Source organism: Heteronotia binoei, chromosome 21 (assembly GCF_032191835.1).
Source record: "Heteronotia binoei isolate CCM8104 ecotype False Entrance Well chromosome 21, APGP_CSIRO_Hbin_v1, whole genome shotgun sequence".
Lineage (NCBI taxonomy): Eukaryota > Metazoa > Chordata > Lepidosauria > Squamata > Gekkonidae > Heteronotia > Heteronotia binoei.
The window spans coordinates 18,858,816-19,002,483 of record NC_083243.1 but is presented as its reverse complement, the minus strand read 5'-3'; the positions used below and the strand labels follow the sequence as shown (position 1 = coordinate 19,002,483).

Genomic DNA, 143,668 nt, shown 5'->3' with positions numbered 1-143,668 from the left:
CATGGTACACCCTGGAGTTGTGGAAGATGAAGTGACAGCTCAGATGTGGCGGCGTACTCATGAGGAGGAGGCAGGAGCTTCTTATAGAACGTTTATGAAGGTCTATGAGAAGGCAATGAAGTCTGCTAAGAAGGAGTTTTATGCGGCCTCCATTGCATCTGCGAAGTTGCGCCCGACCCAATTGTTTAGAACAATTCGATCATTAACTACATTGCAACAATGGATGTCTAAAGTATGGGAAATAGCGGCATTAGATAAGTTAGCCATACAGATAAGGGTAAATGACTTACCACAGAAGGAAAACAATTTTATTGAAGAATGGCTCCCCTTTTTAATTACATCAACTTAGAGGAAGAATTTGAAAAGTGTATTCCAAAAAAATACACAAACTTCTCGTATTATTGAAGCTGTTTTATATATAATATTGTACAGTAATGGATAATATATCTGAACTATTGATTGTAAATGCAAAACTATGAAACAATAGAAGACTGTAAGAGTGCTCTTATTACTATTGTTTTACGTATATTACCTGTTTTTTTTGTTTAATGTTTGCGAATATTTTCAGAAAAATTAATACAAATTTAAGTATTAAAAAAAAAACTACATTGCCATCTGGCAAAAAAAATGATAGGGAATTGGATATTGGCTGTGAGGCTTTGGCGACCTATTTCGCAGATAAAGTCTTGTCTCTCCTCCAGCACCTCCCTGCCACAATGGATACAGTAAGGGAACTGGGAGCCCCTTGTCCATCTTCGGGTCCAATTTCGGATGACTTAAACCAGCTCTTTCAGAATGATGTTGACGGGATCCTGGCTGCAGTGAATATCACCGCCTGCCTCCTTGACCCCATGTCCATTCTGGCTTATTAAAGCATGTGGGGGTTGCATTTAGAACCCCCTGGTTGAAATTGTCAGCTCGTCCCTTTCCTCGGGACTTTGTTCAATATCTATATAAATGATTTGGATGAAGGAATAGAGAAGAAGAAGAAGACTGCAGATTTATACCCTGCCCTTCTCTCTGAATCAGAGACTCAGAGCAGCTTACAATCTCCTATATCTTTTCCCCCTCAACAGATTTGTGAATAGTTCCTCATCCTCTTGGAGAGGAGTGACAAGTGGAGTGCCTCAAGGATCTGTCCTGGGCAACGTTCCCTCTAAGCTGTGGACTCTTGTGAGCAATGAAAAGAAGTCGGTAGGCATGTAATTTATATCTACTAATTTTTATTATTTATTGTATTGCTTAAGTTTGTTGTAATCTGCCTTGAACCCACTCGCATAACTGGAGCATAATTGTATATCTGCTCCAAATGTATTTTACCTTGTGTCCAGCGTTCCCTCTGAGCTGAGTTAGTGTGAGCTCGCTCACAGTTTTTTAGCCTCCGGCTCGCACATTTTTGTCTTCGCTCAGGAAAAATGGCCCCAGAGCAACCAAACGTATGCAGTCGCTCACAACTTTAATGCCCGTAGCTCACAAAGTAGAATTTCTGCTCTCAAGACTGCAGCTTAGAGGGAGTACTGCTTGCATCAGTATATTATATCATGTCAGTATATTATTTTAAGCTGTTGCAATGTTTTACTTAACTTTTATGAGTTCTTTCCGATTGGAAATAATAAAAGTTATATACGAAAGTGCATTATTTAGCATGTGCAGTCACAGTCCGTCCCGCAGCTGTACCCTTAAGCTTGCATACTGAAAATGCTCGGCATTCGTTCATCTTTTGTCTCACTGGATTGCTCCTGCATCTTCAGCGTCATTCCCAGGCCAGCGTCTAGTCTTTCTGCAGCCAGCAAAACGCCAATTGCTTCATCGACTGCGGGTGCATCAAAGAAACTATACATGCAGAGCCATCGGTCTGGTTTTTTTTTAAGTACTTCATTCCCACTTAGAAGGAGAAAAAAACGTAACTATGCTGACATGAGCTTTAAAAAAAAAAACAATTAACTAGAATGATGCTTACATGTTAAATAGTAAATTAGGTGGAGAAGAACATCACTATCCGATGTATTTCTCTTTTAGTTGTATTGACATACTCAAATAGGGATACCGGCTGTTTATCTCATCACATATACTAAACCCATCTTCCAGTATATTTGAATGTATTTTTCTTCTAATAGCAAATGATATGTATGTTACATGTTAAAAGGTAAATTAGTTATGGTGGACTTGTGAAAAGGCGAAACAATTTTGGCAAATGATTAAGCAGGAGATTTCGAAAGTATTGGGATATAATATTAAGAAGGCACCTGTTAGGATTACAAATGGAAAAATTCCAAAAGAAAGATAGAACAATAATTTGGTATATGCTTTCAGCTGCAAGGACTTTCAGCTGCAAGGACACACAGGACTCACTGCTGGGCCCTGGGGCCTCCAATTCCCTGGCTGCCCCCCCCCTCGCGCCTCCCTCCTCATGGCGTCACACACCCCACCTCCTTCTCCCTCCCTTCTCTACCACTAGTAAATTTCAGGTGTTGTAAAGCTCCCCCGCACCCACCCCCGCCAACCTCCTCCTCCTCCTGAAATTTACCAGCGGTGGAGAAGGGAGGGAGAAGGACGCGCTTGCGCAGCGGGAGTCAGCAGTTTTAAAGGTGAGTTGCTCCCATCCTGTTTTTTTTTCTGTTTTTCTTTTCCTTTCTTTTCTCTTTCCTTCTCCCTTTTGTCCCTTCTTTCTTTCACTCTTTCCCTCCCTTTTTCCCCTTCCTATTTCCTTTCTCTTTATTTCCCCCCCTCTATTTGTTTTCAACTCTTTTCCCCTCCCTCCCTCCCTCCCTTTCATTCATTCATTCATTCATTCATTCATTCATTCATTCATTCATTCATTCATTCATTCATTCTTTTCTTTCTGTCAGTCAGTTTTTTCCCATCTTCTCTCTCTCTCTTTCTGTCAGTCTTTTATTTTGTCTGTTTCCTTCCTTCCTTGCCACTGCTAATCTGAGTAGATCTGGGGGAGGGGGGAGATGCCCTGCCATTTTATGTTTTCTCAGCACTGCCATTTCATTTCATTTCATTTCATTTCATTTCATTTCTTTCTTTCTTTCTTTCTTTCTTTCTTTCTTTCTTTCTTTCTTTCTTTCTTTCTTTCTTTCTTTCTCTCTCTCTCTCTTTCTTTCTTTCTTTCTTTCTTTCTTTCTTTCTTTCTTTCTTTCTTTCTTTCTTTCTTTCTTTCTTTCTTTCTTTCTTTCTTTCTTTCTTTCTTTCTTTCTTTCTTTCTTTCTCAGACTTTTCCCCTGTCTCTCTCTCTCTCCTTCCTTCCTTGCCACTGCTAATCTGAGTAGACCTGGGGGTGGGGGAAAAGCTTAAAATGCCCTGCTATTTCATTTTCCCCCAGGATGAGAGCATTTCATATTTTTAGTTTTTGCTGTGCGATCCTTGTGCTTTTTCTTGATTTTTTTATTTTTAAAATTCCATTGCAAAATCCCACCATTATCCTATCTTTCCTAAACAAAATATTGCAAGAGTTTTAGGCTTGTTTGTACATCATTTCCTGTCTCCCAGCTCCACCCCCAAAGTCTCGTGGCTCCACCCCCCAAATTTTAATGGGCCACGAAGGAGAAGTGTAAAAATAACCAGGGGGGGGGTAGTTTGGGAAACCCTGTTTGTTGGTTTGTAAGCCAAAAACTTGGCTTACAAACCAACATTCGATACCCATCAGAAGAAAGCAGAAGGAAAGAGATCAGTTTGCCCAAAGAAGATATTTGCTGTTCATTGGCCTTGATTTGCTGTTTCAGCCACACTGTTTTGTGCGGTTTTGGGTTGGTCCCCAAACAAAATATTGCACAACACCTTGCTTTTATTATTATTTTGCTCTGGGCCAAAGCAGCTCCCCAAAACCTGTTTTTGGTCAGGCTTATCTTTCCATTCTGGTGTTCTGGCTGAGTGGTGCAAGCGACTCGGCAGCCTTCTAGACCAGAGACACTGTCTCCTCCTGACTCTGAATAAACTTCTCTGGGTCACAAAGGTGCCACTGGACTCAAAATTTGTTCTACTGTTTGAGACCAACACGGCTGCCCACCTGGATCGACCCAGAATTGAACTTTGTTGGCCTTAAAGGTGCCACTGGTGGTGCTGGAGAAGACTCTTGAGAGTCCCTTGGACTGCAAGAAGATCCAATCAGTCAGTCCTCAGGGAAGTCAACCCTGGCTGTTCCCTGGAAGGTCAGATGCTGAAGCTGAAACTCAAATACTTTGGCCACCCAATGAGAAGGGAGCACTCCCTGGAGAAGAATCTTGAGAGTCTCTTGGACTGCAAGAAGATCCAATCAGTCAGTCCTAAGGGAAATCAACCCAGACTGTTCCCTGGAAGGTCAGATGCTGAAGCTGAAACTCAAATACTTTGGCCACCAAATGAGAAGGGAACACTTACTGGAGAAGGCTCTTGAGAGTCCCTTGGACTGCAAGAAGATCAAATCAGTCAGTCCTGAGGGAAATCAACCCAGACTGTTCCCTGGAAGGTCAGATGCTGAAGCTGAAGCTCAAATACTTTGGCCCCCAAATGAGAAGGGAGCACTCTCTGGAGAAGATCCTGATGCTGGGAAAGACAGAAGGCAAAAGAAGAAGGGGACGGCAAAAGATGAGATGGCTGGACAGCGTTACGGATGTAACAAACACGGATTTGAGCAGACTTCGGAGGATGGTGGAAGACAGGAGGGCCTGGCGTGACTTGGTCCATAGGGTCGCAAAGAATCAGAATCAACTGTGCGACTGAACAACAACAAAAAAGATGCCACTGGACTTAAACGTTGTTCTGTGGCTCCAGGCCAACGCAGCTGCCCACCTGGATCTACCCAGAATTAAATTTTTGCTGGCCTTAAAGGGGCCACTGGACACAAACGTTGTTCTACTCAGGCCCAGCATGTGGTGTTCTGTTGCCCGAGGCAGAATCCCAATGCATGCCCCCCTGCGATTAAATTTTAAGTGCGCGTGTGAAGGGTGTGATGATGTCACCCTGTGGTGATGTCAGCTCGCAGGGCTCTCAGCTCATCCCCTGCGCAGCGCTCGCAAGTTTGGTGGGTGCTGCACAGTGGAAGCCCCGTTCTTTCTAGGCTTTAAGGGGTCAGGGGAGCTCTCCCCAATCCCTTAAAGCCAAGAAAGAACACTCCCAGCACTTCCCCTTCCCAGCGCTCGCCGAATTCAGAGGGCAATGCAGACGGGAAGCCAGTCTGAGGCTCGGGGACGGCGCAAGCAGGGAGGGGGCTCCCGCCCCTGGTGGGAGTTGGCGTCCTAGGCAGTGGCCTATTTTGCCTACTCCCACACGCCGGCCCTGGTTCTACCGCTTCAGGCTAACACGGCTGCTCACCTGGATCTATGACTGTAGTTAGAGGGCAAGTAAAAGGTAGAATACAGGCGGTTGGGTTTTATTTTTTCATTCTGGCACGGGGAGATAGGAGCCAGCTTTCAGCAGCTGCTCATTCTCTGGCCCGTGAAGCCCGGCTGCTCCCCGCCCCCACGAGCCTTTTTGTCTTGTTTTTTTGGCCCTGTGACAAGAAAGAGAAAGAGAAGGAGGAGGCTGCGTGGGCAGACGGAGGATCTTATCAGCCCTTGTTTGAATTTGCAAGGAAGAAGCAGGTTCCCAGCATGTCGTGCCTCGGCTTGGTGAATCATATGATTTCTCATATTGCTGCCAGCAGCTCCCGCATAGAATGCTCTGTCCTGTATAAAGTCTTCTGTTCTTTGTAAGCAGACACACCCTTGGCTGAAAGAGCACAAGAACCAGCCTCCCTTTGAAACTGTAGCCAGTGCCGGATTAAACCCAGTGGAGGCCCGTAGGCAGTCAAAAACTCGGGGCGGGAGCCCTTGCAAATTATCTCACAGTTGGAGCGCCTGCCCCACTGCCTAAGGAACCCACTGCAGCCTGCGGGCACCTTCTCAAAAGCCCCTTTGACAAAGCTTTGGGGAAGAGGCAGAGAGAAGCAAACTTGGCAACAACGCCAGCAGCAGCTGCACCAGACAAGTCGGGCAAAGAGCAGCTCAGTTGCTGGCTGAGCGTGAAGGCTGGGAGGGCTGCAAGCAGGGGGGAAACCGGGGGGGGGGGAGTCAGCCCCTAAAGGCGTGGGGGCCCATAGGCCAGTGCCTACTTAGCCTAATTGTTAATCCGGCCCTGCTTGTGGCTCTGTGTGTGCTACAGTCTCTGAAATTCTTAGCTAAAAAAAGCAGCATTGGTGGTCGCTGCCTAAAAATAACAATAATTTTTAAAATCTGCTTTCTTGAGATGCCCAGCTTCTCTGTTTCTGCTTTCAGAATGTTGCTGGGGTGGCCAGCTTTTGAATAGATAGATTCAAAGCACAGTAGCCAGTTTCGTGTGGCGGTTCAGAGCGGTGGGCTGCAATCTGGAGATCCAGGTTTGATTCCCCACTACTCCTCCACATGCAGCCAGCTGGGTGACCTTGAGTTAGTCACGGTTCTCTCAGAGCTGTTCTCTCAGGAGCCGCTCTCTCACTGGTAGGGTTGCCAGTCCTCACTTGGTGGCAGGGAATCCCCTGGTTCTCCCCCTGCTTCAGGGTTATCAGAAAGTGGGGGTGCGGAATGTCTGTTGAGCACACCGTTATATCCTATGGAAACTGGTTCCCATATATATCTCCTAAGAAGTATATTGCAAAAAAGAGAGAGGCAAACGTACATTTATTCAAGTAGATCAGGGGTGTCAAACATGCGGCCCGGGGGCCAAATCAGCCCCCCAGAAGGCTTCTATCAGGCTCCTGAGCAACTGGCTGTCATTTGCTTCCTTCTTCCTCTCTCTTACGTCCTTCTGCATAACGACTTGTTTTGCCAGGCTTGCTCAATCACACAAGAGCTACAGAGCAAAGCCTCTATTTTCTCCATTGGCTGAGGATCCTCCCTTGGGGAGGAAGGGGGGAGGCAGAGCTTGCTTTGCCAGGCTCTCTCAATCACACAGCAGAGCTACTGAGCCAAGCCTCTCTTCCTTCTATTAGCTGAGGCTCCTCCCACTCCCGGTCCCTTGCCTAGGGATGGAAAGAGCCGGAGCTTCCTTTGCCGGGTTCCCTGGATCCCACAGGAGAAATACAAAGAAAGCACTTTTCAGACCAATGAGTGCTAATATTTTAAGCATGTTTTATTTTAACTTTTAAAAAAATCTTTCATTGTGTTTGTCTGTGTCTTTTATAAAGTTTATATCTCTGCTGCCTAATCTTAAATAAGAACACACATGGCCTGGTCCAACATGGTCTGACCCAATAAGGTCTCATTTATGTCAGTTCTGACCCCTATAACAAATGAGTTCAACATCCCCGCCATTGGGTATAATGGAAAATCAATCCATGGGTATCTGGTGTGCGTGGAGGGGCTCTTTTTTGAGGCAGAGGCACCAAATCTTCAGCATAGCATCTGGTCTCTCTCCACAACACCCCCCCAGGGGGTCCAATTCTATGAGCCCCAAAAGAAGGTGCCCCCATGCGCCATTATTTCCTAAGGAAAGAAGGCATTTTAAAAGGAGCGCAATCACTTTAAATGTGATGGTCAGTCCTCCCTTCAATCATCATGACCTTGCGCCTGGCTCCACCCCCAAATCCCCCAGATATCTCATGAGTCTGACCTGGCGACCCCATCTCTCAGAGCTCTCTCAGCCCCACCTACCTCGCAGGGTGCCAGTTGTGAGGAAAGGGAGGAGACCGTAAGCCACTGAGTGAAGATTCCTGAGTGATGGGATCTCTCTTCCTCCTCCATTTTGAGGGCAGAATAATCAACACAGCAGAGGTACACAAAGAGATTAAGGAGCAGATAGCTTTATTCAGGAACTAACTTGGGATGCCAGCCTCCAGGTGGGAGCTGAGGATCCCCCAGAATTACAGCTCACGTCCAGACTACAGAGATCAGTTCCTTTGGTGGAAAATGGATGCTTTGGAGGGCATTGTACCCCACTGAGTTCCCTCCACAGACTCCATCCCCAAATCTCCAGAAGTTTCCCAACCTGAATCTGGTAACTCTTGCCCCCAAGCCCCACTGATGGCCAGGGAAGATGGCAACCCTAGAACTGAGATGATGATGATGATGATGATGATGATGATGATGATGATGATGATATTGGATTTATATCCCGCCCTCCACTCCGAATCGCAGAGTCTCAGAGTGGCTCATAATCTCCTTTATCTTCCTTCCCCACAACAGACCCCCCGTTAGGTGGGTGGGGCTGGAGAGGGCTCTCACAGCAGCTGCCCTTTCAAGGACAACTCCTGTGAGAGCTATGGCTGACCCAAAGCCATTCCAGCAGCTGCAAGTGGAGGAGTGGGGAATCAAACCCGGTTCTCCCAGATTAAGAGTCTTCACACTTAACCCCTACACCAAACCAACATACTTGATAGTAAAGTGGAGAGAAAAGACAGGGTCCTAGCTACGTCCGTGGCTTTTCTTGAGCAGAAACGCACAGGAACACAGTTCTGGCTGCCTTGAGGCAATGGGATGTGGCCTAATATGCAAATGAGTTCCTGCTGGGATATTTCTGCAAAAAAGCCCTGAGTGAAACAATGGTGATGTCAGGGGGTGTGGGCTAATATGCAAATGAGTTCCCGCTGGGCTTTTTCTACCAAAAAAGGCCCTGGCTACATCACCAGCTGAAAGAAAGTGACTGTGGAACTTCTGAAAAGAAGCAGAATATTGCTCTAAGTACTGGGTCCCATGCTCTTTAACTTGTTCATTAATGATCTGGAGTTGGGAGTAAGCAGTGAAGTGGCCAAGTTTGCAGACGACACTAAATTGTTTAGGGTGATGAGAACCAGAGAGGATTGTGAGGCACTCCAAAGGGATCGGTTGAGGCTGAGGGAGTGGGCGTCAATGTGGCAGATGAGGTTCAGTGTGGCCAAGTGCAAAGTAATGCACATTGAGGCCAAGAATCCCAGGTACAAATACAAGTTGATGGGGTGTGAACTGGCAGAGACTGACCAAGAGAAAGATCTTGTTGTCGTGGTAGATAACTCACTGAAAATGTCAAGAAAGTGTGCGATTGCAATAAAAAAGGCCAACGCCATGCTGGGAATTATTAGGCAGGGAATTGAAAACAAATCAGCCAGTATCATAATGCCCCTGTATAAATCGATGGTGCGGTCTCACTTGGAATACTGTGTACTATTCTGGTCACCGCACCTCAAAAAGGATATTATAGCATTGGAAAAAGTGCAGAAAAGGGCAACTAGAATGATTAAAGGTTTGGAACACTTTCCCTATGAAGAAAGGTTAAAAAGCTTGGGGCTCATTAGCTTGGAGAAACGTCGACTGCAGGGTGACATGATAGAGATTATGCATGGGATGGAGAAAGTAGAGAAAGAAGTACTTTTCTCCCTTTCTCACAATACAAGAACTCGTGGGCATACAATGAAATTGCTGAGCAGTCAGGTTAAAATGGATAGAAGGAAGTACTTCTTCACCCAAAGGGTGATTAACATGTGGAATTCACTGCCACAGGAGGTGGCGGCGGCTGCAAGCATAGCCAGCTTCAAGAGGGGGTTAGATAAAAATATGGAGCAGAGGTCCATCAGTGGCTATTAGCCACAGTGTGTGTGTGTGTGTACACATACACACACACACACTGTGGCTAATAGCCATAGATGGACCTCTGCTCCATATTTATATATATATATACACATACACACACACACACACACATATATATATATATATATATATATATATATATATATACACTCTTGGATGTATGCCATCTGGACCTGGTGACTTATTAGATGGCCAGGCAGTCCCTTTAAATGTGATGGCCAAAACTCCCTAGCTCATGGGGCAGGAAGTCCCTTTAAATGTGATGGCCAAAACTTCCTTGCTCCTGGGGCATGCAGTCGCTTTAAATGTGATGGCCAGAACTCCCTAGCTACTGGGGCAGGCAGTCCCTTTAAATGTGATGGCCAGAACTCCCTAGCTCCTGGGGCAGGCAGTCCCTTTAAATGTGATGTCCAGAACTCCCTAGCTCCTGGGGCAGGCAGTCCCTTTAAATGTGATGGCCAAAACTCCCTAGCTCCTGGGGCAGGCAGTCCCTTTATGTGATGGCCAGAACTCCCTTGCTGCTGGGGCAGGCAGTCCCTTTAAATGTGATGGCCAGAACTCCCTAGCTCCTGGGGCATGCAGTCCCTTTAAATGTGATGGCCAAAACTCCCTAGCTCCTGGGGCAGGCAGTCCCTTTATGTGATGGCCAGAACTCCCTTGCTCCTGGGGCAGGCAGTCCCTTTATGTGATGGCCAAAACTTCCTTGCTCCTGGGGCAGGCAGTCCCATTATGTGATGGCCAGAACTCCCTACCTCCTGGGGCAGGCAGTCCCTTTAAATGTGATGGCCAGAACTCCCTAGCTCCTGGGGCATGCAGTCCCTTTAAATGTGATGGCCAGAACTCCCTAGCTCCTGGGGCATGCAGTCCCTTTAAATGTGATGGCCAGAACTCCCTAGCTCCTGGGGCATGCAGTCCCTTTAAATGTGATGGCCAGAACTCCCTAGCTACTGGGGCAGGCAGTCCCTTTAAATGTGATGGCCAGAACTCCCTAGCTCCTGGGGCAGGCAGTCCCTTTAAATGTGATGTCCAGAACTCCCTAGCTCCTGGGGCAGGCAGTCCCTTTAAATGTGATGGCCAAAACTCCCTATCTCCTGGGGCAGGCAGTCCCTTTATGTGATGGCCAGAACTCCCTTGCTGCTGGGGCAGGCAGTCCCTTTAAATGTGATGGCCAGAACTCCCTAGCTCCTGGGGCATGCAGTCCCTTTAAATGTGATGGCCAAAACTCCCTAGCTCCTGGGGCAGGCAGTCCCTTTATGTGATGGCCAGAACTCCCTTGCTCCTGGGGCAGGCAGTCCCTTTATGTGATGGCCAAAACTTCCTTGCTCCTGGGGCAGGCAGTCCCATTATGTGATGGCCAGAACTCCCTACCTCCTGGGGCAGGCAGTCCCTTTAAATGTGATGGCCAGAACTCCCTAGCTCCTGGGGCATGCAGTCCCTTTAAATGTGATGGCCAGAACTCCCTAGCTCCTGGGGCAGGCAGTCCCTTTAAATGTGATGGCCAAAACTCCCTGCTCCTGGGGCAGGCAGTCCCTTTAAGTGTGATGGCCAGAACTCCCATGCTCCAGGCTGCACCCCTGAAGTCTTCTGGCTCCACTCCCAAAGTCCCCAGATATTTGTTGAATTGGACCTGGCAACCCTACCTACTTCACTCGCCTACTTGTCTAGCCTCCTGCTTTCCCCTGCAGGGTCTTCTTCTCTTCTTTGTACACCAGATCAGACCAGATTTTGTGTGTGTGTGTGTGTGGGGGGGGATGAGATAATAAGCTGCAGAGAGTCAACGCTCCCTTTTTCAGATACAAGTCAGAACAGGGATCTTTGAGCCCAGTCAGGAGCTGGGAAGGGATTTGGCAAAGAAGGGAGGCACGATGCGAAGGTACCAACTTTTGTGAACCAACTTTTACATGTCCCTGTGCCTTGTTAACAGCCGCCCCTGCTGCCTTAAACAGGCAGCAATGTTTATCTCCAGGTAGTTAAAAGGCTTCACCTGATGATTTCTGCCAATCCGATCGCAGTACCGGCTCAGCAGACAACTGTGTTGTATAGTTGCAGGGCTTTTTAATGGCTTTGCTTTCGCCCTGGTAATAAATGCTTTGATTTTGGGGTTTTCACTTCTAAGCGGCCTTGAGGAAGACTTTCAAGAGGCGCCATATATCCATCCACTAAATTAGTAGGTAATTAACTATCGGGATATACGACAGGTTAATATAGCAGCTATGGCGAACCTGGGCAGTGTAATAAAAAGCAGAGACATCACCCTGCCAACAAATGTCTGTGTAGTCAAAGCGATGGTATTCCCAGTAGTAATGTATGGCTGTGAGAGCTGGACCATAAGGAGGGGAGGGACAGTGGCTCAGTGGTAGAGCATCTGCTTGGTAAGCAGAAGGTCCCAGGTTCAATTCCCGGCATCTCCAACTAAAAGGGTCCAGGGAAATAGGCATGAGAAACTTCAGCTTGAGACCATGGAGAGCTATTGCCAGTATGAGTAGAGAATACTGACTTTGATGGACCTGATTCAGTATAAGGCAGCTTCATATGTTCATAAGGAAGGCCGAGCGCAGAATAGATGCTTTTGAGCTGTGGCGCTGGAGAAGACTCTTGAGAGTCTCTTGGACTGCAAGAAGATCAAATCAGTCAGTCCTAAGGGAAATCAACCCTGACTGTTCCCTGGAAAGTCAGATGCTGAAGCTGAAGCTCAAATCCTTTGGCCACCAAATGAGAAGGGAGTACTCACTGGAGAAGACCCTGGTGCCGGGAAAGACAGAAGGCAAAAGAAGAAGGGGATGGCAAAAGATGAGATGGCTGGACAGCGTTACTGATGTCAATAACACCAATGTGAGCAGACTTCAGAGGATGGCGGAAGACAGGAGGGCCTGGCGTGACTTTGTCCATGGGGCCGCAAAGAGTTGGACTCGACTGTGTGACTGAACAACAAAATATAGCAGAGGTTTGCCCAATCATGAAGTGCGATACTGAGCGCAGTAAATATATCTTCCAAGAAATATACTGCAAAAAAAAGGTAAACCTACATTTATTCCAGCAGATAGATCAAGACGGGTAGCCGTGTTAGTCTGTCTGTAGCAGAAGAAGAGTCACAGTTCAGTCGCGCCTTAAAGACTAACAAAATTTGGGGCAGGGGAGAAGGTTACATGAGTCACAGATTTTGTTAGTGTTTAAGGTGCTACTAGACTCTTGCTCTTATTCAAGTAGATGAGTTAGAGTCAAGTCCAGAAACACCATAGAGAGCAACAAGAATTTTGGGGTATTTTGAGAATCAATGCTGGTATTTGACAAATGGAGCTTTGATTCTTGGAAGCTAAACCTGAAACTCTTGCTGGTCTCTTAAGGTGCTATGGGGAGGGCTTTCTTTTGTATCAGGAACTCCTTTGCATATTAGGCTACACCCCCCTGATGTAGCCAATCCTCCAAGGGCTCTTCGTACAGGGCCTACTGGAAGCTCCAGGAGGATTGGCTACATCAGGGGTGTGTGGCCTAATATGCAAAGGAGGTCCTGCTAGAATTCCTTACAGGGCTCTTATTTCAGGGCCTATTGGAAGCTCCAGGAGGACTGGCTACATCAGGAGTGTGTGACCTAATATGCAAAGGAGTTCCTATTACAAAAAAAGCTCTGGCTACGGGACTTGAATCTAACTTATGTACCTGTAAATCTCTCTCTCAGTCCACTCACCTTTTACTTTGAATCATTTTTCCTGGGCAGACAGGAGTGATAACTTTTGCCTGATGTAAAGGAATGGTATATGTGTTTGGGAGGACTACATCATTTTTGATAAAATGCCAAATGTTAAAAGGTCAAGTGAATATCCTTTGTCTGAGTCAAACTTCCTGAGTAAATGGTACCCAATTTTTTGGGGGGGGGGGAATAATGTAGATTCCTCGTATTCTTTCATAGCTATTTTTTTTAAGTTTTAATAATAATAATAATAATAATAATAATAAATTTTATTTCTATCCCGCCCTCCCCGCCTAGGCGGCTCAGGGCGGCTAACAACATTTAAAACAATTAACATAGATAGATAAAACATTAAATTTAACAATTAAAATTTTTAAACATAAAAACCAGTCAATTAAATTAAATACATAATTCAAATTGCATTAAATGTATCTGGCAGCAATAAAATTATTTTGGCGCTGGTTCTGCCAGTTTAAATGGTTCCATAATCGTATTATGGATGGCGGCTCTTTTCAGTTATGGGGGACAGAAAGGACATGGGGGACAAAGAATAGAGGGAATTGGGTGTTGTGGGAGGAAGAGTAATCATTGTTATTTTAAATTTACCTCATTAATGTAATAATTTAGATTTATATAAGCTAACGATAATTTTAATTCTGTAGTGATTGTCGTTGTCATTGTTGATGTTGCGTTGATGTTCTTAAAAAGGAGTGGCGTCTTTTGCAACGTTAAGATGATTGGGAGGCTGTGTCAAAGGCAGGGCCAGTTCGCCCACTAGGCGAACTAGGTGGTTGCCTAGGGTGCCAGGAGGACGGGGCACCAAATTGGGCTCCCTCCCGGTGCCCAAGACTACCGCCTAGTTTGCTTGCCTGCCTCCTCCGCAGCTTGGCCCTACCAGCTTTGATGCGGGCAACGTTCCATCTAATCCTTTGAAGCACAAGCGGGAGAAGGCTTCGCTCCCCCTCACTTCTGTTGCGGAGGGAGGGCTGCAGGGTGGGGGGTGGCGGGCAGGGAGCCTGCCTGGGGCACCACGCACCCTAGAGCCGGCACTGGTCAAGGGAATCATCAACCTGGGAGAAAGACCCCTGCCTCAATTCTGTTTCTTCTGTGCTTTTAGTCACAGGTTGTACATCGCTGGGAATAAAAACCTAAACATCTCTTATGCATAGTTTGTGTGCTTTAAGGCTCGGTCACAGCCCCCTTGCTCAAGCAAAAAAAAGTGCAGTGGTGGATTTAGCCTACGGGGACTGGAACCAGGTTCAAAAGAATGTTAATCTTCCTTAACTCCTGCGGATGTTTCTGTGGAGGATAATTGTTAGAAAATAGTTTCACCTGGAATTATTAGAACAGAGTCCATTGTGGGATCAGTTGAGACGCTCTGATAACCCGGTTCCTAGTATTTCCTTCATGAGCACTGTAATGTACTGAGAACCGAGACGGTTTGAAGGCAACATAGTTTTAATCAGAAGTACATCACAAGAGAGGGAGCACGCGGGCCGGGCCCCGCTTATATACATTGCCCAGTACAGCCCCCCCATCCGACCAGTCCAATCCTGGTCGGTCAAACTTCCCGCCACAGATCTTGATGGGCGGGGCCTCAGGCGAGCTCCATCCAGGGACCCCAGGATCTCCTTTAGTCGCCATCGCCATGAGGTCTGGTTACGTATGTTCAATACATAACAAGCACTCAGTGCTTGTAGTTTTGGAGAGTGTTGTACCCAGGCCTCATTTTGGTCAGGAGCTTACAGGAGCGGAGCTCTGGAACCTCTAAATTTTGTTGTGCTCTTTCTTTCTTACCCCCCCCCCCTTCAAATACTTGCTCCTGGGCTCCATTGTTCAACTCCCCTGTGAGAATTTTGCTGAGCTCTAAGATTTGAGAAACTTTCTAATATTTCCCCCCCCCCCACACACACACACAAATTGGGGAAATAACCAAAACATATAAAACAGACAGATGGAAGTCTTCCTCATAACACTGTGGCCACATAGGAGAAAGTAATTTTAAAAGTATGATGGCAATAAGGTTTTATTATGACAATTAAAATTCAAGAAGCATTTAAAGGTAGATGCTGAGCGGACAGAATTTAGTACCCCTTCCGGTGATGTCAAGGGTGCGTGGTCTATGCAAATGAGTGATGCAAACGTGTTGTGCTAATGAGCTCTAGCACCTCTTTTTTTCGACAAAATGACCCCTGGTTATGCCAGCTATCCCACAGAGAGTTTGAAACCTGCTGAAGAGAAATGCTTCCGATATGAAAGTGAATTGCAGCAACGTGTGGTTCCTTCAAGAAGCCTCCGTGCTTGTACCTTTGGAGAGGGTTTAGCCAGCAATGGAACAGAACGTTTTGTACTTGCTTACTAAAAGATACTGGCTTACTCTGGCTCTGGCTTATCGCAGCCCAACAAGAAGAAGATGTTAAGACTTCTGATGAAGTTGTAACATGAAACGAGGTCACCACTAGTTAGTTACTCATCCTGCATTACAACACAAGAATGAACTTTGCTGAAAACGGTTATATAACATTACTTTTATGGTTGTTATTGTTTATTCTCTATGTAAATTATATTTACACAGAGAAATTATGGAGAAATTATATTTACATACATATTTGCATATTTATTTATTTTTCTTACACAATTCTATTGATAACATATGGTAACCATATCCATTAATACCTTCTTTTTATCTATCCCATATGCTGTTTTCTAGTCCCCCCTCCCCCCGTTACTTGACTCCCGCCGAAGTTATATACTTAAAATACCAGCATTTAAAGGTCCCCTTAAACCATAAGAACCTATATTCATATTCTACTTTTTTCTAGTATTATCATTATCAAAAAAATTGTCCAATATCCTTTTATATTCCATTCTTCTTCTACATAGCATCTAAACTTTTCCCACTCCTTGTCATACACTTCCAAATCATAGTCTCTTAAGATTCTTGTTAGTGTGTCCGTCTCACTCCCATATTTGCATATTTATGATGCTGGACGCCACCCTTTCTTTGGAGGCCCAGATCACAGCTGTTGCATGATCTGCCTTTTACCATCTTCGGCAGGTCAAACAGCTAAGCACGCTGTCTGGCTCCCCAGGACTTAGCTACAGTGATCCATCATTCACGCAATGGTCGCTTCCAGGCTGGACTACTGTAACTCACTCTATGCAGGCTTGCCCTTGGGACTGATCCGGAAACTCCAGCTGGTGCAAAATGCGGCAGCACGATGGCTGACTGAATGGCCTCTACGGGCCAGCGGTTGGGCGATGCTGTACAATTTCCACTGGCTACCAATCGAGTACCGGATCCGCTTCAAGGTTCTAGTATTGACATTTAAAACTTTGCGCGGCCTGGGATTGACATACCTGCGGGACCACCTCTCCCCATATGAGCCCCAGAGACTACTGCGATCGGCTAGCCAACATCTTTTGACCATCCCTGGTCCAAAGGATGTCCGGCTTGCCTCAACCGGAGCCAGGGCTGAAAAGGCCCTGGTGGAATCAGCTCCCCACGGAGATTCGGGCCCTACGAGATTTACTACCATTCTGTAGGGCCTGTAAAATGGAGCTATTCCACCAGGCTTCTGGCTGAGGCAAGCGGGCATCCTCATTTCATTGGTTATACCATCTAACAGACCTCCCCTGCATTGACCAACCATCCAGACAGTTAGATATCAGGCCAACATCTATGACATCTATAACATCTATGCCATAATTTATAAAATGTGCTATATACCAGGGGTGGCCAATGGTAGCTCTCCAGATGTTTTTTGCCTACAACTCCCATCAGCCCCAGCCACCATGGCTGACGGGAGTTGTAGGCAAAAAACATCTGGAGAGCTACCGTTGGCCACCCCTGCTATGTACCATCCACGCTGCTTTATCTTGTTTGCTTGTTCTGATTGTTTTATTGTTTGGAATTTTAACTGTTTTATCGTGCTTGTAATCCATCCTGAGCCCATTACAGGAAAGGGTGGACTATAAATCCACTAGATAAATAAAATAAAACAAATATTTGTGAACTTCTTAACTGGTTTTATTAAATAAAGTATAGTCACCCATATATCACAGTTATATTTTTTTGTATTTAGTGTGATATTCACATTGTGATCCCATTTAATTATTTTCAGTCTCCAGGTTAGGGTTGCCAAGTCCAATTCAAGAAATACCTGGGGACTTTGGGGTGGAGCCAGGAGACTTTGGGGGTGGAGCCAGGAGACATTAGGGGTGGAGCCAAGATCAAGGCTGTGACAAGGATAAATGAACTCCAAAGGGAGTTCTGGCCCTCACATTTAAAGGGACGGCACAGCTTTTCAATTCCTTCCTTCCATAGGAAATAATGAAGGATAGGGGCACCTTCTTTTGGGGCTCATAGAATTGGACCCCCTGGTCCAATCTTTTTGAAACTTGGGGGGGGGGGTATTTTGGGAAGAGGCACTAGACGCTATACTGAAAATTTAGTGCCTCTACCCCAAAACACAGCCCCCCCAGAGCCCCAGATACCCGCGGATCAATTATCCATGATTTTCTATGGGAATAAATCTCCATAGGGAATAACAGAGTTCCCAGAAGACATTTCCCTCCCCTCCCCCCCCCCCCCGCTTTCTGACGACCCTGAAGGGGGGGTTAGGGCCTCCAAATCGGAGGATCCCCTGCCCCCACCTGGGGATTGGCAACCCTACTCCAGGTGGTGGTAGAAGACCTCCTAGGGTTGCCAATCCCCAAGTGGGTGAGAATATATCTAAAATTTTATTACAAAAAGAAGCCTTTTTTACTCACAAATTCCGGACCATGTCCCCATGGGGTTTGAATGCTGTCTTAGATTTTCCTATGTTTGTGTAATAACTGTAAGTTGTACCACATGAATCAGAATGTAATTGATATCAGCTGGGATAGCCTGTATAACACATGCTTGGATTGCTCTATGGCAAGAACCATTCGTGCATACTGATAAGATATGACTGTGAGTTGTTGCCTAAGCACGGGGTAAGTTAGATGCTGTGTGACTACATGCACTGAAAATGTTGAAGGTTAACTTCTGTAAAAACAGACTCTGTATATTTATTTGATTTATATTTTGCATGTTAAGTTCCGGAGTGTGAAAATAGCGGCCAGAGGAAGTGTAAAGGAAACACAAACTTGAACCTAGGACTCGTGTCGCTGTTACTACACCTGTTGAATCACTCTTCAGAGAGGAACAGCCAGGCTATCTGCGTCTCTCAACAGAAAGAAAAGACGACGGCAGATTTTTCATACCTGGCAACATTTAAAGTTTGAGTTTCTACTAAGGACTGTTTATTCGCTTTGAAGGACATTTAAGAATTACAGTGATAAAGCGGTTGAGTAAAAGAGTGTTTTGCACTTATATTGCAACATTTGGTACGCAGTGTTTTTCTTGCTTTGCCTAATCCCCAGGTGGGGGCAGGGGATCCCCTGTTTTGGAGGCCCTTCCCCCCACTTCAGGGTTATCAGAAAACGGGGGGGGGGGAATGTCTGCTGGGCACTCCATTATACCCTATGGCGATTGATTCCCATAGGTTATAATGGAGAATTGATCTATGGGTATCTGGTACTTTGGCGGGGGGGGGGAAGCGGCTGTTTATTGAGATAGAGGCACCATATCTTCAGCATAGCATCTGCTGCCTCTCCTTAAAACACCCCTAAGTTTCAAACAGATTGGACCAGGGGGTCCAATCCTGTGAGCTCCAAAAGAAAGTGCCCACATTCTCAATTCGTTCCAAATGGAGGTAAGGCATTTGAAAGGAGCATAGTCCCTTTAAATGTGATGGGCAGGACTCCCTTTGGAGTTCAGCTGTGCTTGTCACATCCTTGCTCCACCCCAAAATCTCCTGGCTCCGTCCCCAAAGTCTCCAGAGATTTCTTGAGTCGGACCTGGCAACCCTATTTGAAGGGCCAACAACAGCGTATAGAAGACAAGGCCTTCCCCTGATAAGAACATAAGAAGGCCGTCCGGATCAAACGAATAGTCCACCTAGTCCAGCATCCTGTTTCATTCAGTGACCAACCGGTTCCTCTGCAGGACCAACGACAGGACATAGAGGCCAAGGTCTTTCCCTGTTGTCACCTCTTGGCTCTGGGATTCAGAGGATTACTGCCCTTCAGTCCCTTCAGTCACCATGGCTAGTAGCCACTGATAGACCTATCCTCTATGAATCTTTTTAATCCCCCTTTAAAGCTGTTTATTCCTGTAGCCATGATGACATCCTCCAGCAGTGGATTCCACATTTGAATTACTCTCTGTGCCAAGTAGTATTTCCTTTTGTCTATCCTGAACCTATTGCCCTTCAGCTGCATTGGGGCCCTCAAGGGAGGGGGAGAAAAGTTTGTCAGCTCTCCAATGGCCCCACCCTCCCCGCAAGTACATCAGAACAGTCAGTAAATGCAGGGGTCATTTTGAAGAAAAATAGGTGGTGGAGCTCATTAGCATAACTCATATGCCCCCACCCAGCCAAAAGCAACCTGATGCAAAAAAGGAGAGCCCTGGGCAAGTGAGGCCTGCTTGGGCTGGCTAGAGATCCAGCCAGCCCAAGCAGGCCTCGCTCACCTGGGGCTCTTTTTGGCTGCCACCCCCCCACAGTCAAAAGCCAGCAAGCCACTCGCCACCCAAAATCACATAAAAAGTGGAGAAAGAGTGGTATGGGCTTCTTCAGGTGTTAATGAGGGCTGCTGGGGGCGTGGCAAAGCCCCTTGTGGCTGGCTGGCTACCCATTATCCTAATCCAGGGATTGTTATGCAGCTGCACCTATTATTCAATGGACAAGGTAGATGGGGAGGAAGAGGGGGAATCGTCAGAAAGGTTCAGGAGCTGTGCTCCTGTGAGCTCCTGCTGAATCTGAGGCCTGGCGTAAGTGTATCCTTTTTAAAGGATTTGTGTGTATTATTGCTGGTTTGCTTACAGGCGATGAGATTAACAGAGATATCATTACACCAGCAATTCAAAATAATCCGCTGTACTTGACCCAAACGATTACAAGCATTCTCAAGGCAACGTCTCTTTCCTTTTATCTGCACTTGGAGATTACTTGAAATAAGATGTGCTGTTATTGATTTACGATACTGTTACCGTGAGGCTTTACAAGCCTGTAAAGGAATGAACGAAAGAAAGGGGGTGGAGGAGAGAAGCTTCATGCGGAATTTTGGCTGACAAAGGGCTTTCCCCCCTCCCGTTTGCTTTTCTATACAATCTTTATTTTAGAAATTTAAGGGGCAGAAATAAAGACAGGAGAGGTGGAAGATTTGTATTGCTCATAGCAAGGACATTCATATAATCAAAAGCATATGATATCTAGATATTAATATACATATTCATAGAAGAAGAATTGCAGATTTATACCCCTCCCTTCTCTCTGAATCAGAGACTCAGAGCGGCTTACAATCTCCTATATCTTCTCCCTCCACAACAGACAGCCTGTGAGGTGGGTGGGGCTCAGAGGGCTCTCACAGCAGCTGCCCTTTCAAGGACAACCTCTGCCAGAGCTATGGCTAACCCAAGGCCATTCCAGCAGGTGCAAGTGGAGGAGTGGGGAATCAAACCTGGTTCTCCCAGATAAGAGCCCACACATTTAAACACTACACCAAACTAGCTCTTTGGTGCCAGTTTGGTGTAGTGGTTAAGTGCATGGACTCTTATCTGGGAGAACCGGGTTTGATTCCCCACTCCTCCACTTGCACCTGCTAGAATGGCCTTGGGTTACCTGTAGCTATCGCAGAAGTTGTCCTTGAAAGGACAGCTGCTGTGAAAGCCCTCTCAGCCCCACCTGCCTCACAGGGTGTCTGTTGTGGGGGAAGAAATAGGAGATTGTAAGCCGCTCTGAGTCTCTGATTCAGAGAGAAGGGTGGGGTATAAATCTGCAATTCTTCTCCTCCTCCTCCTCTCAGGAGTCAAAAAGTGCTATACTTCTTATTCTTTTGTTTTATTAAAGTTTACCACTATATCAGCTCGTATCTAACAGATTGTGTGTGCTAGTTCACTCAAATGCCAAACATTATCTGAACACCAAATATCAAAAAGCATGATGAAGACTCTTGACTCATCTTAGCTTTTAATAACCTTATAAACTTTCATTAGTCAAGCCTGCAAGCAACCGCTGTGTTTTATTTGACATAATCAATATCAACAAACTATAATTAGCCTTATCCTTTTAAAAAAATCTGAAACTGTACTGGATCTGCTTCATAGGCTAGTTCTGTTGTGAAATAAATTAAATATGGTAATTATATATATATATTAAAAACAGCATTACAATATCTCTGCATAGATCTTAATCCGAAATAAACTGACAAAGGGCTTTGAACGTGGCGTTTTGTTGTTTCTTTCCTTATTGCATTTGGAATCCAGACTAGACTATGCAGCAACCTAGGCAAGCTTAACTTCTGGGGCCCTCCATTCTATCCTATGGGCTCAAGGGACCCAGGAGTGCAAAAGCAGGGAGATAGTCCCGCCACCTACACCTCTCAGAGACTAGGGTTGCCAAATCCAATTCAAGAAATATCTAGGGACTTTGGGGGTGGAGCCAGGAGACTTTGGGGGTGGAGCCAGGAGACATTAGGGGTGGAGCCAAGATCAAGGCTGTGACAAGCATAATTGAACTCCAAAGGGAGTTCTGGCCATCACATTTAAAGGGACTGCACACCTTTTCAATGCCTTCCTTCCATAGGAAATAATGAAGGATAGGGGCACCTTTTTTGGGCCTCATAGAATTGGACCCCCGGGTCCAATCTTTTTGAAACTTGGGGAGAATTTTGGGGAGAGGGACTAGATGCTATACTGAAAATTTGGTGCCTCTACTCCAAAAAACAGCTTTCCCCAGAGCCCTAGATACCCGTGGATCAATTCTCCATGATTTTCTAGGGGAATAAATCTCCATAGGGAATAACAGGGTTCCCAGCAGACATTTCCCTCCCCTCCCCCTGCTTTCTGACGACCCTGAAGCGGGGGGAGGGCCTCCAAACCGGGGGATCTCTTGCCCCCACCTGGGGATTGGCAACCCTATCAGAGACTCTGAGAGGTCCACGCAGGGAGGAACTCGGAGAGGCAGCCAGGTTGGGGGCGGTGTAATGTCACCGAGGCACATGGGGGACACCCATTTTGGCACCCCCAGATGGTCGGCACCCTAGGCAATCGCCTAGTCTGCCACAGAAGCCACAAAATGGCCACCACAGCTTATTCAGTCACATGATGAAAATCCTTGCACTGTGGTGACAACTGCTGCCAAATCAATGATTTATTTTTTTTTAATCTGCTAAAACCATTCAAATCTGCAATGGCCAATCAGAAGCTTTGTTGGGAAAAGCCCCACCTGGCCGTACCTACTTTCTAAAAACACCTGACAAGCCTCCAGGGGAGGTATCTGTGGGTGTCATCTTGGGGGACCCATCCTGCTGAGCTCCTAGGAGAAAGGTAGGATCAAAATGTGACAGATTGATTCATAAAGGAACCGGAAAGTTCAAGTTGACATCTTAACGCAGCCGCCAACTCACTGGCTTTTGGGAAGGCGCTGTTCCCTCTCCGCATGTCCTCCCAGCTCTTAGAGCTGCAAGATGGGTATAACGTTACTAACGGCTCTATAGAGTTTCCTGGCTGCAGAAATGGCTGTGAGGCTTGGGAAATTTTAAAAGCACTCTGAGTAAACATTAAGTCCTACCAAAATCATAGAATGACGAGAGCTTCTGTTTACAGTGTGTTCATATACATCAGGAATTGCAAATGGTTGCAAGATCATGGCCCACGAGGCTTCTGCCATCAAAATTGATTTCATTTCATTTCATTATTTCATTGTATTCGATTTATATCCCGCCCTCCCCACTGAGGCGGCTCAGGGCGGCTCACAACATAAAATTCTAACAATAAGATTAATGAATATTAAAATATATTAACTAGTTTACAGCAGTTAAAACAAGAAAACAATCTATCAATGTGCTATCCTGCAACCTTCCTTTGGGGTTTTCAGGTACCGGTCAGTTATATGCCAACTGGAAGAGGACTGTCTTACAGGCCATGCGGAACTGCCCAAGGTCCCGCAGGGCCCTCACCTCTTCCAGTAGCTGGTTCCACCAGCAAGGGGCTGTAATCGAAAAGGCCCTGTCCCTGGTTGACTTCATATAGGCCTCCTTCGGCCCAGGGATTGTTAGTAGATTTTGAGAACCAGATCTAAGCGCTCTCTGGAGAACATGTGGGGACACAAACCAAATTAAAAAACGACCATGTGAAAAAAAACTAGTCGTGCAGTTGTATTACAAAAAATTCTGTATATTGCCAACACACAGTTTCTATGTATCTTGTACTCTTAACCAAAAGTAATAATTATACAAAAATTCAAAGCCAACCCTCACACGGTCCAAGAAATTCAAACTTGATTGTCTGTTTGGTTTTAGCTAGTTTTAAAATCATGTAATCGCTTGATCATTGTGACCAGCCCTGCAGGATATTAATGCAAACAAACAAACAAATAAATAAGAAAATGCTGAAAGTCCAGTTTAGCAATGTTGGTTGGTGTTGTGTCCTAGGCTCAAAGGGGAGAACTGTTACTTTTGGAGGGAAGCTGAACAAGCCAAAGCTTGTACTCCACACCAGGGTTCCAGAGAAGGCCTAAGCGTGCCCAATCAGGGAAAGGATTGAAACATAAGTAGCCAATCAACATCTAGGCTCATACTGTACCCTGATAGGCCCTTAGGCCCCTGTAAATAGCCAATCCATGTACATAGTTATGGACCAATCAGAAGGGGGCAAGAATTGTATAAAGGAGCGGGAGGTTTGAATAGAGCTCAGTCGGTGTTTGTGTTCCTGAAGTAAAGCTTGCTGAAATCACTCTCTGACTCTGGTCTCTTACTGCGCCAACCCCAGTACTTTACAGTTGGGATGGTGGGCTAGTTCTCCAAGCTATTTCCAGAATTCTTTGTCGGCAAACCGTATGCTAACAGTGTTATAATCTCCAAACTATTAGCCACAGTTTATTATTGAAACTCTTTGTCTGAGGCAATGATGCTCTGTATTCTTGGTGCTTGAGGGGGAGCCCACAGTGGGAGGTCTTCTAGTGCCCTGCCCCCACTGGTGGACCTCCTGATGGCACTTGGTTTTTTGGCCACTGTGTGACACAGAGTGTTGGACTGCATGGGCCATTGGCCTGATCCAACATAGCTTCTCTTATATTCTTAGGAGTTGTATTTCACAATCACAACTGTTCTGTTGGAATTACTCCTAACAAGCAAGTCGGGTTTGTTCGTTAAACAGTGACTGGGAACCTCTTAAGTAATTAGTGGTATAAATAAATATTTTGTCTCTGGATTTAGATTAAATAAATACTTAAGTCTGTGAACTACAATTTGATATGGATTGATATGGATTCAGGACATTATCTCCAGAGACTAAAGATATATTTATTGGTATACCACTGATTACTTAAGAAGTTCCTGGTCACTGTTTGTGACTTTAACGGACTAACCCAGCTAGTTTATTAGGAGTAATTCCAACAGAACAATTGTGACTATGAAATACAACTCCTGTGGATTTTGAGAGAACGATTTCCCACTCACCTTATGCTGCTCTCACGCTCCTCTTATCAGCGGGGCCTTTGTCAGATTTCACACTATCTGCCCCGGGGCTGCAACTAGCTTCGCCTTTTTTGCATGGCAAAGAGAAACCTCCAAAAACCAGTTTCTGTTCGCTGCACAAAAAAGCCGAAGCTAGTTGCAGCCCCGGGACAGACAGTGTGAAATCAGACGGAACCCCCACAGAGGAGCGTGAGAGCGGCGTAAAGCTAGTGGGAAATCGGTCAGAGTGCTAGCATATGGTTTCTGATTAAGAGTTCTGGAAACGACTTGGAGAACTAGCCCGCTGTCCCGATCACATTGCTACACTGGACTTTCAGCATTTTCTTAGCCTGTATGAGAATCCCTTTGAAGCCTTGCATATTTGTTAGTTGGTTAAGTGTAGAAGATTCATAAAAAAAAGCTTTGTTTAGGAATTAGACAGGATTTTTTGTAACACAACTATACGACTAGATTTTTTCACACGGTGGTCTTTGTATTTGGTTTGTATTGTGTTCAGACACTGTGTCCCTTTAAGAGTGTTGAGATCAAAATTTAGAAGCCTATGGCTAAATGGCTAGAGCAGAGGTGGCCATACTGCAGCCATACTGAGAGCCAGTTTGGTGTAGTGGTTAAGTGTGCAGACTCTTATCTGGGAGAACTGGGTTTGATTCCCCACTCCTCCACTTGCACCTGCTGGAATGGCCTTGGGTTAGCTATAGCTCTCGTAGGAGTTGTCCTTGAAAGGGCAGCTGCTGTGAGAGCCCTCTCAGCCTCACTCACCTCACAGGGTGTCTGTTGTGGGGGGAGAAGACAGAGGAGATTGTAAGCCGCTTTGAGTCTCTGATTCAGAGAGAAGGGTGGGGTATAAATCTGCAGTCTCCTTCTTCTTCTTCTTGGGAACCACATGTGGCTCTTTCACACATATTGCACAGCTCCTGGAGGTCAAGGAGAAACTTAATGCAGGCATACTCTCAAGCAATATTCCCTCTAAGCCAGGGGTGTCAAACTCATTTTGTTATGAGGGCCGAATCTGACAGAAATGAGACCTTGTCAGGCCGGGCCAGATCGGGCCGTGCAGTGTGTGTTCCTACTTAAGACTAGGTAGCAGAAACATAAACTTTAAAAAGGACACAGACAAACTTAAAATATTAGCACTCCTTGGTCTTATAGGTGCTTTCTTTGTATTTCTCCCATGGGATTCAGGGAACTGGGCAAAGGAAGCTCTGGCTCTTTCCTTCCTTCCCCAGGGCAACAGGAAGGGGAGAGCCCTTGGCCAAGATAAGGAAGAGAGGCTTGGCTCAGAAGCTCTGCCATGTGATTGAGAGAACCTGGCAAAGCAAGCTCTGCCTCTCCACCTTCTTTCTCAAGGGAGGAGCCTTAGCCAATGGAGAAAACAGAAGTTTTGCTCTGTAACTACTGCATGATTGAGCAAGCCTTGCAAAGCAAGCTGTTATGTAGAAGGAAGCGAGAGAGGGGGAGGAGGAAGCAGATGACAGGCAGTTGCTCGGGGGCCTGATAGGAGCCCTCTGGGGGCCTGATTTGGCTCCTGGGCCACATGTTTGACACCCCTGCTCTAAACTGCGTAGTCTTGTGAGCAAAAATTCTACTTCATGAGTTACTGGGATTAAAATTATGAACTACTGCATAAATTAGTTTGCTCTAGGCCCATTTTTCCCAAGCTAAGACAAAAATGTGTGAGCCAGAGGCTAAAAATCCGTGAGCTAGCTCACACTAACACTGCTTTCAAGTAAGCATACTTAGAATCATAGAGTTGGAAGGACCTCCAGGGTCATCTAGTCCAACCCCCTGCACAATGCAGGAAATTCACAAATACCTCCCCCTAAATTCACTTAGTATGGGTCCACTTCTGAGCGCTGATCCGTAGGTAGGCAACTGTTTCTGCCATGTATGAAGAAGGGAGGGGGCGGGAATAGACATGCTTGCAATCTCTTCTCCTCCACCACAGAGGTCACCCAGAGACCTACTAACCATGGTGTCAAGGCAAAGAGAGATGCATAATGTTGGAAATGGTAGTCAGTGATTTATATGGTACAGGTGTGTTTCCTTCTCCCACTGGTGCCAAAGAACAATTCCCTAACCTTACCCTATGCTGGTGTCATGGGAATTGTTATTCCCAGCTTTTGATTTTTTAAAATATCTCCTTCTGGCACGATCATGTTGTAAAGTGCGAAGAAAGTATTAAGAGTTTTAATAAAGACGTGTGTAATATTTGTTCATGGCTTCCAACTCTCAAACAGCTGGCATTTATTCTATGTGGCTCTTACATTAAGCAAGTTTAGCTACCCCGGGTTAGACTGTTCACATCAATCCATGCAATACATCATCACCCTGCATCCTGGTTTCATTGGCTTTCTTAAAGTTCTCAGGTCACAACAGTTAAGATAACTAGCACTTCTTTACAATTTTAGCGATTTCATCCTCTTCCCTCTCTCTCTCTTCTTTCTTGCTGAGCAGCCCCTTTATCGATTTTCTCCTTATTTGTTAGTCTATGGCTGTCTTGCCCAGTCTCTTTATTATACATATATAGGGTGGGGGGCGTCGGCCTTTACAGAGCCTGGAAAGTTCTTCATGGCCCCTTCTCTAGCCTTAATATTGTAAAAACAGAGGGAGGAGGAGGCGCCATGGGGGGGTGCCGCGGGCAGGGGGCAATGAGGCTGTGCGGGGCTGTGGGGGGGGCCCCAAGGCTGGACAGCCCAGTTAAGGACAGTCCGTGGCCCGGGGCTTGAGGACTCCTGCTCTAGGCTGATCGTGCATTGAGCAGGGAGTTGGACTAGCTAGTCTGGATGGCCCCTTCCAAAACCTTTTATTGTATTGGGTTTGTCCGTATTTGTGAGCCTGTGTACTATTGTGGCCTTCCTGTATAGTAAGAGGCTCTAATCGAGCTCATCTAAATATTGCATGATGCCCGACTTCAAATTATCTTTTTTTTAATGACTGATAAGTCAAGTCTTGTACGATCCCGTTGTTGGAGCAGTCGCTGCCTATTGCCAGTGGAGATTCTCTTGCCGATAAGATAAGGCGAACACCCTCAATACCGTTCTGAGAAAGAAACGGCCAAGGTTCAGGGATGAAGGAGCGCGAGAACAACCGTTCCCCATTGGAACCAATGCCACTGACCCAGCTTCAAGGATACAGCCAGCTGCTGCTCTTCTGCAATTTAAATTCACCCAGTTCTGGTGCAAAATGGATCCCTTTTTAAGGTGATGTGGGTGGGGCCATGCCTCTTTACTTAATGGCTTTGGATTATGGATCTTCTGTAGGGACAAGCTAAACCAGGGGTGTTGAACTTATTTGTTATGAGGGACGGATCTAAAATAAATGAGACCTTGTCAGGCCGGGCCATGTGTGTCAGCAAATGTAATGCCTGGTAGCAGAGATATAAGCTTTATATAAAGGACACAGACAAACACCATTAAAACTTTAAAAACCTGCTTAAAACATTAGTACTCTGTCTTAAAGGTGCTTTCTTTATATATCTCCCATGTGATCCAGAGAACTGGGCAAAGGAAGCTCTGGCTCTTTCCTTCCTTCCCCAGGGGACCAGGAGGGGGAGGAGCCTCAGCCAACAGGAGGGAAGAGAAGCTTGGCACAGTAGCTCTCCTTTGCAATTGAGAGAGCCCGGTAAAGCAAGCTATTCCTCCCCACCTTCCTCCACAAGGGAGAAGCCTCAGTTAATGCAGAATATTTTCTCCTCTATTGTTTTCCTCTGTAGCTCCTGTGTGATTGAGCAAACCTGGCAAAGCCAGCTGTGATGCAGAAGGAAGCAAGAGAGAGGGAGAAGGAAGCAGACGACAGCCAGTTGCTTGGGGGCCTGATAGGGCAGGGGTGTCAAACATGCAGTTCGGGGGCTGAATCAGACCCTCGGAGCGCTTCTATCAGGCCCCCGAGCAACTGGCTGTCATCTGCTTCCTTCTCCCTATTTCTTGCTTCCTTCTGCATCATAGCCTCCTTTGCGAGGCTTGCTAAGTTGCACAGGAGCTACAGAGCAAAACCTCTATTTTCTACATTGGCTGAGGGGGGGAGGAATAGTTTGCTTTGCCAGGCTCTTTCAATTGCACAGCAGAGCTACTGAGCCAACCTTCTCTTCCTTCTATTGGCTGAGGCTCCCCCGCCCAGTCCCCTGGGGAAGGAAGGAAAGAGCCAGAGCTTCCTTTGCCCAGTTCCCTGGATCCCATGGGAGAAATACAAAGAAAGCATCTTTAAGACCAATGAGTGCTAACGTTTAAAGCATGTTTTAAGTTTCTTTAATATATATATATGTTTGTGTTGTCTGTGTTCTTTATAACATTTATATCTCTGCTACCTAATCTTAAATAGATACACACATGGCCTGGCCTGACATGGCCCGGCATGGCCCAACAAGGTCTCATTTATGCCAGATCCAGCCCAAATGAGTTTGACACCCCTGGCATTGAAACCCATAGAGGTCCCTGCCCTCCCCAGGCTCCACCCCCAAATTTCCAGGGGTTCCGCATCCTGGGACCGAATACCCAACCCCCTCTGGCAGCCCAGGGGGATCTGGTAATGCTGCTCTGTCATGAAATTCCCTAGCTGGCAGACCCAGGGCCATTCACTTTCTCTCAGCATAACCTGCTTTGCAGGGTTTGCAGACAGCAGCGTACATCTGAGAGAAGAGAAAGATGCATTCCACCCGAAGCATCTCAAAGTTAGGCTGCAATCAAAATTTAATAGACAGATGTGCTTAGGCCTGTACCAAGAGCCTCGTTTCTGTCCTTCCTTCCTTCAGTATTTTGAAGGATCTCAAAAAGCAGGGAGCAGGAGGTGTAGGAGGGTTTGTCAGCACGGAACGGGAGAATAAACTTGGAAAATCTCTTCTCCCCTCCCCCCCCCCCCCCCCCGTTGCATAACCACTGTCTATGCAATCAAACCACTTATTGTTCTATATAAAATCCTGGAGGGAGGGAGGGAAGCAGAAAGAAAAGGAATCGGAGACGGAAAAGAAGTAGATCTGGGTGGTTTTCTATTGCAAAATGTAACGCTGTTGAGCCAGATTTAATTACAAATGTGTATAATTACAGGTCAAAGGGAGATAACAATATTGACATGTCTAATAGACGCTGTAAGCGTTACAGGGGGAATTATGCGGAATACACTGAACACCTCCCCGCCCCCCACAAAAGGTACTATTATCATCATGATGCAAAATGTTGACAATGCTCCAATCCTTCTACCATCGCCACCTGCAGCTGATATCTGCAGGGGTGTCGAACGCATTTGTTATGAGGGCCGGATCTGACATAAATGAGACCTTGTTGGGCTGGGCCATGTTGGGTTGGGCCATGTTTGTATCTATTTAAGTTTAGTTAGACTTTTTTTTTTAAGCAGAGATATAAGCTTTATAAAGGACACAGACAAACACAATTATAGTTTAAAAACAAAAAAAGAAAACCTTAAAATAAAACATGCTTAAACCATTAGCATTCGTTGTTCTTTGTTTGTATTTCTCTCATGGGATCCAGGGAACTGGGCAAAGGAAGCTCTGGCTCTTTAATTCCATCCCTAGGGGACCAGGAGGGGGAGGAGCCTCAGCCAATAGAAAGAAGAGAGGCTTGCGTCAGTAGCTCTGCTGTGTGATTGAGAGAACCTGGCAAAACAAGCTCTGCCTCTCCAATGGAGAAAATAGGGGCTTTGCTCTGTAGCTCCTGTATGATTGAGCAAGCCTGGCAAAGCAACCTGCTATGTAGTAGAAGGAAGCAAGAGAAAAGGCAAAGGAAGCAGATGACAGCCAGTTGCTTGGGGACCTGATAGGAGCCCTCTGGGGGCCTGATTCAGCCCCCGGGCCACATGTTTGACACCCCAATCTCGCAGGAACAGGATCTAACTACCGTAATTACCAAAAGTCCTATGGTACTTCCATACTTTCCTATTCCAGCAACCCAAAACCATAATGACTGTTGTTGAAGAGAGAGAGAGAGCGAGCACCAGGATTCATGTTTGGCTGGAAATCTACACTTCTGCATCTAGTTAACAACCAGGCTGGGAGAGAGAAGGGGGTAGGGTTACCAACTCCAGTGTGGGAAATCCCTAGAGATTTGGGGGCAGTGCCTGGGGAGGGCAAAGCAGCCATTTCCTCCTGGTACTCTGGAGGTGGCTTGAAAATTCTGGGAGACCTCCAGGGGTGGAATTCTAGCAGGAGCTCCTTTGCATATTAGGCCACACACCCCTGAGAGCCAGTTTGGTGTAGTGGTTAAGTGTGTGGACTCTTATCTGGGAGAACCGGGTTTGATTCCCCACTCCTCCCCTTGCAGCTGCTGGAATGGCCTTGGGTCAGCTATAGCTCTCGTAGGAGTTGTCCTTGAAAGGGCAGCTGCTGCAAGAGCTCTCTCAGCCCCACCCACCTCACAGGGTGTCTGTTCTGTGTGTGTGTGGGGAAAGAAGGTAAAGGAGATTGTGACCAGTGTTCCCTCTAAGTTAAGTTAACATGAGCTAGCTCACAGATTTGTAGCCTCCAGCTCACACATTTTAGTCTTGGCTCAGGAAGGATGACCCCAGAGCGCACTAATTTATGCAGGAGCTCACAACTTTAATTCAGTAGCTCACAAAGTAGAATTTTTGCTCACAAGACTCTGCAGCTTAGAGGAAACATTGATTGTGACCACTCTAAGACTCTGAGATTCAGAGTATAGGGCAGGATATAAAGCCAAATCCAAAAATCCAATGTCGCCAATCCTCCCCAAGCTTACAAAAATGAGCCTTGGAAGCTCTTGGAGGATTGGCTACATCAGGGGTGTGTGGCCTAATATGCAAAGGAGCTCCTGCTAGAATTTCCCCCCCAGGAGAACTCCATGCTCCCCCAGAGGGCAGCAACTCTATCGAGAGGAAGTTCCTAACAGTACAAGTTGCACATGTCAGCATTAGAGCTGCATATCACCGCGAATGACTTCTGCAATCACGTGTGCGTCCTGTCCTTTCGTCAAAAACTCCATTCGTGGGGTTGTGTGTTTTTCTGCGTAAGAAAGCAATGCCCGTTTCCTTAGATGGCCTGTGGACTTTGACCGGTTGTTGTGACTTTGGTTAGGCAGCATCTGTCTCTCCCAGCGGCTTGGCCTAATTACAAACAAGGGCAAAGTTCAGGGAATATTAGCATCTCTTTAAATCAGCACAGTTTGGTGTTGTTTCCTTTTTGCTTCAAATGTCAGGCGTTCCGTTTGTCCAGCGTTGCTTCCTGCTTAGTGACCTCTTTTCTTTTTTGCAAGCACTGACTGAATCAACGAATACGCTTCACAATTCAGCAAACGTACACACATGCAATACACCCTTCTTTGCATGGTTGCCTCCCTGATTATTTCATAGCATCAGAAGAGTCTTGCTGGACAGATCGATATCCTGTTTTATGCAGTGACCAACCAGTAACCCTTGGTGGGCAACAAATAGGGCACAGATCAGGGATGTCAAACATGTGGCCCGGGGGCTGAATTAGGCCCCTAGAGCAGAGGTGTCAAACTCATTTTGTTATGAAGGCCAAATCTGACATAGGTGAGACCTTGTTGGGCTGGACCATGTTGGGCCGGGCCATGCGTGTTCCTATTTAAGATTAGGTAGCAGAGATATGAACTTTATAAAGGATAAAGACAAACACAATTAATGATCTTAAAAAAAAAAAAAACTTAACACATGCTTAAAACATTGGCACTCGTTGCTCTTACAGGTGCTTTCTTTGTATTTCTCCCATAGGATCCAGGCAACTGGGCAAAGGAAGCTCTGGCTCTTTCCTTTCTTCCCCAGGGGACCAAGAAGGGGAGGAGCTTCAGCCAAGATAAGGAAGAGAGTCTTGGCTCAGTAGCTCTCCTGTGTGATTGAGAGAGCCTGGCAAAGCAAGCTCTGCCTCTCCACCTTCCTTCTCAAGGGAGGAGCCTCAGCCAATGGAGAAAACAGAGGTTTTGCTCTGTAGCTACTGCGTGATTGAGCAAGCCTTCCAAAGCAAGCTGTTATGCAGAAGGAAGCAAGAGAGAGGGAGAAGGAAGCAAATGAGAGGCTGTTGCTCGGGGGCCTGATAGGAGTCCAAGAAGAAGAAGAAGAAGAAGAAGAAGAAGAATTGCAAATTTATACCCCGCCCTTCTCTCTGAATCAGAGACTCAGAGCAGCTTACAATCTCCTATATCTTCTCCCCCCACAACAGACACCCTGTGTGGTGGCTGGGGCTGAGAGGGCTCTCACAGCAGCTGCCCTTTCAAGGACAACCTCTGCTAGAGCTATGACTAACCCAAGGCCATTCCGGCAGGTGCAAGTGGAGGAGTTGGGACTCAAACCTGGTCTAGGAGCCTGATTTGGCCCACAGGCTGCATGTTTGACACCCCTGCTCTAAAGCATCCATTTTTGCCATTGGCACTGATCTCTGTTTTCTGGAACTGATCTCTGTAGTCTGGAGATAAGTTGTAATTCCAGGGGATCCCCAGGTCCCACCTGGAGGCTGGCATCCCTAGCTGATTCACAGTAGTCCATGAAGCATATGCGAGAATCAGGCTGAGAGTCCATTGGCCTGCATCTGATGGGTTGCACCTCTAGAAGTGTTCAAGCGTATATTCCTGTAAGGAGAAGAAGGGGGAAATGTCATCTTAAATGGCACTCAGATACTGCTAGTACAGGCTTTTTCCAGAGGTGGAATGGGAAGAAGAAACACCCCTGGGAAAGAACTGTGCCTGTTTTAAAGGCTGGAAGGAGAAAGAGTCACCTTGCCTTCCCAGCTGGACTCGGGGGTGGGGAGGCGGGGAGGAGGGGAGGCCATTGACCCACAAAAGAAATGTTGGTGGCAATAATGACCAATGTGTCCCTGGCTCTTTCCAAGTTCCTTTCATGCCAGAAAGACTTCTGACCATCCCTAGACTGAGTTACCTGGAAATAGGAAATAGGGCTGCTAGATCCCCACGGGCCACTGGCAGGGGATTGGGGGTGGGATAGGGTTGCTCGTTCCAGGCTGGGAAACTCCTGGAGATTTGGGGGTGGAGCCTGGGGAGGACAGGAAGCTCAGTGCAGTATAATGCCCTAGATTTCCCACCCCTCCCTTCAAAAAAAATAACCATTTTCTCCAAGGGAGATGATCGCTATAATCTGGAGATGGACTGTAATTCCAGGAGATGTTTATGTTTATTGGATTTATATCCTGCCCTCCCCACTGCTGCAGGCCCAGGGTGGCTCACAACACATAAAAACAGTTCACATTACATTATTAAAACCATTAAAACAGTTAAAACATTTCGGTGCCTCAGCCAATAGAAGGAAGAGATGTTTGGCTCAGTAGCTCTGCTGTGCGATTGAGAGAGGATTGAGGATCCCCAGGTTCCTCCTGGAGGCTGGTATCCCTAGCTGGGAAAAACCTCCCAAATGATAGCCAATACTAGCAGGCTCTTCCCCATTTCCTTCCCAGTCAAAAATAACCGTGGCTACACCTTGGCACTGCTTAGCTGCCAACCTCCAGGTGAGCCTAGAGACCTCGCACTATTTGATCTCCAGGCAACAGAGATCAGTTGCCCCATAGCAAATGGCTGATCTGAAGCAGGGGTGTCAAACATGCGGGCTGGGGGATGAATCAGGCCCCTGTTGGGCTCCTATCAGGCCCCTGAGGAACTTGGTGTTGTCTGTTTCCTTCTCCCTCTCTCTTGCTTCCTTCTGCATCACAACTTGCTTTGCCAGGCTTGCTCAATTGCACAGGAGCTACAGAGCAAAGTTTCTATTTTCGCCATTGGCTGAGGTTCCTTCCTTGGGGATGAAGGGGGAGAGGGGTAGTTTGCTTTGCCAGGCTCTCTCAATTGCACAGCAGAGCTACTGAGACAAGCTTCTTTTCCTTCTATTGGCTGAGGCCCCTCCCCAAACCTTCCAAATATTTCCCGAGTCCCTTGAACTGCAAGAAGATCCAATCAGTAAGTCCTAAGGGAAATCAACCCAGACTGTTCCTTGGAAGGTCAGATGCTGAAGCTGAAGCTCAAATACTTTGGCCACCAAATGAGAAGGGAGCACTCCCTGGAGAAGACCCTGATGCTGGGAAAGACAGAAGGCAATAGAAGAAAGGGATGGCAAAAGATGAGATGGCTGGACAGCGTTACTGATGTAACAAACACGGATTTGAGCAGACTTCGGAGGATGGTGGAAGACAGGAGGGCCTGGCGTGACTTTATCCATGGGGTCGCAAAGAGTCGGACTCGACTGTGCAACTGAACAACAACCATTAAGGGGGTGGGAAAGAATGGGGAACCCATAATAGGGGAGGGACGGTGGCTCAGTGGTAGAGCATCTGCTTGGGAAGCAGAAGGTCCCAGGTTCAATCCCTGGCATCTCCAAAAAAGGGTCCAGGCAAATAGGTGTGAAAAACCTCAGCTTGAGACCCTGGAGAGCCGCTGCCAGTCTGAGAAGACAATACTGACTTTGATGGACCAAGGGTCTGATTCAGTATAAGGCAGCTTCATATGTTCATATGTTCATGTTCATAATAAATTCACATTGGAAATTGAAATGTACAAAAGAGCCATGGAAAAACCAGTATTAAAAAGTTTTAACTGGAAATTTAAACTAATAGTAATGTACCATCACTCCCTGGCCATTTTGAAACTGAGGGAAAAATAAACAGAAGTTAGATCAAGACAGGTAGCCATGTTAGGCTATCTATAGTGGTAGAAAAAAGGAAGGGTTCACCAGCACCTTAAAAACCAGAGGTGGCCAAACTAGCTTAACATAAGAGTCACATGGAATAAACATCAGATGTTTGAGAGCAGCAAGACATGAACATCAAATGCTTGAAAGCCGAAGGAAGGAAACAGATGGAGAGAAGAGGGAGAGAGAGGTGGAAAGAAAGCAACTTGAAATGCATTCTCCAAGCCATTGGCTGGCTTGGTTTGGAGAAGTGGTTTAAAGAGAGCAATGCCTTCTCCTAGGGTTGACAGGGCAGTGTGGGCTTTTGAGAGTCACCATATATATGCAAAAGAGCCACATGTGGCTCCCGAGCCACAGTTTGGCCACCCCTGTTAGAGACTAACTATCAGTTGTGGCAGAGCAAAGTTTGAGTCCAGCGACACCTTTAAGACCAACGAAGTTTTCTTCAGGGCGTAAGCCTTCGTGTGCATGCGCAGTTCTTCAGATATTTGTGGCAGGCTAGGAGCTTTCTAAGTCACTCCTCATTCCTTCAGATTTCGTCAGCACTGATTCTGGAAATCTCCTACCCGGCCACAAATTTTGTTAGCCTTAAAAGGTGCTTCTGGACTTTTGCTCTTCTCTACTGCTGCAGACAGGATTTTTTTTGTTGTTGTTCTTGCTTCTTGGTAACTTCAAAGAAATCATATAAAAGCATATCAGAGGAGGAAAGTTTTTTTTAAAAAATCCGTCATTATAAACTCGCACCAAAAACCCCCTGTGTTTAAAAAAAAGAGCCGTTTTGCGCATGCGCCCGCGAAGCCCTCCATCTTCTCGGCGAGCTGGCTGGCGGGTGGTTGCCGGCGCTCGCTCGCGCGCGCACTCCTCTCCCTCCCTCGTGAGCGGCGCGTCGCCCGTTCTGACAGCAGCAGTTCGGGCGGGCCAGGGCACGCGCGCGCTCGTTCCTCTCCCTCCCTGGAGCCTTCTGACAGGAATGAGAGCGCGAGGCCGCGGGAGGGAGCGGTTGAAGCCGTTGAGCGACGGTTGACAGGAGGAGGAGGGGCCGGCCGGCCGGCCGGCCTTGGGGGCGGAGCCTCGCGCGGGAGCGCGCAGAGACTGAGGCGGGGGAGCGAAAAGGGAGCCGGTCGCCGACCTCTTGACGACGCCTGACGGGATGACGGAGAGCCCGGGCGGCCGCCTGACGAACTGAAGGCAGCGAGACCGAGCCGCTTTTCCTCCCTTCTCGTCGGAGCCGCCCGCGGCCCCAGACCCTCTCCCTTTCCCTCACCCCCTCCCAGGCCGAACCGCCCCCCAATCCCCCTCCCCTGAGGCAACCCCCCCAGCAGGGACCCCCTTTTCCTTCACCTCCTCCAGGTCACCCCCCCTTGAGTGCCCCAGCCTTTGCCCCCTTCTCCCCCCCCCCAAGCAGGGTAACCCCCTTTTCCTTCACCTCCTCCAGGTCACCCCCTTGAGAGCCCCAGCCTTTGCCTCCTTCTCCCCCCCAGCAGGGTAACCCCCTTTTCCTTCACCTCCTCCAGGTCACCCCCCCTTGAGTGCCCCAGCCTTTGCCCCCTTCTCCCCCCCAGCAGGGTAACCCCCTTTTCCTTCACCTCCTCCAGGTCACCCCCCCCCCTTGAGTGCCCCAGCCTTTGCCCCCTTCTCCCCCCCAGCAGGGTAACCCCCTTTTCCTTCACCTCCTCCAGGTCACACACCCCCCCTTGAGTGCCCCAGCCTTTGCCCCCTTCTCCCCCCCAGCAGGGTAACCCCCTTTTCCTTCACCTCCTCCAGGTCACCCCCCCCCTTGAGTGCCCCAGCCTTTGCCCCCTTCTCCCCCCCAGCAGGGTAACCCCCTTTTCCTTCACCTCCTCCAGGTCACACACCCCCCCTTGAGTGCCCCAGCCTTTGCCCCCTTCTCCCCCCCAGCAGGGTAACCCCCTTTTCCTTCACCTCCTCCAGGTCACCCCCCCCCTTGAGTGCCCCAGCCTTTGCCCCCTTCTCCCCCCCAGCAGGGTAACCCCCTTTTCCTTCACCTCCTCCAGGTCACACACCCCCCCTTGAGTGCCCCAGCCTTTGCCCCCTTCTCCCCCCCAGCAGGCGAGCAACTGTGTCTTTTGGCCTTCCATGCAGCCAGAAACCCCCTAAGACCCCCACGCCCCTTTTTGCAGCCAGAAGCCCCCTAAGATCCCTACATCCCTTTTTGCGTGCCCTCTTGTTACTGACAAGGGGGTGGGGAAAGCAGGTAACAGCCCCTGTACCCGTGTACCCGCTGGGATAGGAGTTCCCCCCCAATTCAGACTTCCAAATTTAAGACACCCCCAAATTTAGACACCCCCCCCAAAAAAATTAAGCCTCCCCAAATCAGAAATCCTTCCTTGAACCAGATCTGCCAGATTTAGCACCCCCCCCCCCCCCGCAGTCAGACCCCACCCAAATAAGTCTGGGAGGAGGGGCCCTGCTAATTGGTGTCCTCCCCCTTCAAACTGGTCCAGATCTCTCACCTAGGCTGACACCATTTAGGCTGCACCTCCCCAGCATCTGCCTGTCCTGAATCGTCTCCAGCCTCTTCAGCCATGGCCCTCTTCCACCGCTGGGCCGCTCACCTGCAGGACCCGGAGAAAGTGGCCCGTTTCCAAAGGCTGTGCGGTGTGGAGCCTGTTTTGGATTGGGGGTCTGGCACCTCGGAGGAGAAAAGGACGTCTGAGGTCGTCTTGGTCAATGGGAGCTGCCTGGCTCCCCAGGCGAGTGGCGAAGGCGATGGGAGACACCGGCTGCGAAGTGCCGGGGATGCTGGGGAGAAAGGTGAGGGGTGGCACTCTAATGGCATGAAGAACGGGGTAGTTTCTGGGGAAGCCTGTGGGACAGAGTCCCAGCAGCAGCCTCCGGAGGAGGGGAAGCCGCATGACTGGGGTGTGAAAAAGCAGCCCCGGCGCAACTCTCTGACAGGGGAATCCGTGTGCCAAGCGTTCAGAATCCGCAGCCGCTTCCTCTACTATCTGTTCACCCTGGGCACAGAGCTGGGCAACGAGCTCTTCTATATACTCTTTTTCCCCTTCTGCATCTGGAATGTGGATGCTTGGATGGGCAGGAGGCTCATTATCGTGTGGGTCTTGGTCATGTATCTGGGGCAGTGTACCAAGGACGTTATCCGCTGGCCCCGGCCTGCCTCCCCACCAGTGGTGAAGCTGGAGATCTTCTACAACTCGGAATACAGCATGCCCTCCACTCATGCCATGTCGGGCACTGCCATCCCTTTGACGCTGGTTCTGCTCAGCTATGGACGGTGGCAGGTAAGCGAGCCCCCTTTTCCTCCCCCTTTATATGAAGAGTTTTATCCTAGGCTGCTGCTGCTAAAATGGCATGGTGGAAATAAGTCACAGCACTGCTACTTTGAAACTCATGCAAAATGGTATATATCCATTATCCGGTTAACATTTGGTACCAGGTACTTGGCCATTGTTTATGTGTTGCAGGGGCTAGAATGTCTGACTGTGATTGGTTTAAAGCTTCACTGAGCCATGAAACTCACTGGATGACCTTGGGCCAGCTGCAGTTACTCTCAAGTCTAAACTGAAAAACTGAGGAGGAGGAAAAGACTTCTTGAGTTCTTGGAAGGTTAGGTGGGGTTATTTCTACAGTGGTATAGAAGTGATATTAAGCCTTTAGGCTAATTCAAAGGTTGATATTAATATTGTAACCCCAGGATTCTAATATGGATAAGTTGTTGGATAGGGGCTCTGTCGTGCCAAAATTGTATCATCTTGGTAAAACTTCTCAGCCATTCTTGTAGTCATTTCATTTGCAAACTCTGTGGTGTGCCTTGTCTGTTAGCACTGTGTGTACATTTACAGTATGGGCTTGAAAGTCAGGCTGAAGTATAGGTCAAAAGGACTTGAAAATGGAACATTATTTTCTGTTCCTTGAGTTCGAAGATTTAAGTACCTCCCCCATGCCTGACTGAATTAGAAATTGTAGCAATTTTGGTTGTATCTCTTATTTTAGCTTCCTTCAGCACAAGGAAAAGCAGGGTGCAAAGTACCATAGAATTCTTGTTTGGTGGGAATGTCCTATTGAACTTGCTTCCAGGTAAACATGCTCAGGATCTAATTAAAGGGACCTCTGAATGTTAACACTGGAGACACAGATGTAAAATACCAGTTCATCTTGTCTGTGATTCAGTTCCAGTTGCACACAACTAACTTCATGCATCAGCTAGTAACCCTGGAGAGGCGTGGCTGGATAGTGTGATATTGATGTAAATGGGCATCCATATGCAGCTTGGCACATCTTCCAACAGGAGCTTTTGAGTGCTTCTTTCAGAACCCACCATAAGAGTCAGTTTGGTGTAGTGGTTAAGTGCGGCGGACTCAAATCTGGGAGGAACGAATTTGAGTTCCCACTCTTCCTCCACATGTAGCTGCTGAGTTTGATTCCCCACTCCTACTCCACATGCAGCTGCTAAGTGACCTTAGGTCAGTTACAATTCTCTCAGCCCCACCTATCTCACAGAGTATCTGTTGTGGGGAGAGGAGGGGAAGGAGACTGTAGGGTGCTCTGATACTGATAATAAGAAGGGTGGGGTATAAATCCAATTCTTATTCATAACCAATTCTTATTCATAACCACTGCATTTTAATATTGCTTTTTATACTGTGGCTCTGTGGAGTAATTGTGCTTCTTTGGTAATTGTCTACTGGAGTTGGCAGAGATGGGAATAACATGACCCCCCCCCCCCCAAGGGTCTTGAATAGGAATTATGTCACTTCCCTGTTAATGTTGCATTTCTGCTTCAGAACAGAGCTATAATCACTGGCTTTCTTAACTCCTTTCCCCCCTTGCTCCTCTGTAATATCTGGGGCTTGTACCAGTGGCTTCTGGTTCCCTTTAAAAACAAAAACCTGCTTTCAGTCTTTGCCTTTAAAAAAAAATCTCAGTGGCCAGTTCACCACATTCAGCTGTTAATTAAGACATCAGGAAAATTGCTTACTTCAGTGATTGACAGTTGAAGCAATGAGGACATGTTGAGAGGAACACTTCTGTAGAGACTGTTTTGGTTGGCAGAATTTCATAGCTCATTTTACTCTTAATATATTAACATAAGATACTGATTCCTACTCTTCACCTAAGCAAATCATATAAGCATTAGCTGGTTCTCCCCCCCTCCTTCAATGTGATAAAAATGTTCTATATGAAAATAATCAGGGAGGATGCAGAATGTCTCTAATGAGGGGTCTGGCTTACAAAAATCAGGATAGAGTATATTGCTGTGTGATTTCTCTTGGTAACGTCATTTTAGTCAAAACTGAAGCTTTTGTACAGTTACAGTGGATATGGATTTTAGGCTATAATGCTCCTTTAAAATTTTATTTATTTATGTTAATTTCTAGTTCACCCTATCCTGCGAGCGAGCTCAAGGCGGATTACAGCAAACTTAAACAATAACAATAAGCAATAAAATTAGAAGTAAATTTAAACAGTTGAAACAATAAAATTACTCAATGTCAGGTGGAAGACAACTATTCAGGCCGTAGTGCAAGCAGAGCTGGAACCAATGCTATTTCAATAGGCTTGATAGATGGTGGAATGCTGTGACAAGGGAGGCCAGACTCGATGAGCTGTCTGGCCTCTCTTGCAGAGAAAATTCCATTTAGGAGGATTTCTTGAGGGAAAGAATTGAATGTAAAACATCTAGATGCAGTGTAAACATACCACAGGTCAGAATAATTCCATTTAAGTACAGTTAAAATGAATGGCTGTTACGTTGCATTTAAAAAACCTCTGAAGGTAACTAGGTTTGAGGTAGCTTGTGATTCTATTGCTAATATCAACTTTTATGTCAGAATGCTGGCAAGTAGTTGTCGCATTACTGGTTCTTTAAACCTATGATCTAATGCTCATTTACCTGGGAGCAAGCACCACTGAATTAACTGGAACTTTGTATCTGAGCACACATGCATAGAATTGCATAGCAAACAGTAAAGTCTTTCAGTTTCAGTTTTGATTACAGTACTAGGCAAGATTTAGATATGGGCAAAGAGGTTAAGTCATTCTGATAAGGTTATGCATAAATTTATTAGACTTTATGGGATTTTATAATTTTATTGATTTTAACTACAAAAAGAAGAAGCAGGAGCAAAGATACATAAAAGGGGGGGAGGGCATGTACAGAGTGGGAAAAACGGAAACAAAGAAAAATACAAATATATCAATTATAATTCTACCTCCAAATAAAATACCCAATTTGTTCTATCTGCAAGTATGAAATTCTCCATATATTTTACCATCCTTGTCTTTCATTATAATTTTTTTAGTAAACTATTACTAGCAATATAAGTCTAAACAATTCTTCTTCAACACAAATAAGTATAAAAAATTCAAAGCCATCTCAACACAAAACTGGCTGATTTAGCTTAATCATGTTAAAAGCACAGACTAATTTGTTAGTTTAACAATATCATTAAAATAAGCACATAAAAATCATATCTTTATCCTTAACAAGTTAAAAAAATACAACATAATAATTTATCTATCTCAGTATAAGCAATTTCTCCAAAGGAGCATATTAAAAACAAATCTGCCAGATTACAAAATAATTGTGTTGTCTGTCTTTTTAACAATTAATCCAACTCTTATATCAGTATGAGCAATTTCTCCAAACAAACATACTAAGAATAAATCTGCCATATAAAAATAAATGTGCTGTCTGCCCTCTTTAGTATTGATCCAAATTAACTGTATATTTATCTAATATTTTAACTACACCCTTCCATCCTTAGGATCTCCCTTGGCCTTTTAAGGTCACATAATGATTCTTATTAATAATTCCATATTTATTTACCCACAAGGAAAACCAGAATTCAGGAATCCTTCTTCCCAGGAAAGTTTTTACATCTTAATTTTAGCTACTTAACTTAGCCATATTAAAAATACAAATTCACTTATTAATTCAACAATATCATCATTACAGTAGGCATAAAAACATATATCTTTATGTATTAGATGCAAACCAAATTGAAAAGTAATTATGTTATCTACCTACCTAAGTATATAGCCTGATAATCCCACCTAGCCTTTTAAAATCATATATAAGTTCTTATTATAAGTTCCATATCCAGCTGCCCACCAGTTACAATTTGATTACGTTATCTGTCTTCTTAAAATTTAAAAACTTTTTGATTCCTTTAGCTATCCATATAACTCCAAAGAAAACCAACTTGATATAACCCAGACATCACACTTTGCCTTTTAAAATTGCATGTCAGTTCTTATTGAGAGTTCCATATCCAACGTATCCACAGAGAGGGGAAAAGTTCAAGAGTCCTTCTTCCTGAAAGATTTCCACATCTTAATTTGTTGTTGGCTGGGATGCACCTTCTCTCTTCTCAGTGCGGCCACCCCTCTCAGTAATGAGGAGAAGAATTCTGTGCCATTTATTCCTCTCAGCAAAACTTCACTCAATCTTGATTTCCGGTCTTGTTTTGTAACTGTGCCATAAGGATCCATTTTGGTTTTCTTTTGTTCGTTTCAGAACAGATCACTTTTCCATTCTAATTCTGCAGGCATCACCAGAATCTCTTTAACACTCAGCTCATGTAGATTTGAAAGTTCGCTAGCTTTCAGCATAAAAGCTCCCATTTGCTTTCTAATCAACTGCATTAATGAACCAAGATGCTGTTTCAGAGAAGTAATATTCCATAATATATCTTTTTTATAAGACATTTTGCTTGGCAGTTCCCTTTTTCTCTGTCAGCAAACTCAGTCTCTTAATCCAAGTTGAAAAGTAGTTTAAAGATCCTGTTAGATTGTCATTCCAAATCGGCTCCAGCTGAGATTTCAAATGTTATCAGTTCAATTACAGTCGGACGACAGGGACAAATCTCTCTAAAATATATCTCTTTTATGTTCAGACCATATTGCAGCCAAATAAGTCTCTTTAACACATGTCCAATTATAATCCTGGTTGATTTAAGTATTTGTATTCAGTCCAATTCAAGTTATTACCGATACTTAAAATTGCTCTTTGACTTTTCGAGACCTCTATCCCTTCCTTTGAGCCGTCCGCTCGTTATGTAAAACGACCCATTAGCCAGTGGTACTGAAAGCTCACTTACTTGCTGCGTAGAACTGCCATGCTTGGAGTAGAGAAGTGATGCATCACAAGCTTACTGAAAGGAGCGAAAGAAAGCAGTCAGGTGTTCACCTTTTTCTGCTGCATCAGCTATCATGGTGGCGGAGCCTCGGGACATGCAAGAAGAACAGGAGCAGCTGCCGCTGTCCCCTAACTTTCTGCAAAAGTCCCACGCCGAAGGAAAACCCCTCCAGAGTCTTCCTCCAACCGCCTGATTCAAAGGTGCCGTAGGAGGACGATCTGCGGACACCCTTGAAGTCAGGGCAACATAACCCAGAAGTGCTCAATTATTAGACTTTAGAATGGGATTTAAAAGGAACATACTTATTGCAGGCTTGTTGGAGTCCCAGACAATAGAATCCTGCTGCCGAAAGTCCTGTTCAATACCAATAATTCCCTGAGGGCCGCATTTATTTCTTGCATTTAATTTCTAGAAAATTTTCACTCCTCCATGGAAGCTTGTTGGATGACTTTCGGTTGCTCACTTGTTCTCAGCCTAACATACCTCACAGGAGAGAATGACATAAGTTGCCTTGGGTCTCCATGGCAGAAAGGAGTTATATAAATAAAGTAAATATTAAAAAAATTACAAAATAAAAGATTTGGAGTAGACGACTGCTTAATAGGTATTATTTTCTCATCTTAATCTGTGAGTCACATTGTGAATTGGCTATAGTTACAGAGGGAGTTAATAGCACCACACAATTGTTGGTCTGCCATCACTGTGATCTATACCTGGTATTTGTGTGCCACAATTAGGTGCTTTTTCCTTATTGCTCAAATTAAACCTCTCAAATGAAAATAATCTCACCTTGAGTTATAAGGATTTAAGGCAAATAGTTTCCTTATGAATAGTCCTGAAAACACTGTTTCCTTATAATGGCTCTTGGCATTAACTCAGTACCTAGAAAGAAAGAGGGTACTCTAGGGAAGCCTTTTCACAGTGTATTTAATCAGGATGTGAACCAGGGGTGGCCAAACTGCAGCTTGGGAGCCACATTCGGCTCTTTCAAACATATTGTGTGACCCTCAGAGGTCAAGGAGGAACTTAATGTAGGTTTACACTCAAGTAAGTGTGCTTAGTATTGCGATCTGAGTCAGTCTCTGAGTGCTGACCCATAAGTAGGCGACTCTTTCTGCCATGTGTGAAGCAGGGAAGGAGGGGGAAATAGGCAGGCTTGCAAGTTCTTCTCCACCACCGAGGTCACTCAGAGACCTAGAGCAGGGAAAGAACACAAGAGCAGAGGGAGCCACTGGAAGGAGGGGCGGAATTAAAGAGGGTGGCACAGGATTCCCCCAGTTTCATAGCTCTTGTAGGAGCTGTATTTACTAACCTTGGTGTCAAAGCAAAGAGAGATGCATAATGATGCAAACAGACATCAGTGATTTATATGATACATGTGTGTTTCCTTCTCCCACTGGTGTCAAAAACTAATTCCCTAATCTTTCCCTATGCTGGTTTTATGGGGATCATTATTCCCAGCTTTTGTTTTTTTAAAAGTCTCCCTTTAGCGTGGTTGTGGTCTAAAGTGCATACATACGTATTTTATCTTTATGTGCAAAGAAAGTATTAAGAGTTTTAATCAAGAAGTGTGTGTAACATTTGTTCATGTCTTGTGGCTCTCAAACATCTGATGTTTATTCTGTGTGGCTCTTACTTAAAGCAAGTTTGGCAATCTCTGACGTAAACTGTGGATTGTTAGATGTAATAAATACAGAAAAGGAAATTCACCATGGTTTTAATGGACAATTCACGGTCTCACAGATTTGCAAAAGAGAAATAACAACACTCCTGTCACTGACCTAAAGAAACTTTATTTGCTTTTGTATTATTTTAAGTGATCAAAGATGTCAATTTGAGGTTAAAGGAAACAAATTAAGCAGATCCCGAAACAGTGTGTAAAACATTTTGACCATCATTAATAACTTAAAACTGTAACTCTGTTTTTAAGAGCAGAAAAGCTACATAATTCACGTTCTCCTGAAAAAAGAATTTATTTTGTCTAGACACAGCATTACCAAAGATTATTTAAAACAGAAGAAAAAATTGTGTCTTATTAGAAAAATAAAGATCCTTTCTTATTTAAGGGCTATTTCCCCCTCATTCTTTGAGTGCTGCCTGGAATAGTCAGAAGATCCCAGAGTTAATTGCATAGGTGATGCATGTTGGGTCTTGGCACATTATAGCCCCTGAATGGGTACCTATTTGGGTAACAGCCTTCTGCTGTATGATGGCTGAAGGGAAAAGGTATCAATGAATTCTCCCTTGCAAATGCCCCTTGACTATTTTCCCCCAGCCAGCTTATATAAGACTTGGAGCCTAGTTGAGAAAAAAAAAATGGGTTAAAAACAGCCCGGAGGGCATTTATTGAGGAGAAATGGTGATTGAGGAAAGGATCGAGTTTCACCCACTGCCAGTTCTCCATACATCAGAATTACAAGGCAAAACCAGGGTTGAAATCCTGTGACTGTCTCATCATATGTAATTACACCGACCTGAAACTCTTGATATGGCAGAATATGGATGGTTAACCTGCGGGAATAGTAGTGGGAACATTTGTGGATCTGCAGAAAGGCAATTCAGTTTGCTACTTGTCTCCCTAATGATTCATTGTTGCTTGCTCATAGTAAATTAGACGTAAAACTGCCCTAAGGGCCAAGGCATTTATGTGTTTCCATGTATACTATAGTGTAAACAGAACTCTGTAATAATTATTTCAAGTTTTAATTTCAGCACAGTTTGGTGTGGAGAGCCAGCTTGGTGTAGTGGTTAAGTGTGTGGACTCTTATATGGGAGGACCTGGTTTGATTCCCCACTCCTGCACCTGCACCTCCGGGAATGGCCTTGGGTTAGCCATAGCTATCGCAGGAAGTTATCCTTGAAAGGGCAGCTGCTGTAAGAGCCCTCAGCCCCACCCGCCTCACAAGGTATCTGTTGTGGGGGGAGAAGATATAGGAGATTGTAAGCCGCGTTGAGTCTCTGATTCAGAGCGAAGGGTGGGGTATAACTCTGCAATCTTCTTCTTCTTCACAGCTGCAAATAAAAATTAGGCTGCCAGTGGACAGTGTGTAGGTATGCTAGTAGGAATGTGTGTAGGAATGCTGGCAGAGACTGACCAAGAGAGATCTTGGGGTCGTGATAGATAACTCACTGAAAATGTCAAGACAGTGTGCGTTTGCAATAAAAAAGGCCAACGCCATGCTGGGAATTATTAGGAAGGAAATTGAAAACAAATCAGCAAGTATCATAATGCCCCTGTATAATAGATGGTGCGGTCTCATTTGGAGTACTGTGTGCAGTTCTGGTCACCGCACCTCAAAAAAGGATATTATAGCATTGGAGAAAGTCCAGAAAAGGGCAACTAGAATGATTAAAGGGCTGGAACACTTTCCCTATGAAGAAAGGTTGAAACGCTTGGGACTCTTTAGCTTGGAGAAACGTTGACTGCGGGGTGACATGATAGAGGTTTACAAGATAATGCATGGGATGGAGAAAGTAGAGAAAGAAGTACTTTTCTCCCTTTCTCACAATACAAGAACTCATGGGCATTCAATGAAATTGCTGAGCAGACAGGTTAAAACAGATAAAAGGAAGTACTTCTTCACCCAAAGGGTGATTAACATGTGGAATTCACTGCCACAGGAGGTGGTGGCGGCCACAAGCATAGCCACCTTCAAGAGGGCTTTAGATAAAAATATGGAGCAGAGGTCCATCAGTGGCTATTAGCCACAGTGTGGACTGGATGGGCCATTGGTCTGATCTAACATAGCTTCTCTTATGTTCTTATGTAGTTGGGCCAGGAATATTATTCTGTTAGTATCCAGTACGGATTCTCTTTTCTCTCCTCACATATTTCCTTTTTGAGATGCTATTGGTACATTATGGCTCTGCTTGTTTTGTAATGTTGCAGCAGGAAAAAAAGCTACCATCTTTAGAAGTGTGGCTAATACTAAAATATAAATGTTACTAATTTCTTTCAATATCCACCCATTGCAGTGTACAGCAGACATCATAAATGTTTGTTTGCTTTGGATCCTGGCATAATTTATATGCAACCCTGTAACTCTGCCTCTGGCAACTGCTAGTTTTTGCTGAAACAGGACATTCTTCAACATGACGCTTCTCAGACTCATTTCTTCTGGAAAGTTATCACAAGTTTAAACTAAAAAAAATCTTCTATTCAACACATGAGTCAGTTTGTGTCAATGGTAGAAAAGACCTAATGTCTTGTAACAGCTGGTATAAAATAGTAAACATGATTAAATAGGGTTACCATATTTTAAAAAGCAAAAAAGACATATTTCCTGAAACAAGCGATCACCCTGACAGATCTGTTTTTAAATACCCCTACTATTTAAGCTGTGATAATTGCTGCTAACTAGGAATATTCTTAACTTTCCAGCCCCAAAAGTGGACACTTTCATCAGGATTTTTTTTTAAGAGCCCCAAAGAGGACAGACAGACACACAAGATAATGTCCAGGAACCTTAAATTAAAAGACACAACTTGGAGGAGTGGAGAGCTTACACCACAGAGATATTAACAGAGTCATCTTAAGTAGATCTACTCAGAACCCTACTCAGGTTTATTCAATCGGGCTACTTCCAGAAATGTCTTAGGATCGCACTGTAAGGATGCTGGAAAAACTGCTGCCTATTCTGATGTCTTTATTTCTCATGGCAGAGTTACACATAGGAAGTATGTAATATAAAATACGTAACTAAGTTGATACAGTGGGTTTGCAGAATGAGCAGTCCCCCTAAATATTAATATCTAGATCAGGGGTATCAAACTCATTTGTTAGGAGGGCCAGATCTGACACAAATGGGACTTTGTGGGGCCAGGCCATGAATGTCATAAAATATGCCAGGTAGTGGAGGTATAAACTTTATAATGGACACAGACAAACCCAATTAAAGATATTTTTTAAAACTTAAAATACAAACATGCTTAAAACTCTTCCAGTGGTTTAAGTTGGAAAGGTGGGGGACTAGTGGAATTTGGCAATGCAATTTTAAAAATAAAACATCAAGAAAAAGAACAAGGCTCTGACTCTGTGGAAACAATGAAATGGCATTGTAAACTTCTCCCCATCAGTCTACTCAGATTGGCAAAGCCTTTCCAGTATAATATCCCCCTTTGGCTGCAGGTTCCCACATTAGAGTACTCAATAGGTTAGGTCCATTAAGGAGAGAGAAGCTGGCTGAAAGCATCAACCCTTGTTTGCAAGGACACAACTCTAGGAAGCATGAGTTTCAGCTAGCTATAGGAAAAGTTGAAAATGTAACCATCTGCACTCCATTTGAAACTGGTGCAGAGTACAGACAGAGCTGCAGGGAAAATGTGGACTGGATCTTAAAATCCACCCCATGTTTTTCTTGTAGCAGCCAGCAAAGAAAGGCAGGAAGAATCTGGGACTCAGCCTGGAAGCTTCAAAGAGCCTGGGAGTTGTAAAAGCCTGGAAACTTCAAAGGGTAAGGACAGGAGAGGGAGGAGGGGGAAGAAAAGAGCCCTGCGGGCCTGATCAAAGCTTGGGCAGGTCGAATCCAGCCCGCGGGCCGGGTGTTTGACACTGTGATTTAGTCTGCTCAGTTGCAGCTGGTGAGAGTTCAAAGAGTTCTGTCATATCTCCCTGAAAAGCACATTCCTGTGACAGATGGAAAATAGTTTGGCAGGCTGCACCACAATCACATTTGGGTCCTGGTACTTTGGTCCATTTAAACAACAACTGCCAAAGCCTGTTAATGTTCTATTTATAATGGACACATGACAAGTCAAATCCCGCTGACCTCTTGTTGGTGTTTATCAAGTTATGGATGTTGGGCGGAACTGACTGCATCCATGTTTGCAGCCATTCATTCCCTAGATCAAAACGCTGTGATTGCAGGATTTGTGCAGATCTTATTGGTGGGAGTCAGGATCTTAGTCTAGATAGGTCTGTGTCAGCCGTGTCTTTGTGGATGGGCAACTCTCTGTTTTAAGTGATCTTTTTATATTCACAAAGAAAAGCATCTTGTTTTTGGAGATGCAGGGATGTGACACAACATGGGTAGCCATTAGGTCTATTCTGAGCTTTTAGCCTTTGAAGGAGAAGAGTTGGTTTTTATACTCCATTTTTTTCTACCCCAAGGAGTCTTTCCCTATGAAGAAAGGTTAAAATGCTTGGGGCTCTTTAGCTTGGAGAAACATTGACTGAGGGCTGACATAGAGGTTTACAAAATTATGCATGGGATAGAGAAGGTAGAGAAAGAAGTACTTTTTTCCCTTTCTCACAGTATGAGAACTTGTGGACATTCAATGAAATTGCTGAGCAGTCGGGTTAGAACTGACAAAAGGAAGTACTTCTTCACCCATAGGGTAATTAACACATGGAATTTACTGCCACAGGAGGTGGTGGCAGCTACAAGCATAGACAGCTTCAAGAGGGGATTGGATAAATAAATGGAGCAGAGGTCCATCAGTGGCTGTTAGCCACGGCTTATTACTGGAACTCTGTCTGGGGCAGTGATGCTCTGTATTCTTGGTGCTTGAGGGGGGACACAGTGGGAGGGCTTCTAGTGTCCTGGCCCCATTAGTGGACCTCCTGATGGCACTTGGGTTTTTTGGCCACTGTGTGACACAGAGTGTTGGACTGGATGGGCCATTGGCCTTATCCAACAAGGCTTCTCTTATGTTCTTATGTTCAAAGTGATTTACAATTGCCTTCCCTTCCTCAGCAGACATCACGTGAGATAGGTGGGGCTGAGAGAGTTCTGAGAGAAGAACTGTGACTGGCCTAAGGACACCCAGCAAGCTTCATGTGCAGGAGGAGCAGAGAATCAAACCCAGTTCTCCAGATCAGAGACTGCTGCTCTTAACCACTGCACTGTGCTGGCTCTCTCCTAGTCTCCATGCTTTCTTCTTCAAATTTCCATAAGCTTACTGAAATGAAGTGGGAAAAACTGCACAAAACTACTGAAGATATTGCCTGCGTTTGACCTGGAGGGTAGATGGACTGGTTCCAGATGTTGTGAAATAAGGTTCACAAGTCAGAAAACTGTGTAACACTTTTTTCTTCCTTCTATGTTTCCTGTTTCAAATCACTGTTTCTCAGCTATTGCACAAGGGCCAGAAAGCAGACCTTGAATTGTTTTATTCTGTTACAAGGGGGGAAAAAGAGAACAATTTTAATTTTGATCCAGAAGCGCACATGTGGTGTGGGTTTTCAAATGCCAGTCAGTTTTTTACTACCTGACCCAACCGACCACACTGAGTCTAGGTCACTTAAAACCTCCAGCGCCATACCCTGTCTGCACCAAACAGCAGCTATGCAAACAAATTCAGAAGTCATGGCACACCTACCTCAGCAACTTCACAGCATCATCATAAAAGAACCACTGTTCTTTGTTATGTCACTGTGTAATAGAAACTGAGGACTTTCAAAGATCATTTTTTTCTTAAAGTTCTGAGCCTTCCTCCTCCCCCCCAAACCCCCCCCCCCACTATTGTTGTATTGATAAATAGTCATTTTGCTGTAAAAAATCCTCCCTGTAGGGTAGATATTCCAGGAGTATCCAAGAAGCTTTTATGGATATCAGGAGTGATTTTTTTTAAACAACCTTTCCATGTTGTAGCATTGGATCTGATATCGTGCATGCTAACTGGAACGGAAATACCACTGAACATAGTGGTACATAGTGGTGAAAAAACAGCATCCGGCTGCAGATTTTTGCTGATTTTGGTTGCAAAACGTGTAATGGATACAAATGCTTTACTGTGGATGTGTGCACTTGCCTTACTGTCTGTGACTAGAAATCCAGGTGGGCAGCTGTGTTGGTCTGAAACAATAGAAAGTTGGAGTGCGGTAGCACCTTTAAGACTTTAAAACTTTGTTTGGTGGCTACAAATGTTACTGTGTTGTCTGGGAACCATAACCACTTGGTTCTTTGTCACTTTCCTGTCTGTTTCAGGGACCTGAATTATAAATCTTATCTTTTCCAGAATGTTCCAGATGATTAGTGATTCATATCTAGCTGTGAGCACTTTGTGTCCAGTTCGGCTATCCTCCCTGAACCTTGTGATTTTATTGGGAAGATTTCTGTCATTTATTTGAAAGCATGCTTAGCCTTTAAATAAATAGGATAGGAATCTTCACATTAAAATATATGAATGCACTGAAGGAAGCTAACAACATACACATTTGGTTTTTAGAGCTCACAGCCCCCTTAGCTTAATTTTTTTTAAGGTATCAAGTTTCTGCAAGACTATCTTATCCTTTATATTTGACATACACAATCATCTTTTAATAGTGATCTGGAGAGTCATCATACAAAGGCTAATCTTATTTATTGCTATCTGAATGAATCTGGTTCAGGAAAAGCCCCCCCCCCTGCCCTTGTCATGGTCCTGATCCAAACCAAGTCTCTGTGGTGCTTGGGAACTGAGCTGCTGTTTGGCTGGGGACAGGGAAAATCTGGTTGGGGAAATGTGAACCTAACTGGTTAAAAAAAATGCAGCATTTAGTTTGGTTCTTTGTCCAGTGAGGAGATTATTATTGCTTTAAGCATTTATTGGCCACCTTTCTACCTTATAGAAACTCAAGATGGCTTACAATATAATTAACAACATAGGGTAAAATACATAAAACCATCTGTTTAAAACTACCAATAGGTGGAAGAACTAATCAAATGCTGTCAGCTGCCTTGTAACGATAGAGAGTGAGGGGCCAGGCACACTTGCCTGGAGAGGTTGTTCCATAACTGAGATGTCAGTGAAAAAGCCCTCTCGTGTGTACCCACCAGACCAGCTTCTTTAGTAAATGGGACAGTCAAAAGATGCCTGAAACTACATATATACGTTAGGGTTGCCAAGTCCAATTCAAGAAATATCTGGGGACTTTGGGGGGTGGAGCCAGGAGACATTAGGGGTGGAGCAAAGATCAAGGCTGTGACAAGCATCATTGAACTCCAAAGGGAGTTCTGGCCATCACATTTAAAGGGACGGCACACCTTTTCAATTCCTTTCTTCCATAGGAAGTCATGAAAGATAGGGGCACCTTCTTTTGGACCCCCTGGTCCAATCTTTTTGAAACTTGGGGGGTATTTTGTGGAGAGGCACTAGATGCTATACTGAAAATTTGGTGCCTCTACCTCAAAAAACAGCCCCCCCCAGAGCCCCAGATACCCGCGGATCAATTCCCTATAATTTTCTATGGGAATAAATCTCCATAGGGAATAACAGAGTTGCCAGCAGACTAACTCCCCTCCCCCCGCTTTCTAATGACCCTGAAGCGGGGGGAGGGCCTCCAAACCGGGGGATCCCCTGCCCCCACCTGGGGATTGGCAACCCTAATATATGTGCATGCCTCAGATCAATTTCACAGATGCCACTGAAAGCAGTTTTGACTTCTTCCATTGTTAGTATGCATGTGTAAGGCAGGAATGAGGCAATCCTAAATAAACTTGAATTTTTTGTGTCACCTGAGAATAGATGAGTCTATTTGAATTCTGCTCGACTCTCCCTTAGCTAATTGTATATCCTTGGGAATATCAATTAACAGGGGGACCCATGAGGACCTGAAGGGCAAGGGAAGACTCATTTCTTCTTCCCACAGCTACTGCCTCCCTCACCCTTGTTGCTGGCTCTAATTTGCTACCTTCTCTAGGTGACCAGTTATCCTGATCTTTCTCCTGCTCTTTCCTGACTATCACAGCAAGAGCTTGGCTGTTATTGTGTATGGCCTTTACTCACACACTGTTCAACCCTAGTCTGGAAGCCTGAGTCTGTGCTTTCACAGACATGAACTTGTGGTTATATTTGAAGGGGAAATGAGAAAGAGAGAGCAAGCAAGCTCAAGAGCCCTTCTGAATCAGATCAGTGGTCCATCTAGTCCAGCTTCCTGTCTCACAAACAGCAAAACCAGTTGCCTAGAAGGGCCAACAAATAGAGACCTGGTACACATTTTTAGTGCTTGTATTCAAAGGGGTTTTTTTGGAGGGGGGGTGTCTATATATGGAGGTTCCTTTCATCTCCCAAGGCTAGTAGCTACCATTGGAGCTCTCCTCCATGAACCTGGGTTTTCCCTTCTTAAAGCGATCTGTGCTTGTGACCATAACTAAATTATGATGCACACTGGAACAAAAAATACTAATTTTAAATGTACGTATGCTGAAAGTGAAAGAGATCTTGCAGTTGCACTGTAGTTAATATTCTAAGTTAATTCCATAATGTAATTCCTCATTGAATAAAGAAGTATTTCCTTTGATCCATCCTGAATTTGTTGCCCATCAACTTCATTGGTGTGCTTAAGTTCGTATATTATGGGAGAGGGAGAAATAGCTTTCCACCCAATACATGATTTTATAAATGCCATGTGTCTTTCCTTAGTTCGCCCCTTTTTTTCTAGACTGAAAAGTCCCAGACTCACTATTCTTTCTTCATAGGAAAAGGGCTGCAACCCCTTGATCATCTCAGATTCCCTCTTTTATGCTTTTTCCAGATCTGCAGAAACCTTTTGAGATACAGTTACCATAATTTACACAGTATTTAAAATGGGCCACACCTTATATTTATTTAATGACATTACAATATTAACTCTTTTATTCTTGTTTCCCTAATAATCCTCAGCATAGAACTTGCTCTTCTCCCACAAGCTGCACAGTCAGTGCTTTCAATGAGCTATACAGTGCAACTGCAAGATCTTTCACTTTCAGCATACATTTAAAATTAATATTTTTGTTCCAGTGTGCATCATCATACAGTTACTGACATTGAACCTTGTTTATTGTGTTATTTTCCATTCACCTAAGTTAGAGAAATGTTCCTGGAGCTCTTCTTAATTTGCTTTGGTTTTCACCATCCTGAGTAGTTTAGTATCATCTGCAAATTAGGGCCACTATACTGCTCACCCCCAATTCCAGATTATTGATGAAATGGCCCAAATACAGATCTTTTCAGAACACCACTACCCGGTTCCCTCCATTGTGAGAACTGCTCATTTATTACCACTCTCTGCTTCCTATAGTTTAGACCAGGGGCGTCAAACTCATTTGTTATGAGGTCGGATCTGACATAAATGAGACCTTGTCAGGCCGGGCCATGTGTCACAAAATGTAACACCAGGTAGCAGAGATATAAACTTTATAAAGGACACAAACACAATTAAAGATTTTAAAAACTTAAAATAAAACATGCTTAAAAGTTTAGCAGTCTTGCAGTATTTTGTTTATTTAACAATCTCTGATAACTGACACCTCTTGTTCTGAATTACTGCATCAAAATCTGGAGACACTGTGCTGTAGCAACCTTGAGTATGCTGTTCAAGTTGAAAATCTACTTTTTGATTTATTGACATTCATTACAGAAATCTCTTGGTCAGTGCTTTGAGCTTAGGACCTAGGAGAAATGGCTGGGTATTGTGAGGTTTTTGTACATATATTGTTTTGTGTGCAAATCAAGAACATGTGGAGGCATCATGACACAGAGTGTGGGCTATGGGTTTGTCTGCAAAATTATAGTCTTCCCAGAAAAAAACAACTGCAACTCCTATGAGGCAGTGCAAGAATAGAGAGACAGCCATGTATAGTGGGTCAGGTTCAGCCTACTTATCTGGGAAGCTTAGGTTAAAAATCTCCAGTCTACAAAGTAAATGTGCTGGGTGAACTTGATCTGGATACACACTTTTAGTCTCATCCACCTTACTGGCTCGTCATCCCTAATCTAAATAGTTCACATTGCTTTCCTGTTGAGAAAGACTGGATCATGAAGACATGACTGCAGTGAAAAGGAGAAAGCAAATCCAGTTGAACCCAGGAAAGTTCTTTGCTTTGTAACTCCTGTGTAATTCAGCAAGCCTGGCAAAGCAAGCTGTGCTGCAAAAGGAAGCAAGACAGAGGGAGAAGAAAGCAGTCAAACAGTCATTTGCTCAGGCGCCTGATAGAACATCCCCCCCCCCCCCGGCCATATGTTTGACACCCCTGGTTTAGACAATTCTTAATCCATAAAATGATTGAGAGAAACCTTAATTCTGGTAAATCAGTGTTTATTGAGGACAGTGATAGACTCAATGGTAAGAAGGGGAGATAAACAAAAAGCCAATGAAATCAAAGTTATACAAGCATTTTGAAATGGAAACAGTTGTATTTTCACCCGCATCAAGTTCAAGTGAAACCCATCTGTGTACAGAGGGGGGAGAAAGGTGTTGCAGTGAAGACTGTATTTGTGTTGTGCTGATTGGATAGACTGAGGAGGGAAGTCTGGCTTAAAGTGGGGAGGAAGGGAAAGGGCAAATGAAGCAGAGCCTTGGGGAGCTTAAGGATGAACAGAGAAAGATGGGGAGAGAAATAACGCAATGGGGAGAGGCAGGTCAGGAGTGAAAAAGAGGGCAGAATGCATTGCTGGCAGGGAGAGGAGTCTATGGAGTACAGCTTTGAGAAAGATCAAAAGAGCCAGAGGCAAGGGTATGGTTGGGCGGGTGGAGATTGGGCTGAGTGCAAGAACATCTGTGACAAGACACTGTTTTGTTACACAAGCAGTTGATGAAGAGGTGTGACAGTTTCTCAAAAATCAATAACTGAAGCACCACATAAGTGGTTGCATAGGCCTCAGAACTGTACAGTGCACTGTGGACAACTGCTAGTAACTTATGAACTTACTTTCAAGGGTCCTTAGGTTGATGACATCTGTGGTAATAGATCAGATACCTTAATTATCCAGAAAATTGTTTTCTGTTTACCCTTATCAATATTTAGGTCTGCTGGCTTTAATGTGGTAGCACTATGCTTTCATGGAACACAATACCAGCTGTACCATCCTTATACTGTTACCACTTATAAATAATCTTGTATGCGTGAAGAATCACTAGCAATCTACATAATGGGTTTGTTCTGTTCCTTTTCTCAAGTAAGTAGCTTTATCCTCTTAGCTGAAAGGGTATCATTTACTCTGAACAGCCCTGTTATACTCTACTTGTGCCAACACAGGCACCAACACATGCACTTGCGTTGATTAGATATTGTGAAAGCTGCTGTAAAGTGGTCAAAGCCCTATTGTATTTTAATCACCATTTCTTTTCCTTGTGTATATCAGATTCTTAAGGATCTCAGAGCATAGGGTTCATTTTAGTCTTGGAATAAGCATGTAAGACCACCCAGTGAGCTTCACAGCTCTGTGGCGATTTGAACTTGTTTGACTTAGATGTAGAAAACGTCACTTCTGGACCTATCCCGGGTGTGATGCAATGCTTTACCATGGTTACTAGCAGTGGGTTTACTGCCTTTCCCCCTCTCCCATGTTTTTTGTTCCCTTTCTATGTCGAAGTCCAGTTATAAATTAAGTGTGCAGACATAATACTAAACTCTGATCAACTCTGACACTAATGTTCATAAATCAGCTTCAAATTCTCATTTTGAACAGATGTGTAAAAGTTACTTGAATTGAATCCTGTTTAATAGTAACTATTATTCTCACTAGCGTGCATGCATCTACATATTTTGACAGTTTGGCACCTTCCTCTCCTATTGACTTCCATCAACAGTCATTTGAACCATAGAACTGTAAAGTTGGAAGGGGCCATACAGGCCCTAGTCCAACCCCTGCTCAGTGCAGGATCAGCCTAGACTAGAACATCCCCGACATGTCCAGTTACTGCTTAAAGACTGCCAGTGAGGGGGAGCTCACCACCTCCCTATTTAACTGATTCTACTGTTGAACAGCTCTTACTGTTAAAAAGGTCTTCCTAATATCCAGTCACTACCTTCCCTCCCTTAATTTAAACCCATTCTTGCGAGTCTTCTCCTCTGCTGCAAACAGGAGCAGCTTCCTGTCCTCCTCTGGCTGCCTCAGCATGGCCCCTGCCCTCAGCCAGCCTAGGATCTATTGCTATTTGGGTCCAGAGCTTGCATTCTGTAAGGTATCCATCTAGGCTTCTTTATTTTTTTTTCCTGTCCTGTCCCCCATTCCTTTTATGTTGTATTACGTAATGTTAGATAGATTCAGGTGGGCAGCTGTGTTGATCTGAAGCATCAGTCCAGTGGCACCTGTAAAACCAATAATGTTTTATACTAGGTATATGCTTTCATGTGTTTTCACGCTTCAGATACTATCTGAAAAGCTTATACCTTAAATAAAACTTTGTTTTTCTTGAAGATGCCACTGGACTCCCAATTTTGTTATGTTGCTAGGTAGTTATTTTGAATTGTGAGCCACCTTGAATGACAAAAAGGTAATACAAAATAGGAGTCAATTGCACCTTTAAGACCAACTTAGTTTTATTCAGAACATAAGCTTTCGTGTGCATGCACACTTCTTCAGACGAGGAATGAGGTACAGTAATCAGAGTCACATATAGCTGGTGGGGTTTGGAATGCCAAGTGGTACAAAGTTAAAAACCAATAGCAGAATAGTAAAATTAACAAATTCAGAAAACCTTTGATCTGGGCTGAATTAGCGTGGGAAGCCATAAAACAGTAACATGTCAGAATGTGAGAATGCCTGTTAATTATTCTATTGCTAATAAACCTGTGTCAAAAAGAAGGCATTTCTTTCCCAGAAGTTTTTACTGTCCAACTAATTTACCTTTTAACATGTAACATAAATATATACATCATTAAAGTTTGCCATTAGGAAAAATACATTCAAATGTAGTAGAAGATGGGTTTAATATATGTAATGAGATAAACAGCTAATATCCTAGTTTGAGTATGTCAATACAAAAGTGTTATTCTGATACACTATCTTAAAAGAGAAATACATTGGAATTCTGTGGATATAGCGCCCTACTTGGTGAAAGTGGGTTTAGCATATGTAATGAGATAAAAATTAGTTTATAATTACAAACTATTATGAAACTTGGAACAAACACCTCCCCAGGACTGAACAGAGATGTTTTGTTTTTTTATCTCATTACATATGTTAAACCCACTTTCACCAAGTAGGGCGATATAGCCACAGTATTCCAATGTATTTCTCTTTTAGGATAGTGTATCAGAATTATGCTTTTGTATTGACATACTCAAACTAGGGATATTGGCTGTTTATCTCATTACATATATTAAACCCATCTTCTATATGTTTCCTAATGACAAACTAGAATGATGTATATATTTATGTTACATGTTAAAAGGTAAATTAGTTGGACAGGAGAAACTTCTGGGAAAGAAATGCCTTCTTTTTGACCCAGGTTTATTAGCAATAGAATAATTAACAGGCATTCTCACATTCTGACATGTTACTGTTTTATGGTTTCCCACGCTAATTCAACCCAGATTAAAGGTTTTCTGAATTTACTATTCTGCTATTGGTTTTTAACTTTGTACCACTTGGCATTCTATATGTGACTCTGCTTACTGTACCTCATTCCTCATCTGAAGAAGAAGATGATATTGGATTTATATCCTGCCCTCCACTCCGAAGAGTCTCAGAGCAGCTCACAATCTTCTTTACCTTCCTCCCCCACAACAGACAACCTGTGAGGTGGGTGGGGCTGGAGAGGGTTCTCACAGCAGCTGCCCTTTCAAGGACAACCTCTGCCAGAGCTATGGCTGACCCAAGGCCATGCTAGCAGGTGCAAGTGGAGGAGTGGGGAATTAAACCCAGTTCTCCCAGATAAGAGTCCGCACACTTAACCACTACACCAAACTGGCATGCACACGAAAGCTTATGTTCTGAATAAAACTAATTTGGTCTTAAAGGTGCAATTGACTCCTATTTTGTTCTACTACTTCAGACCAACACGGATGCCTATTTGGATCTGTCCAGAAAGGTAATATCTAAATATTTCAAATAATATGATACATGGGTATTCATGGAGAAAAATGGCTAGAAGTATGCAAGTCTGTGGCTTACTCCTAATTTCTTATTCCGGTGGTCATATATGTGTTGTTTTGTTTTGCAGAAGATAAAATCTAATAAGCATTATCAGTAAGATTTATTGCACTGAAAATGACTTGCCAGTAAACTTTTCATATCTGATCAGTTCAATGTGTTTTCTTTTTTTCTTCCTCTCCAGTATCCAGTGTTATATGGGCTGGTTCTTGCTGTCTGCTGGTGTTTACTGGTTTGCTTTAGTCGGATATATATGGGAATGCATTCAGTTCTGGTAAGGCAAAGTTCTCAAGTTATTTCTACATGCTAATTGAAGTTAACCATTAGATCTTGTCTAAGAATTGGGTTTTAAATATGTATTATTTAAAGTTTCTCTCATTGGATGCTTGAATATGTCAGCCTTGATATTGAATTTTAGATGGGAATTACAACTGGATGTTCCAATAAAATAGAATTTCTAAATTCCATTAAATATAATTAGTAATATTAGTGGTAAAGCTGCAGTACTGCACTCCTAAGCTCTGCTCATGACCTGTGTTCGCTTCCAGCAGAAGCTGGGTTCAGGTAGCCGGCTCCAGGTTGACTCAGCCTTCCATCCTTCCAAGGTCGGTAAAATGAGTACCCAGCTTGCTGGGGGGAAAGTGTAGATGACTGGGGAAGGCAATGGCAAACCACCCCATAAATAGTCTGCCATGAAAATGTTGTGAAACCAATGTCACGCCAGAGTCGAAAATGACTGGTGCTTGCACAGGGGACCTTTTTTACCTTTAAGTAAGGCTATATATTTAAAGTAGAGGTCAGCAAAAGGTCCCTGAACTCACGAAATCCCTAGAAGGGATTCTTAGCCAGAGTTCGATCTGGAAATAAGATCCTGGTTAGTATAAAGAAAATTCCAGATAAGCTGTATACCCCTATGTACCATGGCTAACCAGAATTAGTCGTAAACCCCTGTGAGAAGGTAGATCCAGGTGTGTAGCCATGCTGGTCTGAAGCAATGTAACAAAGTTAGAGTCCAGTAGCACCTTTAAGACCAACAAAATTGTATTCAGGCCGTGAGCTTTTGTGTGCATGCACATTTTGTCAAACAGGATGGAATCAGACTTGCCTGTCCACATACATATTAGAGGTTGAGCAGCATACAATATAATGAAATGTTTTAACAGATGCAAACAGAAATAACAAGGAAAGTTCATATGCTCATTATAGTTTAGATTCAATTCTGGGAGAAAACAGGCAAGTAAGTGTCTCAGAGTGTTAAGAGTGCTTATATGGCACATCCACTTTCAAGTGTGGAGGTAACTGATAGTATCTTTTTCTTAGCTGTGATGTTGGTGTTGTCGCCTCTGTTGCCAGAGGAGCGCATTTCAAAATACTATTCTGATTAATTGCATTACAATTACAATCAGTATTCTGTTATTCTATATAAGAAATGCACTAAAATAAAGAGGATGTATATTTTAGTGTACAAGCAACATAAGGACTTCTACATGCTGAGGGAATTCTCCAGGCATGCAGAAAAAAAAATTCCTTTGTAAATCAAAAAGTCCCATCCCCAAGGACTTGGTTGCCCTCAGAATGTTGAGAATCAGTTATAACAAGTGGGGGCCTGCAAGATTTGCGGGGGGGGGGGGAGCATTTAAATCCCATTTCCCCTTCTTCACTGTCCTGCACATCTCCAGACCCTACCTTTAACCCCAACAGCAGCTGCGGTTTCTGGGAGTCACTCTGATCCCAGAGCAACTCTTAGCATCTGCCACATCAGGGCCAGGAGTGGCTCTGCTGTTGGAGGGCCTCCACAGCAGCCGTTGCCACCTGGCCTCTCTCCAGCTTCCCAGTAGTGTGTTGTCTTCATGTGTGCAGAAAACACTTTTATGAGAGCCAGTTTGGTATAGTGGTTAAGTGTGCGGACTCTTATCTGGAAGGACCGGGTTTGATTCTCCACTCCTCCACTTGCAGCTGCTGGAATGACCTTGGGTCAGCCATAGCTCTTGTAGGAGTTGTCCTTGAGAGGGCAGCTGCTGTGAGAGCCCTCTCAGCCCCACCCACCTCACAGGGTGTCTATTGTGGGGGGAGAAGATATAGGAGATTGTAAGCCACTCTGATTCAGAGAGACAGGTGGGATATAAATCTGCAAAAAAAAAATCATTTGGGGAGGGGGATTTGGCCTTCAGTGTATCTTTTTTTTTATTTAACATTTCATGTACAAGTAGAAAAAGAAACAGTTAAGCTAATATCGTTTTTAGGTCAAATAGAGGCTAGTAAGTAACTGTGTTGGGTGACTGAACGTTGTGTCCTTCCCTCTAGTAGGAGGAGGCTGCTGTGTAGCTGCAAGCTGTTTCCATTCAACTGAGTCACATTTTCATGTTTATTAGCAGTATGTGCAAAATATTGCTTCCTGTACAGTTAAAGCAAGTGGCCTTGCAGTGCGGTCCTATGTTGAGTCACTCCAGTCTAAGCCAGTGGACTCCAAAGGGTGTGGATTGGACTGTTGGTACTGTAATGCTCTGTATTTATTCATTTAGTAGTAGTACTAATTAATCTATGTCTTACTAATTCAAGAGGCAAAGTTTTCATGTTGCTTCTTGTCTTGTTCGATATGTAGTGTCTTGTTTGATATGTAGTGATGTGCATGCTTGTCTTGTTCGATATGTAGTGATGTGTATCTCAGGAACCTGGAATTTTCCTGCGTTGCTTTTCATTCCTGCAACCCCTTCTGACCCCTGGAAAAGACATTCCTAGGGTCACAGGATATATTCAGAGGAACAGCTGTCTGGTTCAGGAGACTGCTGTGAGTCAGGAAAAGAGCATGAAATTTCCTTTTTTAGCAGAGCTGTGTTGTACTGGTTATAGTCTCAGAGTAGGTTCAAATCCCCACTCTGCCAAGCTCACTGGGTGGTAGTGAACCAGTCACATACTTTTAGCCTAACTTGCCTCCCAGGTTTGTTGTGAGGGTAAAATGGAGAAGAGGAGAATGATGTAAGCTGCTTTGGGATCCTCACTGTGGATAAAGCTGAAGTATAAATGAAGGTAATATGGAAGGAAGAGAAATATAATCCCCTTGTCCTTCTTTGTTCTGTCCCCAACACATGAGGCTATTGTTTTGAACAATGATCTTTCCAGAGGTCACAACAGGCAGCAGGAACAGTGACAAACTTTGTAATTAAAAATTTTTGGATTTAGGCTTGCCTGTCTTTGCATGAAGAAGGTAGCATGTGAATCAGAAGCGTCTCTGATTCTGCATTGAGGTAGGAGAAACCAAATGCATTATAGGATGGGGGAGACTTGCCTTGGCAGCAGTATGTGCGAAAAGGATATAGAGGTCTTATGAACGAGTTAGCAGTGTGATGCTGTAGCTAAAAAGGCAAATACAGTTTCTGGCTGTACCAACAGAAGTATAGTATCTAGACCACACAAAGTGATTATATTACTTTACTCTGCTCTGGTTAGACCCTACCTAGAGCAGGGGTGGCCAACGGTAGCTCTCCAGATGTTTTTGCTGGCTGGGGCTGATGGGAGTTGTAGGCAAAAAGCATCTGGAGAGCTACCATTGGCCACCCCTGACCTAGAGTATTGTGTTCAGTTTTGGGCACTACAATTTAAGATAGATATAGATGAGTTGGAGTGCTCCAGAGGAGGGCAACTAAGATGGTGAGGAGTCTGGAGACCAAGTCCTGCAAGGAAAGGCTGAAGGAGCTGGGGATGTTTAGCCTGGAGCGGAAAAGACTGAGAGGTGATATGATCACCATCTTCAAGGACTTGAAGGGCTGTCGTATAGAGGATGGTGTGAAATTGTTTTCTGTGGCACCAGAAGGTCAGACCAGAACCAATGTGTTGAAATTAAATCAAAAGAGTTTCTGGCTCAACATTAGGAAGAACTTCTTGACAGAGCGGTTCCTCAGTGGAACAGGCTTCCTCAGGAGGTGGTGAGCTCTCTTTCCTTGGAGGTTTTTAAACAGAGGCTTAGATGGCTATCTGACAGTGTGGTGCCCAGTAGTCCCTCTAGCCCACCTCCCAGCTCCCTGTGAGGAGGCCCGTCTTGGAAACCTTCTGCCGGGGCCCTTTAAGACTTATTCCAAGAGGGAGGCAAAGCTTTTCTACCTTCCCCCAAGGTTGCTGCCACGAGGCTGGGTATTCGTCCAGGGCCCAATCCACCTGTTCCCCCTAAAGGGTCAATAATCTGCAAATGGCCAAAGAGACGCTCATGGCATTCACACCCTCTTCTTAGTAAGGCCAAAAGGCACTGGTCCCTTCTGCAAGCCACTGACACCAGACAAAAGTTTAAACAAAATTTATTCTGGTTGTCTGGGTAGTTTCCCAACACCATGCAACAAAATAACAAAAGCTTTAAAAGCTGACTTATTACCTTGACCCTCAGGCCAATTGTAGATAGCGAAAAAGTCCAGAGCTTCACAGGCACTCCCTTCCGGGACTGTCCAGCCAAATCTTCCAGGATTCTCAATGATTCTCTTAGGTCACCACAGCCCCTTGCCTAAGTAAGCCCAAAACTAAAACTAGGAGAAATCTCTTTTACTACCCCATAAACCTCTAATTGGCAATCAAGACCTAATGCCTTGCAGCTGGCTGTTCCACCCTGGGGCTTGTAAACAGCCAATGAGAAATCCTGCAGAACTTAGGTCAACTAAAAACTTAAGCCTTGGCACTAAAGACAGCAGTGCTGATTCTGTGAATTAAGCAGCTCGTGAGAAGGAGGGCAGGAAGGATTGCATCAGTGCTTAGTTCTTGTGGCCCCTTCTTACACACCCAGGGAAATGCTGATTGACACTTTGGAGTCAGCCATTTTTCTCCAGGCCAGTTTGGCAAGAAATCCTGGAGGTTTTGCCATCTTCTGGGCACAGGCAAAGGTCACTGGGTGTGTGTGTGTGTGTGGAGGGGAGGGGAGGTATTGATGAATTTCTTGCATTGTGCAGGAGGTTGGACTAAATGACCCTGGAGGTCCCTTCCAACTCCGCTTCTATGATTCTGTGAACTCAGATGCAGCCAATGCAACAAAGTTGTGGGGTCGTGGTAGATAACTCACTGAAAATGTCAAGACAGTGTGCGTTTGCAATAAAAAAGGCCAACGCAATGCTGGGAATTATTAGGAAGGGAACTGAAAACAAATCAGCCAGTATCATAATGCCCCTGTATAAATCGATGGTGCGGTCTCATTTGGAGTACTGTGTGCAGTTCTGGTCGCCGCACCTCAAAAAGGATATTATAGCATTGGAGAAAGTCCAGAAAAGGGCAACTAGAATGATTAAAGGGCTGGAACACTTTCCCTATGAAGAAAGGTTGAAACGCTTGGGACTCTTTAGCTTGGAGAAACGTCAACTGCGGGGTGATATGATAGAGGTTTACAAGATAATGCATGGGATGGAGAAAGTAGAGAAAGAAGTATTTTTCTCCCTTTCTCACAATACAAGAACTCGTGGGCATTCGATGAAATTGCTGAGCAGACAGGTTAAAACGGATAAAAGGAAGTACTTCTTCACCCAAAGGGTGATTAAAATATGGAATTCACTGCCACAGGAGGCGGTGGCGGCCACAAGCATAGCCACCTTCAAGAGGGGTTTAGATAAAAATATGGAGCAGAGGTTCATCAGTGGCTATTAGCCACAGTTTGTGTGTATATATAAAAATTTTGGCCACTGTGTGACACAGAGTGTTGGACTGGATGGGCCATTGGCCTGATCCAACATGGCTTCTCTTATGTTCTTATGTTCTTAAAATACATAGCAGATATCAAATATAGATATTCTGTATCCATATGTAGAATGAAAGATACTGGTACAAGTTGTAGCATCTCTGCAGTTAGAGTAAGAGGTCTTAGGACACCTTAAAAATGAATGCATCTGATAATGTGGGTTCTGGCTCCCCCCAATTTATGCCACCTCAAAGACCTATACCTCAATGAAATTGTTAAGTTTAGTTAAAGTAACTTAGGAACTAGTTATTTGTCATACACTGATTGTGTGTGTGTTGTGCTATCACGTTGCTTCTGACTTATATCAACCGTATGAATTAATGACCTCCAGAATATCCTACAGTTAACAGCTTTGTTCAGCTCTTGCAAACTGAGGACTGTGGCTCAGATCTTGCAGACTGAGGGCCATGAACATAAATCCATAAGAACGTAAGAGAAGCCATGCCCATCCAGTCCAGCATTCTGTGTCACACACTGCCCATCACGTACCATCAGGAGGTCCATCAGTGGGCCAGAATTCCAGAAGCCCTTCTGCTGTTGCAACCCCGCCCCCCCAGGACCAAGAATACAGAACATCCCTGTTCCAGACAGAAGAACCAAGTAGGAGTCAAGTTGCACCTTTAAGACCAACAAAGTTTTATTCAGAATGTAAGCTTTCGTATGCTCTCATGTGCTCTAAGCACACTTCATCCCAGACAGAGTTTTCCATCTGTACCTTGTGGTTAACTCATGGACCTCTGCTCCATATATCCAATCCCTTTTGGAAGCTGTCTGTGCTTGTAGCCACCACTGCGTCCTCTGGCAGTGAATTCCACGTGTTAATTACTCTGGGTGAAGAAGCATGCATCTTCTAGACATTAAAATTCAAGGTGTGTGTGTGTCTGTGTTAAATGCTGTCAAGTCAACATCTAAGCTCTGATTTAAGGTGACTGTCAATTTAAGGTGACTACCAAAATATCCTATCATTAACAGCCTTGCTCAGGTCTTGTAAACTGAGGGCCATGGCTCCCTCAATTGAGTCAATCCATCTCCTGTTGAGTCTTCCTCTTTCCCTGCTACCTTCAGCTTTTCCTAGTATTATTATTTTTTCCAGTGAATCTTGTTTTCTCATAATGTGACCAAAGTAAGATAGCCTCAGTTGGGGAGAGAAGGCCTTTACTGGATCAGATTGTGATCCACGACAGTCATCAGGGTTTTTTGGGGGGTTTTTTGCAAGAATCTTAGCAACTTATCTCCAGGGAATTGGCCAGCGATCCACCAGTGGGATAGGGCGGGGTATTAAATAAATAAAATACAACAATCCACCTTTCTGCCAGTTCTGATATAATCTTAACTTCTGTCACCTGCAGCAGAAAATGTGAATTTTTGTTCAAGCTTTGTTTGCAAAGAACCAAAATGTTTTCTTTATTGGAAAAAGCAGCATGCTTCCCTTCTTGAGGAAGGCTTCAAAAGTTATTGCCTTTGAAGTATGCCTTCCTTTTGGCATAGCTCTCCCCCAACCCTTAATATTTTGACTAGAGCTATTTGTCTCTTACATTCAAAATGTTAAAAAGAGGACAGATTCCAGGACCATAGTTTCTTTCAGCTATGGTCCTGGAATCTAGCCATTCAAATCTGATTCCACCTCCCCTCCCCCATATTCCATTTCCTTTTTGTAATGAAGAGTCAGATCCAGGAAATGGGAGCTCTGACATGGGATAAAGAGAATTTCTTCAGCACTTTGTCAAATGCAGGTTTTTGTATGAGAGAAGTGAGGAGATGCTTTGAAAGCGCCTGTGTGTTTATCAGCATTTTAAAGGCCCCTGGCCTGCAGCTGTTGTGTATACAGACTTGTATAGCACATCCTGTTCACATGTGCCTCTCTCCCTCTGGCAGAGTTATGTGCTTGTTGGAAGAACAGAGCATGCCCTTCTACTTTCCTGTTTTCTGCCTGGTATCCAGGGCTCTTGCTGGTTTTCCTTTCTTTAAACTGCTGCAGCCCTTTTCCCACCACTGACAGGTGGGCACATAGAGCTTCTGCTGCACGCTTGTACAGCCATACAAATAAAAGGGAACGGACAAAATTAACAGGGTGCTATACTAGTGCAACCACATGACAAGCACAGGAAGGCTTTGTAGTAGCTATGTAGCTTTTTTAAAAAACAATTTTTAAATTATTCATTAGAAGGTTCATAGTTATATACTACAAAATAATTGCATACTTCCAGGGCTTTTTTTTTTTTTTTTTTTTTTTTTTTTTTTAAAGCAGGAACGCACAGGAACGCAGTTCCAGCTGGCTAGGCATCAGGGGGTGTAGCCTAATAGGCAAATGAGTCCCTGTGGGCTTTTTCTACAAAAAAGCCCAGTGTGAAACAATGGTGCTGTTAGGGGTGTGGCCTAATATGCAAATGAGTTCCTGTTGGGCTTTTTCTGCACAAAAAGCCTTGCATATTTCAAAATAAAAAGATAACATCTTAATGCATTGGTACAATAAGAAAAATAATAATAATTTCAATGATAGTTCAGTATTATCATTTTTATACAACAAATAAAAGATACTTAAGCTTACAAAAAGGAGGTTCCTTAAGTAGTCAGCAAGAGAGAGGGAGAGAAAAAGAGGGTAGAATTTATTGATAATATTGGGAATCTCATCCTGAGAGATTAAATATTCAAGAATAGAAAACCATGTAAGTTAAATTATATATCTTGTGAAAGATATTTTATAGATTTTATGTTTGCTGTTATTTTCCTCATCACATATAAGTTCCATAAGTTTTTATGCCACAGATTTAAATTTGCTGTGTAGCTTTTTAAAAGTACATGTTTTATGCATGATGAGGATGCAGATGACTCAATAAGCAACTGCTAAAAGGACACAGTGTTATAAACAGTGACTCATGAAAACTCCTCCCCTGCCACAAATTGTGTTAGTCTTTAAGGTGTTGCTGGACCCTTGCTCTTTTCGGCTGCTACAGGCATTGTCACCCATCTTGATCAACTGCTATGAGAACTCTCGGAGTCTGCATGGATAATACTATTTCAGGGATGTAGTAGTCCTATTGGTTGTGTATTATGGGCAACTATGAAGACACCAGTAAACTGGTATTCTTCACTTTTGTAGTGCCTGAGGAACTACCTGCTAACCTATAGAGATCAGCTACCATGGGTTATATATGTGCACTTTTTGTTTTTGCTGGAGCAATACATTATTTTTTAAATTATATTTTAAAACTCCCCCCCCGGTAGAACAGTGCTCAGGGTGTATCCTACTCGTGGGATAGGTAGAGTATAAAATAAAATAAATACAACAACAATATAGACACCTGTATGTTTATTTTCAAAATTTATATGCACCTGTATGCTCTTACCAGGGCCACCAAGGTGGCTAACAGATTAAAAACAGAAATAATAAAGTCACATCTCAAAAACCATTAAAATCAAGGCATTAAAAAAAAATCAAAACACATGCAAAACTGCAATTAAAACGTAGGGCAGGAGGGAGGAATTGGTGAGGGAACGCCAAACAAAACAAAGAAGTTTTCACCTTGCTGGCAGAAGTTGGCAACAGAAGGGGACAGGCAAGACTCTCTGGGTAGAGATTTCAAGAGTTTGGTGGCTGTCAAAGCATCAGCAGCTGCAGCCATGCCAGGGTCCTACAGCTGCTAATGAATTAAAACCTTTAGGCCAACCCTCAAGAAATATACACAAAATTATACTAAACTGGGTTCTTTTAGTTTGGTGATATGCCCAAATTTGGTAGCTGAATCTTGCCAGTACTTAAAGACCATTAATGACTCCAATCAAAAGGTAAAAGGTAAAAATAATAATTTAAAAAAAAGAGAGAAAGATAAGAGACAAAAACAGGGGTGGCCAAACTTGCTTAACATAAGAGCCACATAGAATCAATGTCAGATACTTGAGAGCCGCAAAAACATTAATGTCAGATGTTTGAGACCCACAAGGAAGGAAAGGTGGAAGGAAAGCAAATATAGATGGGAAGGAGGACAGAAAGCGACTTTAACTGTAAATGTATTATCCAAGCTGCCGGCTGGCTTGGCTTAGAGAAGTGATCTAAAGAGACAAATGCCTTCTCCAAGTTAGCCAACAGTGCAGTGGGGGCTTTGATAGCCACACAATATGTGTGAAAGAGCCACAGTTTGGCCACCCCTGGACTAAAAGAACAGGAATGGGATGTACATACAACAAATAACACACAAAACAACAAACCTGACTAGGCTAACATAGGCTAACACTCTTGGTTCAGTTACTTGCTCGCTCCAGGTTGCTCCAAAAAAGAGTGTACTGCAGCTGCACAGTTCTGCAGGAGTGGATGGAAGACTCAGAGGCGACCTGTACAAACCTTCAGGCTTTTGGAATAAGAGTTATCTTCGGATGTATCCTGGGACAAATGCCTCTGGATCAGAGTCTTCTGCATGCCTTGTGTTAACTCCTAGCGTTCTCTTATCCTTGGCTAGCTGTCAGCTGATTAACTCGATAGCAACCTCTAGGCAATTTAGCCCCGGGACCGAGATCATTTTGATCTAGAGCTGTCACTCTGAATGGTTCGAAAGTGAGCTTGTCAGTGCTGTTTGACAGCTCCAGGTGCTATCGCTTTCCCAGGTGTCAGCCCTTAATCTAGGAGTCCTACTTAGGGTGGATAGATATCCAAACAAGATTTATAGACCTGGGTTCGACAAATCACGAATGGATTCTGACAAGACTTACATCTTGAAACCTTAATTTCTTGCCAGTGCCACAACCGTGAAGTCTCTTTCCCAGGTTCCCACCCATCTAATCTCAGAAGGCAGGCAGGTGGCAGCCTGGGAGATAGCCGCTTTTGAATAGTGACTGTGAGTGACCTCACTAGCAAGAGAGAGATTTCTCCTTCTTCCCTTTGTTCCCATGCCTGTGTCATTTTGGAATGGTCTTAAAAATATTTTGTCTCTGTCTTGTCTTAAAACCTTTACATGATAAGTAACCACCATCGGTATAACATTAAAAGAAAAAAAGATAAAGGTAGTCCCCTGTGCAAGCACCAGTCGTTTCTGATTCTGGGGTGACATTGCTTTCACAACGTTTTCATAGCAGACTTTTTACGGAGTGGTTTGCCATTGCCTTCCGCAGTCATCTACACTTTCCCCCCAGCAAGCTGGGTCCTCATTTTACCGACCATGGAAGGCTGAGTCAACCTGAGCCGGCTACCTGAAACCAGCTTCCGCCGGGATCGAACTCAGGTCATGAGCAGAGAGTTCAGACTGCAGTACTGCAGCTTTACCACTCTGCGCCACAGGGCTCTTTCTGAGTATAACATACATCATATTTAATCTTTTTTTTCCCTCTCTCAACAGGATGTTATTGCCGGATTCTTTTATGCGATCCTCATCTTGGCTGTCTTCCTTCCAGTTGTGGACTTAGTCGATAACTTCAACTTAACCCACAAGTATGCTCCACTAATCATCATCAGCCTCCATCTTGCCTTGGGGGTTTTCTCCTTCACCCTTGACACCTGGAGTACATCGCGAGGGGACACCGCGCAGATCCTGGGCTGTGGAGCGGGAGTTGCTTGTGGCTCCCACGTGAACTACATGTTGAGTCTGATGCCGGATCCTTCCCCTGAGGCACTTCCCCTGCCAGTCCCCTCCCTCACTGTGACTGTCCTGGGAAAAGCCATGTTGCGCCTGTTGATCGGAGTGGTGATTCTGTTGCTAACAAAAACGGCCATGAAGAAAGTCACCATCCCGCTAGCGTGTAAAATCTTCCGCATACCTTGCGATGATATCCGAGTAGCCCGGCAGCGTATGGAAGTAGAACTGCCCTATCGCTATATTACCTATGGAATGGTGGGATTCTCACTCATGTTCTTGATCCCTTCCCTATTCAGCATAATGGGACTCTCTTGACGCTGGCATTGGCTTGACGTGAGAAGGGAGGTGGAGCATTAACACTTTTCCAGGAAGGGTGCACTGTTTGGGAGACGCAGAGAGGAAATTGCTGCTGAAATGATAGGTGGGAAGCAAAGAACTCAGATCCTGGCTCTTAAGACCTGGGAACTTCAGGTCTCTAAAAATGCTGTGTGTAGTCTTACAAAAAAGGGTAACCAACGGTGAACACTCTGTGTGTATGTTTGTGTGCATATATGGTGTTGATGCCTCAGGCTATAGACGCGTACCTCTCTCTCTTTCTTTCTTTGGATACATTAAAGCAGGTATGTTTATAGCTGACCCAAAAGTTCCAGCTGTGGTCAATTTAAGCCATTTCATATTAAGTTATTTGTGTCTTTGGACGACTCCCAAAATGTTTTATGTAGGAAACTGTTCCTTCCCCTGGACCAACATTTTGATGAGATCTGGCTTAGAGAAGTTAATATTCTCTGTCTGCTTCCATCTTCTAAAATGACTTTTAATATGTCAGTACAAAACCATTAGATTCAGGTACTGTTATGTTTTGCTTGATCATTGTGCCTTCGTGTTGCTGACCTGAAAAAAAAGCACCATATACTGTGATGTATATACAAGAAAGCCCGTAACTTTATTTTAAATTTTTACTGGATTAGGCAGATACTTTAAAATCTAGCTAGCCACATCACTAATAAGGGTAAAGATTTCATCTTGCATTTTAAGAGTATGAAAATGCAGCAAGCTGAAAAGCATATTGGGGTTCACTCGCTGTGGACAGATGCTTAATTCCTTTTTTAATAGATATTTTTAAGCACACTGTATGTTATTGGAAGAGCATATATTTTTCTGCTGATTGTCTTAATGTGTAATGTTTTGTCCAAACTTGAGAGCAAAAAATTACCAATTGAAGCCATGTGCGTGTTCACATGCAAATTGACCTCCCCCCATAACATGCAGTTCCTTCAGGCGCATTTCTGATTAAGCAGTTTTAACCATAGTGGATTTCAGTAGAAACGTGCACAAAACAAACTGTTGCTTTGAGACCGCAGGAAATGGGTGTGCTTCTGTTAAGTTTTGCGAAATCCCTCAAAATGGCCAAAGAATATGCCTTGGTGAAGATGGTACACTGGATCCAAGTGAGGCAGCCCTGCCTATCTTGCAGATGGCAAAGGCTGCCTAGAAAGAGAGCGGGGGAAACAAGTTTCCTGGGACAGTGGGGCCTCCTTGTGTGGCCTACCGTCCCTGGGACCCCCAGAGATCAGCCTGATACTTTGAACTGCAGGGAAGCAGCCAAGGAACAAGAGCCTCATTAGCTCACCTCGATCTCTGCTTTCCATAGAAACCGGAGAGCAAAGTCTGACTTGCTCAAATCTGTGCAAAGGCTGGCCGAGAGTGAGTTGAGCCTTTAGCAAACAAGCAGATTTGGCCACAGCTTAAAGAGTTTGTGCATCTTTGCGGGGACTTTAGGCTTTCACAGCAGCCTGCTTTTCTTAATTGTCCTTTGCCATTTGTAAAACATGACAAGAACGATCAGAGCCCGTGTTTCCCTGTGGCTTTTGTTTTACTTAGGCGACATGACTCCCCCCCCCCTTTAAGTTGGCCAATACATGGTTGATCCTAAATGAAATTCAGTCGGTCGTTTTGCCTTGAAGTACAGTCGGTTGTGGCTTGCAGCACATACTTCATACCATTTCAGGAGCTGCTGCTGAATGCCAAGATAAGGCACGGGTAAACCTTATGGAGTGGTTGGTACAGAGTTTTGAAACCTGGGACAGGGTGGAAGCATACTGTATTTTATTTTTAGGGTTTTTAAAAATAGATGTGAACTTGGAGTTGGATTCTTTATGTTATTATGAACTCAGCCTCGTTCTACAAGAAGCAGCTTAGTAATAAAGGCGCTGCCTTTCTGTACACTGCTTGCTATGGCAAGTAGTGGACCATCTTTCGCGACATACGTTCAGAAAGTTTCTTGAAATGTACATTGCGGTGATAATGCTGTTACAGATGTGTTCTGAAAGTACTCTGGCCTTGATCCAACTAGTGGAAACGGGGGTGGGGGTGGTGACTCAGTTTCCCTTTGGAACTGCAGTTCTGCATGCCTCGTGGCAGGCTGCTGTTGAAACTGAGGGACAATCCAAAAGGCACTTCTGATAGGGCCTGCCAGTTGAAGGTAAAGAAGCCCGCCCCATTCCATGGGACTTGTGCGAACCCCTCTTGCCTGTGCCAAAGGCACCTTTGTTGAATCTTGGCTGTTCATCACTTCGTAAACTGTTGACTTCATTTTTAATAGCTGCTAAAGGGGATCTTGTTTAGAAACAAGTCTTGGTAAGTATCGGTGCACTTTTCCTTTCAGTTCCTTAGGCTGCGATCCTATGCCTACGTTCTACTGAGTAAATCCCATTGTACTCTGTGGAGCTTACTTTTAAGCAAGGATATGTAACATTGCTCCACTAGTATAGGTATTTACTAAATGTGCATTAAAAGAAAAAACAACTTTGGAGGGAACTCAAGTAATTAGCATATCATTCTCTAAGATGAGAAAACTTCTCAACAAGCAGCTGGGAAACAAGAGTCTGTCCCTTTCAGAGTTAACTACAAGTTAAAGCACAGACTATTCAAAGTTACGTGCCTCCCATCACAATTTCATTTAATGCACTTGGCTTTTCTAATAAAGAATGTTAACATGAATGGTAGAAAGGGCTATACAGGGAATGGCTGTCCTAAGTGAATAACTTGCAGTTGTGCGTGGGATTTCTTTTTCAAGTTGTAACCACAAATGCAGAAAGAAGCATTTTTGCTGAAAGAGCTAATTTCCATTATGCGGATGCCAATGTGCTGTCTCCAGTGTTTTGTTTTTTTTTAAATTGCACTGTAGCATATTCTACTGTTACTCTGAAAGTTCTTGTTAATACTGCCTCCAGTCTCTCTTGAAATGTGATATTCCACTTATGTTTTTAATTTAGTCTGTATTATAAGAATTTTGTTTAAATTGGACTTGAATGCCCTAACTGTAGACCACAAATATATCTATATGATTTGAAAATAAAATGAAATGCTACAATCCTGTGGTGTACTTTGTTGAACTCTCCTTGAGAATTGATCGCAGAAATGCAAGTCTTAACAAAATGCTCAGATAAACACTTGATTTGCTGTCTGATTCTACGGTTGTGAATATTTCCCATATCGAGATGCTATCCCTTGGTTATTTCCCATTGACCTTATTCTATCCCGTTAAAAAAATGGTAAAATGAAAAGTGGCAGAATGAACACCAGCCATCACCAAATATTTATTTGTGTAAAATGGAGCTTACTTAAAGGCCTTAGTGTTGTTCTCTTCCTCCCACCCCCACCAGTGTTCTTCACCTCTGTGCTTTTCAGATCAGCCTTGCAATATTTTTGACCTTGGGCTTTGACTTTTGTGGCTAGCAGAAGAGCGCTGCAGCTTCAGGGGGCAAACCAGAGTCTTCCCTCAGAAACTTTTTTGTTTCTAAATGCAGGCACGGAAGTGTTGGCTCGGAAATTGGCAGGTCGAAGGACGGCTGTCGCTTCACACTTTTCACACCTGCTGATTCTCCCCTTAACATGGACATCACTGACCAGCTGTGGAAAATACTGCCTCCGTGTTTATCCATGAATCTCCATATATAAAAATTGCCCATGACTAACAGCACTAAGCTAGTTGGTCCAGTGCAGGAGTGGCCCAACTGTGGCTCAAGAGCCGCAGGTGGCTTTTTCATGTACATTGTGTGGCTCTGGAAGCCCCCAAACTCCCATCAGCCAGCTTGGAGAAGGCATTTCTCTTTAAATCACTTCTCCAAGCCAGCTGGTGGCTTGGAGAATGGATTTAAAGTTAAAGTTGCTTTCTTTCCACCTCTCTCCCATCTATTTTCCTTCCTTCGCTCCCTCCCTGCTCTCAAACATCTGACATTCATGTCTTGTGGCTCTCAAACATCTGACATTCATGTCTTGTGGCTCTCAAACATCTGACATTCATGTCTCGTGGCTCTCAAACATCTGACATTCATGTCTCGTGGCTCTCAAACATCTGACATTCATGTCTCGTGGCTCTCAAACATCTGACTTTTGTTCTATATGCCTGGCTCATACATTAAGGAAGTTTGTCCACCCCTGGTCCAGTGATTCAGCTCTGTATATAGAAGCATTGTGTTCATCTGCAGATGTTATTTGGGAGAGGCCATGGCTCAGAGCTAGCACTAAGGTAAGGTACAGGAGGTTGTGAGTAATCAGCCCATATGAAGCCGCCTTATACTGAATCAGACTGGCAGCAGCTCTCCAGGGTGTCAGGCTGAGGTCTTTCATGACACCAATTTGCCTGATCCTTTGAACTGGAGCTGCTGGGGATTGAACCTGGGACCTTTTGCATGCTCTACCACTAATCCTCCCCTAATGGAGGCAGAATAGTGTCATCTTACAGGCCTTGCGGAACTGGGCGAGGTCCCTCAACGCCCTAACTTCTTCCGGCAACTGATCCCACCAATAGGGAATTGTCATAAAAGCTGACTCCCATCATACTTTTTAAATGAGGAAGATTTCCCTCTGCTTGCTTGATATGTTTGGGTTATTTTCCCATTTTTTGCGGGGGAAAATATTAGAATGTTTGTCAAATCTTAAGAGTTCAGCAAAATTCTCACAGGGAGTTTGAGCAATGGAGCCCAGAAGCAAGGATTTTTATGTGTCTGGAGTGTGGAGGGGGGGGGGGGTAAGAAAGAGCACAATACAATTTAGAGGTTCTGGAGCTCCTGTGAATCCTTCCCAAATCGAGGCCTGCTTGAGTATCACATCCAGACTTGATAGTGACTAAGAATATCACAGCAATTAAAATGAAATCCATAATGAAGTTAGATTAAATCTGTCCACTCCTTTTTCAAGGCATGTCTGGATTTTTCCTCCTCCCGCCTTTCCTCTTGGGTAATTCTCATATTACAGGTTGGTCTTGATTTCTGCGGTGTAACTTTAAATAGATCATTTGTTCTGATTACCCTCTCCTAATGGGTTATGATAAGCCCTTGTCTCATTGTCTTCCTCTAATGACACTCAGAGGGAAAGTGGATCTTGTCCAAAGAAAGCAGGCAAATAGATGGGAGGAGAGAAGCAGAGGTGGAAAGAAAACTTCAAGTGCATTATCCAAGCTGCAGGCTAACTTGACTTGGAGAAGAGATTTAAAGAGAGAAAAGCTTTCTCCAAGCCAGTAGGCGAAGTGGTGGAGGCCTCAAGAGCCACACAATATGGATGAAAGAGCCACGTGTGGCTCCCAAGCCAAAGTTTGGCCACCCCAATCTAGTCCATCTTCCTTAAAATTTATCTAGATCAGGGGTGGCCAAACTTGTTTAACATAAGAGCTACATAGAATAAGCATCAGATGTTTGAGAGCTCTGGTACAGGGTCCCCAACGCTCTTGGAGGATTGGCTACATCAGGGGTGTGTGGCCTAATATGCAAAGGAGTTCCTGCTACAAAAAAGGAAATCATTTGCATATTAGGCCACACCCTGATGTCACCATGGCTTTGCACATTTGTAGAAAAAACCCGGCAGGAACTTATTTGAATATTAGGCCACACCCCTGATGTCACCATGGTTTTGCACAGAGGTTTGTGGGAAAAGCCCAGCAGGAGCTCATTTGCATATTGGACCACACCCCTGATGTCACCATGGTTTTTTGCACATAACTTTTGTTGAAAACCCCTAGCTGGAACTCATTTGCATGTTAAGCCACACCCCGGGGCACCATGTTGGGGACCCTGTACCAGAGATGTTTGAGAATAAGCATCAGATGTTTGCAAGATATGATCAAGTATTATACACATGTCTTTATTAAATCTCAACACTTTGCACAGAAAGATAAAATACATATGTATGCACTTTACAACACAACCGTGCTAGTATTCTAGCTGGGAATAACAGTCCCCATAAAACCAGCATACTAAAAAGTTAGATAATTATTTTTTGGCATCAGTGGGAAAAGGAATCACACATCGCTGACCATCATCTGCATCAGTATGCATCTCCCTTTGCCTTGACACCAAGTTTGGTAAATACAGCTCCTACAAGAGCTATGAAATTAAGAGGGAACCCTGCACAGCCCTCTTTAATTCCATCCTTCTTTCCAGTGGCTCCCTTGGCTCTTGCTCTCTCTTTCCCCATTCTAGGTCTCTGGGCAACCTCTGTGGTGGAGGAGAAGAGCTTGCAAGCCTGCCTATTTCCCCCTCCTTCCCTGCTTTGCACACAGAAATAGTTATAGAATCATAGAGTTGAAAGGAACCTCCAGGGTCATCTACTCCAACCCCCTACACAATGCAGGAAACCCACAAATACCTACCCCATAGTCGCCTACCTATAGGTCAGTGCTCAGAGGCTGACTGAGGTCCTAATGCTAAGCAAGCTTACTTGAGAGTAAGCCTGCATTTAGTTCTTCCTCGGCCTCTGGGAGCTGCACAATATGTGTGAAAGAGCCACATATGGCTCCCAAGCCACAGTTTGGCCAAACCTAGGCTTCCCAATCCCCAGGTCCCAGCGGGGGATCCCCCGTTTTGACAGGCTTCTCCCCGCCCCCAGCCAGCTGGCCGGCGGGGAAGCCCCGCCCCCACAGTCATTCTGTAGATTTAGAGCTCCTGCAGGTTTCGAAACCTGCAAACAGTTTTTAAAATGTGTGCCTTTAAGGCTGAGCAGGAAGTAGGGAAAAGGAAGGGCTTCATGGGAAAGGGTCAGTAACAGTTTCCTCAGAGAACGGCCCCTCCCTTTCTTTTGCTTTCGTTTTCAGAGCCAGTAAAGTTCTGCAGGAACAAGACCCAGTAAGTATTTGTGCGTGTGAGAGAGGGAGGGGGCAGGGGATTCCCTGGTTTGGAGGCCATCCCCCACCCCCTACCCCCGCTTTAGAAAGAGTGTGGGGGGAGGGAAATGTCTACTGGGCACTCTATTATTCCCTATGGAGAACGATTCCCATAGGGAATAATGGGGAATTGATCAGCGGGTATTGGGGGCTCTGGGGGGGCTATTTTTTGAGGTAGAGGCACCAAATTTTCAGTATAGCATCTAGTGCCTCTCCCCAAAATACCCCCCCACACACGTTTCAAAACGATTGGACCAGGGGGTCCAATTCTATGAGCCCCAAAATATGGTGCCCCTATCCATTATTTCCTATGGAAGAAAGGCATTTGAAAAGGTGTGCCATCCCTTTAAATGTGATGGCCAGAACTCCCTTGGAGTTCAATTATGCTTGTCACACCCTTGTTCCTGGCCCCAATGTCTCCTGGCTCCACCCCCAAAGTCTCCTGGCTCTGCCCCCAAAGTCCCCAGATATTTCTTGAATTGGACGTGGCAACCCTAGCCACCCCTCATCTAGATGAAGCAGTTCCATGAGACAGGAAGCATGCACGTATTTCAGTGGCCGGACTGCCTCACAATGTTGTGGTCACATCCGTACGGGTTTCATCTAGTGCAATATTGACCAGCAGCAGTCCTCCGGGATTTCGAGCAGAGGCCTCTCCCAGCCCTGCAGCTTAAAATCCTTTTAGCTGCAAATTTGGTGAGTCTATACTGCTTTAAGTAGGATCCTAGTGTGTGATTTTTTGTACCACTTAATGTGTCATTTGAATACTTAGGTTGTGCTTCTGTTTCTTTCCGGTGGTTCCAGACTTCTAATGCATCCTTTATTGAGTGTCCCATTTTGTTGATTGTGAAAAAAAAAAAGGTAAAGTTAGTCCCCTGAGCAAGCACCAGTCATTTGCTGTCACCTCTCTGGGGTGATGTTGCTTTCTCAGTGTTTGCCATTGCCTTCCCCAGTCACCTGCGCTTTCCCCCCAGCAAGCGGGGTCCTCATTTTACCGACCTCGGAAGGATGGAAGGCTGAATCAACCTTGAGCCGGCTACCTGAACCCAGCTTCTGCCGGGATCGAACTCAGGTCATGCGCAAAGCTTAGGACTGCAGTACTGCAGCTTTACCACTCTGCACCATGGGGCTCTTGTTGATGGTGCTAATTCACTAATATGTGCTGCTTTCAACGCATGGAAAATAATGCAGTTTCAATCCACTTTCGCCATTTCACACAAGTAAAATCCAGTTGCAAGGTGCATTAAAAATTCATTATTTAGTAGAAGAGATTGGATTTATACCCCACCCTTCACTTGGAGTCTCGGAACAGTTTACAATCTCCTTCCCTTCCTCTCCTCACAATAGACACTCTGTGAGGTAGGTGGGGCTGAGAATGGCTCTTGAGAGAACAGCTCTGCAAGAACTGTGGCTGACCCAAGAGCACACCAGCAGGAGCATGTGGAGGAGTGAGGAATCAAACCCAGTTCTCCAAATTAGAATCTGCCGCTCTTAACCACTACACCAATGGCTCTAAGCATGTGTGGAAGTGTATGTGTAATCCCTCTTCAGTTCCTGTGAGAAAGGCAGACTGTAAATAACATAGTTAAAACAAATTCTTCCCAGCTTTTTCTTTTAGAGATGCAGCATAGGGCACTGAAATGTAAAAGAGGGCACTGTTAACTCTGTGCCATCCCATCTCCCTCGAACATAAAACGAGATAGTGTGATTCTCTAAGAACAGAACTGAGAGAGACCAGAGCAGGAGTCCCCAGCCTGTTGGATCTCATGGGCACCTTTGGAATTCTGGCGCGGCAGTGGATGCAATTACAAAATGGCTGCCACAGGAGGCGGAGCCAACAACTAAATTTCAGAGCAGTGTACACGTGTGTGTATGTATATACAGAAGGGTTTTTTTGCAATATTCCAAGACATGATTTTGATTATAGCTGGGGTGGGTGAGTCTAGGAGTCAATCAACTACAGTTAGTTGTTCTAGAGAGTTATTGACATCATAATGGACACAGCAGTTGTCCGCACCCCTCATGTCATTCTTAAGTTCTTGTGATGGAATTGACCAATCTTGGTTTTCACCCCAAGCGGAGGTAAACTCATCCGTCAGTAGAAGGGACTGATGAATAACAGCTTGTGTTGTCCTCATCTCCTTTGGCAATCCAGGAACACCTTTGCATATTAGGCCACACACATCTGATGTAGCCAATCCTCCAGAAGCTTACAGTAGGCCCTGTAAGAAGAGCCCTGTAAGCTTTTGGAGGACTGGCTACATCAGGGGTGTGTGGCCTAATATGCAAAGGAGTTCCTGCTACAAAAAAAAGCAGGAAATCATTTGCATATTAGGCCACACCCTGATGTCACCATGGCTTTGCACGTTTGTAGAAAAAACCCGGCAGGAACTTATTTGAATATTAGGCCACACCTCTGATGTCACCATGGTTTCGCACAGAGGTTTTGTGGGAAAAGCCCAGCAGAAGCTCATTTGCATATTGGGCCACACCCCTGATGTCACCATGGTTTTTTGCATGTAACTTTTGTAGAAAAAGCCCGGCAGAATCTCATTTGCATATTAGGCCACACCCCTGATGTCACCATGGCTTTGTGCAGAACTTTTGTTGAAAACCCCCAGCAGGAACTTATTTGCATATTAAGCCACACCCCGGGTACCATGTTGGGGACGCTGTACCAAAGAACCAGAACTCAATATTGAAAGATGGCTGGATCCTTCGCCTGGTGGTGGGTTCAGCTTCAGCACCACAAGGCTAGAACTCAGCATGGCCAGGCTTTGCTCTGTGCTGAAGCCGTGGTGAAAACAGACCCCTCTTGACAAAGAGAATGTATCCTTTTCAATCAGTGCCGGATTAAACCCTGTAGAGGCCCCTAGGCAGTCAAAATCTCGGGGGGCCCTCACAAATTACTTCAGAGTCTGAGCCCCCGCCCCGCTGCCCATGGCCCCTGCTCCAGCCTGCAGGCACCTTCTTAAAAGCCCCTTTTACCAAGCTGTGGGGGAGAGGCAGAGAGGCAAATTTGGCAACAACGCCAGCAGCAGCCGCACCAGACAAGTCAGGCAAAGAGCAGCTCAGTTGCTGACTGTGCCTGCAGGCTGGGAGGGCTGCAAGTAGGGAGGAAACTGGGGGGGGGGGGGAGCTAGCCCAGAGCCCCTAAAGGCATGGGGGTCCGTAGGCCAGTGCCCACTTGGCCTAATTGTTAATCTGGCTCTGTTTTCAGTGCTTGGAGCTCCTCTTCCTCCTCCCAGCCTGATGCAACCAGGCAAGTGACATCTCGCTCGCCTGCTGGTCTCCTGCTCCCTGCTTGCCTTCCTCTCTCCAGATGACGTGATTCTCTCTCACCTCGGGTTTTGGTAGGTGCCATCCTGCCACCTTTCAACGCCTAAGCAGATAGGACACTGAGCTCCGGGCCAACTAGATTTTACAAGCAGTGCCTGCACTGACTTGTCCTTGGGAAAGAGTCTGCATTGAGCAATTCTTGCGCTACCAGTTTGTCATCTGTAAAACAGTCCTGGGTGTGAGAACATTGGGGTTTCCCTCCTCCTTGCTTTGTGAAGCGTGAAGGCTCCAGCTGCAGAGAGGAAATCCCACAGAGGCATTTCATTCACTCGTTAATTTTTCTGCTTCTTCCCCCAGGAAGCTTTCAAGGTAGAGCCTCCCAGGATTCTCCCAGATCAGGGGTGTCAAGCTCATTTGTTACGAGGGCCGGTTGTGACATAAATGAGACTTTGTTGGGCCGGCTCATGTCGGGTTGGGCCAAGCCATGTCAGGCAGGACCATATGTGCACCTATTTAAGATTAGGTAGCAGAGTTACCAATTTTTATAAAGAACACAAACACAAATATGTTTTTCGTTAAACTTAAAACATGCTTAAAACGTTAGCACTCATTGGTCTTCGTGGTCTCAATGCAGTCCCACACATGGGTCTTACGCTGAGTCACGACGCCTATCTCGGAGAATACGAAAGCTCGCCTTAGGCGTTTTGGTGTGCCTCTCCCGACACACCAGGAAGCAGTAATTGAATGCGTATGCCTGGTGCGGGGGACTTCGTCTCCTCGTTTCCTACCAAAAAAAAGTTGTTTTTTGGACTTTCTACTCTTTCCCCCCCCTTCCCTTTTTTTCTTCCCCCCGCTTTCCTTGAGCGCATGGAAGGGAAAGAAAAAAAAGTGCCTTTGCTGCGGGACCAAAATCCCATCATCTGATGGTCACTCGCACTGCCTTTTTTGCCTGGGGGAAAGCCACTGGGTGGATAGTTGTTCCCATTGTGCTCAGTTTGGAAGACAAACCAAGAAAAACAGGGCTGCTAGACTCAAGAGCCACCTTCTGGAAACTTCTCTCCGGCCTGTGACGTCCCTCGGGTCCATTGCTTCTACTTCGACATCTGCTCACTCGAGCTCGTCGGCTGCTTTAATGGCTCAGGCTCCCAAAAAGCACAAGCCCGACAAGGATTTGAAGTGTGCTAAAGACGCCAAGAAATCTGCATCTAAAAAGGTTCACAAACATCGAGTCCATACCGAGCCCAGGAAAGCCTTGGGTTCCACCCTGCCGGCTTCGGATTCGACACCTAGAAAGCGGACACAACAGTTGACCTCTATGGCAGTGGCTTCCGCTTTGACCTCTCAGCCTCTTCCGTCCATCCCTGCTGAGCTCTCGGCTCCCACGGATGTGATTTCTGATGCTCAACCACTTTGAGAGCTTTTTATCATCTGGATCCCTTCTCGATCTCCGTCAGTCCATCCTGATCTGCCTGAGGATATTCTCGAACCCGAGACTGGCTCCACCTCAACGCGCCACCAGTTCCTCAACCCAAACCTCTTAAACAGAGGCTCTTTTCGGGACATCCCGTTGTTTCCACTTTATAGGGAATCCTCCACTCAAGCTTCCAACCCATGTCCTCGGCGTTCGCGCTCCAGATCCTGCCATTCCTATAGAGACCTGGCCAGTCAAATGGATCACTATGACTGCTCTTGGTCTCGATCCCACAACTGCTACTCCCCAGATTGCTGGGACTTCCATACACAAATACTGAGACACCCTTGTGACATCTCTCCTCATTGTCAACACGGTCATAGGCATGGGCACAATAGTCCATCCCCGTCTAGATCACCTTCACCTAGGGGATATCCATGTCGGTACCGTCGCCACTACTATTCCAGATCTCCTTCCCTCGATGAATACCAAGCTATTCGATACCATCTTCCACCTCGAGATCCAGCTCGGTACCGAGACGTTCGACCTCGAAACCATTTAACTGTACCACAAGAGCACTCGGTTCCTACGGACCCGCCTAAACTATCTCCTGCGCGTAACCTACCATTGCCGCTTGAGAGACAGCCTGTAGAGGAAGATCAACCCCGTGAGCACCCGAAGACTCCTCCCTTGGTCCCGGATCCTACTTTATCTAATCCTTCCGATTCAGAAGTCTCAGATGTCTCTTCTGACGTGGACTCAACTCCGGGATCTCCTGCTTCTGCAGTGGTTCCATTGGCTGACCTCTCTCCCTCAGAAGGTTCAAAGGCGTATTTGGACCTCATTACCAACATGGCTTCTGCTCTCAACATCAAACTTTTCTGCAGACCTTCCTAAGGTGTCTGACGTCGTACATGATCTGGTCCAAGTTGACCTCCCAGCGGAGTCGCATTTGCCCATGCTGCCTGTCCACCTCGAAGTTCTTCAAGAAGCCTGGGATAAACCGGCCTCCATACCGCCTGTCTCCAAGCGCATCAAATCCCTCTACAGGATCCATGCTCCTGACTCCAAGTTTCTGTTCAATCATCCTGCACCCAACTCTATAATTGTCCATTCGGCTTCAAAATCAAAACAAACTAGACACCTGGCCCATCCAGACAGTTCATCGGGGCACGTCTTTGCACGGTCTCGCATTTGGCATGCCTCCCTGTCGACTGCAGTTCGCACATAGTCTCTAGCCGAGACCATTATTTCCTCTCTGATACAAACAGCCTTCATGATTCAACGCATGCTAGGCCTCATGGTGGCAATCACGTCAGTTTGCCAAACTGCACATGCAGACACATCAGTTATGGTTCCTGAAATCCTTTCATCCACACAGCCAGCATCAGATGACCCATCTCAAGGTTCCCCCCCCCCACGTCGTGGAATCCCTGAAATGGCGGACTCTGGACGCCAACATACCGCAAGGCAAACCATTCGCACTATCATCCCCCACAGCGATAGTAACAACAGATGCCTCAAAACAAGGCTGGGGAGCCCACTTTGGAAATCTGACTGCGCAGGGATTGTGGACAGACCAGGAGAGTCTTCTTCACATAAACTGCTTGGAATTAATTGCTGTGGCTCGTGCGCTCCGTTCATTCCTCCCATCACTCACGCACCAGCACGTGCAAATAACATCAGTCAACATAGCGACTGTATTTTACCTGAACAAGCAGGGAGGTACTGCCCCAGCCACCCTGTGCTGCCTAGACAGTGCTCTCTGGACCTGGTGTATCGAGAACAACATTTTTCTCACAGCACTACATCTCCCAGGAGTAGAGAACGTCTGGGAAGACTTCCTCAGTCGCTCACAGACGAGCAATCACAAATGGTCCCTGGCCCTCAAATACTTGATGCCCGTCTTCCGACGATTCAGCAACCCAGAGGTAGATGTCTTTGCCTCCCCAGCGAATGCGAAATGTCCACTGTACTACTCCAGGGGACCTCAAACTATGTCGTCACAAGGGGACGCATTCCTCCACGAATGGAATGGTCATCTCCACTACATGTTCCCTCTGATCCCTCTAATCACCAGGACTCTCCAGAAAATAATCCACGACCAAAAGACTGTATTCTAGTAGCACCGTGGTGGCCATGGCAACCTTGGTTCACAAAGATTCTGCTCCTATCGGACAACGTGTATTACCGTTCCCCAGATGTCCAGGATCTGCTGTCTCAACAGGACGGCAGAATTCTTCACCACAACCTGGTATTGCCCCGTTTCGCAGCGTGGAGAATCCGCTTTTAGCCATGCCTTTACCTGTTCAGAACGTTATACTTAATGCAAGAAAGCTGACTACTCGTTGCACCTACTCCAATAAGTGGAAACGCTTTTCGCTTTATGCCGCCCAACATGACTTTCTACCAGATTTGTCCTCTTTATCAGACATCTTGTCTTACCTGCTTCATCTCCAAGACTCCGAGTTGGCCTTCTTTTCTATTAAAGTCCACCTCTCGGCTATATCAGCTTTTCACCAACCGATTGATGGACATGTACTGTCTTTTCTCATTCTATCACGAAATTCTTTCTTCGAGGACTTCTTCGTCCACACCCTCCCATACGACCTGTTTTACCGTCCTGGAGTTTGTCCTTGGTACTTACCCAACTTATGCAACCACCGTTTGAGCCCATGGATAAGATCTCTCTGCATCTCTTCTCGTGGAAAACTGCCATTCTTACCGCACTTACTTCGGGAAAGCGGGCCAGTGACATTTGTGCATTTCGCGCTGACCCCCCATATACTGTATTTCTCAAGGATAAAGTTGTATTGCGGCCTGATCCCGCATTCCATCCAAAAGTTGTTTCTTCCTCTCATTTATCTCGTTCAACTGTTCTCCCAAGTTTTTTCCCTGAGCCAAAGGACAATGGCCAAAAAGCTCTCCACAACATTGATGTTAGGAGAGCCCTGGTGTTCTACCTGTCTAGAACGAAATCCTTCTGTAAAGGCCTCAATTTATTTGTGGCATGTGGGAAGCCCAGATGATGTCAAAAAATTTCTCCACAGCATTTATCCAAATGGATTGCTTCTGCAATCACCTTATGCTTGGAGAAACGTCGACTGTGGGGTGACATGATAGAGGTTTACAAGATTATGCATGGGATGGAGAAAGTAGAGAAAGAAGTACTGTTCTCCCTTTCTCACAATACAAGAACTCGTGGGCATTCGATGAAATTGCTGAGCAGTCGGGTTAGAACGGACAAAAGGAAGTCCTTCTTCACCCAAAGGGTGATTAACATGTGGAATTCACTGCCACGGGAGGTGGTGGCGGCTACAAGCATAGACAGCTTCAAAAGGGGGGTTAGATAAAAATATGGAGCAGAGGTCCATCAGTGGCTATTAGCCACAGTGTGTGTGTGTGTGAGTGTGTGTGTATATATAGGCCACTGTGTGACACAGAGTGTTGGACTGGATGGGCCACTGGCCTGATCCAACGTGGCTTCTCTTATGTTCTTATGCTATGACCTAGCTAAGCAGCCCTTACCTGTAGTTCCTAAAGCGCAGTCAATCTGGGCTGTATTGACTTCATCGGCCTTTCTCCAGGGCAGGTTATTAGAGGACATCTGTGCTGCTGCCGCCTGGTCTTCGCCTTCGACCTTCATAACGCACTACGCCTTGGATGTCCAGGCCAGACAAGACGCCTCCTTCGGCCAGGCAGTTCTTCATTCTGTCTTTCAGTGATGTTACTGCAGGTACGTCTGTACAGGCAAAGTAGACACATCACTCACTTTGCCAGCACCCTCCATCCTGTTTCTTAGCTTGCTAATCCCCCATGTGTGGGACTGCACTGAGACCACGAAGAAGATAGACAGGTTGCTTACCCGTAACTGATGATCTTCGAGTGGTCATCTGTGCAGTCCCACACGACCCACCCAGCCTTCCCCGCTGTTGGCATCTTTCCTCTACCTCACTTCAGTAGTGGCTGGAAGAAACTGAGTGGGATGGCACCCCTCCCCTGCACCAGTCATGCACATGGAGAAGGAAGCAGATGACAGCCAGTTGCTTGGGGGCCTGATTTGGCCTCCATACTGCATATTTGACACCCCTGCCCCAGTTCCTAAGGTGCCACGCTGATTGCTACACCTCGTGGCTCCCTTACTTTGCTGTTGCTTTCCGAGGCAACGACGTACTCAGTCAGGTGTGCATCGGTTGCATTTTTACCCCACCCTCTTTCTAAAGGAGCAGAGAGTTTTCCCTGGTCCGTGTGATCCTCCCGACAACCCGGCGAGATTGGTTAGACTGAAAAAAGTGACTGGCCTACCTGTTGAGCTTTGTCGCCGAGTGAAGGTACAACCCTGGAGCCCCCGAGGCCTGAGTTTAATCACCATGCCACCTCTGCGAAACAAACTGTACTAAGACCACTCGCTGTGTTGCCTTTAAGCAACATCTGGGTTAGGAAAGGAGCAGGGACTCTGCGTGCCGTCAACCCAATCAACTTGTTGGAGCTGTATACCAGATTTGCTGCCGGAGCTGCAGCAGTCTGCAAAGACTCTTGGGCGTCACAAGTTGGGGCTGGGGTTGCCAAGCTCCAGGTGGCAGCTGGGGATCTGAAATTACAGCTGATCTCTCAGACGACAGTGATGAATTCGCCAGGGGGAAATGGCTGGTTTGGAAGGCGGATTCTATGGTATCACACCCCATTGAAGTCCCTCCCCATGCCCTGCCCTCCACAGGCTCCACCCCCAAAGTCTCCTGGTATTTCCCAATTAGGGTTGCCAATCCCCAAGTGGGGAAAGCGGAACCCCGAGTTTGGAGGCCCTCCCCCCCACTTCAGGGTCATCAGAAAGTGGTGGGAGGGGGAGGGAAATGTCTCCATTATTCCTTATGAAGACCGATTCTCATAGGGTATAATGGAGAATTGATCCTTGGTTATTTGGGGCTCTGGGGGTGATGTTTTTTTGAGGTAGAGGCACCACATTTACAGCATAGCATCCAATACATCTCCTCAAAACACCCTCCAAGTTTCAAAAGGATTGGACCAGGGGGTCCAATTCTATGAGCCCCCAAAGAAGGTGACCCTATCCTTAATTATTTCCAATGGAGAGAAGGCATTTAAAAGGTGTGTGGGTCCCTTTAAGTGTGATGGCCAGAGCTCCCTTTGGAGTTCAAAGATGCTGGTCACACCCTTGCTCCTGGCTCCACCCAAAAAGTCCCCAGATATTTCACACCCCATTGCTCCCCCCCACAAGGTATTTCCCAGTCCAGTTCTAACGTTCCTATATACCGTAATATATGAACAAAATAGGAGTCGATTGCACCTTTAAGGCCAACTTAGTTTTATTCAGAACGTGAGCTTACCTTCTGAATAAAACTAAGTTGGTCTTAAAGGTGCAATCCTATTTTGTTCTACTACTTCTGACCAACACGGCTGCCTGGTTGTTCCTATATATGGTCTTCTCCTGCATAGCCGTCATTAACGCTTTGGCAACCAAGCCGCAGCCCGACAGCGCCTCCTGGCGGCCAAACGCCGCCTCAGCGTCTTCTCCCTGTCGCTGCGCGGCCCCTGCCGTGAGGACTCCCCGCCCATTCCTCCGTCGCTTTACGGCCGCTTGCAGTCAAAGGGCTGCGGGCTCGTTCAAATTCGAGCGCCACTTCCGGTTCCCCGTCGAAGTAAACAGCGTGGGCAGACGAACAGAAACAGGAAGGACCGCTAGACAGATGATGGCATAATAAGAAAGGACTTCAAGAAGAACCACGCTAGATTTGACCAAAAGCTTATCAGGTCCAGCATTCCGTCCACACAACAGCCAACCAGCTGTCCTCTCTCTTTGCCTGCCTAGAAATAAGAGGGAAGCGGGGCGGGGACGGAGGTTGGAGTTCCTGGCGTGTCTCGTCCAAAAATCGAATTAAGATTTTCACTCATACCGCTCTGCGTTTACCGGGGATCCTCTGGGACAAAGTAGGGTTGCCAAGTCCAATTCAAGAAATATGTGGGGACTTTGGGGGTGGAGCCAGGAGACATTAGGGGTGGAGCTAAGATCAAGGCTGTGACAAGCATATTTGAACTCCAAAGGGAGTTCTGGCCATCACATTTAAAGGGATGGCACACCTTTTCAATTCCTTCCTTCCACAGGAAATAATGAAGGATAGGGGCACCTTCTTTTGGGGCTCATAGAATTGGACCCCCTGGTCCAATCTTTTTGAAACTTGGGGGGTATTTTGGGGAGAGGCACTAGATGCTATACAGCCCCTCCAGAGCCCCTGATACCCGCAGGTCAATTCGCCATTATTTTCTATGGGAATAAATCTCCATAGGGAATAATAGAGTTCCCAGCAGACATTTCCCTCCCCTCCCCCCGCTTTCTGACGACCCTTGAGCAGGGGGAGGGTCTCCAAACCGGGGGATCCCCTGCCCCCACCTGGGGATTGGCAACCCTAGAACAAAGCAAGAGCTGCCCCTTTAAGCCCAATAAAGTTTTATTCAGAATGTAAGCTTTCGTGTGCTAGAAGCACACTTCATCAGACAATCGTATGGAATGGCAAGCAGTCCAAAATGTAGAGAAAGTGGGCAGTGAGTTAGTATGCAGAGTCATGGAAATGTTTTTTAGTTGGGGGGGGGGGGGTCTGGTATTCGTTAGTTTATGTTAACTGGGCTGAAACAACAACAATTAAGTTGGAATAGCAGAGTGATGTCCATGTACTAACCAATTAAGTATTCTGGGTGTGAAGTGCAATAAATGAGAGTCTGTTGTAATGTTAAAAAGGTAAAGTTAGTCCCCTGTGCGAGCACCAGTCGTTTCCAACTCTGGGGTGATGTCGCTTTCACAACGTTTTCATGGCGGACTTTTTACGGGTGGTTTGCTATCGCTTTCCCCAGTCATCTACACTTTCCCCCCAGCAAGGCTGGGTCCTCATTTTACTGATCTCGGAAGGATGGAAGGCTGAGTCAACCTCGAGCCGGCTACCTGAACCCAGCTTCCACCAGGATCGAACTCAGGTCGTGAGCAGAGTTTAGGACTGCAGGACTTCAGCTTTAGCACTCTGCGCCCACGGGACATACACACACACACTCCACATCTTCATGGGACTGCTCAAGGCAGTTCAAAAAATAAAAAAAAGAACTTTCCCCCTTCTTTTGTTTGTTGGGTTTCCACCGGGATCGAACTCAGGTTGTGAGGAGAGCTTAGGACTCCAGTACTGCAGCCTTACCGCTCTGCACCACAGGGCTCTTGTAATTTTAGCTCTGGGATAAAATGAGGGCATAGATTTCCTCGGAGGTTTGATTTAAACATGTAACATGCATATAAAAGTTATTCTAGTTTGCCATTAGAAAAAAGAATACATTAAAATATAGTGGAAGATGGGTTAGTATAGGTAACGAGATAAACAGCCCATATCCCTTATTTGAGTATGTCAATACAACCCCCCCCCCCCCCATTATTCTGATACACTGTTCTAAAAGAGAAATACATTGGAAAACTGTGGATGTATAGCAATACTCAGTGAGAGTGGGTTTAGCATATGTAATGAGATAAAAAAACACCCAGGGCTTTTTCTGAGCAGGAACGCAGTTCTGGCTGGCTTGGTGTCAGGGGGTGATGCCTAATATGCAAATTAGTCCCTACTGAGCTTTTTCTATTAAAACCCTGAAAAAAACCAATATCCCTGTTCATTCCTGGGGAGGTGCTTGTTCCAAATTTTATAATAATGCTTCAGATCAACACGGCTGCCCACGTGGATCTATCTTCCTCCACAAATTCAGCCTCCCATTTGTATCAGAACTGAGGGCTGTGTGTCATTCTAGTCTTTCAATGGAATAAAAAACAAACAAACAGGGGAAGACATGGAAGTAGTGACAGACTTCACATTTCTGGGATCCAGTATCACTGCAGATGGTGCCTGTAGCCATGAAAATAAAAGACCTTTGCTCCTTGGGAGGACAGCTGTGGTGAACCTGGGCAGTATAATAAAAAGTAGAGACATCACCCTGCCAACAAAAATCCATATAGTCAAAGCGATGGTATTCCCAGTCGTAATGTATGGCTGTGAGAGCTGGACCATAAAGAAGGCCGAGTGCAGAAGAAGAGATGCTTTTGAGCTGTGGTGCTGGAGAAGACTCTTGAGAGTCCCTTGGACTGCAAGAAGATCCAGTCAGTCAGTCCTAAGGGAAATCAACCCTGACTGTTCCCTGGAAGGTCAGATGCTGAAGCTGGAGCTCAAATCCTTTGGCCACCAAATGAGAAGGGAGCCCTCACTGGAGAAGACCCTGATGCTGGGAAAGACAGAAGGCAAAAGAAGAAGGAGACGGCAAAAGAGGAGATGGCTGGACAGCGTTACTGATATAAGTAACATGAATTTGAGTGGACGTCGGAGGATGGTGGAAGACAGGAGGGCCTGGCGTGACTTTGTCCATGGGGTCGCAAAGAGTCGGACTCGACTGTGCGACTGAACAACAACAAAAACTTAGAAATAATTTTGTAACATCCAGGCTGGTGAAGCTTCTCGGCTCACTGTTGCAGCGTTTTAGGAAAGCAGCGCTGGGTGTGAATCGAACCCCCACGTTCGAAAGAAAAACCCGAAGCTGCGACGCTTAATCAGCGTGATAATCTGTCGTATCTCTACAACAGGGATGGGAACCGGAACCTCGACGCGAGGGAGGCCTCGCCCCTTATTCTCTTTGACCAATCCCCGTAGCGGAAGCTCTTATGGGCGGACCGAAGTGCTTTCGCGAGCAGCCAATGGGAGTTCCACTGGGCGGAGCCTTGGGGAGCAGGAAGAGAGGATTGGAACGCGGGGAGGAGCGGCGCCTCTCTTCGCCCTCGCGCGAGGTAATGCGCGTGTCCTTTGCTACGCGGGCGTTTGGGAGGGGACGTGTGAATGGCTGCTCTTGCGTGTCTGTCTCCCCGTGGCTCACCCCTGCCGGCTGCTTCGCACGTGATCAAAATGACAACCCCTCTTACGCTTTGTGCTTATCGGTTTAGAAGGGGGCTCCAAGTGCGCAGCCGTGTTGGTCCTGCAGCACTAGAACCAAGCAGAGTCAGTTGCACCTTTAAGATCAAAGTTTTATCGAGAAGGTAAGCTTCCGTGTGCTCTAAGCACACTTCATCAGACAGTAGGATGAATGGCGAGCAGTCCTAAATGTAGAGGACGCGGGCAGTGGATCAGCGTGCAGAATCATGGAAAGGTCCCTCGTGATTCTTTTAATCGGCTGCAGCTAAGGGACCTTTCCATGATTTTGCACGCTGATTCACTGCCCACTTTCTCTGTATTTAGGACTGTTCGCCATTCCATCCTACTGTCTGATGAGGTGTGCTTAGAGCACACGAAAGCTTACATTCTCGATAAAACTTTGTTGGTCTTAAATATGCAACTGGACTCCGATTTAGAAGGGGGTGGGGAGTTAGTGACGATTGACAGCTCTAAGAGCCGCTTTAGTGAAAGAAATCGCACCTGTCCCAGGGCTGTTTTCCGCGGTGCACTGGGCATGGCTGCTTTCTAGGGTTGCCACTATGCTCCAGGTAGGGCCTGGAGATCTCCCGCTTTTACAAGTGATCTCCAGAGGGTAGAGATCAGCTCCCCTGGAGGAAAATGGCTGCTTGGAAGGACGGACTCTGTGGCCTTGTACCATGCTGAGGTGAGGCCCCTCCCCCTCCCCAAACCCCACCCTCTCCCAGATCCACCCCCCAAAAGTCTCCAGGGATTTTCCAACACAGACCTGCTTTGTGGGACTGTGTTCTGACAGAAGTTGGGCTGGGTTTGCGAAAAGATCCAGGGAGGAGGATGGGCACAGTGGAAGGATCAGAAGGGAGGATGCTGCACAGATGAGGATAGCTACCCTCCCTTCCGGTAAATAATATGAACTGTTGGGGCCTTTACACATGTTTCAAAATGGGGAGAAGCCGCCGCAAATTGACTTTCCCCCAAAATGCGACTCCAGTGTCCTGTTGTTAAGTGTTGATCTGGAAAGCATAAGAGGGAAACGAATGATACAACGTTTTGGTCTGAAGTAGCAGAACAAAGTGTATGTTAATAACTTCTGAGTTATCACACTCTTTCACTTCACTTCACTCACACACACACACCTCACTCTCAAATTCAAGATATGAGGCTTTCATGTGCATACAAACGTAAGAGAAGCCATGTTGGATCAGGCCAGTGGCCCATCCAGTCAAACACTCTGTGTCACACAGTGGCTAAAAAAACCCAGATGCCATTAAGAGGTTCATCAGTGGGGCCAGATCACTAGAAGCCCTCACACTGTTGCCCCCCCCCCACCCAAGCACCCAGAATACAGAGCATCACTGCCCCAGACAGAGTTCCAGCAATACGCTGTGGCTAATAGCCACTGAGGGACCTCTGCTCCATATGTTGATCCAATTCCCTCTTGAAGCTGGCTATCCTTGTAGCTGCCACCACGAACCCCTCAGGTATAATGAAATGGAATGTTTGTGTGTGTGTAGGAAGATGCCTCCATGTAGGTGAAGAGCAGACAGTTGTATGCTAATTTGCTGTTCGTCTGTGTAGTGGTATCTTGCCTATATATACGAACATGGCTTTTTTGGTAGAAAAAGCCCAGCAGGAACTCATTTACATATTAGGCCACATCCCATGACATCACCATTGTTTTGCACAGGACTTTTTTGTAGACAAAGCCCAGCAGGAGCTTATTTACGTGTTAGGCCACACCCCCTGATGCTAAGCCAGCCAGAACTGTGTTCCTGTGCGTTGCTGCTAAAAAAGAGAGCCTTGTATATGAAACATTAACTTCCATTTCTATGTCTCTGAAGAAGTGTGCGTGCACACGAAAGCCTCATACCTTGAATTTGAGAGTGAGGCATGTGTGTGAAGTGAAAGAGTGTGATACCTCGGTCAGAACAAAGTAGGAGTCAAGTCGCATCTTTAAGACCAGCAGAGTTTTATTCAGAATGTAAGCTTTCAAGTGCATGCCTACTTCTTCAGACGAGGGGATGGGGTACAGTGGGCTGGAATACATGTAGTAGCTAGTAGAACAAAGCAGGAGTCAATGAGCACCTTTAAGCACACAAAAGCTCACATTCTGAATAAAACTTTTGGTCCGTTAGGACTTGATCCCCTCGTCTGATGAAGTGTGCTTAAGAGAGCTCACGAAAGCCTACGTTCTCAATAACACTTGGTTGGTCTTAAATGTGCATCTTGACTTCTGCTTTGTTCTACTGCTTCAGACCAACACGGCTGCCCTCTTGGATCTATGTACTTTGTAGGGTTAAGAGTGTAAATTGATACAAAAGATTAAATGGCAAAATAGTGTAATAAACTGGAAGACCATTTGGTCTGGATAGCAGTAAAAGAATGAAAGTTGCCTGTTAATTGCTGTTGCTGAAAGTCTAGGTAAAACAAAAGGACATGTATTTCCTAGTTCTTGCCCTACTGCTTCAGACCAGCATGGCTGCTGCCTTCTATTTTTTATTTTTGTTTTATTTAGTGAACTTACCGTATATTCCGCCCTTTCAGGGTAGATCACGACATAAATTAGACGATAAAAATGCAACGAGTCAAATTTAAAACAATACAATAAAATCAAAACATCGAACGATAACACTACATAAGGCGCATCACCGGCGGAAATGGCACATTTCACAAAGTACAGTTTTTGGCCCCAAAAGGGATGGTATTAAAATCAGATTCTTGGATCTGCTCAGAAGTTATTAACATACACTTGTTTGATTCACTAAAAAAAAGATAAGCTACACATCGTCTTGAAACCGATATGCTTCTTGTACAAATAAAGTTTTGTTTTGTTTTGTTGTTAACCTGGAGTCCTGTGCTATTAAACCTTAAGGTTCTCATCCTTAGGGCCGCATAGTCCAACGAAGGAGCCTTAGAACTTGGACACAATACTGTGGGAAAGGTTAATTAATAAGATTGGAATTAAATTCCTGGTGGCAGCATTACATACCCAGAGACAGAAATAGCAAGAAAGTTCAAAGACATACCAAGTCTCACCACAGAAATGGAAAGAGAAGTCAATGCACTTGCGTATTCTGCGATTTGCGCATGCAGAATTTCTAGCGCGTGTTGAACAGCGCCCAAGAGTCTGTGCTGTGGGTGCACAGCTTAATATAGCAACTCTGGGCTGTGAATGAAATGATAAATCTCCCAGGAAACAAAAGATTGATAGGAAAAAAATAACACTTAATGTGATTAGCCTCAACATCTTTTCCCCAGAGCTCTTCTCCCATGGTTGGCTGTTCTCGTTAGAGTACATCAGAAAGAGAGAGATCTGATCCATCATTCTGGTTGATGCTTCCTGATATTCCTCTGCTTTCTTCTTAAAACTGACTGAGAAGTGATAGGATCACCATCTTCAAGTACTTGAAGGGCTGTCATATAGAGGATGGGGTGGAATTGTTTTCTGTGGCCCCAGAAGGTCAGACCAGAACCGACAGGTTGAAATTAAATCAAAAGAGTTTCTAGCTCAACATTAGGAAGAACTTCCTGATCGTTTGAGTGATTCCTCGGGGGAACAGGCTTCCTCGGGCGGTGGTGGGCTCTCCTTCCTTGGAGGTTTTTAAACAGAGGCTGGATGGCCATCTGTCAGCAATGAAGATCCTGTGAATTTAGGGGGAGGTGTTTGTGAGTTTAGAGTGGTTCCTCAGTGGAACAGGCTTCCTTGGGAGGTGGTGGGCTCTCCTTCCTTGGAGGTTTTTAAGCAGAAGCTGGATGGCCATCTGTCAGCAATGAAGATCCTGTGAATTTAGGGGGAGGTATTTGTGAGTTTAGAGCGGTTCCTCAGTGGAACAGGCTTCCTCGGGAGGTGGTGGGCTCTCCTTCCTTGGAGGTTTTTAAACAGAGGCTGGATGGCCATCTGACAGCAACGAGGATCCTGTGAATTTAGGGGGATAAGCCCTATGAGGAAAGGCTGAAGGAGCTGGGGATGTTTAGCCTGGAGAGGAGGCGGCTGAGAGGTGATATCACCATCTTCCAGTACTTGAAGGACTGTCTTATAGAGGATGGGGTGGAATTGTTTTCTGATGGGGAAGGGAGAAGGGAGAGACAGATGGAAAGAAAGCAACTTTAAATGCATTCTCCAAGCTGCTGGCTGGCTAGGCTTGGCAAAGTGATTTAAAGAGACAAATCTTCAAGCTGGCCAACAGGGCGGTGGTGAGTTCAGGAGTCATATACCATATGTGAAAGAGCCATATGTGGCTCCCAAGCCATAGTTTGGCTACCCCTAGTACAGATGGAACACAGAGTGCTGGACTGGATGGGCCATTGGTCTGGTCCAGCATGGCTCCTCTTATGTCCTGCTGGGCTTGTGAGTGAGTGTGTATGTCGACGTTTGCTTGCTTGCCTTATCCTGAGTTGAGGCAAGTAGCGTCCCTTCTGACGGACAGGAGCCTTCCAAGGTCTTCTGCAGAGAAAGGCCTTTCTCAGTCTCGCCTTCTGGGATGCTTGTAAGACTGGAGATGCTCCTGATTGAATTGAACCTGGGGCCGTCTTCGTCCAAAGCCACTCTGCCATTCGCGTAGGGTTGCCAGCCTCCTGGTGGTACCTGGAGATCTCCCGCTGTTACAGTTGATCAGCAGTCAGTTCCCCTGGAGGAAGCGGCTCCTTTGGAGGGTGGACTGTGTGGCATTGTACCCTGCTGAGGGCCCTGCCTTCCCCAAATCTCACCCTCCCTTGGCTCTACTTTCCAAATTCCCAGGTGTTTCTCAACCCAGAGCTGGCAGCCCTATCTGCCACAGACTCAAACCCCCGCTCCTAAACCCCCACATTTATTTGCGTCCAGGCCCCCAGCAGCTCTCATTAGCCCCTGGAGAAGCCGACGCCACCCTTTCTCCACTTCTTATGTGATTTTGGGTGGTGAGTGGTTTGCTGGCCTTTTGACTGTGGGGAGGCGTGGTCAAGGAGAGTCCCAGGTGAGCGAGGCCTGCTTGGGCTGGCTGGATCTCCAGCAGGCCTCGCTCGCCTGGGGCTCTTCTTTCTTGCATTGAGTTGCTTTTGGCAGTGGGGGCATAGGCTAATGAGTTATGCTAATGAGCTCCGCCACCTATTTTTTCCCTACAAAGCGACCCCAGTCTGCATCTGTGTAAAGTGCTTTGTTAGTCTTTAAGGTGCCGTGGGACTCTTGTCCTTTCCTACTGTGCAAAGTGCTGTCATGTTGTAGCTGGCTTCGGGCAACCCCAGCAAGGGGCTTCCAGGGCAAGTGCGAAGCAGAGGTGGTTGGTCATGGCCTTCCTCTGCAGAGCCTTCCTTGGGGGTCTCCCATCCAAGACTTACGGCAACCCAGCAAGGGGCTTTCAAGGCAAGTGAGGAGCAGAGGTGGTTGGCCATCGCTGCCTTCTGCGGAGCCTTTCTTGGTGGTCTCCCATCCAAAGGCTGATCCTGCTTAGCTTATGAAATCTGCTTATATCATGTTGCCTTCCCTTACAAAGCACATTTATAGCTTTAAAAAAATAATTTTCCTTTTATTTCCACCCTTTCATGAAGAAACGCAGGACACGTGGTCTCCACTGTCCACTGGTGTAGCCTTATGACAACCCTATAAAGTAGGCTAGACTGAAGGTCATTCATCTGGTGGTGAAAAAGGCAACCCCATATTGGGATTTTGGGGAAAGGCATTGAATAGCAAACGGCTGATATTATAATGCCCTAGTGCAGAGGTAAAAGTCCAGCCACCCTGGTAAATTTTTGGGCTTGCGCAGATGACTGGTTGTGTATTGCCATCAAGTGGACTGATTCTGGATGGCACCTTCTTCTGATTTGGTGTCAATACCGTCAGTTAAAAAACAATTAATACGCAATGCTAGACGTAGTACAGGAGTCTGCATCCTAAGACTCCAGGTCTAATTGTGGGTCATTGTGGAACTAAACAGGGTTCTCTTAAAAGGAAAATCTTCAAGTTATACTGGAAGGGAAGGTGGCTTCTCTATGGTCTTATGTCTGGGGCCATGGTCTTCTTGGTGTTTTGGAGTAGGGGGCTTCTGGAGTTTAGTGTGTCCTCTTGTTCTTAGATTTACAGTAGTCATAAGGAAGAGGCCTCAGTCTTTCTCTCTCACACACACATCCTTCCTCCTCCTTGCCCCGAGCCAGTTTGGTGTAGTGGTTAAGTGCGCGGACTCTTATCTGGGAGAACTGGGTTTGATTCCCCACTCCTCCACTTGCAGCTGCTGGAATGGCCTCGGGTTAGCCATAGCTCTGGCAGAGGTTGTCCTTGCAAGGACAGTTGCTGTGAGAGCCCTCTCAGCCCCACCCACCTCACAGGGTGTCTTTTGTGGGGGGAGAAGATAAAGGACATTGTAAGCCGCTCTCTCTGATTCAGAGAGAAGGGTGGGGTATAAATCTGCAATTCTTCTTCTTCCTCTCTGTCCCCATTGGTGGACCTCCTGATGGCACCTGGGTTTTAGCCACTGTGTGACACAGAGTATTGGACTGGATGGGCCACTAGCCTGATCCAAGATGGCTTCTCTTAGGTTCTTATGTCTGGGGTAGTGATGCTCTGTCCTCTTGGTGCTTGGGGGGCAAGAATGGGAGGGCTTCTGGAGTTCTGGCCCTGCTGGTGGACCTCCTGATGGCACCTGGGTTTTGGCCACTGTGTGGAACAGAGTGTTGGACTAGATGGGCCATTGGCCTGATCCAACATGGCTTCTCTGATGTTCTTATGCCTCTAGGCCCCTTTTAATTCTATGATGTTCTGAAATTTTCTTTCCCGGTCTTAGGGGGTTAGAGAGAAGATCGAACAGAATAGTGCAGGGGTCCCCAACATCGTGCCCCTAGTCCCCACCAACACCTTTTCTGGGGCCTGCCAAGTGTTTTTAGAAAGTGGGAGAGGCCAACTGGGGCTTTTGCCCAGCAAGATTTCTGATTGGACACTGGAGATTTGATGGGCAGTGTAGATTTTTTTTTTAAAAAAATGTTGCTTTGGTAGCAGCTGCCGTCAGAGCACAAAGATCTTTGTTGTGTGGCTGAAGTTAAGCTATGGCCAGGAACTCCTTTGCATATTAGGCCACACACCCCTGATGTAGCCAATCCTCCAAGAGCTTACAGGGCTCTTCTTACAGGGCCTACTGAAAGCCCCTGGAGGATTGGCTACATCAGAGGGGTGTGGCCTAATATGCAAAGGAGTTCCTCCTATTAAAAAAGCCCTGGTATGGCGCCATTTTGTGGCTGGCTCCAGCTCTCACGGCAGCCATTTTTTGTTCTGCCCACCATGCAGTGGCAGAATTCCAAAGATGCCTGCAGCCTCCAAGAGGTGGGGAACCCCTGGAATAGTGGGATGAAAACTTGACGTGGACATTCCCCTTCCTTTGGGTATGATGTCATAAGAACATAAGAGAAGCCATGTTGGATCAGGCCAATGGCCCATCCAGGCCAACACTCTGTGTCACGCAGTGGCCAAAAAAACCCAGGTGCCATCAGGAGGTCCATCAGTGGTGCTAGGACACTAGAAGACCTTCCACTGTGCCCCCCCCACTTGCCCCAGACAGAGTTCCATCAGTACTCCGAGGCTAGTAGCCACTAATGGACTTCTGCTCCATATGTTGATCCAGCTCTCTCTTGAAGCTGTCCATGTTTGTAGGTGCCACCGCCAATGTTCCCTCTAAGCTGCAGAGTCTTGTGAGCAGAAATTCTACTTTGCGAGCTACTGGCATTAGGGTTGCGAGCTCCTGCATAAATGAATGTGCTCTGGGGTCCTCCTTCCTGAGCTAAGACAAAAATGTGTGAGCTGGAGACTAAAAATCACGCTAACTCAGCTTAGAGGAAACACAGGCCACCACCTCCTGTGGCAGTGAATTCCATGTCACCAGTACCTCTGTTGGCTTTTTGATTTCCCAAGTCATCTGCCCATTCTCGTGGCTCGGACTGGTCTTCTATGTCCTTTAGTTGGCCACTGCTCGGAGCTGTAAATTGGCGCATGTTCTCCATTTCCTGTAAGCCCCGTTGAGTGCAGTAGGCCTTACTTCTGGGTAGCTGCGCAAAGGGCTTCTCTGTTGGATCTTTACCCCCCCCCCCCCCCCGTGATCCAGAGGAGTAAAAAGCAACAGCCCCTGCCTCATCCCAAATTTCGACTTCAGCGGTGCCGTGTGGATTTGATTGCCGTGCGTGGCTTTTTCAGTTTCTATCGCCTTGGCAACCGGGCTTATGTAATATCAGTGGGAATCGCAAGATGGATTGAAAGCCCGGCCGGAGAAATCATGAAATGCAGAAGATGAGTCACGCCAAGACGTTAAAAGAGCTATTTGGTTGTGTCAGGTTGTGAGAAACGCTTCCACCCGCTGGGCTGTTCCCACCTGTTATCGGAGTAACTTTGCCTGTTGTGTGTTTACCTCGCCCTTCCCTCTAGCGTGTCTAGTTTTATTCTCACTACAATCTTGTAAGATCGGTTGGGTGGAGAGCAAGAAGAAGAAGAAGAAGACTGCAGATTTATATCCCGCCCTTCTCTCTGAACCAGAGACTCAGATCTCCTATATCTTCTCCCCCCACAACAGACACCCTGTGAGGTGGGTGGGGCTGAGAGAGCTCTCACAGCAGCTGCCCTTTCAAGGACAACTCCTACGAGAGCTATGGCCGACCCAAGGCCATTCTTACCTCCTGCCTCCATGTAGCAATGCTGGGATTCCTCAGCAGCCTTCCATGCAAGGCCTAACCAGGGCTGACCCCGCTTAGAAGATGATGGTATTGGATTTATATCCCGCCCTCCACTCTGAATCTCAGAGTCTCACAGCGGCTCACAATCTCCTTTACCTTCCTCTCCCACAACAGACACCCTGTGAGGTGGGTGGGGCTAAGAGAGCTTTCACAGCAGCTGCCCTTTCAAGGACAACTCCTACGAGAGCTACGGCTGACCCAAGGCTGTTCCAACAGGTGCAAGTGGAGGAGTGGGGAATCAAACCCGGTTCTCCCAGATAAGAGTCCGCGCGCTTAACCACTACACCAGACTGGCTCTTGTGACTCCCCCTAGGAACTTGGTGGCTGATTTGAACCTGGGTCTTTCTGGTCCTACCCTGATACTGTAATCCCTCCCCCAGAATCTGAGCAGATGTTGCAATGATTTATGTGTTTATTTCATTTATACCCTTTCTTTCTTCCCAATGGGAAGCCAAAGCACATCAATCTCCTTTCCCCCATTTTATCCTCACAACAAACCTGTGAGGTGGGCTAGGCTGAGAAAGCATGACTGGCCCAAGATCACCCAGCAAGCTTCCATGGCATGCGTGGGGATTTGAACCTGAGTCTTCCAGGTACTAGTCTGACCCTCTTAACCACTGCAGCTCATTGATTTTGAGGATGCATTTTTCAAGCTACTTATAACCATCCACCTGTTGTTCTGGAAGGCCAGGTGTCCTAGCTTTCCTCCGTTTCCTGCTGGTGTGCATCTCTGATAACTAAGATGTGTTTGCACATGAGGAGGAGCTCAGTTGGGGGAAATCAAGAGTCCTGATTCTTGGCTTTTATAGCTCTGAACAACTTGGGCTTGGTGCCCCTCCTGCAGAGGTGACACAGGTTGCAATCAGGGACGGGGCCTTTTTGGTGGTGGCATGTCATGTTTGGAATATCATCTGTTTCAAGGCTTGCTTGATACTTACCGTACTCTCCAATGTTGGGATGTGGCGAGATCTAATGCAGTCACTTAGCCATTATGGGGCTACTCTTCATTCTAAGGTTAAAACGCTTGGGGTTCTTTAGCTTGGAGAAATGTCGACTGAGGGGTGACATGATAGAGATTTACAAGATTATGCATGGGATACAGAAGGTAGAGAAAGAAGTACTTTACTCCCTTTCTCACAATGTGAGAACTCGTGGGCGTTCAATGAAATTGCTGAGCAGTCAGGTTAGAATGGATAAAAGGAAGTACTTCTTCACTCAAAAGGTGATTAACATGTGGAATTCACTGCCACAGGAGGTGGTGGCGGCTACAAACATAGCCTGCTTCAAGAGGGGATTGGATAAGCATATGGAGCAGAGGTTCATCAGTGGCTATTAGCCACAGCATATTGATGGAACTCTCTTTCTGGGGCAGTGTTGCTCTGTATTCTTGGTGCTTGTGGGGGGGCCACAGTGGAAGGGCTTCTAGCCCCACTGGTGGACTTCTTGATGGCACGGGTTTTCTGCCCACTGTATGACACAGAGTGTTGGACTGGATGGGCCATTGGCCTGATCCAACATGGCTTCTCTTATGTTCTTATGTTCTAACACACTTGACCTGGAAGGATAATCTGGTCCAGAGCCAATCCTATGTTAACTGGTGTGTCTGATGAAGTTGGGTGGTTTTATTTTAACAATGTTGTGCTTGGCCAGTGCTCAGTTTTCTTCTGGTTAGGAATGTAGGAAAAGAGGCTAATTATCTGCCTGCCTGCACTTGGTTATCAGCTTATATGTTTGTGGCAGTCACCGCCCTGTTTTATAAGCTTACTGTAGACCAGCGGTGTTGAACTCATTTGTTATGTGGGCCGGATCTGACATAAATGAGACATAAACGAGCCAGGCTGGGCCATGAATGTCATAATAATGCCATGTAGTAAATAGAGATATAAACTTAGCACTTGTTGGTCTTCAAGGTGCTTTCTTTGTAACTCTCTTGTGCAATACAGGGAACTTGGCAAAGGAAGCTCTGGCTCTTTCCTTCTTTCCCCAGGGGACCAGAAGGGGGAGGAGCCTCAGCCAATAGAAAGGAGAGAGATCTCAGTAGCCCTGCTGTACCATTGAGGGATACTATCCCTCTTCCCCAAAGGAGGAGGCTCAGCCAATGGAGAAAATAGAGGCTTTGCTCTGTAGCTCCTGTGTGATTGAGCAAACCTGGCAAAGCAAGCTGTGATGCAGAAGAAAGCAAGAGAGAGGGAGAAGGAAGTGGATGACAGCCAGTTGCTGACAGCCAGTTGGCCCCCAGGCCGCATGTTTGACATCCCTGGTGCAGACTGTCATGTAGCCTTTTAACTGTTTGCTATTTTATCTCCCAAAGTTACTCCCCATCCCTTTATAGTACTCGGTTAAAGAGCTTCCATTGAAAATAACAATCCATAACTCCATTCATTTCTTTTTCCCAACATCCGGGGCCAAAACTTTTCTTTTTTTATCCAGGTTTTAAACTGTTAAAGCATTTTTATGGCTGGCGTCTAGCCTGCAGGCTGTTTTGTGGATATCATTTGAATGATATTATTATGCTTGTTTTAATATTGGTCACTGTCAGTTTTTATGATGCCGCTTTGAAGATTGTTTACAGAGCACAAAGGCCTCGGATCAGGGGTGGAATTCTCGCAGGAGCTCCTTTGCATATTAGGCCACACACCCCTGATGCAGCCAATCCTCCAAGAGCTTACAAAAAAAGAGCCCTGTAAGCTCCCAGAGGATTGGCTACATCGGGGGGGCGTGGCCTAATACGCAAAGGAGCTCCTGCTAGAATTCCACCCCTGCTTCAGATAGACAACAACTGGGTTAGCAAAAACAAGATATAGTTCTAAATGCCTCACAAACAAGAGAAGGGGGAAAGTTCCCATTTATTTTTTTGACCTGCCTTGAGCAGTTCCATGAAGAGGTGGAGTGTGTGTGTATATATATGTATTCTAAATAAATAAACATGGGACAACTTGGGAAAGAAACTCTTCTTATTTTTATTATTGTATTAATATATTTTACTTTCTGTCTGTCCTGCCTTTCTCCCCCACTATGAACACAGAGCAGCTGACATAATTCTTCTCTCCTCGTTTTTATTCTCACAACAAACCTGTGAGGTAAGATCCAGATGGGCAACTGTGTGGGTCTGAAACAGCAGAACAAACAGAGAACCAGTTTGGTGAAGTGTGCAGACTTTTATCTGGGAGAACCGTGTTTGATTCCCCACTCCTCTGCTTGCAGCTGCTGGAATGGCCTTGGGTCAGCCACAGCTCTGGCAGAGGTTGTCCTTGAAAGGGCAGCTGCGGTGAGAGCCCTCTCAGCCCCACCCACCTCACAGGGTGTCTATTGTGGGGGAGGAAGATCTAGGAAATTGTAAGCTGCTCTGAGTCTCTGATTCAGAGAGAAGGGCGGGGTATAAATCTGCAGTCTTTTTCTTCTTCTTCTGTCCAGTGGCACCTTTACGACCAACCACTACACCAAACTGTGTAGTGGTTTGTCCAGCTCACCACCTCCCTAGGCAGCTGATTCCACTGCTGAACAACTCTTAGACTGTGATCACATACACTAAACCAGGGTGTCAAACATGCGGGCCTGGGTGCCAAATCAGGCCCCTGGAGGGCTCCTATCAGGCCTCCAAGCAACTGGCTGTCATCTGCTTCCTTCTCCCTCTCTCTTGCTTCCTTCTGCATCACCGCTCGCTTCCTTCTGCATCACAGCTTGCTTCGCAAGGTTTGCTCAATCGCACAGGAGCTACACAGCAAAGGCTTTATTTTCTCCATTGGCTGAGGCTCCTCCCTTGGAGAGGAAGAGGGGGACAGCTTGCTTTGCCAGGCTCTATCAATCACACAACAGAGCTACTGAGCCAAGCCTCTCTTCCTTCGGTTGGCTGAGGCTCCTCCCTTTCCTTTGCCCAGTTCCCTGGATCCAATGGGAGAGACGCAAAGAAAGCTAATGTTTGAAGCAATTTTTTTTTTATTTTAAGCTTTAAAAAAAAATCTTTGTGTTTGTCTGTGACCTTTGGAAAATTTATATCTTCACTACCTGACATTACACACATGGCCTGGCCCAACAAGGTCTCATTTATGTCAGATCCAGCCCTCATAACAAATGAGTTCGACACCCCTGCGCTAAACAGTGCACTTTCTATGCACTTTCCTACTAGACCTTGCCAATTCACACAGTAAAATCCAGTTGGAAAGTGCATAGAAAGTGGATTGAAAGTGCATTTAATGCATTTAATGCATAGAAGGTGGATTGAAAGTGCATTATGTTTAATGTGTGTGATGGCAGCCTTACTGTGAAAAAAGTTGTTCCTAATAGCCAGCCGGTACCTTCCTACCCTGAATTTAAACCCATGATTGTGAGACCTCTCTGCTGCCAATCAAGTAGCTTAGAAAAAGCCAAATGCAATTTTGGGCTGTATCAGCAGGAGCAGAGTGTCCAGATCACGTGAAGTGATGGTATTGCTTTACTCTGCTCTGGTAAGACCTCGCCTGGAATATTGTGTTCAGTTTTGGGCACCACATTTTAAGAAGGATATAGACAAGCTGGAACGGGTCCAGAGGAGGGCGACGAAGATGGTGAGGGGTTTGGAGACCAAGACCTATGAGGAAAGGTTGAAGGAGCTGGGCACGTTTAGCCTAGAAAGGAGGTGGCTGAGAGGTGATATGATCACCATCTTCAAGTACTTGAAGGGCTGTCCTATAGAGGATGGTGTGGAATTGTTTTCTGCGGCCCCAGAAGGTACTAGCAGGTTGAAATTAAATCAAAAGAGTTGCCGGGTCAACATTAGGAAGAACTTTCTGAGGGTTAGAGCAGTTCCTCAGTGGAACAGGCTCCCTCGGGAGGCGGTGGTGGGCTCTCCTTCCTTGGAGGTTTCTAAACAGAGGCTTAGATGGCCATCTGACAGCAATGAGGGTCCTGTGAATTTAGGGGGAGGTGTTTGTGAGTTTCCTGCATTCTGCAGGGGGTTGGACTAGATGACCCTGGAGGTCCCTTCCAACTCTATGATTCTAAGTTGCCCTGACCTGGATGGCCCAGGCTAGCCTCATCTCATCAGATCTCCAAAGCTAAGCAGGGTCGGCCCTGGTTAGTACTTGGATGGGAGACCACCAAGGAAGTGCAGGGCTGCTACGCAGAGGCAGGCAATGGCAAATGAACATATGAACACATGAAGCTACCTTCTACTGAAGTCCATCAAAGTCAGTATTGTCTACTCAGACTGGCAGCGGCTCTCCAGGGTCTCAAGCTGAGGTTTTTCACACCTATTTGCCTGGACCCTTTTCAGTTGGAGATGCCGGGGATTGAACCTGGGACCTTCTGCTTACCAAGCAGATGCTCCAACACTGAGCCACCGTCCCTCCCCTGGTTCATCTCCTGCCTCAGCAACCCTGTAGGATTGCCACGAGTCAGCTGCGACTTGATGGTGCTTTCCACCACCAGCCTTAGAGGAGGCGGGAGCGGTGTGAGGATAAATGGGGAAGGTTTTGTTAAGAGACTTTCTGAATGGGCTGAGCAGGGGTGGAATTCTAGCAGGAGTTCCTTTGCATATTAGGCCACACACCCCTGATGTAGCCCAATCCTCCAAGAGCTTACAAAAAAGAGCCTTGTAAGCTCCAGGAGGATTGGCCACATCAGGGGTGCGTGGCCTAATATGCAAAGGAGCTCCTGCTAGAATTCCACCCCTGGGACTGAGGAAGGGAAGAGATAGGAAGAAGAGGAGGGAGAAATCAAGCGCTGAAGAGATGCTAACAATTCCCGATGCAGATAAGAAGCTGCCCGTTTTTGGTTTTGGTGGGGTTTGTTCTTTACTGGGTACCCGGTGCAACGGCATTGCCCCTCAGGGATAGCACAAAAAGCCTTGCGAAATCGTATCCTTGCCAAAAGATTCTCTCAGAGGAGGTGGAAGAATGTAATTTATGAATCACCGGGCTATTTTTGAAAACCTTGTAGGAATAAAAATGACTCACGGGTCTCTCTTTAGCCCAAGAATTGCTGTTTATAACTAGCGTGTCAAACGCTGAAGACAGCAATACATACCTTTATTCCGAATTATGTTAGAGGCCCAGAGCGTGTCAGCTGGGGAATCTTTTGGACAGGTTACTTATAGCAGGTGCCCCCTTTTAAAAAAAAATTGAGCAGCATCTTTTGTCCCGTTTCAGAAACAGAATGAAAGAGGTGTGTGTGTGTGTGTGTGTGGAGGGGGCCAGATCTGAATGCCGCGGATGAGTTCTTCACGGAGACGCCCGGCGCAAGCGCGAGAAAAAACATTTTGTGCATCCGAATGCTTTGATGGCCTGGTTTCGCACGCAGCGCCTTCTCCCTGGAAACCTGGGGCTGATGAGCTGGAAGAAGGTAGCCTTGGTGATGCCTGTTCCTCCACTGGAGCAAATTCTCCCACCCCCATCTCTTTTTTGGTCCCAGCTGCATTTTTGAATTGCTGCAAGCCAGTATTCCCTCATCAAGCTAGGATCTAACCTGGGCTTCCGCAGTGTAGTGCCCGCCAATACTTCCATTTTGGAGAGCCAGTTTGGTGTAGTGGTTAAATGTGCGGACTCTTATCTGGGAGAACCGGGTTTGGTTCCCCACTCCTCCACTTGCACCTGCTGGAATGGCCTTGGGTCAGCCATAGCTCTGGCAGAGGTTGTCCTTGAAAGGGCAGCTGCTGTGAGAGCCCTCTCCAGCCCCACCCACCTCACAGGTGTCTGTTGTGGGGGAGGAAGGTAAAGGAGATTGTAAGCTGCTCTGAGTCTTTGAATCAGAGAGAAGGGCAGGGTATAAATCTGCAGTTCTTCAATTCTTCTTCCCTTGACACTTGCCCAGCTCTTCAGAAAGTGGATGGAGCCGTTGTAAGGAAGGGCTCATTATGAGCCCCGTGGCGCAGAGTGTTAAAGCCGCAGTACTGCAGTCCTAAGCTCTGCTCACGACCTGCGTTCGATCCTGGCGGAAGCTGAATTAATGTAGCCAGCTCAAGGTTGACTCAGCCTTCCATCCTTCCGAGGTCGGTAAAATGAGTGCCCAGCTTGCTGGGGGGAGTGTAGATGACTGGGGAAGGCGATGGCTAACCACCCCGTAAAAAGTCTGCCGTGAAAACGTGAAAGCAACGTCATCCCAGAGTCGGAAACAACTGGTGCTTGCACAGGGGACCTTTCCTTTTTCCATTCAAATGAAAGGGTTTCCCATGGCTGCAAAGTGGGGAGGGAGGAACTGCATTTGGCTCCATCTCCCGTGGCAGCCATTTTGGGGTTGTACTCTCCACTCCTCAGAATTCCATTGATGACAAGTGGCTCAAAAAGGTTGGGACACACCTTCGGACATATCTTTCTGCAGCATATCCAAATGGTGCCCTCCCCCCCCTGCAAATTATTACCCTCATGTATCCCACTTTTCTTCTTCTCGTTCAGACAGGCTCAGAAACCAGTTTTGTTCATGGCAGCCTATTTTGCATTTGAATAGGGTTGACTCTGAAATAAACTAATACAGTCAACAGATTTGGCCTTATTAACGCAGACCTCATTTCCTTATAACGGCAAATTCGTTTCATTGAGCTTTGCAAATAATTAGGATAAATAAGCTGTGTCATGCCTCATCTCTTTTGAGTTCATAATTGAGCAAGCAGCCGTGTCTTTGCGAAACTCTGGGAGAGTGTCAAAAAGGTTGTAAAAGCGCCGTTGCCTTTTGATAGTCAACGAACCGGTAAAGGTACACACACCAGTTGTTTCCGATTCTGGGATGATGTCGCATCCCACCCACCGCACAGGGTGTCTGTTGTGGGGGAGGAAGGTAAAGGAGATTGTGAGCCGCTCTGAGACTCTTTGGAGTGGAGGGCGGGATATAAATCCAATATCTTCATCTACCTCACAGGGTGTCTGTTGTGGGGGAGGAAGGTAAAGGAGATTGTGAGCCGCTCTGAGACTCTTCGAAGTGGAGGGCGGGATATAAATCCAATACCTCACAGGGTGTCTGTTGGGGGGAGGAAGGTAAAGGAGATTGTGAGCCGCTCTGAGACTCTTCGGAGTGGAGGGTGGGATATAAATCCAATATCTTCATCTTCTTCATCTTCATCACGATGTTTTCACGGCAGACTTTTTACGGGGTGGTTTGCCCTTGCCTTCCCCAGTCATCTACACTATCCCCCCAGCAAGCTGGGGACTCGTTTTACTGACCTCAGAAGGATGGAAGGCTGAGTCAACCTGGAGCCAGCTACCTGAACCCAGCTTCCGCCGGGATCGAACTCAGGCAATGTTCCCTCTAAGCTACAAAGCCTTGTGAACAAAAATTCTACTTTGTGAGCTACTGGCATTAAACTTGTACGCTGCTGCATAAATTAGTGTGCTCTGGGGTCATCCTTCCTGAGCTAAGACAAAAACGTGTGAGCTGGAGGCTGAAAAACTGCGAGCTAGCTCACTAACTCAGCTTAGAGGGAACACTGAGGTCATGGTCAGAGCTTGGACTCAGTACTGCAGCTTGCCACTCTGCGCCACGGGGCTCCTCACAGCGAACCACACGAAGTAGCAAACATTCAAAATCTTCACCATTCTCAACATAGAACACCTGGAATAGTTGATCATTGAGAACATGGACTTTAATTTTATTGAGCTGGATAGTTCACTTAGCCTGATCTCTTCAGATCTTGAAAGCTAAGCCGGGTCGGCCTTGGTCAGTATTTGGATGGAAGACCTCCAAGGAACACCAGGGTCATAACGTGGAGGCAGGCAACGGCCAACCACCTCTGAATGTCTCATGCCTTAAAAAACCCAAAGGCTTGTTATAAATCAGCTGTGACTTGACAGCAAAAAAATAAGGACAGTGTAATGAAGAAGAAGACGACTGCAGATTTATGCCCCGCCTTTCTCTCTGAATCATACTCAAAGAGGCTTACAATCTCCTATAGCTTCTCCCCCCGCAACAGACACCCTGTGAGGTGGGTGGGGATGAGAGGACTCTCACAGGAGCTGCCCTTTCAAGGACAACCTCTGCCAGAGCTATGGCTGACCCAAGGCCATTCCAGCAGCTGCGAGTGGAGGAGGGGGGAATCAAACCTGGTTCTCCCAGATAAGAGTCTACACCAAACCACTACACCAAATTGTTCAGGAGATCACTAGGGTTTTTATTTGGCAACCCGATGTTGGTGATAAATGACACAGTGAATCGTAAAGACATTTTGACTCTGCTTTTTCTCAAGAAAGCAACACGCCCGTGGTAGCAGCCAGTTATTGCTGGAAAGGAAAGGAAAAGGAAAGGTCCCCTGTGCAAGCAGCAGTTGTTTCCGACTCTGGGGTGACGTTGCTTTCACAACGTTTTCACGGCAGACTTTTTATGGGGTGGTTTGCCATTGCCTTCCCCAGTCATACACTCCCCCCCCAGCAAGCTGGGTACTCATTATACTGACCTCGGAAGGATGGAAGGCTGAGTTAACCTGAAAACCCAGCTTCCATTAGGTCAGGTCGTGAGCAGAGCTTAGGACTGCAGTACTGCAGTTTTACCACTCTGCACCACAGGGTTCCATCAATTGCTCAAGCAAATATGTCACTCAGTTTTCTTGTCTTTGAAAAACCACTCAACAACGCGAAATACTCCTGATTGTATTTCTGTACAATGTTCATCAAGTCCATCCATCGTGTTAAGAATTCACTGAATGGTGAAGTTGTTATTAAATGTGGTACTTAAGATTCTTGCTAAATGGCTATCAGATTTTGAAAGGGTGGTGTCATAGAATCACAGAGTTGGAAGGGACCCCCAGGGTCATCTAGTCCAACCCCCTGCACAATGCAGGAAACTCACAAATACTTCCCCCTAAATAAACAGGATCAGCATTGCTGTCAGATGGCCATCTAGCCTCTGTTTCAAAACCTCCAAGAAAGGAGAGCCCACCTGGATCGTCACTGGATTGAGTTCATCCATTTTGTTGAACAAATTAAACTAAAAAGTTTGAATTGGATTTTGAATACATGGGCAATTAATGTTTACTGTTTTGAATTTTATTGCTACTGTCTTCCTTAGTGGGTCATGTGATTCTGAATAATGCTTTTTATAGGGTAGAGTAGAACCTGAGTTCCATCCCGGCAGAAGCTGGTTTCAGGTAGCCGGCTCAAGGGTGACTCAGCCTTCCATCCTTCCGAGGTCGGTAAAATGAGTCCCCAGCTTGCTGGGGGGAAAGTGTAGATGACTGGGGAAGGCAATGGCAAACCACCCCATAAAAAGTCTGCCGTGAAAACGCCGTTGTGATGCGATGTCACCGCAGCGTCGGAAACGACTGGTGCTTGCACAGGGGACTACCTTTTTTTAGGATGGGGGGCGGGATTCACTGGGGATGAATTGACGGAAGAAAATAGAAGGACCCTATCAGTCACAGAAGATTAATTAAAAAAAAAAAAGAGTATGGTCGATGGTGCAGATTTGGGTATTTTATTACTCAGTTAAAATTCCCCCAAAATTCCCTACATGCTTTGCCAATGGGCTTCGTCAGGGGAATCTGTAATATATAATATATAATTACACCACTGAGTTTATGTAAATGACTGTATAGTTACAATTATATAAATAAATGTATATTAAAGGTCAAAATCCAGGTCGTAAAACATCAATCACGTACAAAACTGCTAGAGCAGTGGCGGCCAAACTTCTTTAACATAAGAGCCGCATAGAATAAATAGTAGATGTTTGAGAGCCACAAGGAAGGAAGAGAGGGAAGAAGAAGATGATATTGGATTTATATCCCTCCTTATACTCTGAGTCTCAGAGTGGTCACAATCTCCTTTACCTTCCCCTCCCCCCATACAAGAGACACACTGTGAGGTAGGTGGGACTGAGAGAGCTCTTACAGCAGCTACCCTTTCAAGACAACTCCTATGAGAGCTATGGCTGGCCCAAGGCCATTCCAGCAGCTGCAAGTGGAAAGGTGGGGAATCAAACCTGGTTCTCCCAGATTGGAGTCCATGCACTAAACCATTACACCATACGGGCTCTCATAGGGAGGAAGGGAGGGAGGGAATAAATACATAGGGAGAGAGAGGGAGAGGTGGAAAGAAAGCAACTTAAAATGCATTCTCCAAGCCGCCAGCCAATGGGGTAGTGGGGGCTCCAAGAGCCAAAAAATATGTGTGAAAGAGCCACATATGGTTCCTGAGCCACAGTTTGGCCGTCCTCTGCCTGAGGCGGGCGAATGTTGTCCCCAACTTCAAGAAGGGGAAAAAAGAGGATCCGGGTAACTACCTACCGGTCAGCTTGACGTCTATACCTGGAAAAGTTTTAGAACAAATCATCAAACAGTTGGTCCTGGAACATTTAGAAAGAATGGATGTGATTACTAAGAGCCAGCATGGGTTTCTCAAGAACAAGTCATGTCAGACTAACCTTTTTTTGAGAAAGTGACTACCTTGCTGGATCAGGGGAATGCTCTAGATATCGTTTATCTTGATTCCAGTAAGGCTTTTGATAAGGTTCCACATACTATCCTTGTTGACAAATTGGTAAAATGTGGTTTGGATCCTGTTACCATTAGGTGGATCTGTAACTGGTTGACAGATTGCAGACAAAGATTGCTTGTGAATGGTTCCTCATCCTCTTGGAGAGGAGTGACAAGTGGAGTGCCTTAAGGATCTGTCCTGGGACCTGTTTTTTCAACATCTTTTTTAATGATTTGGATGAAGGAATAGAGGGAATGCTTATTAAATTTGCAGATGATACTAAATTGGGAGGGGTTGCAAACACAGAAGACAGAAACAGGAAGTCCTTGACAGGCTGGAAAACTTGGCTAAAATCAATAAAATGAATTTTAACAGGGATAAATGTAAAGTTCTGCATTTAGGTAGGAAAAATCCCATGCATGGTTATAGGATGGGAGAGACTTGTCTTAGCGGTAATATGTGCGAAAAGGATCTAGGGGTCTTAGTGGATCATATTCTGAACATGAGTCAACAGTGTGATGCAGTGGCTAAAAAGGCAAATGCAATTTTGGGCTGTATCAACAGAAGTAGAGTGTCCAGACCACGTGATGTGATGGTATCGCTTTACTCTGCTATGGGAAGACCTCACCTGGAATATTGTGTTCAGTTTTGGGCACCGCATTTTAAGAAGGATATAGACAAGCTGGAACAGGTCCAGAGGAGAGCAACGAAGATGGTGAGGGGTCTGGAGACCAAATCCTATGAGGAAAGGTTAAAGGAGCTGGGGATGTTTAGCCTGGAGAGGAGGTGGCTGAGAGGTGATATCAGCATCTTCAAGTACTTGAAGGGCTGTCATATAGAGGATGGTGTGGAATTGTTTTCTGTGGCCCCAGAAGGTAGGACCAGAACCAATGGGCTGAAATTAAATCAAAAGAGTTTCTGGTCAACATTAGGAAGAACTTCCTGACCGTTAGAGCGATTCCTCAGTGGAACAGGCTTCCTCGGGATGTGGTGGGCTCTCTTTCCTTGCAGATTTTTTAAACAGAGAATAGATGGCCATAAGGAAGGCTGAGCGCAGAAGAATAGATGCTTTTGAGCTGTGGTGCTGGAGAAGACTCTTGAGAGTTCCTTGGGCTACAAGAAGATCAAATCAGTCAGTCCTAAATCAACCCTGACTGTTCCCTGGAAAGTCAGATGCTGAAGCTGAAATACTTTGGCCACCAAATGAGAAGGGAGCACTCCCTGGAGAAGATCCTGATGCTAGGAAAGACAGAAGGCAAAAGAAGAAGGGGACGGCAAAATATGAGATGGCTGGACTGTGTTACTGATGTAACAAACACAAATTTGAGCAGACTTTGGAGGATGGTGGAAGACAGGAGGGCCTGGCGTGACTTTGTCCATGAGGTCGCAAAGAGTCGGACTCGACTGTCCGACTGAACAAAGATGGCCATCTGACAGCAATGAAGATCCTGTGAATTTTGGGGGAGGTATTTGTGAGTTTCCTGCATTGTGCAGGGGGTTAGACTAGATGACCCTGGAGGTCCCTTCCAACTCTATGATTCTCTGATCCCTGTGCTAGAGCTTACTCTGCCCTTGAGATTGCATGAGGAAAAGGCACCCCCTGTAAATAGGAGAAGGGAATTTTAACTGAATAACACAACGTTTTTAACCTGCTTTTGCACCATCTGCCTTGACTTTATTTTTCATCTGTGATACATTTTTGGAACCAAGGGGGCTGTGGTTTGAAAAAGTCTGGGAACCCCTGGGGTAGAAGAATCCAGCCCAAGTATCAGGAACTAAGCCCAAGAGGGAAATGAAAAACCAGCTGTCTTCCTCCCCCTTTCCCTCTGCCTGAGGCAGTGTGTATGTGTTGCATGATGCTGTGATGGGGCAGAAGTTGGTGTGCAAGGAAGAGGAAATTAGTGCAGCTGGTTCCTGATTTGAAAGTTGGGGTGTGCTGTGCTGCATCGATTGGGGGCTCCCGATGTGGTCCCTGTGGATACCTTTCTTGGCACTCACCACGTGTTTTTAGAAAGTGAGGGGCCCAGGTGTGGCCAGTTTGGTGTAGTAGTTAAGAGTGGTTGACTCTAATCTAGGAGAACCGGGTTTGATTCCTCACTTCTCCACACGCAGCTGCTGGTGTGACCTTGGGTCAGTCATAGTACTCTCAGAGCTCTCTCAGCCCACCTACCTCATGGGGTGTCTGTTGTGGAAAGAAGAAGGGAAGGAGATTGTAAGCCGCTCTGAGACTCTGAGTGAAGGGTGGGGTATAAATCCAGTCTCCTCCTCCAAGAGGAGGAGACTGATTTTATCACTGAAGATCTGGTTGGTTACACAGATTAAAGTACCATTATTTCAGGGTATTTCACCACCACTGTGCTTGTTTTGTTCTCTCTCATCTCTCTCTCCAATGTATTGTTAATGACACCTCCTCTGCACGTGGGCTTTCTCTCTCTATGTAGCTACACCTTCTGTGGTGGCCATTTTGTGGCAGCCTCTAGCTCCTGCGACAGCCATTTTGTCATTGTGGCCACCGCCTTGTGTCAGGATTCCAAAGGTGCCCACAGGCTGCAAAAGGTTGGGGAGCCCAGAGGTACATAAGAACATAAGAGAAGCCATTTTGGATCAGGCCAGTGGCCCATCCAGTCCAACACTCTGTGTCACACAGTGGCCAAAAAACACAAATGGCAAAAAAAAAAAAACCAATGAAGAAGGTAGGTTTTCTCTGGCTGCCTGTTTAACATGTTTGCCCTTTCCTGAGACTGGCAGTTCATGGCCACTTCAGAAGAGTTTGACAATGTGAGAGGAAAGAATAAACGAAACTTGCATCAAAGAGGGACTATAGGCTAATGAATAGGGGGCAAAAATGGCTGGCCTTCCACCCACCAGTTTGGTGTAGTGGTTAAGTGTTTAGACTCTTATCCACTCCTCCACTTGCAGCTGCTGGAATGGTCTTGGTTCAGCCATAGCTCTCACAGAGCTGTCCTTGAAAGGGTAGCTTCTGGGAGAGCTTTCTCAACCCCAACTGCTTCACATGGTGTATGTTGTGAGGGAGGAAAGTAAAGGAAATTGTAGGCCACTCTGAGATTCAGAGTGAAGGGCGGGATATAAATCCAATATCATCATCTTTTTCTTGTGAAAGTTTGCAAGTGGCAGCATCCCACATCTTAATTTCCTGCTGGGCTTGGAAGATCCCAGTTTCCTGTTTCCCTCCAAGGCAAGCTGCCGCCTCCTATTCCACCTCTCCCCTCTAAAGCTCTGGAGCAGCGACTTTCTCTCACGAAGGGGAAGAACTGAGGGCTACACCCCAGAGAGCTCGCTCTGATTGTTTATGTAACCTTCAGTTGGGCTTTCTTATTGTGGCTCGGGATTTCGGTTTTTCACCGGGCTGACATTTCGCTGTGCTTCCGTAATGCGATTTGATGAGATGTGGCAGTCAACAAAAATACAGCTTCCTCGGCTATCGTCCTGTGGTGGAGGATTTTGCCTTTTTTGTGTGAAAAAGATGGTGCCCTCAGATGGCAAGGCCATAGAAACATGGCTCCGGAAGACATAGAAACGAATTTTTACGTAAAGATAAACAGTGCCAGCCAGGAGGAGTTCCAGGTTTATTCTGTTTCTGGAAAGGCTCTTGAGCCAGTCTGAGGAAGCGTTTCTCAAACAACAGTTGTTTGAACAGCTGTTTCTGAATTCAGATGGCAGGCGTGTTTCCTTTTTAATTTTTTTGGCAAAGAGACGGTTAGCCGCTCTTGGAAGAGGTTGCCCCCCCCCTCCCCGTGCCTTTGCACGAGTCATTGATCTGGGTGGAGGGTTACCAGGTCTGGCTCAGGAAATATCAGGGTACTTTGGGGGGTGGAGTCAGGAGACTTTGGGGGTGGAGCCAGGAGCAAGGTTGTGACAAGCACAATTGAACTCTGAAGGGAGTTCTGGCCATCACATTGAAAGGGATCGTGCTCCTTTTAAATGCCTTCCCTTAATTGGAAAGGATGGAAGATGAGAGCACTTTGGGGGTCTCATTCTATGAGCCCCCAAAAGTGCTCTCATCTTCCATCCTGGTCCAATTTTTTTAAACTTGGGAGGTGTTTTTGAGGAGAGGTATTGGATGCTTTGCTAAAAATTTGGTGCTTCTACCTCAAGAAACAGCCTCTCCCCGAGCCCCAAATACCCACAGATGGATTATCCATTATGTCGCAACAGGATCTTCTCCCATCGAACAGGGCATATCACTCCTGATTACATTTTTAATTTATATTTTCTTTCTCTCACTCTTCTCTTTTTATTATTCCTTTCCTTTCCTTTCCTTTCCTTTCCTTTCCTTTCCTTTCCTTTCCTTTCCTTTCCTTTCCTTTCCTTTCCTTTCCTTTCCTTTCCTTTCCTTTCCTTTCCTTTCCTCTCCTCTCCTCTCCTCTCCTCTCCTCTCCTCTCCTCTTTCCTTATTTCTTTAATTATTATTTTTCTACTTTTGCTCTTTTGTCTTGAGTCCCCCCCACTACTGAACACTGGACTCTGCACGAGTCATTGATCTGGGTGGAGGGTTGTCAGTTCTTGCTCAGGAAATATCAGGAGACTTTGGGGGTGGAGCCAGGAGACTTTGGGGGTGGAGCCAGGAACAAGGTACAATTGAATTCTGAAGGGAGTTCTGGCCATCACACTTAAATGGATCATGATCCCCACTACTGAACACTACTGAGAGCCGTTTGGTGTGGTGGTTACCTGGGAGAACTGGGTTTGATTCCCCACTCCTCCACTTGCACCTGCTGGAATGACCTTGGGTCAGCCATAGCTCTGGCAGAGTTGTCCTTGAAAGAGCAGCTGCTGTGAGAGCCCTCTCAGCCTCACCCACCTCACAGGGTGTCTGTTGTGGGGGGAGAAGATATAGGAGATTGTAAGCCGCTCTGAGTCTCTGATTCAGAGAGAAGGGCGGGGTATAAATCTGCAGTCTTCTTCACCTGGTTATATTTTTTTTCCTGGCTTATACATGGTTCTCCAGATTAGCGTCCATTGCTCTTAACCACACTGACTCTTCGACGCAGTGAGGTGCAGAAGCTGTGGGTGCAGAGATGGATCCAAGAGGGAATAACAGTTCCAGGAAAACAAGAATTTAGAAGTGCTATTCCCAGAGTAGGATGCAAAAGATCCCTCTTGCAAACACAGGTGTAGCCTGGAAATAACTCAGGTTAACAGAAGGGAACGGGAACTTGGTGGCGGGCAGAGGATAGGGTTGCCAGTTCTGAGATGGGAAATACCTAGAATCATAGAGTTGGAACCTCCAGGGTCATCTAGTCCAACCCCCTGCACAACGCAGGAAACTCACAAATACCTACCCCAAATTCACAGAATCTTCATCGCTGTCAGATGGCCATCTAGCCTCTGTTTAAAAACCTCCAAGAAAGGAGAGCCCACCACCTCCTGAGGAAGCCTGTTCCACTCTGATCCACCTGCAGATTTTGGGGGTGGAGCCAAAGGAGGGTAGGGTTTTGGAAGGGGAGGAGTGTCAATGGGGTATAATTTCATAGTGTCCACCTTCCATTGTGACCATTTTCTCCAGGGAAACTGATCCCAGAAGATCTCCAGCTGCCACCTGGAGGTTGGCAACCATAGCAGAGAAGGTAGGGTTGCCAGGTCCAATTCGGAAAATATCTGAGGACTTTGGGGGTGGAGCCAGGAGACTTTCCCATTCCCCAAAAATAAAAATACAGCCGTGCAGTTACCCTGAATACAGTCTTCATTCCCTCCTCCTCTTTTTTGCATTCAAATGGTTCCATAACAGCCGCACTTCCACTAAAATGAAAGTGAACACACAAGCAAACACACACATACGCACACAGCAGCCAAAGCAAACAGTTTGCATGCCCACACTTGTGTGATCTACGTGGGGCAATGATATAGCTTTACTCACCAGTTTCTGAATGTAACAATCTGCTGTATTTCAGCCAGTGTACAGAGCGAGAGGTCTAGGGGGTGGAGTTTTCCTTTATCCCATACTCAGGTTCTAGTGAACTCTTTACTATCCCTTTTACTACACAGCTTCTGAAAAGAATACTAAACAAACAGAGGGATTGGGCTCTCTGGCTTCCTCTACGCCAGTTTGGTGTAGTTGTTAAGTGTGCGGACTCTTATCTGGGAGAACTGGGTTTGATTCCCCACTCCTCCACTTGCACCTGCTAGCATGGCCTTGGGTCAGCCATAGCTCTGGCAGAGGTTGTCCTTGAAAGGGCAGCTGCTGTGAGAGCCCCCTCCATCCCCACCCACCTCACAGGGTGTCTGTTGTGGGGGAGGAAGATAAAGGAGATTGTGAGCCGCTCTGAGACTCTTCGGAGTGGAGGGCAGGATATAAATCCATTATCTTCATCTACCTCACAGGGTGTCTGTTGTGGGGGAGGGGAAGGTAAAGGAGATTGAGAGCCGCTCTGAGACTCTTCAGAGTGGAGGGCGGGATATAAATCCAATATCTTCATCTACCTCACAGGGTGTCTGTTGTGGGGGAGGGGAAGGTAAAGGAGATTGTGAGGCGCTCTGAGACTCTTCGGAGTGGAGGGCCGGATATAAATCCAATATCTTCATCTACCTCACAGGGTGTCTGTTGTGGGGGAGGGGAAGGGAAAGGAGATTGTGAGCCGCTCTGAGACTCTGAGATTTGGAGTGGAGGGCGGGATATAAATCCAATATCTTCATCTACCTCACAGGGTGTCTGTTGTGGGGGAGGAAGGTAAAGGAGATTGTGAGCCGCTCTGAGACTCTTCGGAGTGGAGGGCGGGATATAAATCCAATATCTTCATCTACCTCACAGGGTGTCTGTTGTGGGGGAGGAAGGAAAGGAGATTGTGAGGCGCTCTGAGACTCTTCGGAGTGGAGGGCGGGATATAAATCCAATATCTTCATCTACCTCACAGGGTGTCTGTTGTGGGGGAGGGGAAGGTAAAGGAGATTGTGAGCCGCTCTGAGACTCTTCGGAGTGGAGGGAGGGATATAAATCCAATATCTTCATCTACCTCACAGGGTGCCTGTTGTTAGGGAGGAAGGTAAAGGAGTTTGTGAGCCTCTCTGAGACTCTTCGGAGTGGAGGGCGGGATATAAATTCAATATCTTCCATCTTCTTCTCACACACAAATGTGGCTCTTCCTGCTTCCCCCTCCCCTTGCAGCTTCAGCCTCGCTGAGATTTAAAGGCACATACACACCCCTTCCAAAACCGAAGCAGTTCTGAACCTGCCTGAGAACTAAGGCACATCGTGACTGTTTTGGTGGGGCTTTCCCCGGCTGCCAGCTGGCTGGCAGTAGGGACGAGCCTGCAAAACTAGAGGATCCCCCACCCAGGCCTGGGGACTGGCAAGCCTAAGAGGAGGGGAGGGGGCTGTTACCCCTTGCTGCCCGGTAATCTCCTAACACCTAGAACATTATATATTTAATTTATATCCCGCCCTCCCCGCCAAAGGCAGGCTCAGGGCAGCTCACAGACCAAGGGGTGACACAAACACATTAGACGTAAAAACAATTTGATAACATTTGCATGTGCTACTATCATGATTTCAGTCAGCAGCTGAATTCTGGTGGTTAGCTGTGCTCAGAGGTCTCAGGATCGCCACAGTGTGGTGAGGTAGGCCATCGGTGGTGTTCTTACGGGCCGGTCCCGTTGCTGCAGATGTTACCATCATGTAAATGCCTGGCGGAAGAGTGCCATCTTGCAGGCCCTGCGGAACTGTGGAAGCTCTCGCAGGGCCCTGACCTCATCCGGCAACTCATTCCACCAGCTAGGGGCAGCAACGGAAAAGGCCCTGGCTCTTGTTGTTTTGAGCCTCATCTCTGATGCTGGGGACTGTCGACAGGTTTTGAGACCTGGACTGAAGTGCTCGCTGGGGCATATGCAGGGAAAGGCGGTCTTTAAAGGGCTTTAAAGGTAATGACCAGCACCTTGAAGCGAATCCGGTACCCTATCGGTAGCCAGTGCAGCGCTTTCAGCACAGGCTGAATGTGTTCCTGTAGAGGAACTCCCATTAACAGCCTGGCTGCAGCGTTCTGCACTAGCTGAAGTTGCCGGATTTGGGACAAGGGCAGCCCCATGTAGAGAGCATTACAGTAATCCAGTCTCGAGGTGACCTTGGCATGGATCACTGTTGCCAAGTCGTCGCGTTCAAGGAAGGGGACCAACTGCTTTGCCATCCGCAGATGGTAAAAGGCTGACTTAGCAGTGGCAGCTATTTGGGCCTCCATTGTCAAAGAGGGATCCAAGAGCACCCCTAAGCTTTTAACCTCGGGCGCCAGCATGAGCTGGGCTCCATCGAAGGTCAGTAAATGGACCTCCGGTCTTGGACAGCGGCGACTCAGCTACAGGACCTCCGTCTTTGTGGGATTTAATTTCAGTCTGCTCAGCCTGAGCCACCCCACCACAGCTTGCAACGCTCGCAACGCCACAGTTTGGTCTCCTCCCGGTCTCTGTGTTTGTAGTCTCTGATTACGTACTCCATGTTTTAGCAAAAAAGGAAAATGAAACAAAAAAGATGCAAATCCTAGACAAGAAGAAGAGTTGAAGGACTGGTTTTTATACCCTGCTTTCCTCTTCCTTCAGGCGGCCCCGTGGTGCAGAGTGGTAAAGCAGCAGTACTGCAGTACTGTGGTCTGAACTCTGCTCACGACCTGAGTTCGATTCCGGCGGAAGCTGGATTCAGGTAGCCGACCCAAGGTTGACTCAGCCTTCCATCCTTCCGAGGTCGGTAAAATGAGTCCCCAGCTTGCTGGGGGGAAAGTGTAGATGACTGGGGAAGGCAATGGCAAACCACCCCGTAAAAAGTCTGCGGTGAAAGCAACGTCACCCCATAGTCGGAAACGGCTGGTGCTTGCGCAGGGGACCTTTCCTTTCTTTTCTCTCCCTTCAGGAATCTCAAAGCAGCTTTCAATCACATTCTCTTCTTCACCTCCACAGCAGTAAGTGAAGTAAGTGTTCTGAGCGAACAGGGGCTGGCCCAAGCTCACCCAGCTGGCTTCAGGTGGAGGAGTGGGGAATCAAACCCGGTTCTCGAGATTAGAATCCACCACTATGAACCGCTACGCCACAGTGGCTCTCAAAAGTTGAAAACGACAGCGGCGGCACAGTACAGATAAGTAACTGCAAACAACAATGCCAAACAGCAAATGCTTAATTTTAAATTAGAAAAAAATATATATTTCATTCTGCAGGTGCAGAAGCATGAAAAATGCATACAATATCAAAATGAATAAAAACAGGCACACACACACACACGCCATCATTTGAGAACTTGAAAACGGGCATTAATGAGAGTTAGTCAGAATGATGTTACAAGGTTACTTGTTCAGCTTATGAAAAAGCTGTCATCAGTGAAATGCGGTATAAAGCTGGCGATCGCATGAAGGTGAATTTTCCTTTGAGGCCGCTATCTGAGGTTGGACTCTGTATTGCATTTAACTGTTGGAGTGATACGCCCCTTGGAGACTGAAACGTTTCTTCGGAGTCACCCAGCGGACTGGACATTCTCTTTGTGGGAATTTCTGTTTTTATTCATTTGGATATCGTTGTATGAATTTTTGATGCTTATGCACCTACAGAATGAAACCTTTTTTTCCCAATTTAAAATTAAGTGTTTGCTTTTCGGCATAGTTGTTTGCAGTGATTTACAGTGGCTCTCGAGGCATGGCGCCCCCCCCCCCCCGGCGGAGTTTTGTCTTGTGCTCTGGAAAATCTGACGGAATCCCCAGTTTGTGCCTTCTGAAGCGCTCAGGATACTGAACGGTATTTAGGAGCCGGGTGTTCCGTTTATGTAATACCATCGCTAATAGCTCGGGCAGCCTAGAGGACAGATTTAGGGCGGCGCAGCCAAAGTCGGCTTAGGCTTCTGCTGGGTTTGCTGCATACAAACATGCAGCCAGGAGGGCATGTGTATTTTCCTGTCCCCTTGGCCGAAAGGCAGCGTCCCCCTGACGTCAGTGTTTCGATGCTACAGCGGTAATAATAATAATGTGAATGTGCTGAGAAGGGCTACTTTGATGTGGAAAGTTAACTGGGGAGGGGGGGACTTCTCTATCACAGGATATTACAGAGGCAAAAAGACTACGTGAGATCGTTTGCGACTTGGGAATTAAGCATTTGCTCTCTGTTTATTGGTTTATTGGAGAGCCAGTTTGGTGTAGTGGTTAAGTGTGTGGACTTTTATCTGGGAGAACCGGGTTTGATTCCCCACTCCTCCACCTGAAGCTGCTAGAATGGCCTTAGGTCAGCCGTAGATCTTGCAGAGCTGTCCTTAAGAACATAAGAACATAAGAGAAGCCATGTTAGATCAGGCCAATGGCCCATCCAGTCCAACATTCTGTGTCACACAGCGGCCAAATATATATATATATATATATATACACACACACACACACTGTGGCTAATAGCCACTGATGGACCTCTGCTCCATATTTTTATCTAACCCCTTCTTGAAGGTGGCTATGCTTGTGGACGCCACCACCTCCTGTGGCAGTGAATTCCACATGTTAATCACCCTTTGGGTGAAGAAGTACTTCCTTTTATCCGTTTTAACCTGTCTGCTCAGCAATTTCATCGAATGCCCACGAGTTCTTGTATTGTGAGAAAGGGAGAAAAGTACTTCTTTCTCTACTTTCTCCATCCCATGCATTATCTTGTAAACTTCTATCATGTCACCCCTCAGTCGACGTTTCTCCAAGCTAAAGAGCCCTAAGCGTTTCATCCTTTCTTCATAGGGAAGGTGTTCCAGCCCTTTAATCATTTTAGTTGCCCTTTTCTGAACTTTCTCCAATGCTATAATATCCTTTTTGAGGTGCGGCGACCAGAACTGCACACAGTACTCCAAATGAGACCGCACCATCGATTTATACAGAGGCATTATGATACTGGCTGATTTGTTTTCAATTCCCTTCCTAATAATTCCCAGCATGGCGTTGGCCTTTTTTATTGCAAACGCACACTGTCTTGACATTTTCAGTGAATTATCTACCATGACCCCAAGATCTCTCTCTTGGTCTGTCTCTGCCAGTTCACACCCCATCAACTTGTATTTGTAGCTGGGATTCTTGGCCCCAATGTGCATTACTTTGCACTTGGCCACATTGAACCGCATCTGCCACGTTGACGCCCACTCACCCAGCCTCAACAGATCCCTTTGGAGTTCCTCACAATCCTCTCTGGTTCTCACCACCCTGAACAATTTAGTGTCATCCGCAAATTTGGCCACTTCACTGCTCACTCCCAACTCTAAATCATTTATGAACAAGTTAAAGAGGATGGGACCCAGTACCGAGCCCTGCGGCACCCCACTGCTTACCGTCCTCCACTGCGAAGACTGCCCATTTATACTCTCTGCTTCCTATTACTCAGCCAGTTTTTGATCCACAAGAGGACCTGTCCTTTTACTCCATGACTCTCAAGCTTTCTAAGGAGCCTTTGATGAGGAACTTTATCAAAAGCTTTCTGGAAGTCAAGGTAAACAACATCTATCGGGTCTCCTTTGTCCACATGTTTGTTCACCCCCTCAAAGAAATGTAACAGGTTAGTGAGGCAAGATCTTCCCTTGCAGAACCCATGCTGAGTCTTCCTCAATAACCCGTGTTCATCAATGTGCCTACTCATTCTGTCCTTGATAATGGTTTCTACCAACTTTCCCGGTATTGAAGTCAGACTGACTGGCCTGTAATTTCTCGGATCTCCTCTGGAACCCTTTTTAAAGATGGGGGTGACATTTGCTACCTTCCAGTCCTCAGGAACGGAGGCAGATTTCAATGAAAGATTACAGATTTTTGTTAGAAGATCCACAAGTTCAACTTTGAGTTCTTTCAGAACTCTCGGATGTATGCCATCCGGACCCGATGACTTATTAGTTTTTAATTTGTCTATTAGTTGTAGGACCTCCTCTTTTGTCACCTCAATCTGACTCAGGTCTTTCAACACCCCTTCCAATATTAGTGGTTCTGGGGCGGGCAAACACTTCTCATCTTCCACGGTGAAGACGGAGGCAAAAAATGCATTCAGCTTCTCAGCCATTTCCCCATCCTCCTTCAGTAATCCTTTTACCCCATGGTCATCCAAGGGCCCCACTGCTTCCCTGGCTGGTTTCCTACTTCTAATATATTTGAAGAAATTTTTATTGTTGGTCTTTGTGTTTTTTGCAATATGCTCCTTGAAAGGGCAGCCTCTGTCAGAGCTCTCTCAGCCCCACCCACCTCACAGGATGTTTGTTGTGTTGGGGGGGGGGAAGATAAAAAGGAGATTGTGACCATTCTGCGATTTGGAGCATAGGGCGGGATATAAATCCATATAAATCCAGTATCTTCTTAAGTGTGGTTAAGTGTGCGGACTCTTATCTGGGAGAACCAGGTTTGATTCCCCACTCTCCACTTACAGCTGCTGGAATGGCCTTGGCTTAGCCATAGCTCTCGCAGGAGTTTCCTTGAAATGGCAGCTGCTGGGAGAGCCCCTTCAGCCCCACCCACCTCGCAGGGTATCTATTGTGAGGGGAGAAGATATAGGAGATTGTAAGCCGCTCTGAGTCTTTTATTCAGAGAGAAGAGTGGGGTATAAATCTGCAGTCTTCTTCTTCTGTAATATAGTGGGTTCAACACAATGAAGAGGTGAGGTGGTAGTGATCTTAGCTCTTTTATTAGGTACGTACAGCATAGTATAGGGCTGCACTCAAAAGACTGGAGAACTGGGCCAACGGGCCAGCCAACTATATACAACTCCCGGTTCCCGCACAAGCACGTGATTGGATCATTCAAACCAGCTGGGGGCCCGTGATTGGTGCAGGGCAGCAGGGATTTGGATCCTGTTGCCCACTGTTCCCGAGTCCCCAAGCACAGTCCTTATGGTTCCAATGAGCCAGGGAGGAACACCCATAGCAGTCTTCACATTGGTCCTCATACGCAACATATTCTATGGGGGGTGGCACTGTGGGTGTGAATCCTGTGTCTTTGGAATCCCGCTGTTAGGGATCTTGTTGTGGCCGGACTTGATTCTTGCTCTGCTGCTGCTTGAAAAGATGTTGAGTGTTTTTGAACTGTGAAATGTGGGAAAGGGGGAGAATTGTTACCCGGTAGTGCAGGGGTTTCCCGACCTTTTTGAGCCTGTGGTCACCTTTGGAATTTAAGAACATAAGGGCCTGTGGTCACCTTTGGGAAAGGCTCAGCCACAAAATGGCTGCCGCAGAACAGTTGCCCCGGGAAGCGGAGCGAGCCACAAAACAGCCGCTGCACTGGCACCGGGAGATCTCCTGCTGTCACAGTTGATCTTTGCATGACAGAGATTAGTTTCCTGGGCGAAAATGGCTGTTTTGGAGGGTGAATTCTATGACATTATACCTTCCTTGGGTCAGCCACAAGTTCTCTCAGGGCTGTTCTGCTCAAGAGCAGTTATCGGAGAGGTCTCACAGGGTGTCTGTTGTGGGGTGGGGAAGGGAAAGGAGATTTGTAGGCTGCTCTGAGACTCCTTTGGTTAGTGAAGGGTGGGGTATAAATTCAAGCCCTCCTCCTCTCCTCCTCCCGAGGCCCCTCCCTTTCCTTTATTAACCCACCAGCCAGAAACCAAGGGACGGTCCCCAGCTTTCCTGGGTATTAATCAAGAACCCTTCCCTAGGCTTTTCATGGACATGCTATATTTTTGTATGTGTGCAAGGATTTTGTGTGTGACCAGACGAATCTGGATGTGCAACACCTACCTGCCTATTCTGCTCTTGCAGCTGGTAGCGATGCAGTCCTGGAAAAGCCAGACTGTGGCTGGAATATGTCCGCTGGCCTTAAATAAACCCTGTTTGGGTGGGCTTGGGGCAGGTGGTATCCAGCAGGAAACAGCAGTCTCCCTCACAAGATTCCTTGCTTCCAGAAGGCATCCGAAACCAGACTTTTGGCAAAGCGCCAGAGGAATCGGATTCCAGAGCTGTGGAGCGTGAGTTGCCTTTGCAGGCACGCTGGTCCTTCTCCTTGAAACACAGAAACATCGAGCTGATAAGAGGTTTACAAGATTATGCATGGGATGGAGAAAGTAGAGAAAGAAGTACTCTTCTCCCTTTCTCACAATGCGAGAACTCGTGGGCATTCAAATTGCTGAGCAGTTGGGTTAGAATGGATAAAAGGAAGTACTTCACCCAAAGGGAATTCACTGCCACAGGAGGTGGTGGCGGCTACTAGCATAGACAGCTTCAAAAGGGGACTGGATAAACATATGGAGCAGAGGTCCATCAGTGGCTATTATCCACAGCATATTGTTGGAACTCTCTGTCTGGGGCAAGTGATGCTCTGTATTCTTGCTGCTTGTGGGGGGGCAAAGTGGAAGGGCTTCTAGCCCCACTTGTGAACCTCCTGATGGCACTTGGGTTTTTCTTTTTTTTTGGCCACTGTGTGACACAGAGTGTTGGAGTGGATGGGCCATTGGCCTGATCCAACATGACTTCTCTTATGTTCTTATGTGTGACACAGAGTGTTGGAGTGGATGGGCCATTGGCCTGATCCAACATGGCTTCTCTTATGTTCTTATGTATGACACAGAGTGTTGGACTGGATGGGCCATTGGCCTGATCCAACATGGCTTCTCTTATGTTCTTGTGTGTGACACAGAGTGTTGGACTGGATGGGCCATTGGCCTGATCCAACATGGCTTCTCTTATGTTCTTAAGTGTGACACAGAGTGTTGGACTGGATGGGCCATTGGCCTGATCCAACATGGCTTCTCTTATGTTCTTATGTATGACACAGAGTGTTGGACTGGATGGGCCATTGGCCTGATCTAACATGGCTTCTCTTATGTTCTTATGTGTGACACAGAGTGTTGGACTGGATGGGCCATTGGCCTGATCTAACATGGCTTCTCTTATGTTCTTATGTGTGACACAGAGTGTTGGACTGGATGGGCCATTGGCCTGATCCAACATGGCTTCTCTTATGTGGCCAGACTGTCCCGGGCACCCGGGAATGTCCCGGTTCTGGCCCCCTACTCCTGCCTCCCGGGCTGGCTATACCGGGACCATTAGAGGTCCCGGTTTAGCCAGCCCCGGAGGCAGTGGGCCGCGCGCGCCGGCGGGGAAGGCGGCGAGGGAGGGAGGGAGCGTCCCTGCGCGTGCGCAGTACCCCTGCGCACGCGCAGGGATGCTCCCTTCCTCACTCGCCGCCTTCCCTGCCTGCGCGCGGGGCCCGGCGGCGGTGGCGGAGGCCGGGGAGGCCGCGGAGAGGCCGGCGCTGGTCACTGGAGGCCCTCCAGAGACTCTGGAGGGCCTCCAGCGACCAGCGCCGACCAGCGGAGGCCACGGAGGCCGAAGCAGCCTGTCACTAATAACACAGGTCGAGATGCAGGACAGGAACCCGGAAGTGACCGACAGGCTGCTTCAGCATGCCGCTGCGCCAGCCCCCTGGGCCCCACAACGATGGGACCGATGCCACAGGGACGGGCTCGAAACACTCTATAACCCCTCAAAAGAAAAGCAGTCTAGCTCGCTTCCCCCGAGCCCTGCCGCCATAAGCCTCAAGGGGGCTCATTTTGCGGCATCTCCCGGTGGGAGGGTGGCACCCGCACGGGACACATATCAAATGAAAGAGGGGGCGCAGGGCTATCAGAAACAGCTGGCGGAGGGAGTCGGGAGACCACCCCACTGGGGGATCCACACCCCGAAAGTGATGAAGGTGGCGCAGATAGAGCCAACAGAGCAAACAGGACAAAATAAATAGGCTGCATTATGCAGCACAGTTGAGAAAGTGCCTTATCCCATATACTGATGAAGTAAATACAGGATCTGAGAACAAAATTGCACCAGAAGACACAAACACAAAGCTCCCTTACACTGAATCAGTGCTTGGGTCCATGAAAGTCAGTATTGTCTAGTCCAGTCACAAACACAAAGCTCCCTTACACTGAATCAGTGCTTGGGTCCACGAAAGTCAGTATTGTCTAGTCCAGTCACAAACACAAAGCTCCCTTACACTGAATCAGTGCTTGGGTCCACGAAAGTCAGTATTGTCTACTCCAGGGGTGACCAGAGGGAGGGAGGGAGGAAGGGGGGAGGAGGGAGGGAGGGAAGGAGGGAAGGAAGAAAGGAAGGAAGGGAGGAGGGAGGGAAGGAAGAAAGGAAGGAAGGAGGGAGGGAGGAAGGAGGGAGGGAAGGAAGAAAGGAAGGAAGGAAGGAGGGAGGGAGGAGGGAGGGAAGGAAGGGAGGAGGGAGGGAGGGAAGGAAGGAGGGAAGGAAGAAAGGGAGGAGGGAGGGAGGGAAGGAGGGAAGGAAGAAAGGAAGGAAGGGAGGAGGGAGGGAAGGAAGGGAGGAGGAAGAGAGGGAAGGAGGGAAGGAAGGAAGGAGGGAAGGAAGGAGGGAGGAAGGAAGAAAGGAAGGAAGGAGGGAGGAAGGGAGGAGGGAGGGAAGGAGGGAAGGAAGGAGGGAGGAAGGAGGGAGGGAGGGAAGGAAGGGAGGAGGGAGGGAAGGAAGGAAGGAAGGAAGGCCGCCCCCTCCCGCCAGCCGCCCCCCCGCTTCCTGATGTCACTTCCTGTTTCCGGCGGTGGCATGACATCACCGGAAGTGACGTCACCGGAAGTGACATCACTTCCTGTTTCCGGCGGCGCACGCTCTGCACGCGCGCACCCCTACCTTCCCCCCCCCAAAAGGTGTCCCTGGCTGGCCTTCAGACATTATGGCCACCCTAAATGTGACACAGAGTGTTGGACTGGATGGGCCATTGGCCTGATCCAACATGGCTTCTCTTATGTTCCTATGGAAGAGACCTCAAGGTAGATTTCAACGGGATGTACTGTCATGGAGCCCACCTTCCTAAGTGACTATTTGCTCCAAGGGAACTGATCTCTATCACTTGGAGATCAGTTGCAATCCAAGGAGATCTCCAGCCACCAACTGGAGGTTACAAAAAACACAGCCTCAAGGTTATAATGACAATACTGTCGCTTATTAAAAAAAGTCCTTTTCCTTGACGGAAATAATGCTTACTCCTGAAGGGGGGGGGGAAATCCTCTTCTGACAGACGTGTTCACAATTTTTGGAATTGTTCCACAAGGACATTTATAAGGGACAGTATAGGTATGGTAGAAGGAGCCCCATGGTGCAGTGATAAAGCTGCAGTACTGCAGTCCGAGCTCTCTGCTCACGACCTGAGTTTGATCCTGGCGGAATCTGGGTTCAGGTAGCTGGCTCGAGGTTGACCCAGCCTACCAGCCTTCTGAGGTCGGTAAAACGAGCATCTAGCTTGCTGGGGGGAAAGCGGAGATGACTGGGGAAGGCAATGGCAAACCACCCCATAAAAAGTCTGCCATGAAAATGTCATGATGCGACATCACCCCAGAGTCAGAAACGACTGGTACTTGCACAGGGGACTACCTTTACTTTATAGGTATGGCAACATTTTGAAAGATGTAGGGACTAGTACTTTTTTTTTATAAATAGTCTTTATTTGTTATTCAATTTAGTCCATTACAACAAATATTTTCATTTCCAACCCGCCCTTCCTCCCTCCCCCCCCCCCTTTACTCCTAGTCTCTTCCCCCCCAGCCATGGGCACAAGGTCTTAGTCTTCCACTGAATGTCCGTCCTTCCTTCTATCGCCGTCCATTCTAGGTAGGTCTTCCATCTGGTCGTAATTTCCTTGGTTTTCACATCCCATGTTGTCTCCTTGTTTAGGGACTAGTACTTTAGCACATGTTTGATCTATTATTAATTGAGTGAAACTGTCAATGAATTCAATAATTTGCAATTATTAACGGGTGTTCGTCATGTTTGTCACTATCACCTTGGGGCTGTGGTTTTTGTATATTCCTTAGTGATGTCTCTTGTATTTTTCACCCACTGGAGGTTGGCAGCTCTTGTATCAAGGCGGAGATAGGCTTTCTGAGTGCTTCTCTCCAGGTTGCAGTGAGTGAGGGGAACAAAGGTAGGAGGCCAGGCGCCCAAATCTTTTTAGGATTAAAGGTTTCTTTGACTTTGGAGAGAGAATTGGCTGGCAACAGAGAGAACCCTCTTATGAACCAGGTATGGAAGGGTCTAAATAATAAATTCTCAGTGTGATGGCCATGGCTTCACAGGTTTCCTGGCAATTATTTGCTGCTTCAACAACGCACATCTTCTCTAATGCAGATAGCTGATCTTGGCTTTCTTCTACCTCACTAGAATGTCAGAAGAACCCAGGAGACGTCACATTTATCTCTGTAGGGAGCACCCGCTCAGCAATGGCTGCTTCCACCACAGAAGGGCGCTTGGTTTGGAACTACCCAACATTCTGTGATTGGCCTTAGCACCTCAGGGCAGCCATTTTGTGATTGCCCCATGTGGCAGCCATTTTGCAGTGACTCCTCCCTCTCCTTGTTCTTGAAATTCCAAAAGGGCTCCATAAACATATGGAGCAGAGGTCCATCAGTGGTTAGTTTGGTGTAATGGTTAAGTGTGCAGACTCTGATCTGAGAGAACTGGGCTTGATTCCCCACTCCTCCACTTACAGCTGCTGGTATGGCCTTGCGTTAGCCATAGCTATCACAGGAGTTGTCCTTGAAAGGGCAGCTGCTGTGAGAGCCCTCTCAGCCCCCGCTGCTTCACAGGGTGTCTGTTGTGGGGGAGGAAGGTAATGGAAATTGTAGGCCGCTCTGAGATTCATAATGAAGGGCGGGGTATAAGTCCAGTATCTTCTTTTTCTTGTGAAAGTTTGCAAGTAGCAGCATCCTACTTCTTAATTTCCTGCTGGGCTTGGAAGATCACAGGGTGTCTGTTGTGGGAGGAGAAGATATAGGAGATAGTAAGCCGCTGAGTCTCTGATTCAGAGAGAAGGGCGGGGTATAAATTTGCAGTCGTCTTCTCCTCCTCTTCTTCCCACAATGTGTTGGACTGGATTGGCCATTGGCCTGATCCAACATGGTTTCTCTTATGTTCTTAAGATTGGTGGTGGAGGGATGTTTCATGCTTATATTAGTTAACACAGTATTACTCACCCAGGGTTTCAGGAACTGCATGTGGTGTGGGGGTCTTTAACATGATTCCTATGGCTCATCTGAGCACTGTTCTCCAGTATGGCACCTGCCCCATGTTTCAGGAAAGCAGCCAAGTCCCATGCCTGGTGGGGCTTGTGGTCAGCAGGTGGTTCCCAGCTTGGAAAAGCTGCTGTTGGAGGAACAGGTAAGCTGAAAAGCCTCCCTGAAATGCCAAGGATGGAAGTCGTCGTGGCTGTTTTGATTGATGGTAGAAGAAGATATTGGATTTATATCCCTCCCTATACTCTGAATCTCAGTCTCAGAGCAGTCACAATCTCCTTTACCTCCCCCCCCCGCACCCTGTGAGTTAGGTGGGGCTGAGAGAGCTCTCACAGAAGGTGCCCTTTCAAGGACAACTCCTATAAGAGCTGTGGCTGACCTAAGGCCATGCTAGCAGGTGCAAGTGGAGGAGTGGGGAATCAAATCCGGTTCTCCCAGATAAGAGTCCGCGCACTTAACCACTACACCAAACTAGCCACTGATGGCCACGGGATTAGACCAGTTCATGGAGGAAAGGTCTGTCAGCAGCTACTAGCCATGGTGACCAAAGGGAACATCTTCATTTTGAATCAGTCATCCTCTAAATCAGGGGTTCCCAACCCCTGGCCTGTGGACCAGTACCGGTCTGTGGCCTGTTAGCAACTGAGCTGTGAGTTGTATAATTATTTAATTATATATTAATTATATATTACAATGTAGTAATAATAATAATAAGACGACATTGGATTTATATCCTGCCCTCCACTCCAAATATCATAGTGGCTCACAATCTTCTTTATCCTCCTCCCGCACAAGAGACACCCTGTGATGTAGGTGGGGCTGAGAGGGCTCTCACAGCAGCTGCCCTTTCAAGGACAATTCTGCGAGAGCTATGGCTGACCGAAGGCCATTCCAGCAGCTGCTAGTGGAGGAACGGGAAATCAAACCCGATTCTCCCGGATAAGAGTTCACACACTTAACCATCACACTTAACACCCCCCCACCGGTCCATGGATAAATCTTCTTCCGCAAAACCGGTCCCTGATGCCAAAAAGGTTGGGGACCGCTGCTCTAAATCACAGTGCCAGGAGGTGACATTAGGGGAAGGCCTCAGCCTCTATGCCTGTTGTTGGCCCTCCAGATAAACTTGTTGGCCACTGTGGGAGACAGGATGCTGGACTAGATGGACCGCTGGTCTGATCCAGAAGGGCTCTTCTGATGTTCTTATGAAGGCCTCAGCCTCTCTGCCCTGTTGCTAGCCCTCCAGAGGAACTGGTTGGCCACTGTGGGAGGCAGGATGCTGGACTAGATGGACCGCTGGTCTGATCCAGAAGGGCCCTTCTAATGTTCTTATGAAGGCCTCGGCCTCTATGCCCTGTTGTTTGACCTCCAGAGGAACTTGTTGGCCACTGTGGGAGACAGGATGCTGGACTAGACGGACCACTGGTCTGATCCAGCAGGGCCCTTCTGATGTTCTTATGAAGGCCTCGGCCTCTATGCCTGTTGTTGGCCCTCCAGATAAACTTGTTGGCCACTGTGGGAGACAGGATGCTGGACTAGATGGACCGCTGTGATCCAGTGGAGCTCTTCTTATGTGCCAACTTTTATTTTGGAGCCTGGAGAGGTCAGCATATGAAGAAAAATACATAATAAAGTGGCTGTTCAGGATACAGATGTTGGACCATCACTGGTCCTAGCTGTTATTAGGATAAACAAGCATAGAACAAGCATAGAAGAGGTACGGGCCTTGCGGGACCTTAACCAGTTCCGCCGGGCCTGCAAGACCGTCCTCTTCCAGCTGGCTTTTTAATGTGGAATTATTATATCATCGTTATGCAAAGCTGTGTTATATTTGTAGCACCAAACTAATCTGTGGTTTTAAATTCTGGTTTTATTGATGTCTTAATGTTTAACTAATGAATAATTGTAAATTGGGGTCTTTTATTTTGTTTTATTATTGCACTACTGTATACTGTATTTTATATTATGTGAGCCGCCCTGAGCCTGCTCCGGCGGGGAGGGCGGGATATAAATTAAAAATTATTATTATTATTAACTGTAAAACCTTCCCCACTTTTGGGGGGTGGCTGCTATAGAAATTATTAACCTCGCCACCATTATTTCTGTCTTTCTCGTTTTTGCAGGCCTCTCTACTTTTTCTGGAAGCAGAGTTAGTCACAGTTGCTATGGAGAAGATCAGAGAGCAATTTTCCAGTCTCCAAATAGTGAGACGGAGCGCGCTAACAAAAGACCCAACTTACTTGTTGGACATAGATATTTCAAGAGGAGAAGGAAGCCATTTAGTGGCTGTCTCCCACTCCAGCAAATCGATTGGCATTTACGACAGAGAGACGCTGAATTTGCTACGGGAGTATAGCAGTCATCCCGGGTTACTCAGTGGGGTTAGGTTTGGGCATGAGCATGCAGACATGCTGTTTTCAGCCTGCAGTGATGGAACAGTGAAATGCTGGGATACGCGTTCAGCTGGTTCTGAGCCAGCCCAATTGTTTTGTGGCTATCCTTTGAATGTCTTCATTAGCTTTGATGTTAATTGCAATGATCTCATTGTTTGTGCTGGCACAGAGAAGGTGGAAGAAGATGTCTTCATGGCTTTTTGGGATGCCCGAGGGGGCACCAGCAGCATCCCTTCCAGCAAAAGCCCTTTGGGCGTGTATTCAGAGTCTCACAATGATGACATCACAAACATCTGTTTTCATCCCAGCCAACCGAACTTGGTCATTTCAGGGTCAACGGACGGGCTGGTGAACATCTTCGACATTAACCAGGAAAGCGAAGACGACGCTTTGACGTCAACCTGTAACTCGGGCTCGTCTGTCAGTTTCGTTGGATGGTCGGGGAAGGATTTTCGGCAGGTCTACTGCCTGACGCACGACGAAGGGTTTTCTTGGTGGGATCTTGCTCAGCTGGATACCGAGGAACCAATTACGCGGTTGCAAATCCCGGACACTAGAGAAGCAGCCAGCCTAGGAAAGATTGAGCTGAACTACTTGATCGGTGGCTTGTATCATGAGAAGTCGGACCACCTCTTCATTCTTGGGGGGACGTCAACGGGAAGTCTCCACCTCCTGGGCTGCGGCACCAACGGTCTGAATCCAGTGGGAACTCTTCAAGGAGGACACTCAGCCACTATCCGCTCTTTTTACTGGAACATGAAGGACAATTCTTTGTTGACCGGTGGAGAGGATGCTCAGTTGTTGCTATGGAAACTCGGAGCTGTGGAGAAGGCCCTTGGGAAGAAGACCTCCATGAAAATAACTTCCTCTGTTCGCCAGCGAGTGAGAGTTCACCGAAACCCTTTCAAAAGCAAGAAGAAATGAGTATTTTTAAAACTCTGGGGGAGGTCTAGTTGTGATTCACTTTTTAAAGCTTCACAACTTTTAAAGAAGGGCTGTGTTATTTGCCGGACGGTTTTGTCAGATGTGGCTTTTGTACGCATGGAAGACTCCAGATCCTGAAAATGTTTATTCAGAAACATCCCATTGGTTTCCTCAGAAAACTTCACTTCCTTCCTTTGAGCATATTTTCTGGATTGCAGCTTCAAGAAGAGAAAACATGCCAAAGGAATTCCCCCCCCCACTCCCCCAAGTACCGTTTTCCTGTGGAAGGTGCTGATGACATGTTACTTTCCCTTCAGTATTTCTACGGCCTCAAAATTTTTACCTTTGATATTTGAGCTTCTGTGAGAAAGGCAAAATATAAATAAGATAATTTTAAAAAAAAGTCTTTACTTGCTGGTGGGGACGCTTATGCTAACAGTTAAGGTTACAGCTCTGGAATGGGAAATACCTGGGGGTGGGAGGGCGGGGTTTGGGGAGGGGAGGGACTTCAATGCGGGATTATGTCATAGAGCCCTCCTTCCAAAGGAAACATTTTCTCCAGGGGAACTGATCTCTGTTGCCTGGAGATCAGTGATAATGGCAGGAGATCTCCAGCTACCACCTGAAGATTGGTAACCCTACTAGCGATCATGGCAAACACTAAGAACACCCCCCTGTGGTGCCTAAAATACCTCAAAAGGCACTACTGTAGAAATGGGATTGGAAACAAAATCTCCTTCCCCCGAGTTTCAAATCGGTGAAGGATGTTAAAAATACATAGACTTAGCTTTTCTTTTTTTCCTTTGTTTCAGATCAAGGGTGTCAAACTCATTTGGTGAGCCAGTTTGGTGTAGTGGTTAAGTGTGTGGACTCTTATCTGGGAGAACCGGGTTTGATTCCCCACTCCTCCACTTGCACCTGCTGGAATGGCCTTGGGTTAGCCATAGCTCTGGCAGAGGTTGTCCTTGAAAGGGCAGCTGCTGTAAGAGCTCTCTCAGCCCCGCCCACCTCACAGGGTGTCTGTTGTGGGGGAGGAAGGTAAAGGAGATTGTGAGCTGCTCTGAGACTCTTCGGAGTGGAGGGCAGGATATAAATCCAATATCTTCATTTACCTCACAGGGTGTCTGTTGTGGGGGAGGAAGGTAAAGGAGATTGTGAGCCGCTCTGAGATTCTTCGGAGTGGAGGGCGGGATATAAATCCAATATCTTCTTCTTCTATTTGTTATAAGGGCCAAATCTGACATAAATGAACCTTGTCGGGCCAGGCTGTGTTGGGCAGGGCCGTGTGCATACCTATTTAAGATTAGGTAGCAGGGATATAAACTTTAAAGGACACAGTCAAACACAATTAAAGATTTTTTTAAAACCTTCAAATAAAACATGCTTAAAACATTAGCACTCGTTGGTCTTAAAGGTGCTTTCTTTGTCTTTCTCCCGTGGGATCCAGGGAACTGGGCAAAGGAAGCTCTGGCTCTTTCCTTCCTTCTCTGGGGGACCAGGATGAGGAGAAGATTCAACCAATGGAGAAAATCAAGGTTTTGCTCTGTAGCTCCTGTGCGATTGAGCAAGTCTTGCAAAGCAAACCACGATGCAGAAGGGAGCAAGAGAGGGGGAGAAGGAAGCGGACAAGAGCCAGTTGCTCGGGGGCCTGATAGGAGCCCTCCAGGGGCCTCATTCGCCCCCTGAGCCACATGTTTGACTCCCCTGATAGTCTGATGACCCACCAGTCTTGAACAAACTTTGCTTTTCTCTGGTTGGGGGCAAACAAAAATGGTAAAAGCAGCATCTTTTAAAATGGGGGCTTTGTTCCCGTCTCTGGCTGTGATTCTTTCCTGCAGAACATGTGAGCTTTTGCCAGTGGCATGCCCGTCAGCGGGATGATGGAGGTTGGTGTTATTGGGTTAAACGTTTTAAAAGAAGAAATCATTTGCTTTGGAAGCGCAGAGAAGCCTTTACACAGTATCTCCGATCCCTCCGCGTTTCCTGGTTAAGAGAAAACTGCTGTTCAGATTATAAAGATGATCTGACTGCAGTGGTAACGAGAGGAAGACATCTTACTTGCAAAAATAAAAGCACATCTTACACAACATGTAAGTGCATTAAGTTCATGTTGGTACATTTAACTTATTGTGAACAGATTAAGTTCATGTTGGTACATTAAGTTCATGTTGGTACATTTATTGTGGACAGATTAACTTCGAAAAAGGTTAACTTGCTATATCCCCAAGCCCAGTTAAGAGAGAGAAGAAGAGAGGATCCATAAAAGATGAAAACAGAAAGGCAAGCAAGGGTCAGAGAAGCTCAACATCTGACCAATTAGAGGGGTGGGGCCAATTGCCACATGCACCCCAATGAGAGAATTCTCTTAACCTGGGGTGGCCAAACTGGCTTGGGAGCCACATGTGGTTCTTTTCAAGAAGAAGAAGATATTGGATTTATATCCCGCCCTCCACTCCGAAGAGTCTCAGAGCGGCTCACAATCTCCTTTACCTTCCTCCCCCACAACAGACACCCTGTGAGGTGGGTGGGGCTGGAGAGGGCTCTCACAGCAGCTGCCCTTTCAGGGACAGAGTCTCAGAGCGGCCTACAATCTCCTTTACCTTCCTCCCCCACAACAGACACCCTGTGAGGTAGATGAAGATATTGGATTTATCACAATCTCCTTTACCTTCTCCCCCGCAATAGACACCCTGTGAGGTGGGTGGGGCTGGAGGGGGCTCTCACAGCAGCTGCCTTTTCAAGGTCAACCTCTGCCAGAGCTATGGCTGACCCAAGGCCATGCTAGCAGGTGCAAGTGGAGGAGTGGGGAATCAAACTCGGTTCTCCCAGATAAGAGTCCGCACACTTAACCACTACACCAAACTGGCTCTCCACTGTCGTGCGGCTCTCAATGCCCCCACCACCCTTGGCTAGCTTGGAGAAGGCATTTCTCTCTTTAAATCACTTTGCAAAGCCAGCAGATGGCTCAGAAAAATACATTCAAAGTTAAAGTTGCTTTCTTTCCACCTCTCCCTCCCCCATCTATTTTCCTTCCTTCCTTCCAAATCTTTATTCTATGTGGCTCTTACGGGTGAAACTGCCAAGCCGCATCTGGCTGTTTGTTTTTTTTTAAATCAAAAACTTCATAGCGCATATGCACGAGTGCATGCGCATGACCAATAAAAATGTATGCGGGAAAAACCCAAACTGAGCAATGGGAATGGTGTATGACAGCTGTCTGATCGTGCCCATGTTGCCCCTTGGCTGGGCCTGCTCAATCTCTCCCTCAGGGGGAGGGTCTTCCTCCTGTCTGCTTGGCCTCTCAGGAGGAAAGGACAGCATTTGTCTCCTGAGAGAGTTTTTAAACAATTCTTCTCAGAGCTTACTTGGACGCCAATCGGCTATAACCAGTGCCAAGCATTCTGGAGATTGTAGGCTGTCTCTCTCTACTGTGACACAGGCCCCACAGGCTCTCTAGGCCCACTAGGCCTCTGTCTCACAGCACAGTGCAGATCACGACACACCCTGAAGCTGACCTCAGTGATTCTAGGTTGGGAAATGGTACTCTCACTCTGGCTACTATTTTGTCCCTCTTTAACCCCAGCCCTATCCTCGGAGAGAGATGCTGGAGTGTTTTTTTGTCATTTGCTTCACACCACTTATTTTCTTTGTGTTTTTTTCCACCACGGTTTCACCTAAATGTTCCACCCTTTAGAGATATGTCTAGATCTGGGCGTGGGTGGGATGAAATGACATTTCCCTTCTCTTATCCATATGGCAATGTCTTTGTAGGACTGGGCTTGGAGAGGCTTGCAAATGGAGCTCTCCTACTCCCAGATGTACCGCAAGCAAGATTTTGCTGCTTGTCGAGCAAATGGGTGTGTCAGGGGCCAGGCCTTGAATTCAGCAGGAGCTGAAAGGAGCACAGCTCCTGAACCTTTCTGACACCCCCCTCCCCCCCACCTACCTTGTCCATTGAATAGTAGGTGCAGCTGCATAACAATCCCTGGGTTACGAGAGCGAGAGCGGGCAGCCAGCCAGCCACCAGGGGCTTTGCCACACCCCCAGCAGCCCTCATTAACCCCTGGAGAAGCCCACGCCACCCTTTCATCACTCCTTATGTGATTTTGGGCAGCGGGTGGCTTGCTGGCCTTTGACTGTGGGGGAGGGGGCAGTCAAGAAGAGCCCCAGGTGAGCAAGGCCTGCTTGGGCTGGCTGGATCTCTAGCCAGCCGAAGCAGGCCTCACTCGCCTGGGGCTCTCCTTTCTTGTGTCAGGTTGCTTTTGGCTGGTCGGGGGCAGTGGCATATGCTCATGAGCTCCACCACCTATTTTTCTACAAAACGACTCCTGTTAACACATACTGAACATTCTTTAAAAAAAACAAATCTTGGCAGCTTTGCTATGACATCAGGTTTGCAACCTGATCCCTGGCTTTCTTTTAAAATCACGTGTGCATTCTGAGTGAGGGAATACAGACACCATTATGGCCCAATTGAAACAGCAGTCTTAATCGATGGGACTATTGTGTCAAATCTGGGTCACAGTGAATTAACCTTTAAACCGTCTCGACATTTAAACCGCAGTGAACTTTCCTTTACAAGCTGCCCTTAAGGATGCTGTGGAGAGTGCTGGATAGAGGGGGAGGGTAGAAGGTTTTGCTGTATAAAGGGTGAGTTGCTAGAAACAGTGCAGGGCCTGGAAGTATAATTCTGGTGAGGTGCATGTGGATTCTGGCTTGTAGCTGTGGAATTTTGTCAGCAATTTTAATATGAAAATCCATGGAGGACCCGTGTTCACTGGCCAATGGCAGTGCAGGGCCATTACATGAACGTGTTTAAGGTGAGGGAGATTTTAGTTAGCGAGCCGCATGTCTAGAGTTTTGGTGGTGTCAAGTTGTAGCTGATTTATGGTGACCCCTTAAGGCAGGGGGGCCCACACTTCCTTAATGTAAGAGCGACATAGAACAAACTGTCAGATGTTTGAGAGTTGCAAGACAGGAAGGAAAGGAAGATAAAGGGGGGGGTGGAGGGAGAGGTGGAAAGAAAGCAACTTTAAATGCGTTCTCCAAGCTGCTGGCTGGCTTGACTTGGAGAAGTGATTTAAAGAAATGTGGAATGCCTTCCTGGAGGCCATAAGGACCCTGCGGGATCTTTCTCAATTCCACAGAGCCTGCAAAACGGAATTATTTCGGCAGGCCTTTAACACCTAAACTGGGAGAGGACTTCCACCCTACACTGGTGAGGAACTACGATCATCATAGGATCACCGCCAGAAGAGAGAAGATCCCTCCTATACTGAGGTTGAATGGCACCTTAAAAATGCATTTTAAATTGTTATTTTATCATTTTAAATTACAACTGTAAATGTTTTTTGAATCGACTGTCAGCCGCCCTGAGTCCGCTTGCGGAGAGGGCGGGATATAAGACTGAAGTAATACGTAAATAAATAAATAAGAGAGAAATGCCTTCTCCAAGCATGCCAATGTGGTGGTGGGGTCTTTGAGAGCCACTCAATATGTGTGAATGAGCCACATGTGGCTCCCAACTCCCATCAGCCATTGGCCATGCTGGCTGGGGCTGATGGGAGTTGTAGGCAAAAAGCATCTGGAGAGCTACCATTGGCCACCCCTGCCTTAGGGTTTTCAAGAAAAAAAATACAAATAAGAAGAGGAGGAAGGGGGAGGAAATTGAATTTATACCCCGCCCTGCACTACTCAAAGGATTCTCAAAGTGGCTTACAATCTCCTTTCCCTTCCCCTCCCCATAACAGATACCCTGTGAGGTAGGTGGGGCTGAGAGAGCTCTAACAGAAACTGTTCTTGAGAGGAACAGCTGTGTGAGAACTTGTGTCAGGTGCATGTGGAGGAGCGGGGAATCAAACCTGGTTCTTCCAGATAAGAGTCTGCACACTTAACCACTACGCCAAACTGGTAGGGTTGGCAGATCCTGGTTGGAAAACTCCTGGAGATTAACAGGGACTTCAGTGGGGAGCAATGCCACGGAGTCCACCCTTCAAAGCATCCATTTTCTTCAGGGGAACTAATCTCTGTAGTCTGGAAATGAACTGTAATTCCCGGGGCTCCACATGTCCCACCTGGAGGCTGGCATCCCTGCTCTATATAGGAAGATCAGAATCTTCCGGCAAGGACAGGCTGTCTCTTAAAATAGATTGAACAAAGACCACCCTGCCTGCCCCTTCAAGGCATTCCCTGACCCCCGCTAGGCGAAGATTATGATGGCAGTTCCTACTTCTTAAAATGGTTGGATTTTAAAGCTGTGACCTCGGATTGAAGTTGTCGAATGGAAGCCGACGTAGAAACAGAAGAGGCTTCTAGGTCGGAGATCCTGCTCTCTGCCTTCGTTCAGCTGCCTGCTTCTGAAGAGATTTCCATTTCAGGGAGTTCAGGTCTGACAGAGAACAATTCCTCCTGTGCTTCTTTCAAGCCTTTTGCTCAGGGCTTTTTTTTGTAGCAGGAGCTCCTTTTCATATTAGGCCACACACTCCGGATGTAGCCAATCTTTCAAGAGCTTATAGTAGGCCCTGTAAGAAGAGCCCTGTAAGCTCCAGGAGGATTGGCTACATCAGGGGTGTGTGGCATAATATGCAAAGGTGTTCCTGCTACAAAAAAATCCCTGCCTTTGCCGTCCTTGGGGGTTTCTCTTCAGAGGGCCACCATCAGTTTGGCATAGAGCCGGTTTGGTGTAGTGGTTAAGTGTGCGGACTCTTATCTGGGAGAACCGGGTTTGATTCCCCACTCCTCCACTTGCACCTGCTGGAATGGCCTTGGGTCAGCCAGAGCTCTGGCAGAGGTTGTCCTTGAAAGGGCAGCTGCTGTGAGAGTCAAAGGACTCTCACAGAGAGTCAGGGTGTCTGTTGTGGGGGAGGAAGATAAAGGAGATTGTGAGCCACTCTGAGACTGGGAGTGGAGGGAAGGAAATAAATCCAATATCATCATCATCACCAATCATAATCTTCTTCTTCCCATCTCTTGCCGCAGTAGGGAGGAGAGCAGCCTCTTGGTTAAATTCAGCTGCTATTTTGGATTTGGCCTGGGGCAGCCTTCTTGCTGTGACTTCTGCCTCCGGCCAGTTTGAAACCGTTAAAACAGTTCAAGGGCTGTCTCTGAACGTGCCAAAGTGTGGAATATACGCAACGGTGCTATGTTGGACCAAACAAGGTAGAGACGACAGCCAGATGTCGCTGGATTGGGCCTGTAGAAGTCTGGAGATCACTCAGACGTGCTGTCTACAGCTCAGATGCTCCGCCCTTCTCCTGTGGTGTAATGGTAAAGAGCAGCAGGCGCTAACTGGGAGAACCGAGTTTGATTCGCCATTTCTTCACATGCAGCCAGCTGGGTGACCTTGGGTTCAGGCTGCCAGCCTCCAGGTGGCGCCTGGAGATCTTCCACTTTTACAGTTGTTCTCCAGGCTGTAAGCCTGACTGAGCTTTTTTACCGACTATAGAATTGTGGAGACCTTGGAAGCTAAATAGAATTGAGCACCAGATTAATTGCTGGGTTTCTCAGTAAATCTCAAGCCTGAAGAAATGGATGTATGAAACAGGAATTACATGTTAATAATCCTGTCACAATCTACAATTTTGGGGGATTTTAAGATATATTTGTTCTACTGTGAACCATACCTGTGTGAGACATTTCTGATTTATTAAAGACTTTGATATACAATATGGACATTACAGCCTAGTAATTTGGATGACATATACCTTCAGGTTTTTGGTTTGCCTAGCCTCCAGGTGGGGTCTGGAGATCTCCCGCTTTTACAACTGACCTCCAGCTGGCAGAGATCAGCTCCCCTGGAGAAAATGGCTGCTCTGAAGTGTGAACTCTATGGCAATGGACCATGCTTAGGCCCCTCCCCTCCCCAAACCTCGCCCTCTCCTGGATCCAACCCTCCAAAACTCCAGGTATTTTCCAATACAGACCTGCCAACCCTACCTTGGGCCAGCCACAGTTCTCTCAGCACCACTTCCTTTACAGGGTGTCTGCTGTACAGAGAGGAAGGGAGGGTGATGGTAAGCCACTCCCCACTAGCCTTATGCTGCTCTCATGTTCCTCTTCTCCGCGACGCTTCTGTCGGATTTCACGCTATCTTTCCCGGGGCTGCAGCTCGCTTTGCCTTTTTCGCACGGCAAACAGAAATTGGGTTTTAGAGGATCTTGTTTGCTGTGCGAAAAAAGCGGAGCGAGTTACAGTCCCGGGGCAGATAACGTGAAATCCGATGGAAGCGCCGCGGACAAGAGGAGAGTGTGAGCGGCATAAGGCTAGTGGGAAATTGGTCTGAGACTCCTTCGTGTAGTGAGGAGTGGGGTATAAAACCAACCCCTCCCCCTCTCCTTCTTTTCCTTCTCCTTCCTCCAGTGGGCACCCAAACAGCTTACATCAGGGGTGGTCAGCGGTAGCTCTCCAGATGTTTTTTGCCTACAACTCCCATCAGCCCCAGTCAGCATGGCCAATGGCTGGGGCTGATGGAAGTTGTAGGCAAAAAACACCCAGAGAGCTACCATTGGCCACCCCTGGCTTACACCGTTCTCTCTTCTGTTTTATCCTCACAGCAACCCTGTGATGTAGGCTGGGCTGGGAGCCTGTGATTGGTGCCAGGTCACTCAGCAAGTTTCCATGCCAGAGCAGGGATTCAAACTTGGATCTCCCAGACCTTAGCTTGACATTTTGACTTTGTGGGTATGGGATGTAGGGAAAAGCTATATTGTGCATATTTACGGAGGAACTTGATGCTCAGTAATCACAGCAAGGTCTAGATTTTGAGAAAACCTTGCAAAGCATTGCTTGCCAACCTGGAATGAAAACTTCTAGGAGCGGCAGCTAGCCACAATGCACCACTGGCCCTTTAATTGCTTTTATGCAGTGGCTTGCAAATGTCCAGAGCAAATGATGGTTTCTTGCTGTGTGGTGGGCGGTAATGCCCCGTCAGATGACGCTCATTTTACAGAGGAAAAAACAACAAAACTGAACACCTGCATCAGGGGTGGCCAAACTGTGGCTCGGGAGCCACATGTGGCTCTTTCGCACATATTGTGTGGCTCTCAAAGCTTCCACCATCCCATTGGCCAGCTTGGAGAAGGCATTTGTCTCTTTAAAACGCTACTCCAAGCCAAGCCAGTTGGCAACTTGGAAAATGAATTTGAAGTTAATGTTGCTTTCTTTCTACCTCTCCCTCACTCCCTCCCCCATCTTCCTTTCTTCCTCGCAGCTCTCAAACATCTGACGGTCACATCTTGCAGCTCTCAAACATCTGACATTTATTCTACATCGCTCTTACATTAAGCAAGTTTAGCTGCTCCTGAACGACATGAAGTTGCCTTATACTGAACCAGACCATCAAGGTTTACTCAGCCTGCCAGTGGCCTTCTAAAATCTCAGGGTTCTATATCACCTACCACTCGATCCTTTAAGATGGAAATGCCAGGGATTGAACCTGGGACTTCTGCATGCCAAACAGCTGCTCACTCCTTGAGCAGTGGTCCCTCTCCTAAATGCAGCTAACACTTTCTAGCCACCATATGTGCATGCTTGCTGGTTCCTGCTCCTACGGAAACAACAGCTTGTCGAGGTACATGGGCTCAGAGTGTAGTTCTGTACTACAGCACGGCCATTATGTTCATGGGAGGAGAAGCTGTGTGCTTTTGAGTATCTTTTCTTCCATAGCCAGTGCTTCTTACAAGAGTAGCAGCCTTACCGCATGCCAGACTTCTGTGCTGAAAGTTGGGTTTGAACACTCGCACTTTAGTAAAACTCCATGGGTCTCACATCTTCTCCAGCTGTGCTTTATATACATTCATGTTAGGATGAGCTAGAGGTAGTCCCCTGTGCAAGCACCAGTCGTTTCCGACTCTGGGGTGACGTCGCTTCACAACATTTTCACGGCAGACTTTTAACGGGGTGATTTGCCATTGCCTTCCCTAGTCATCTACACTTTCCCCCCAGCAAGCTGGGTATTCATTTTATCGACCTCAGAAGGATGGAAGGCTGAGTCAACCTTGAGTCGGCTACCTGAACCCAGCTTCAGGTCGTGGGCAGAGAGCTCGG

The 143,668-nt window shown here is 46.3% G+C and overlaps 2 protein-coding genes across 3 annotated transcripts; both read left to right on the top strand.

Moving 5' to 3' along the window:
• The first annotated feature begins 37,872 nt into the window (after positions 1 to 37,872).
• On the top strand, positions 37,873 to 73,902 carry SGPP1 (sphingosine-1-phosphate phosphatase 1). Its single transcript, XM_060262030.1, has 3 exons — positions 37,873 to 38,621; positions 59,446 to 59,535; positions 70,293 to 73,902. The coding sequence occupies exons 1-3, from the start codon at positions 37,905 to 37,907 to the stop codon at positions 70,842 to 70,844; spliced, it is 1,359 nt and encodes a 452-aa protein (XP_060118013.1). The 5' UTR covers positions 37,873 to 37,904; the 3' UTR covers positions 70,845 to 73,902.
• A 3,704-nt stretch (positions 73,903 to 77,606) lies between these two features.
• WDR89 (WD repeat domain 89) lies at positions 77,607 to 134,027 on the top strand. Of its 2 annotated transcripts, none has more exons than XM_060262758.1 (2): positions 77,607 to 77,650; positions 132,431 to 134,027. In XM_060262758.1, the coding sequence occupies exon 2, from the start codon at positions 132,473 to 132,475 to the stop codon at positions 133,622 to 133,624; it is 1,152 nt and encodes a 383-aa protein (XP_060118741.1). In that variant the 5' UTR covers positions 77,607 to 77,650; positions 132,431 to 132,472; the 3' UTR covers positions 133,625 to 134,027. The 2 variants fall into 2 exon arrangements, with proteins under 2 accessions (XP_060118741.1, XP_060118740.1); XM_060262757.1 differs by lacking the exon at positions 77,607 to 77,650 and adding an exon at positions 91,098 to 91,190.
• The last annotated feature ends 9,641 nt before the right edge of the window (positions 134,028 to 143,668 follow it).

Coding starts and splice junctions, on each gene's coding strand:
- WDR89 (XM_060262757.1), top strand. CDS start 91,101: ATGGGAGTTCCACTGGGCGGAGCCTTGGGGAGCAGGAAGAGAGGATTG. Junction 91,191..132,430: donor TCTCTTCGCCCTCGCGCGAG/GTAATGCGCGTG, acceptor TCGTTTTTGCAG/GCCTCTCTACTTTTTCTGGA.
- SGPP1 (XM_060262030.1), top strand. CDS start 37,905: ATGGCCCTCTTCCACCGCTGGGCCGCTCACCTGCAGGACCCGGAGAAA. Junction 38,622..59,445: donor TCAGCTATGGACGGTGGCAG/GTAAGCGAGCCC, acceptor CTTCCTCTCCAG/TATCCAGTGTTATATGGGCT. Junction 59,536..70,292: donor TGGGAATGCATTCAGTTCTG/GTAAGGCAAAGT, acceptor CTCTCTCAACAG/GATGTTATTGCCGGATTCTT.